The sequence below is a fragment of the Anser brachyrhynchus genome (assembly GCF_964034855.1).
Source record: "Anser brachyrhynchus genome assembly, chromosome: 5".
Classification (NCBI taxonomy): Eukaryota; Metazoa; Chordata; class Aves; order Anseriformes; family Anatidae; genus Anser; species Anser brachyrhynchus.
The window spans coordinates 66,079,041-66,220,989 of NC_137699.1; the positions used below are offsets into that span (position 1 = coordinate 66,079,041).

General features: G+C 51.8%; 2 protein-coding genes and 1 long non-coding RNA gene across 18 annotated transcripts; all 3 read right to left on the bottom strand.

Moving 5' to 3' along the window:
- Window positions 1-6,764: 6,764 nt before the first annotated feature.
- LOC308195715 (uncharacterized protein) lies at window positions 6,765-46,130 on the bottom strand. 11 transcript variants are annotated; one of them, XM_080593599.1, is made up of 7 exons: window positions 46,066-46,124; window positions 43,850-43,913; window positions 43,290-43,433; window positions 42,418-42,530; window positions 14,363-14,475; window positions 11,794-11,870; window positions 6,765-9,182 (listed from the first exon to the last, which is right to left on the bottom strand). In XM_080593599.1, exons 1-7 carry the CDS (start codon window positions 46,074-46,076, stop codon window positions 9,135-9,137), a joined length of 570 nt encoding a protein of 189 aa, XP_080449725.1. In that variant the 5' UTR covers window positions 46,077-46,124; the 3' UTR covers window positions 6,765-9,134. The 11 variants fall into 11 exon arrangements, 2 of the variants coding, with proteins under 2 accessions (XP_080449725.1, XP_080449724.1); XM_080593598.1 differs by lacking the exons at window positions 6,765-9,182; window positions 11,794-11,870 and adding an exon at window positions 12,329-14,258; XR_013951758.1 differs by lacking the exons at window positions 6,765-9,182; window positions 11,794-11,870; window positions 14,363-14,475 and adding an exon at window positions 18,598-20,382 and having other exon boundaries at window positions 46,066-46,130.
- An 8,784-nt stretch (window positions 46,131-54,914) lies between these two features.
- Window positions 54,915-112,816, bottom strand: LRFN5 (leucine rich repeat and fibronectin type III domain containing 5). 3 transcript variants are annotated; one of them, XM_080593602.1, is made up of 4 exons: window positions 112,186-112,466; window positions 63,687-65,094; window positions 62,306-63,018; window positions 54,915-55,308 (listed from the first exon to the last, which is right to left on the bottom strand). In XM_080593602.1, the coding sequence occupies exons 2-4, from the start codon at window positions 65,072-65,074 to the stop codon at window positions 55,205-55,207; spliced, it is 2,205 nt and encodes a 734-aa protein (XP_080449728.1). In that variant the 5' UTR covers window positions 65,075-65,094; window positions 112,186-112,466; the 3' UTR covers window positions 54,915-55,204. The 3 variants fall into 3 exon arrangements, with proteins under 3 accessions (XP_080449728.1, XP_080449727.1, XP_080449726.1); XM_080593601.1 differs by lacking the exons at window positions 54,915-55,308; window positions 112,186-112,466 and adding an exon at window positions 112,606-112,816 and having other exon boundaries at window positions 61,813-63,018; XM_080593600.1 differs by lacking the exon at window positions 54,915-55,308 and having other exon boundaries at window positions 61,813-63,018; window positions 112,186-112,468.
- Window positions 112,817-132,142: 19,326 nt separating this feature from the next.
- LOC308195287 lies at window positions 132,143-136,043 on the bottom strand. 4 transcript variants are annotated; one of them, XR_013951393.1, is made up of 5 exons: window positions 135,943-136,043; window positions 135,680-135,799; window positions 134,727-134,952; window positions 134,410-134,470; window positions 132,143-134,087 (listed from the first exon to the last, which is right to left on the bottom strand). It is a non-coding gene; the product is annotated as an uncharacterized lncRNA (long non-coding RNA). The 4 variants fall into 4 exon arrangements; XR_013951394.1 differs by having other exon boundaries at window positions 134,195-134,470; XR_013951395.1 differs by having other exon boundaries at window positions 132,143-134,470.
- Window positions 136,044-141,949: the final 5,906 nt, after the last annotated feature.

Below are 141,949 nucleotides of genomic sequence, written 5' to 3' on the forward strand. Positions count from 1 at the left end.
CCTCACACTGCAGCATGCATTTCCTCCAGATTCTTCCAAAGCAGGTAAGAGTTGTAAATGATGTTGACTTTTTTTTTTTTTCCATTGAAAGGGGCAACCGATGTATTTGTACTATTTTACCTTATGAATAGTTCAGCACAAAGGCTATTTACAGATGCTTTTTTGGTATTTAAATCTCCATCAAAAAGCATTTCTTTAAAACATGTTAGAGAACTTCATTTGGGTTCCACTTTTATCTTTTCTGTTCTCCACAGTTTTTTTTTAACTCCTCTGGGTTTCAATTAGCAGCCATGGGAAACTCTGTGAGTCTCCTGCCTCCCTGTGTTGCATTAAAAAGTGACACAATGTTGTGCAACCTTCAGTCTCCCTCTTGAATAATTCATACAGCTCTGTAGGGTAGGCCAAGACTTCAAACGAATATTATGGCCTGGTTTTCCTTAACCTAATGCTTCAGGTGGAAATTGGGAACCGGCATCTACATGTATTTAGTCAGAAAGGCCTATAGGGACATGTCTGGAAGCAATATTTACCTGCAGATACGTACAGACACTGAAATAAATACCTATTTTTATCTTTATTTGGGTAAGAGTGCACAGAGACATTCTCGTTGAAACATTTCAGTTCTTAAGGATATTTTCTGCTAAATCGTAGTGAGATTTATATGAAGAGAATGAACGTACCCGAAGGGTTTCTGCTGTTTGATACGTGTGTAGCTAAAGCCAGAGACTCCCCTCTTCAGTCACTGGGCTCGCTAAGAGCACAACTTCTAAGCATGAACATGACTCTGAGCATGAAATCATCTTCAGTGCATTTCCAGAAGCAGAGTTGGATGCATATGTGCAGCTGGATTGCTAAACTTCACATCATCAGACATTAAAGGTCACTTATAAATCTATATTTTTTGTTTGGCAATCAGCAATGTTTGTTGCACTGCTAATATACAACAGCTGTGTAAAGCTGCGGATGCTGCTCTAAGGAAACACGGGCACCAGTCTGGTTTTCTGTTTGGTGAATACGTCCAAAAAGATAATCACATGCACACTTCATTAAATCATAGATCCTATAGGTGGAAAAGACCTTTTTAATCTCCCTGGAACAAGCCTAATTAAGTTCAGTTTTCTATTAGATCAAGGAGATAGCTACAAGCAAAAGTGTGAAAAACAATTAACTCCTTAAAAGTTCAAATACATTCGATCGACAAAGGTAATGTTAAACAAATGTTAAGGATGCACGGCTAGGAGCTCTGAAGTCAAAACCATCAAATATTCAGGCAGCACAAACAACCTTGTGCCTGCTCCCTGTGAATTCCCGTATAGATTTTAAATGTTCCATAGCCTCTCAATTAATGCTATAGATCGGGGGTGAGATGGCGCGAAGCACCTGCAGGCTCTCAGACTGCCTCGCGCCCCCGCACACGGCAGGAGGGCTCTGCCCGCGCCCTGTCCCGGAGGCCCCGCCGGGACCAGAGGTGTCTGGGGGCCTGGGGGCCTCAGTGGCACCGCTCCCCCGGGGCCGCCGCGGGGGCAGTGGGCGCAGGGGGGGCCCCGTGCACCAGTGCTGGACTCGCAGGCACTCCCAGGTGGCAGAGGTGCTGAGTCGGCCACAGGTGGAAACCAGCTTCAGAGAAACCAGAGGTCTCCTGGAGGAGGTGGTCCCCGTGGTCTTTTCCAGGGCGTCCCACCGGGGGGATCCAGCAGTGACATCGGAGGCGCCAGCAGTGTCAGGAGCGGACGGCAGTGTCCTGGGGCACGCTGCTGGTGCCGAGGCCACCCAGACACCCCTGCCACCTCCCAGGCTCAACGGCCTGGGGCAGGCAGGGGCAATGGGTTTAAAAATGAGACCTTCAAACAGGATGCAGCTAGCACAGTTTCACGAGTGTGAAACAACTTCAGTGAAAAACATCGAACGCTGCACAGAACATGCGTGGGTAATTGCTCGCGCATCAGTGCTGCGAGCTTGGGTAATGTGCAATGGAAGTCAGCCTGCAAACTTCTGAGCAGAAATCCTGCTTTCGGTGGCACTGGTCTGTGGCATATGCTCCCCAAAACTTGGAGGTTACGAATGCACTGGATGCAGTAAACACAGACCTGCTGAGCAAGGCAATAGGAGTCTGTGAGAAGTACCTGGAGACATGCCGTAACGAATGATCACAGGCAGAATGGTGGAAGGTGTGTGAACTGATTTCTGGTGCAGACCACCAAAGCATCCTTCTGTGTTAGGAGTTATAACAGGACAGAAGACATATTGTGAAGAGGAGTCCTGGTAAGAATGGTATATGCTGGAAGGGTTATTCTGCCACTATTGAATTATCATCAGGCTTTGTGATCACCATATATGAAAAATTTCAAAAATCAAGATATACCGCACCCAACATGGAAAAAGTTATGTATAATGTAACATTTAGAGTTTTTCTTAGAGCTGGCTCAGAATCTCTCTACAAATATTTGGCACAAAGTGAGAAGAAAGGAAGTATACCAGTATTATAAAACAGAATAAGCAAGATGGCCTAGATAATTATAGACATGTCAGCCCAACATCAATGCTGGAAAAAATAACAGAACAGCTGTTATGGAAGTTAATCAAGAGAGAGCTAAAAGAATAAAATATAGTCAGTGATGGTTTGCAAAACTAATTATCCTCCTTTTGGACAAGATTCCTGTTTTGAAGTCTCACAGGGTGCTCCAGGAAACGTCATCGGCATCTCTCAGGGCCAGCGTCCCCATGCCCCACGGCCATCCCTGCAGACAGCCGAGTGACCAGGGCACCCTCACCGCTTATCACGACATTTTGAAACCTTTTAACCAGCTGCTTTTTAACCCACTGGGTATGTGATGTGTTGACTTTTTTTTAATCAAAAATACTGCGTGTGATGGTGCTGCCTGTCCTGCAGCACGGGGACACAGTGCCCATTTGTTGCCAGCAAGTGAATTGGGGTCGGTGCTTGTGGACCACTGGGCAGAGGCTGTGGGTGCTGCCTGGCCGTGAGCACGCTCCCTGCCCGGCGATTTGGGGCTGATACCACGATGACTGGGGAAGAAGTGTGTTACAGACAGGCTGAGCGGTGCAGGGAAATCAGGGTGCCTTGTTCAAATAATCACTCCAACGTGCCCACGTGCAGCATCGTGTCTGAGGAGAAGAAACCTGTCTGCAGGACTGGGGGACCTGTGTTTGCAATTGGCAGGGTCAAAGGGGGTTGTGGAGCCTTGCAGGTAGCTGGTGGGATGGAGCTGTCAGGGCAGCCCTGGATGAAAGGCTCCCTGCCCCGAGCAGGGTCCCTGGCCCTGAGCAGGGAGCTTGCCCTGCCGGTGGGCTCAGCGGCAGGCGGGTTCTCTGCCGGCCGCTGCCAGTGCAGAGCCACCATCACCTGGCCCAGGTGGGGTGCGAGAAACTGGGGGGCCAGGGAAACCGGGATGCTGAAAGTGCTAAAGAACAGCATCCGAGGCAGCAGGCCTGATGGAGCTGCTGGCGGCAGAGGGGAGGGGAGATGTGCTGCTCTGGGCACGCCTGCTGCTGGGCACAAACCTGGCGAAGGGGATTTTCTGCTTAGCAGGGGTTCAGGGAGGTCAGAGAGGCCACAGCTTGGTGCTGATGCAAGAATTGGACAAATTTACCATGGATATGGGCATTTTTTAATTTTTAGTTTTATTTATTTATTTTTTTTCCTCAGTACTCTAAATCAAGCAGGAGTTAACCAAAGGAAGTCTTGAGGCCTCTGTAAGGCAGAAAGTAACACTGGTTGGTCCCTTCTGGCTTTATAATCTGCAAATCCACTAATCTGTGGATAAAGCTCAGGCAATGAATCTGAACAGTTAACAGGTTAATTAGAGACCGGATTATTGTGCTTTAATTGAGAAAGAGGAAAAGGACAGTTATTAAGAGAATTAGACTTGACTTTGCGAGAAGCAGTGGAGATTTTCAAGACGAGACAACTGCTCTTCCCCGAAGGGACTGTCGGGAGGCAGCTATGTGCAGGTGAGTGGGAGCGGGCACACAAAGAAATCCACTGGCACTTTTCCACGTGAAATCCAGCTCCTGTTCATGGGAAATGAGTTAGAGAGAATGTGTGGATTAATGAGAACAGTCTCTAATGAACTGAGGTAGACTACACAAGGCAGCCTTTACAAGACAGAAAGAAGCAGAGGAAAAAATACGGGTTAAACTGCCACTCTCTTAGGCTCAGCTGACTCTCAGCCTTCCCCCCAGAGCTGCTGGGAACACCAGTCACCGAGAAGAGCACAAAGTCCTGCGGCTGGTGAGCCCCGAGCGGCGTGCGAGGCCAGAGGGGCGGCTGGCAGGGCTGGCGCTGCCAACAGGCACCCCCTGGGGTCCAAGGGACAAAATGAAGCTTTTAAAGGCGAGGAGGGACCACTTGTTTTTGTTTTTTTGTTTTTTTTTTTTTCCTTTGGAATAAAACTGCAAGGTCTGCAGTTTGACCTACAAGAGGGGAAAGCAAACCTCTTCTATCCCCCCACCCCCACAAAGTAAAATGAGCCCACTGCTGGAGTTTTCTTCCCAGCTGTGCCAAGCAGAAATGCACTCTAAGTTAGGAGGAATGCCAGTGCAGCATAGTAAGCTTCTAGAGCATAAAATCTCCTTTTCCTGGTCTCCCACCATCTCCACAGCAGAAAATATTTTCCTAAACCTTGCAGAGCGAAGTTATACCCTTCATCCTGACCATGGTCCCTCATGCGTGCACAGGATGGCATGGTCTTTAATTGCACTGCATTGTGTTTTTCTGTAGGACGCTGTTCTTCTTCCAGCTCCCTCCAGCACAGCAATCCTCTGGAATTACATTGCAAGATCAGAGGTTTTCTGCTTGGATCTCTTTACTTAACAAAAAACCACCTTCTTCCACTGAATGACCTTACAGCCTCACATCCCAGAGTGGAGAAGGACAAGCACTGTTCTGCTGTAATCTCATTACCAGCAATTCTCCCGGTGACTTTCCTGGAAGAGTTTTATGCCACCATTAAACACCCAGCCCTCTGGGCAAGGAACTCTTCAGGAAAATCAGGGTCACAGGCAAAACTGGGGGCACAGAGGCGCTGCTGTGTGTCTGCGCTGCCCATGTCCGTCCCTGTGGGCAGCAGCATCCCAGGGTGGCTGCACAGCCCTGAATCCTCAATGCTCTGCCTGTCTCCGCTCTCCGGGAGACAAAAGCTTCTTTGCCAAGCAGGATTTATTTCTGGCAGGGTAATCAAAACACCTGTTAATCATGTCTAAGTACCACAGTTAAGAGCTGGCCTGAGAAATAAAAGGTATGCCTGATTTTGGGGGCTTGATTTTGGGTTGCCTGATTTTCAAATGTGTTTGCTTTGCTTTTGGTGTTGATAACTGTTTTGCTTTTTTGTTTATCTTAATCTATCGTGATAAAGTATATGCACCAATTCATGTTTGCGATACAAAGACGGAATAAAAAGAAAAGGTGGGAGGCCTGCCAGTGCTCCTCACAAACCCGAGATCTCTGACATGAGAACCATCATGCACATTCACCGGGCTGAAAGCTGGGTCAGCTGAACAAAACGGGGTGGGTGCCTGGCAGAGGGCAGGTGAGAAGCCCCTCTGGAGCGGGGCTGTCGGCAGCCTGCAGCAGGCGCCGCTCCATCACCAGCCCACCTTGGCCTCAGCCTGACTCTGGCACCACGGTTAGCGGCAACGGCAGGTGTCTGACACTGCCGTAGCGAGGATCCCAGACTTTTATGTATTTTGCACGTTCTCAAATATATTTAAAACCTAGCTTTCATGTGTAGACTGCAGGTAGTACATTCTGCCAGACAGATTTTCATTGCTCTCACAATAGCCATGTACTCAATCAAACATGCTTGTAAGTAGTATTTTACCGTCGCCCCTCTGCAGCTACATCATCTGGGAGGAAGTACAGCATCACTTAGAAGATGGACAGGACAGCTCGCTACAGCATGCTTCTGGCAGGAAGTTAATTAATCCTGTTTTACACAGCTGTGCCAGCCGAATCCTCAGTACAATAGTTGCAGCATTGTCATCGCCAGTTTCCTTTTATTATAGCCCCAGAGTAATGAAAACATAATTACTCCATGGGCAGCAAATGTGGATCCCCTCGTAGCCTACCTGAAATGCCTTTCGTTTCCAGCTGTTCTCCTCAGGCTGTGCGAGCAGCTCATCAGACAGGCTTTTCTACAATATTGTAGGATATTATGGACAGGCTGAGGGTCGGTCAGGCTGGCTGTCTTTGCCTTGGCTCAGTTATTATCACTTTCTAAATTTCAAACTATCTTTCCTTTGCACTTGTGCTTCAGTAAGACTTTTGAACCTGCAGTGAGGCTTCAAATCAACATTAGAGAGAGCAGGTAGGATTACCGCCTGTCTTCTCACCCTTGCTGTTACAGAAGGTGTACCTTGCACCTTTGTCCTCTCCCTAGAAGTCACAGGACGGATCCATCTGTGCCTTCCATGAAAGACAAATGACATCAACAACAGCAGCACAACTGCTTCTGGCTCAGTGGCACACGTTTATGCATCAGTGGAGGAAATCACGTGGCTAATGCAGTCGGTGCAGGCAGCACATGTGCTTAAGTGAGCATTGACCAGGAACACACCATACACCACGCTATTCAGAGCTGATACGTTTTGAAACTAAGCACCATGCTTTTATATTCATTTTCTTGTAAACAACATATTAGGATATTTATAGGGTAAGGAAGGGAAAAAAGCCCTTGCATCCAGTATTTATTTTCAAGTATCAAACCAGACAGAGTTTCGGTTGCAGCGCAGCAGCTCCTTTTAACACACTTCTGCCTAACACACGCTCACCTTGGCACCGTACCTTTGGGGACTTCAAAGCTACTTTCTATCTAGCTCTGCCAATCTCTGTGCTGTGTGTCGTGGTATTACATTGTCTTACCTCTTGTGTTGGTGAGTTATCTTAATCACAGAATCACGGAATGTCCCGAGTTGGAAGGGGCCGATAAGGATCATCGAGTCCACCTCCCGGCACCACACAGGTCCACCCCAAAATTCAGACCGTATGACGGCTCTTTAACACAAGAGATGAGCGCTGCCCGTCTCCAGGTGGATAACTGAAGGCCTCGGTAGCGCTATCGGCGGGTCGGTGCCTGTGGCGCACGCAGCCCCCAGGCAGAGAGCAGCCGGGCTGTGCCAGGCGAGCAGGCGGCGCGCTGCCACGGGCTGTGCCTGACCCGCTGCGCTGCCACCGCCTGCCGATGCACGTACCCTGAGACGTGTTTGCGCAGCCGGGCTTCGGGCAGGTACCGGTGATGCCCCTGACGTGCCCCTTAAAGGTCTGTGAGTCAGAAAAGACGGAGCACGTTAAAGGGCACAGACAAATCATTTATTGCCATTTTCAGATAGAGCTGAACCTTGCAAAGAAATCCAGATGACATACACTATAATCCAAGTGATATATGTGATTTAAAGTGTTGAAGAGCCTCGGGGAAAAAGGAAAGAAAAATCAGAGTGAGCAAAAAAAACAAACAGGAAAAGCTAAAGTAAACAAAGAGAAAAGAAACATTACATTTTCAATCTTGTAAAGCTCAAAATATTAGTAAATAGTTACTTAAGGCTATAAAGCAATAAAGATACACAAAAGGCACAGAAACATTCTTTATTTTATAACAAAATAATTAATATTATTATTCTGCCAGCCTCAGCTGAACTTTCAGAGATTCGGGCATCTGAACTCCTCAAGCTACAACACTGTTATAGAACAAACAGTGCTGCATCATTTGATAATGTTGTCGCTTCCTTTGTAAGCAATACATCAGCTTTCTTGAATTTTCTCCCCATGTAATGAGACAAACTGTTATGACAGTGAGACATATGTGTCTTGCGTGGAAAAACTTTGAAAACCACCTGTTTTGGTTCCTTCACCATTAAATGGATTACGAAAGAATATGTAATGCTTTCTCAAGACAAAATATCTCAGAAGGTGTCAGCAGTTTGGAAAGTTTAAATAAGCAAGATGTTATAATTTCAGTTCTACACAAGATAAAATGAACGACTCCAGTTACAACAGTGATGAACAGAGAGCTGTCGGTTTGGGGAAAGGTCGAGCGCTGCTGAAAGGGACCAATTAGTTAATGACTGCAAGACAGAGCCCGGGCTGTGCCTGCGGAGGGGCAGTGAGGAAGGACCTGGCTCCGTGCTCCTGCCCTGGCTGGAGGTCGGCCCCACAGGCAGCGAGGAGGCTGCAGGCTGTTCCCTCCTGCCCCTCCTCAGACGTGCCTACGTGCTGCCTTGCTCACACCAGCATGGTTTCGGTGAATTCTGTTCTTCTTGCACTTCATTCAAACTCCCAGATCCTTTTCTGAAGAACTGCTGCCAAGCCAGGCATTGGCCAACCTTACTTTTCAGATTATTATTTCCACCAAAATCAGGAACTTTCCACATGTCCCCACTGAGCTGGACACTGGCTTTTCACAGAATTTTTCTAACTCATCTGGTATAGGTCGGGTCAGAAAATATTCTCCAGAGCCTCGGGCACCAAATCCAGAGCACTTGGCTGAGACAGGACGCAGCGTTTCTCCAAATGGCACGCAGCCGTATGTTATAAAAAACAAGTGTTAAGAATTCATATGTATCTCTGGGTAAAGAGCAGGCTAAAGGTGTCTGTAGTTTTTCCAGCTCCCTCCCAACCCTGTACTTCTCGTGTGCCGCAGAGCGCTCTGCACGCCCCGCGGGGCTGCCCGTGCCGGCGGTCGCTCTCGGGTGGCTGCAGAGCTCTCGCTGCAGCAGGCAGGGAGCAAGCCTCTGCTCAGTGCGCGTTCCCACACCTCCCTTCGTTCTGCAGCTCCTCCCGTACCCTGTGTTCTTAATTCTTAATTCGTCACGCGAGACACGAGTAGTTACTTCTTCTTAATAAGAAATCACCTCTTTGCAGTTTCCTCAATAATTCAGTAGAGTGAATTAAGGGCAGATCTGCTGTCCTCAGCCCGCAGACAAACATCCTGTCATTTACGTCAAGTCAGCATCATTGAATAAGGTGCGTGTTGAATATCCACTGCCTGAAAAGACTTTCTCAAGTCCTTCTGGCCTGCAAAGGTATGGTAATCCTTGAAAAGTTATAGGAAGTTCTCTAAAACATGAGTTTTCTTCAATGGTCCTGAGCCAACTTGTACCTACTCTATTTCTCCAAGAGCCTAAGGCTCAGCAGGCAGAACACAGGACAATGCCACAGTTATGTTTTTCTAGAAAAAGAGAAGAAAAGATGAGTGAGGACTGCACTTAATCTCCCAGGATTCAGGCTTTCTGATTGTCAAAACAAAGATGGGGTAAAAAAGGAAACCGTTTAAGGGCAAATGCCAAGTGAGTTACAAATCCACCACAGAGAGGACCTTCAAAAGCAACGCTACTATATATCTGGCATTTCACATCAAGAAATCTAGGTCATTTTTCGTCAGCTAAGGGTGTAGCCATTCAAAGAACAACCTTTTCTTCTTCTAAGTGTTGCACAGTAATAGTTTTCTTTCAATTCAGTGCACGAAGATTAAGATTTTAGCTGGGAGAAAGTGAGAAATTAGTCCAATTTGCTCAGTGATTAGTAGTTACAGGTGCCACAGGTGTTGCTTCCTGTATTCACTATGCCCCATTACCTCTGAGCATTTTCTTCCGTGCAGCATTAATCTAACCTTGTTCATAATCTTGGGCAGTTTCAATATATCCCTGCTAGAGCTCACTCCCTTTAGTTTCCTGAATTCTACCAGCATCAGAGGCGCTCACACTGGTTGTGCATGGTGTATCGTGTCACTGATTAGCTTCTAACCCACTAAGCTTATTTCTGTTGTCCTTAAAAGTCACTTCAGTAATTCCACATTTGACAGAAGACATCCCTGATATTTGATCGGACCACTTAAGTGAGCCAATAGTAGAATTATTTTGGTGCTGAGTATTTGATACAGCTCCAAGACCCTGATGTCTGGACTCCTGCCCTTGCTGATTTACCCCACGAGAATATGAAGATAGCATGAGGGTAGCTGATGGAGACACTGGATTGCAACATGCCCTAAGCTTCACCGCTAAGAGACAAGCAGAGCTGGCAGCCCATGCAGTGCACATGAACTCCCTCTGAAGCCAAGGACCCCAGAGCATCTTTCCATAAATCCTGCTGAAACCTCCACATAAAGGAGGCCTTGCTTTATGGTCTCTCGCTGCGCTTCCTTAGTAGTCCTGCTGGTATCAGGTGCCCTGCTGCCCATGGCAGTGCAATTCTCTCATAGATTTTTAGTGCTCTATTTTCAAAGCACGGTTCTGGTTGACATGATTTCTGCCACAGCTAGGTTGGTGCGGTACCAATGGTCTCTTTGTGCTGATATTTGAGGCAAAGTTCTTTTCAGAATAATCAAAGCTATTAATAGTGGTCTGTAACACTCTAATTTGTGCACAAGCAAAGAACAGTCCTTGCCAAACACCCCGTTGTGTAACAGCAACCTTTTAAGCTTTGGTTTAGCTGTGAATAGGAAGGCTGCAAAATCCACCCTTGATAGGGCAAGAAAACATAGTATCTTTAATTAGTCTCTAAGTTCATCGCCAGTTGCTGAATGGAAGATGATAAATGAAGAATATTGCAAGGAAAAGCCTGTCTCCATGATATTTTTAATTATGAAGCATTTCTGGTGTTACCAGGCTATTGTAAGAAGATGCATTTTCACAAATATATCTGGGTAGTCAAATCTGTGATGAGAAGTCTGAAGACTTGCTCAGCTGATGGTTCTGAAGTGTGTTGGGTTGCTTAGATTTTACTCTCATCGTGTCCCTTCAGCCTGGCCATAAAAATCAAAGTCACAGTAAGACTCTTCCAGAAGCTGAAGGAGGTAACAGCCTACAGAAACTGCATTGCCATATCTGGTTTTAAAGCAGGACAATGGCTACAGTATTAAGTTTCTAAGAAACCATCTCCTCACACCAACCATGATAAACAATTCTCTGCTTTGGTCACAAAGCGGGAAAATATGATGAAAAAAAATAATACTGTTGTCTGTCATCTTATCCTGTGAATCTTGTTCGACAATCCACTCCAAAATGTTCTTGTCATCTTCCAATTTTGTCTGTACAATAGGCTATACGCCCAACCCCCAAACCCTATGGAAACCAATTTTGCCAGCTGACAAGTTTCTGCAAGATGTGCCGGAGTGACATCCAGTGGGATCACAGGACAGAAGAGCCGTACAGCTTTCTGATCCAGAGCTGGGGCCAGGAAGAATTTGGATATTACATGAGGCAAAGTTCAAACTGTTCTTCCCCTTAGTATTCTTCCAGGTATTCAGGACTGTCTGGACCTGAGCAAAGGGAACTACTTAAAAATATTTTAAAGTTACTCCAGGGGCTTTCCTTGGGCCTGCAGTGGAGTGTCCAAACTCAGTTGCCTCCCCAGACCAGAGGCTTACAGGGATCACTCCTGCATCACTCATCTGTGCGTGGGAACCTCAGCAGCAAGGTCTGCCCCTTTGCCAGAGCTTTTTCACTGCTGGAGCACTTGAGTTGTCAAAAGAGGACGTAGGGCACACAGGACCTCTGAAAAGCAGCGCATTAGCTGACAACATCAAGATACGGCTACATGATGCTGGATCTATTCTCCTGCCCGTGGCTGTCAATAATTGCTGGTACAATTGATTCCATCAGGGCGCTCATGACAGATATAGATTGTTCTGCAGCTGCAGCAGATGCATGTGATCTAGCAGTTTTGATACCAGACTGCCTTTCCCGAATCTGAACATAGATTGTTTTTAAAAAGAGCAATGCAGTTAAGAGCTGAACAACCAGCTACAAGAGTAATCTGTGTGCTCTACTATTAGTGCTTACCCTTGAGAGCTGCAAGCAAACTCCAGGCAGGTAGCAAGATGTCCACATCAGGCTTAAAGGTAGGTTATTTCTTCTCTCTTTATTAAAGACAGACATTATAAGTATTTACATATTCAGAGGGACATTGTCCTAGTCTGGTTTTCTGGGTTTCATGTAACAGAAATTCTGTACAAAGACATCTCCAGTTAAAGATGGGACCCAGAATCCAGGTCCCACCTTCCTCTTTCAGACAAAGTGCATACAGGTCCCCAGCTCGCTGCAGGGGAAGCAGTGGTGGAACCCATCTGTGCACACAAAAGGATTTTCAGGAAAATGTCATCCCCTTCTTTTGCCAGATCTGTGATGCCCACGGCTCTACAACTTCTCCCCCCGTCCTGCCACGTTCCCACACGGGCACTGGTGACTGCATGCATCCGCAGACCTTGGTGCTCCTCCAGCCGGCCGTGTCTCAGGCTGCAGACGGGTTCTGCCCATGCTTTGCCATGTTCTCTCCCTAGGCAACCCTCTGCAGAGAGCAATGACAGACAGGGTGGGAGTGACCCTGTTTCCTGCTCTGTCAGCAGTCAGAGCAATAGATGCCCCACAGCCCCACGATTCACAGGCATGAAGCACTTTGGGGTAGAGTTGACATTTGGGTTGTCTTCAAATTCTACAGATGGGAGCCAAGAGAAATGTCTGATCTGCATTCTTGTGCAGCACTGGTGCGCGACGCCAGGTTACCAAGGAATGCCATATGATTTATTTGATCTGCTTTGGCTTTCAGATCTTCCAGCTTTGTTTTGCATTTGTTTGTTTTCTTTCTTTTTTTTTTTTTTTTTTTTTTAAACATTAAAGGGATCACCTGAAGACTGAAAGGAAATCTGAAACTCCATTTAAATGACCTTCAAGGAAATGTGATCTGCTACATCACATCTACCTCAGGTTTTTACCATAAGCTTGTGAACGGGCAGATGAAGCATAGAATTGTCATGCACTGATATCTGCATGTTAAATTATTCATCCTAATTGGTATCTAAAGATTTGCAATATTTGTGAATTTTATAAGAATATATTCTTTTTATTTTTTGTTTTGTTTCATGGAAGCAAACAGCATTGAAGTATTAGAAAAGGAAATAAGAAAAGGGATACGTTTTGCTTCTTGTTGTAAGGATATTCACTGGAGACACACAAAGTTTTAATGTTAATGTCTGTGCATCACTTCTCCCTGCATGCTAAAATAGGTTTGGAAATGCTTGAAAGGTTAAAGCTTTTGCAAATTATGAAACCAAACCATTTTGGAGCTATAAATCCTGCTCATCTGGGATAGTTGTTCTTGTGTAAAACCTCATGTTTTCTTGAGAGACTGAGCTGAATATTTATACTTGGCACATCAAACACAAGGAAGGCACAGAGGTTCGCTTGTCTGCAGTGGATATTTAAGAGTATACTGTTGATAATTAAATGTAGGAATTATAATTATAATTATAATCCAAACTGGAGGATGCCGTCTTTTACGTCCCAGCAGGGGACTGGCCTAAGTCCCCTGGTTGCCCTGCAGCAGCGTCTCCCCGTGCCGCGGCGGCGCTGCCCTCCCCGCGTGGCTGCCGAGGCAGAGCTGGCTGCGGTCAGCCAGCAGGGACGGGTTTGCCAGGAGGGTGTCGGACGAGGCGGCCTTTCCCGTGTTCAGGCGCGCAGCAGCAGAAGCACTGGCGCTACCGGAGGGCTGGTGCATGGTGGCTGGCCCCCCTCTTGCTGTGCTCCAGCTTCAGCCCCCGCCCGTCCGCCTCACGATGCCTCAGCCCCTCAGCTGCCCCCAGCAGCCCCCCGGGAGGTGGCTGTGCTCGCACAGCCCCGTGGGGCAGCACCCGCGGGCTGGCGGCCTACAGCCCCACGCCTGCAGCCGTGGCACGTCGCGAACAGGCCTCGAACTCTGCCGCTGCGACACGCAGCCCCGCCTGCCACCTGCCGCTCCTCTCCCGCTTTCCTTTCCCAGGTTGTGCCAACACCTTAATTCTCACAGAAGTAATTCTGTAGAAACCATCTGCTTTCTCCACATACAGTTTTGTGTGGTTTTCATTTCTTCTTAAATAAACATATTCCCCACACAGTGAAATCAAATCCAGAGAGGAAAAAAAAAAAAAAAGTAAACAGCCTCTCCACAAACACCTTGAAGAACCCACAACTATTTGTGGTTTCTGTGATTCTGGAAAGTCACTGGGAGATGTACAGATGTATCGATTTGGTTGCTGCAGGATGATTTGTAAACGTGTTCCTGGCTCAGGGCAGGCTTTCCATGGCTCTCTTGGTCTTACTTTTGCTTTCCAAAACAGAAACAAAATAATTCCAGCCTTTGTTTGGGAAGTTTAACCTCTCATGTTCCATTCCAGCCCTTCTGCCATTCCTGGACTTTCTGGCCCGCAGTTTTAATGACACAACAGCCCATTTCTCCCTGCTTTGTCTTTCATGTCCTGCCTCATTCACCTTAACTGAACATAAACAGAAGGCAGACATGTAAAAGCAGATGAACAGTGAAAAAGTCACACCTACAACTCACCTAAAATCTCCTCCTTTCAAAATTACATTCACCCACCTGCAGAATAAATTCTTCTATTGTCTTCTGGAAGCCCACGTTTCTCTTTCAACCACGAAGCACAATTCAGCAGCTGTTGGCAGCACATCTTCCTGGCATCCTGGTAGGCGACACTGAACAGCAAGGGGGATTCAGGAGACTGACACCACCAAACACAAAAGAACATTTAATTCACAAAGGAATATGTAATACCACCACTGGTGATCAGTTGATGTTGTACCACACAGCACCAGAAATGAGCACGTTTGTTGTTACTGCTGGGGATGGGAACTGTCTGTGGCATCTTGCAGGGACACTCCTTCATAGCACACAGGGACATACTGGTTCTCCTAAATGTACTATGGCACGGAGTCACTGCACAAATTTCAAAAATTCAGATGCAAAATTCTTGCATTGAGGTTGTCTTCCTATTTTTGAGCTAGGACACCAGGGATGGGGATGCAGAGCCACGAACCTAGGAACCTGTTTACAAGAGAAGCTCTCCAGCACTTCACCCCAGACAAAACTGGTAGAAAGTCATGCTGCCAAGAATAAAGAAATGAAGAAAAGGTAGCTTCTTTTTCATTTGTAGCAAAAATGTGTAATGGTCTTGAAACATTCTTTGTTCCTGCTCTGTAAACCTGGGCTGACTACTTTCAAGTCATGGAATTCCAGTCTTGCTAAACCAAGATGGAAAATGAAGTCTCACCCAAGTCTGAATAAGTTAAATTCCTCCTTCCCATATAAGATGAGCAGAGAAAAATTTCATCCAGAGAGGTTCGGCTGTGTGGGAAACCCAAGCACCTGAGCTGCCAGGGGACCCTGCTCGGCAGGCACTGCCAGGCTGCCTCCACTGCCCCGCTCGGGTGAGCATCCCCGCGTCACTACAATACCTCTAGAAACCTGTGGTCAGGTTTTATACAAGTAACAGCTGGAATGAGACATGTGCTAAATACAGAATTTTAGATTTCTGAGAAGAGAAAATGGATTGAAAGGAATGGGTTTCCCCACAGCTTGGGTACCCTTGCAAAGCCCATCTTCTTCCCATCTTATTTCATTTCATACTGTTTATAGCAGGTGCCTTCTGCTACCACCTTGTCAAAGCATCGTTTCTGTTTACGTCTCATTGACACACAATAAACATGAAGGGTTGCAATTTTTAGCTTTTATGTGCATTTATATGAGCATGTGATTCACTGTTCACTTATGAAAATTTTAGACCAAACTCCTCTGAATGAAGATGCTGCTTTATGTAAATGATTTGTGCATTACAAAATGGGAGAAGCAGTCTCAAGCCATTCACAAATGGTATCTGCAAATCTGGGTCCCAAAGAAGCCAATTCTGCCATCACACACAGTTTTCACCGAGCAAATCACCCTGGCTCCGGTAGTGTTACTTACAGGTAGTGCATTGCAAGACAGTGGGGACATTGCATCCTTGTTCTCCAAGTGCAGTGTCCGAGAGCTTCACAGCCAGCCCATCCTGCACTTTTCTGCTTATCTTACGCGGTTTAGGAAGTCAGAGGTCTGTCACAGGGGACGTCAGGCAGGTTGGTATAATCACAGACCTGACACGACCGGAAATGGCAGGCACGTGGACATGAAACCATAAAGCAAACATTTACATCAGGCGAGGGCCAGACCAGGCCTAAGAGAGCACGGCATCGTATCCCACTGCCGCCACACGTGCAGCACACAAGCGAGAGCACCGACGCGCTGCTGGGGGTGGAGTACTGCGGCTGCAGGGGAGGCAGCCGCAGCAGGAGCAGGGATGAATCACTGCCAGCCACCAGGATATCTAAAATGACATTAAACATCTACACGCTGTCTGAAGAATTACAAGCTGAGTACCAGGCAGCTTCCTAACTGATGCTAGCAAGCTATAGGTATGAGCTGATTCGGTTTTATCTGTTCCAAGCTAAAAAAAATGCGCTGATTGCTCTGCCTGGAGATGTCAGCACAAATGTCTCACCAGGCAGAGGTAAGGGCAGGACAAGGCAGGGCAGCCCCAGCCCCAGCCCCAGCCCCAGCCCCCCGCGCAGCCTGGCACAAGCAAGGAGGCGCAGGCAGCAAGCCTGGAGGAGCACTCCGGGTGACGGGACACACCTGTGTGCTGTTGGGGAGTTTGGTTTCAAAGCTTTGATGTTTCAGGAGAGGACTTTGTGAAGCCTTCTAGTGAGAAGCATCCTATGCCATCAAAAGCAATGCTGGCTGCTGTCCTGTCCAGCCTCAGCCCTTCCACACCGCACCCTAACGCGGCCAGGGCCAGGGCGGACAAACGGAGGCAGTCGGGAGCTCTCCTCACCCTGCTGAAACACAAATGTGCTGCTTACATTCGGTAGCCAGGGTTGGCTTGTCCGTGTCACCCAGACCGCTTGGCTGCATACGCCCCAGCCCAGGATAACCCCCATGAGCTTGGACAAGGAACAGTGAATGGAGCACAGAGGGGTGTGCAACAGACGGCGTGGTTCGGACCTGCTGTAGGAAAGATGCTTTGTATCTGTTCTCCATGATGCTTTTAAATGACATCCACAGTACTAGTTTCTAGTTGGATAAACACTGACAGAAAAGCTCTGAAATTTATCAAAAAAGAAGACTATATAATTTGGAATAGGTAAATTAGTAGAAAAATGTAAACTATGTCTCTCACTGCTTTATAATTAAACATATGTATTCGTGTCAGAGCCATCTTGGTTTCACCACTACATCTGCACAGGGATAGTTATAAGGCAAACTTAAGAAATCAGTACCTTTGGTGGAGGAAATGAGGAGTATTCATGTATTTAAAAAAAAAAAAAGATTAGATTAGATTTTCCTGGCATCCATAAATGTTTCCACCCCTTTACTGGGAACATTTGAGGAATGAATTTACAAAAAACTATTTGTAGAAACCACACAGAAGTATGCAAAACAGCAAATGGAGCTTGAATATTCTTGAGGTTGAAGGCATCCTCAGGGCATCCCTGCCAGCATCCTCAGGGCATTCCAGTGGAAAAAGATCTATTCTAGTCCTTGCACTATAGATTAAAAATGGTAAAAGTCACTGAAAAGAGTATCTGAGGAAAAAAAAATAAAAATAAAGAGCCTGCTTAATAAAATTGCACCTCTCTGCCAAGGAATAGAAACACAATAATTTAACTTATAAAATCAATTATACCATGGAAATAGCAAAGCTCATGAACACAAACTTGTCAAAAAAAAAAAGTGTTTTCACATACCATGTGAAGTAGCTGTAAAAGCAGATTGTGAGTTTTTAGAAACAAGTGGTTAGCATATGAAATCTCAGCCAGTAGTAAGCAACAGCCAAGAAGCAGTAGCATCATCACTATCATTCCTAATTTAGGAAAACATTCTTGAAGAAATTGCTTCAGCCAAATGTGTGTAACATTTGTCTCCAATTTAAATCTCACCTAAGCCAATATGTTACAGGCACACTGGGATGGAATTTGAGATCTTTGCTCTTACAACTACTGAGTTATCTTTGTCTAATCTCAGGGACCACAGTTTACAGCTATTTAATAGGATGGTGAGAAGCAGAGGATTCCTGTACCTTTGGGGACTCAGGTTGCTTTCCAGACCTTCCAGGGGCAGGGTGAAGGCTTCTGCCCCTAGAGCATCCTGCCAGCCCAGCAGAGTGTTTCTCTCTCAAAAGCTTCTGTGCCATTTGTGTCCACAAGTCTAATTCTACACACGTTGCGCTGTAGGAAATGGCTGCCTTAGCTCAGGATCTCAGACTGCTCAGTCTGGCTTTCAACTCCAGCTCTGGTTTTAAGAACATTCAGCAGCTTTCATATCTTCAGGACAAATTTAGATTTTTCATGCTTTATTATGGAGATTATCACATTGCGGAGCAATTAAAAATTAAACATCAGCAACATGGCAAATATGAAAATTCACTTTCTGTCCTGGGGACAGACAGCATTTTTCCACCAGTCCAAAAGGTTTTGGCAACATCTGGCTCCCTCTCGGAAACACAGGCCTGTGCCTCAGTGTCTCAGACAGCAGGTCTGTGGACTCCTTTCTGTTTGGATAATCCCACCTGCACATGCAGGCTCATCTCACTGACAAGAATCACAAGTCGGAAGCAACAGGAGCCTGCTGAAAGATGCGTGGTTCTTCCCTCTGACTGTGCTGGCCGTGATGCAAGCTTTGCCCCGGGCCAGCCTGCTTGTCAGCAGCTCTGTTATTGCCCTGGCTCCGCTCCAGCCTTGCCCAGCAGAAGGGAAGCGCAGCGCGACGCTCCTTGGGCTGGCACGCAGCAGTGGGCAAGGAATGGGTGTCAAGCACCCACATGCTGGAGTTTCTGGAGAGAACCCTTGGCTTTTGGGATTGCTAGTGCTTCCCCTGTGCAATGTGCCCACAGCCCTGTGCAGAGGAGCAGGGGACAAGCAGGAGCTAGAGCGCAGAGCCAAGGCACCGCTTCCCCAGGCAGCTCCGTGCTGCTGGGGACGCTGACGGCAGGCAGCCCAGCCCTGCCCCACTGTGCTGCTGGCGCACGGGTGCTGGAAGCACCTGGGCCTTTGCTCCGAGTGGCCCGGTGCAGAGGTGGTGAGCTGGTAACCCCTAAACGCCACGTCAGAGCTGAAGGCACGGCCTGCGCCTTCCCACACAGACGTCTCAGGTGTGACTGCCCGCACCCCACCTCTCCTCACCTCCCACCACCACTGGAGTTCCTTTGGTCTACCTTCAGATAGCGGCATTTCAGCGAGGATCGAGAGACAAGCATTAATGTGCTCATGTAGTTAAGGCAAACATTGTAAATGGCAGTAAAATCTTTATTTGGCACAAAACTATTAGTGACAATTCACGTAATCAGACAACTGTGCATGAGAATCATGCACACATATGGAGACCAGGGAACTTAAAACCAGGAGATGCTTCACCTCCAAGGAAAACATGGTTTCGTTATGTCAGTCTTTCATGTTTAGTTTTGCCTACCACTTTCGAGAAAAGTTTATTTAAAAATACAGTGTATCCACATACCCCAAAAGAACTTAAGAATCAGGGCAGGAAACAGGTTCTCAAGTGTTAATACATATGAAGCTCTGTGCGACATAAAGTTATTAATTTGTGCAATGACTGCATAATTAATGTTCGGTCTCATCTCACTCTCTTTTAAATGTATTCCCACATTGCATAGAAGTTGTTGGCTAATGAATTAAACAGTTTGATGTTGATGAATCACAATTTTGCCTATCAATATTAAAATATTGCCAGAGGTATGCTTTTCAGTTTGGGTCATGAAAGTTTAAATTGTAATACTATCAAAAATGCAGACATTGTGTTTTGCCAAGCTTCAGTTCAAAAGCAGATGAGTCCAAGTTTTGTTTTCAGATCTGGGATTTGGGATTTATTTTTGTTTTCTTTCTTCCATTGAAGCAATGACATGAACACAAGGTATCACGCAAAACTTTAGATTTATCTATAATAGCATCTGAAACGGAGAAATCCAGTTACGTCGGAAATCTCAAGTCAAAACTAGTCTGTTCTGGTCCTTGGACTATGATTAATGTGGTAAGTGGTACCAGATGGTAAATGCTTTGAGAAGCCTCTGCACTCCAAAGAAGTGCTAATTACTTTCAAGGCTGCAGCAAGAGGATAAGAGAGGAAGAGCCGGCACCAGCCCAGCACTCACCCTGCTCAGGGCAGCAGCGGGGCTCCACTGCCCGGACCTGCGGCGGCTCCCGGCCATCCTCACCGGCCGTCCCCATGCTCCTGCTGCAGCTCACACACCTCGGGAGCCAGCTCCTGCCTCCTGAGGAGGTAACTGCTGGTCTAGAAGAGTCAATAAACTCTCACTGCTCTTCTGCATGAAAGACAGAAAATGCTGACTGGTGTGGGGATAGCCACGTGTTAGTCCACATTTTGGCATCACGATGCCACCCTGGTAACGGGCCATCCTGCCATGCCTGTAGCTGGGTTCAGTGGCAGACAGCTCGTCTCTCCACTAGATCCATGGTTAATTCCTGGGCCAGGCGGGTGCTGTGATATTCTCCATGCGGAGTCATAGGCTTTGTGCACATCAGTTTTCATCAAAGGGGCTGTAAGAGGTGAAAACTATGGCTGCATAAAATGATTTAATAAGCAAAATATCTTGTCAGGAGCCAAACGCTTCAGCAGGAGAGAGTAGAAGACGTTATATCCCTTTCCATAATTTGGGAGACCATTAGGTCATTTTCTGTGGCAGAAGCCACCTGAACCCCACCAGGGCAGCCACCTGCATGTGTAGTCACATTTTTTAAGCTTTGGAAGACCTAAACCAGGGACCAGAAATAAAGCAGATCCAACAGTGCAAGTGCATTTTCCTGCACTCTGCGAGTTTGGGAAGACCACAGCTTGCAGCTCCTTGTTTGAGCTACAGCTGCATCCCCTTGGCTGACTTTGCTGCAAAAGCCATTGTGGAGCTCTCGATGAAAGTGTGTGAGCTTGTGCCATGAGGAGGAAAATATAAGCAAGGACAGAAGTCAAGTCCCTCAGTCGTGACCTGCTCGAATGAGGAGCAGCAGCAGAAGAGGCACGCAGCTCCGGTGTGGGGGCCGGAGCCCGAACTCGTCTGTGCAGCAGGGTGAGACCAGCTCCACACATCACCGCCCTCCTCCCTGTTAATGCTGACAGCCCAGCCACCTCAGCACCAGCTGTTTCTGTTCTTTATTAGCCAATAAATATAATCGATGCATACCTGCAAATTACACGTAAGCCTGCTTCCAAGTCTGAGCAGTAAAAGTGCCCAGATAAAAGCCGTGTGAGGAGCAGGACTGTGGGAGGGAGCCTTCAGGGGGAGAGCAGCTGGGGGGCTAAGGCTGCAGGACCCAGACCAGAGCAGGTCTGAGCTGCAGCGCTCAGGGCTATGGAGCGGGCTGCAGGCTGCTGGGCTGCGGCACAGAGCCATGCCCGGGGACGGGGAAATGGCTGGAAGCCACTGGCTGCTGGGGGACAGGCGGCTGCTCGGGGAGCTCAGCCGGCTGCTGGCTGCCAGCAGGCCGAGGTGTGCAGTTAGCTGATGGCAGCGCTGCTAGGAGAGGTGTTGGCTTTGCTTCGATTCACTGCTGCTTCAGCAGCCGCTGATGGCACAGACCCTGCTGAGGTGGTCAAAATGCTGCAAGATCAGCTGTCCTAATGCCAGACACAGCCTCGTGTGGACTGATGCCTGCTTTCAAGGATTAAAGGTGGAAAATAAATTAATAAATAAATAATAAAAAAGCCAAGATTATGGACACTAAGAAGGTATCATCATTGCCTTTCTGAAGCAAGCTTAGTATGTTGGAAGTAGACAACAACAAGGTAAAGAGCAGATCTGTCTCCCAAAGCAATAAGGGACTGCTATTTCATTATGAATTTCCTCCAGGGGTGGAAAATTGTAACTGCATCATGTATCACAAATAAACCACCAGCAATAAACAGAAACTCTCTTTAAGGCTCAGCAGCCGTCAATGTCCATGATCTTTGGCTGTTAATATTGTCATGACACAGAGCAGCAATGGCTGCTTTGTGACGGGCAAGCCAAGGAGAACTTCACGTCAGGAACATGACAGGGTCTGAGACTGAAGAGAAATTCAGATCTATCAGGCTGACAGCATGCAGTTCACAGAGAACGTGGAGGGCTCCTTGCAACTATTTAATTTAATAGGCAATAAGCAGAGGCTTATTTGGATTACTTTACAAGTAGAAAGAATAAGTTTTAAAAGTCAGTCTTATGAAAGGTCTGCTGCTTCTGTAATTTCAGTACTCAGAAGGTCACATTACAGGAAAGTCAGTGTTTCTACAGACACCGACAGAGGTGAGTGTGAAAGTGAAGTAGTTGTTAATGTACACCTAGTCTCTGTGCTACGGAGAGCAATGCACCAGCAGCACCCTTGAAAAATGTGAATCCCCCTCCATCAAACGTCAGATAAAATTCAGGCAGTCCCCATCGATACCTTGGGGATTGCAGGACCAGCCCCAAATCTCTAACAGCAAAAGCCACATATGACAAAAAGAGTAAGCCCTTAAATTTCAAAGACGTTTTTATCTCTTTCTGCAATGTATTGAAATACATTTTCTGTCTTGCTTGCACAGCACAGACAATGTCCAGCAGACGTGAAGCCTTCCAGCACTGGCAGGGATGGGGGTATCTGACTTGCTTTGATTCCCAGCCACCAACCCAGTCTTGCCTGAAACCCAGCCATTTTTTTCAAACTTCTACCGAGAAAAGAGAAAGCAGTTACCTCTTCAGAGTGCAACAACAGCTTCTGCGTACTGATTCATACAATGAAATGCTGAAAATCCTAAGAATCAAAGCCTGAAGGACACTTCAATACTGGGTGCTTGCATTTGCTTTACAGCCAGCTCCCACTGCTTGGTGAGATATTTTGCAGTAGGCACTACAGCAGTCCCGAGCACTACAGGAGAGAACAGCCTGGTGAGCTTCCCTAAGGGACTGTCAGACTGAAAAATGATGACAAAACATAGAGTAGTGTCACAACCAGTGACGGTTTGCCCAAACCTCCAGCAAGGCTTCTGCTCTGTGCTGCTATCAGCCAGAGACACACTCTGGCTTCTTCCAAGGGAAGGCCCATTTTGGAAAGTTACATCTCCTGGACAAGGTGCTGCACAGTAGGCAGAAACCATGGTGGCCTAATTATCGTAGAGATGGCTGGTGGTAGAGTACCTTTTCCAAAAAAGTCAGCATATGCTGTTTCCTCTAACAGGGCAGGAGCTTTACTGAACCTCCTGGTTTTGAGATTTCTGGCCTCAGCAGAGCAAAGACACTAGACAGTGGGAGAGGCAATGTGAGGAACGGACTCTCAGCAGCATCTCTCTGATAAATCTGATTTCTTTCACTCCAGTGTTGCCAGCCATACAGTTCACGGCTGTGGTGCAGGACCACAGCATGAGAGCTGGTTCCCCCGGTGCCACCTGCATCACGCTCCTGACACCACCTTCCTGATGGCCGTTGGAAATGGGCCGAGTCCTTCCCAAAGCGTGCCTGTGGTACCCCTGCCACCCCACAACCCCCACACCACCGCCAGCAGTGGGGAGCACAGGCCTGGCCGGTGCAGCACCGGGGCACGGGAGGCAGCGAACCGCCCCGGCTCTGCTCTGCACCCTGGAGCCGGCAGCGCTGCGCCTGCGGAGCAGCCGGGGGGCGAGTCCTGCCCTCCCAGCTCCTCCGGCAGGTTTCCTTTGCTTACCACTGGTGATCTTGCAATTTGGTATCAACAACCTGCTGCTTCACCAACATCACGGGGGGCTGTGCTGGCAGGGTGCTATTAGGAATACTGAGTACCTCATTCCCTCTGCAAATCCAGCTCTGCAGCAGAGACTTCTCAGCAATAGGAGTTAGTACATCTCCAAGTGTTTAACCAGGCTAACATCAGCAAACAGCTTTTAGGAGGATTAAGGATCTTTGAACTTACTCTATGGAGAATTTCAAGCCTCGAAATTCTACCCCTAAGATTGTGCTAATTCATACAAAACTTCATATAAATCTCACAGATAGATTTAGGAGTGACAATTCAATTTTTAGTTATTTCAGGGATTACCTTTTATAGAAAGCGATAAAAACATACATGGAGGTTGCTAGATTCTTCAGCTACATTAAGGAAACAGTTGTACTGAATACTGACTGTGCTTAGGAAAAGACCATTTCTGCTCCAAACTACTCACCGTCTAAGAACATCAGATAGAAAACAATATATCAAACCAGCTTATATTTAGCATATTGACTCAAAAGTGTGTGTATTAACTAATCCTTTAAAATATCTGACCTTGTTCAACAGCACTGTATGAAATAATTTTAATAAATGAAAAGTTAATGCAAACTGTGGCCATGCATAACCATAAATAGCAGCAGTTTTATAATGTGCTGTTACCAGTCATCTCAGTAGGCAGCCATGAAGACAGGGGAACAACTACATTGAGCTCAGATATTAAAGACAAGGCCAAAGAAGTGTGCAAAGAGGAAAACAGGATCTTCATTAGGGCAAGAGTTTTGAAATTACTGGTGTGTGAGACCTCCCAGGGAAGAAGGTTTAACTGCCGAGTACCCCCACTCACCAGCCAAGATGCCCATTCTCCAAATACTGGGGATTCAGCTCTGCAGTCTCTCACTTGCTATTAGATATATTGAAGCTACAATTAATCCACTAGCCTAATTTATCATACGATAAAGTCTGCCAGTCGTGAATGAGTAATGAATGAACAGATTGCCCTATTGTACATTTCAGCTATCTTTTAGAGATTATCAATAATAATGTTATTGATCGCTAAATCCAAGGACACAAAGAAAGAATAAAAAGTCAAGATACAGACTCCTCTACTGGCTTTTGTTTAGCTACATCTCTAGACCACACTAGAATAAAGCCATCTCCAGTCTATACACAGAGTGGTGCCAGCTCACCAGGATCTAGGGAAAATAATCCCTGCTGGGGGAATGGAGCCAAGTCCCCCTAGCCCCAGAGCTGCCTCCTCCATGGACCAACTCACCAGCTCTCAGATGACTAGAGACACCCAGTTTTGGTGTAAAGACCGCAAGTGATAGAGAGCCTGCTATGCGCCAGTGTGAACTGCAGTCCTGGTTAATCACAGTCAGTCATGCAGACCTGTGTCTTATTTCTAGTCTGAGTTTGTCAGGTTTTAGCTTTCACTGATTGGCTTTTGCTAGACTTTATTTCTGCTAGATTAAAAGAGCTGTTAAAAGATGTTTTTATTTCTAGCTGCCAGCTCTGCAAACCTCTCCAAGGCTCTGACAGTTGAGCCAAGTTTCTCCTGGGGGTGGAGGGAAGCATGAGCTCCAAATAATAGACTTCATATGTTAAAGTTAATCTTCAGTGACACCTGTGCAAGCAAAATGCCTTCAAAGGAATTGCTAAAATATAATTGACTGGCCGAGCAATTGGAAACAACTGCACTGAAGATGCAGGCAGAGATGACTCCAGCTCACTATTCCCACTGCACCGCGTCTGCAGCAGCAGCGGAATCAAAACATTACAGACTGGTTTTATATCACTCGGACATCAGGAAACGGCCTCCTTGAAAAGAACAAATCTTGTGAAAAGCGTTCCTCTAACATGCTCATGTATCCAGCCCCCAGCGGAGAGATGATCCACAGCCACTGAGGACGTGGCTGAGCCCTGCTCAGTTGCACCCCGCCGGTCCCCAGGGCGGTGGCGCGGCAGCACTCGCTGCTGCAGCCGGGGGTCGGCACAGGGCAGGCCCCAGAGCCCCCACAACCGGCTTGGCCCTTTGCTGCCAGAAGATGAACCACGCTGATCACAGAATCATTTAGGTTGGAAAAGACCCATCAGATCATCACGCCTGGCCATTACTAACACCACCGTTAAGCCCTGTCCCCAGCCCTTCCTGGCGTGCCCATCTCGGGGAAGCGGGCAGGCCCTGCGCCCGCTGCTCACCGTGCTCCCACCCCACCTGCAGCCACGCAAGCACCAAACAGAGCAAACCTCTTCCCTCTGACGCTGTGAATTCCAGGTACTCATGCAGAAAAGTGCAGTGTAGCCAATTATTTTCTGCTTGTGCCACTGTGAAATGCTCTGTTCAATTGACAATTTGACCAGAAAAAACAAGCAAGGCGCGTCTTGCCCTCCCTGTGCCTTTGAGAGCAAGCTCACGCTATGCACAGAGCTCTCCCGCAGCAGGGAGAAGAGAGCCTTTGAACAGAGCAAAGTGCTACCCACACCTAGAAGAAATCTTAATTGGATATAAGAAAAGATTTTGTGTATTCCGTGTAGAGGAGACTAAGCCACTTAGAAAAGGATCAAACAAATCCTCTGAAGTGGGCCAGTATCATTTGATCAGCACTTGGTGTCTTCAGATCGAGAAGAGATTTTCTTTTTTTTTTTTTTTTTTCAGTTTGAGGAGATGCTCTACTCAAACCACAGACGGTTGGAGCCTGTTGTGTCTGCCCACACAAGAGGAGCGTGTTACCCGCTCTGCAGCAGTCACCTGCCTGCTCCCCAGCCCGGGATGAGGGGTGCAGCCCTGGGCTTCAGCAGGAGAAGCACTGTGTGTCTGGCCAGGCCAAGTTTATCGGCAGCCCTCACCGCCAGGCGATGTGCTGTGCAGGAGCCGTCCCTCACCACCCGTCTGCCAGCACTCGGCGCCCAGCCTTGCAGCAGCAGCACGAAGGCCCTGGGGCGCGCGGCGCAGCCTCCCCAGCACGCCTCCCTCCGAGGGCCCTGCTCTCCGAACGCAAGGCACGGGGGGAGCTCCTGCAGAAATGGCCACGCTTCACGGCAAAGCCTCATCATTTCTGAGGGAGCTGGAGCTGTGTGTGAGCCCTCTTCTTCCCAGCTCAGCAGCTCAGTTTTGCTTCACAGGAAGCTTCCTGTGAGAAGCCCTCAGCTCCAATCACCATTGGTAGTTCCTGTCTCAAAAAGCCCGATGGAGATTGAAATCACCCACAGAGAGCAGGAAATCCCCATGCAAGTTTCATGGCCGCGAAGGTCGCTGCCCCCCTCACCCTTGCCAAGGGCTGGGCCCGACCAGCAGCCGCGGGGCCTTGGGGCGCTGCCACCAGCAGCACCAGCACGGGAGCAGTGCAGAGCCAGAGCAACCAGCCCAGGAGAACCAGAGCTGCACCTCATGGGGCAAGGGCAGCCGAGGGGTTGCCAAGGCGAGAATCGAGCCAACGAGCTGTAGTAATAGTGACACACCAGAGCAGGGGACGTGCAGGCTGGAACTCGGCACTGGCAGGGAAGAACAAAGCAGGGTGAGCCCCTGACGATTACCCTTCTTACGTCAATGAGAGCAAACGGACTGCACTGAGAGAATTACAAAAATTCTTCTCTGCGTATGTAAAAGTAAACGCATTGACTGATGGAGAGGCAGTTTTCAGTAGCTGCTCTCCCTTCTGGACACTGACAGCACACACCACCTTCCGCCCCCAGCCCCTACTGTCACCTGCACACACACAGCTCTCAGTTGCAGAGCTCATGTTATTTATGTATTTATTTCATATGTGCTGAGCTTGCAGCCTGGCAATCCACCCACGTATTTGTTTCACAAATGTCCTGATCCCTCCCAGGAGCTCCAATATCCTCCTGCTCTGTTCCGGCTGGGTGCTAGCAACACCACGCGTCTTCCATCAGACAATGGACTTTCTGGTGCATCTAATGCTTCTGGCTGAGAAGTGCATATTTATTTTCTAGGTGTTAGGCCCAATGGTATGTATGACTTTCTTTGGATTTAATAATGGCTAAAGCTAGATTTACATCAATCTCAAATTTGTTTTATAATTTAAGTCATGTTATTAAAACACTGTACAAAAATACATCTAAGAGACATCAACAGCCAGAATTCTGTAACAGAAGTTGAGCAGGTAAAGAGAAAGTTAGCAATGGAAACCTTGTCCAAGCTTTAGAGCAAAACACAGGAAGTGTTTGGACTGGGATTAAGGACTTTGTATTCCAGTGCTATTTGCCAAGACTTCTGGTATGAGATGGGCTCCCTTGTGCTGAATGCAGCAGGCATATGAATACCTGTGTAAAGCATGGTCTGCCTGCAAAGCATCTTCATTAAAAATTTAAAAAAGAATAAAATTAAAAAGTGAAAGTGGAGGTCCTTTACTGTTTCTGCTCATAAGTGCGAATAGGAAAGCCAAGGAGTTGAGTTTGTCCAATGAGTCAGGTGCTCTTCCTCTGCCTCAGATCACAACACTGATTTCCCCTGCATCCTGTGCTGCAGTCCCACAATCTCACAGCACCTGTGGCAGTGCAGGGAGGCCAGGGGCTCTGAGAAGGCTGTAGGCAGCACACATCCCTGCAGAGAGAGGGTGAACACCAAAATACAGACATAGAGCTCTGGGCAGTGCTCAGGAAGATCCTAAAGTTTTCCTGTGAGTTATCTGCACCAGTACTTCACCAAAAATGTACTTATTTTCTTGTTAAGAAGACTGATGAGAATAAAACAATAAAGCAATTGGAGAAAAATATTTCTCCTTTTCTCTCTCCCAGCTGCACTTCTGTATCCGTGCTTTTGGAACACTGATCTTGTCTTCCACTCACCAGTACAGAAATGGTTTGAGACAAAACACATCTGCGCAGCCCTGCGGTCGGCTCCACAGCACGTGCAGTGCTCTGTGGGAGAGTGGCTCTTAGTGAGTGATGGAGTGCGGTGCTGCTGGGAGCAAGGTGCCGGGTTTTCTGAGCGAGCATCCCTGTAGAAGCGACCTGCCGCAGTCATTTCCTGTCAGCAGTACTTTCTCAGTCTTTGATGCTTTTATGGATTTGCAGTCCCTTTGGCTCTGCTCTATTTCATCTGGCAGAGATCGTCCCCGGGCCAAGCAGCACGGGACATTTTCCCCGTGCAGAGCAAAGGAGAGAGCTTGGCTCTGCTCCACAGACAGGGGTGAGCTCGGGCATCAGCAGGTGCTGTGGAGCTTGGGGATGGAGAGCTGCTGATGAGGGCGTGGGGAGGTGGTCTCTGAGGACACCGGGTGTCACCGCCGCTGCCTGCAAGGAAGAGGGGTGTCCTGTTAAGCCTCCTGTGGTGGGGACATTGCTGATAGCTGCGAGGGGCTCAACATCCCCAGGACAAGCCTGCAGCCTGAAGAATGACTCTGAAAGGTTTGGGCCCCTCTTTGATAGGGTGAGCAGCCAGGTGGGTGCAGAGATGCCCTGCGGTGGGGTGAGGCGCGTGGGCGCGTTGCTGCAGCACGTCTCATTCCTGGAGCGTGAGAAGAGGTGCAATGCTCTGAAAAGAGATGCTTGTGCGGCCAGTGCAGTGAGACCAGTCCTGAGGCAAAGACAAAGTCAGGGGGAAGAGAGTTGGTGATATCACTGCGAGTGTTTCATGGAGGGGATGGAGGGGATGCAGCCAATCTCCCCAGTACCTTTAGGGTAACAAGGACGAGCCCAGAGCTGGGATAAATGTATTTTTTCAATGGAAAAGGGAAGCCCAATCCATGTTAGCAAGGGTTAACAAGGGCCTCCAGAACAGAAGGGACAAGGCCAGGCAGAGGTTTCATTCCCTGCCTGTGCAATGTGCCATGCCAAGGCCCCAGTAAATCAGCTATTTGTAAGAAACGCTCCGGTACGGGTGTCTGTGCAGCACAGCTGTTGCGCTGTATCATTATGTTAATAGTTGCGTCTGGATGCTTTTCCAAGAAAGAAAGGAAGACACGTTTCTGTATATACACTTGAAATGCAAGCCACAGCTTCAGAGCAGCACTCTGGGGTCTCCTCTTCTGAAACGTTTAGACGAAAAGCAATCCAACACTGGGCTTTCTCTGAAAGTGCATTCACTGAGGAGAGTGCCTCATTTGCCAGTCAGCTGGAGACCAAACTCCTGTATACAGATACACTGAGCTTGGAGGATGCTTCTTAACAATGGCACTGTACTAGGCACAGGTGATTTTCTTTTCTTTCCTTCTTTTTGTACCGGGCAACCTGTCTCTTCTTACTAATCTTAAAAACACAGAAATTGATCCTTCCCTTCACTCACAGGATTATTAAAGTCACGCTTTTCCAAACATTATTCTGGTATGAACCTGCCAAATGGCCTTAACAGCACTGAATCATAGTGCCAGTCTTGCCAAAAGTGGGCAGAAATCTTTTAAATTGCTGATTTATTATTGTTTCACCTGTGATTTAGCTAATACACATCTGAAAATTAAGAAAGTTTCTTTTACATTATATCTGAAAATAAATCATTTTTGCTAGCTCTATTCTCCATATGCCCGAAGACGCCTGCAGGGCAATGTCTGTTTCATGTATTTTAATTTTACTGTGAATGTTATAAATATTAAAAACTCCCCTTTAAAGAAATAAAATACTTCAGCACTGAATTTTCTTTCACCAGAAAGGTCACACAGCCCAGCACAGCCAGGGAATTGGCAGAAGGGTGCTCAGAGCTGCTGCGTGCCAGCAGCACCCCCCAGACACTGCTTCCCCCGTGCCTCAGTCATTTCTCTGCCTCAGCCTCCCTCAGTTTTGGCCAAGCTATGCTCAGAGGTACAAAGCCAAAGAAGCAGTGTCAATTCGCACCAGAGATATATGCAGAATGCAATCTCAGCACTTTCCCTTTAGAGGAACACTCAGCTTTTGCCCCCGGGCATTAGAAGATTCACAGCAATATCAAGCAACGAGCTGCCGCTGGATCCCCCAGCCAGACCATGGATCGAGCTGAGCAGGGGCTGACACGTGTATAAGGGACAACTGCCAGGATCTTTTTTTTTTTTTTAATCGTGTCAGCTTGTACAGCATCATTTCCAGATAATCATAACAAGTCCCAGCCATTGCCTATCAGTTCTCAATGCAATTAATGAGTCTCTCCTGTGGCATTAGCAAATTAAAAAGAATACATCAGCTGTCAGCTGAGCTACAGTCCCTGGCAGGACGCATGCTCGGGTACCTGCAGCTCACACTGCACAGCCCGCTCCTGGCCTGGCCCCGCCGCAGGTCTGCTCCTTCCAGCTGCCCAGCACAGGGACACCTCAAACAGCTTGCACCAAACACCCTCCTGAGCTGGGAAAAGACTCGTTTCTTCAATGAAGAAGATAAATAAAAATAAAACTAGTAAGGCTATAAAGTAACAGAAGTATATGGAGGTGCAACATTTCTCTCAAGGAATTAAGTAAATGTAAAATCCCTGTGAGATTTCCCATGATGAGCTAACTAAACTCGCTGAAGTATTTCTGGTCCTGACACCATCATACGGCTCGTGGAGCCTCTCAGTCAGCAAGGAGCAAACCTCGGAGCCTCTGCTGTCAGCTGCTGCCCACCACGTCAGCAGCGTTAGCAGCACTAGGGTCACCCTGGACACTTGAGCTCTCCGAAGCCTTCTCCTGCCCTCCCCCCTGGGCCCCCACCACACGGCCCAGGCTTGGCAGCCCCGTGCCCTGCCACTCTCCGGCCCTGCAGGGCCCTTGCTCTCCTCCCCAGCTTGTCCCCCCCCCGGGGGCTCTGCGTTTGCCCCCCCCCAGTCACAACACACCGCCTCCAGCGAGGAGCCCAGCAGCCGCACAGTGACAGCCCTGCCAACACGCCGCTGCAGCTCCCGCCAGCTTCCCTGTGCTAACAGCAACGAGACACAGGCACAAAATGTACAGAAGCAACGTCAGGCATCTGAATGGAAAGTGGTTACGTTCTTTTTCAGTCTTTAAACCACACAGAAAGATTTTGAATAAAATTATACAAATGCAACTTCAGGTTCAATTTCTGCAAAGCAGGTGTCCCGCTGTATGTCTGCGTAGCAACATCTGAAGATGAACAAGGGTTTTCCATGGGCACAGAGGCCAGGGAGTCCCTCTACAGCTAAGTGCAGTTCTAGCAGCAGAGGATAAACCTGGTGCGGCACGTAAGATTTGGGATCTACCATCTGAGAGCAGCTATTTGTGAGAAATCAGTGCTTTGCCCGAGCTGGGATGCAGATTTGCCCTGGTGAGCGCACGTCTCCAGGAGCCGCAGCCGGAGCATGAGGGCACCGTGGGGTGCTGGGGGCCGGGTGCTGGCAAGCCGAGCAGGGTGCAATGGGGAGCCACCTCCTGGCACACCGCAGTGCCTGAGCAGCGGAGACAGGGGAGCGAGGGGACTCGCCCCGTGCAGGCTGGCATCTTGCCACTCATCTGCCCGCTCCCCTCGCTCGTGCTGGAGGCAGCACCAGCCTCCGGGTGCACAGCAGCGGACTGCGAGCAGGTGCGTGAGGAGAGCAGCGCGTTGCGCAGCAAGCCCATGGGCTGAGCCTTTGCGTGTGTGGGGCAGGAAGGAGCCAGGACAGACACAGGAGCTCTCATCACCTCTCCTGGCAGCCAGGAAACCCCCGCAGCCTGGCCCTGCGCTTGTTCGGCAGGGGAGTCAGTAAGTGAAGCGCTGGGTCAGAAGCAACTACTCCCAGACTGATCCCATCCCATCTTCTTTGAGGCTTTATGCCCACTGCTATGACTGCTGGGAAGCGTAATGTGGACATGAGTTTTGTCCCCATTTAAATGTATTAGCTCTCATTCTTCTTGGAACCAAAACTCTGTTGTTTCTCAGATCCCACCGTGTTTGACTCACCGTGCTGTCTCTTCTGCTCCTGACAGATACAAACTGCACAGATCCATATGTCAAGCAGTTTGACGCAGTCTGATCACAGGTTTTACATCAATATGAGTGGAAAGTTGTAAAGGATTTGCAAAACATCAGTTCTGTGACTGCGTCTGTTCCTTGTATGTACTTTACTTTGCATCTGTTTTACTATCAAAAAGTCTTCAAAAAAGAAAAAAACAGAACAAAAGAAATCCTCCAATGACAATTTTCCTAAACTCGTAGTTTTTACAGAAGTTAACATAAATCAGATTGTGAGAATGATTCTTCATATCCTTAACGTTTTCTGTATTTTAAATCCTTTCTTCACTGAAATGCCAACAAGGGGGTGGGGGGATAGTGAGGGAGGGAAAGAAATTTGGTGAACAAGTGTGCCCCCAGTAGAAAGTACAGCTGTCACACTGAACTCTATAAATCTCCTTTTCTATGTTTAGGTATTCCATGTGTGTATAATCATGTAAACATGATTGTTTTCATATGATTGCAAAATAACCCTGGTGAATGGATTGCAAATATGAAGCAAAGCTACTATGGATTCAACATAATTGCCAATGGAAATGATACGTTCTTCTCCCTTATCAGAGTACTGTGGCAGCACGGCTCTGCAGCTGTCTCATTGTGCCTTGTCCCTGTGTGACTGTCTCATCCTGCCACTGTTTAACTTCCTGAGCTCAAAACATTAATCCAGCAATTAGGAAATAAGGAGTTACTTTTCTACCAAGAGAAGTGATGAAGACAAGCCCCACTCCAGGCAGATGACATAGTAATGATAACTATTGCCTTACATTAGAAGAAACAAAGGAGGAATGCCAAGATATTAAACACAGGACTTTGCAATAAGAAATTCTGGCAGATTATCTCCATTGAACAGTCATTTTCCATGTCTAAAAATCTCAGTCATTTCAAATGACAGCTGAGAGTTTTCTCTATAATGAATTCAAGGAAAATTAGTTGGAATCATCCAATGAAACCTAAGATACCTCAGAGGAAGTGTTATGGCTTGCCATAAAAATATATACACTTCATTTATTATACTCAAAATCTTGTTACAGGCAAACAGGAGCGCACATCCAAGGTGCCAAGAATTTATTGCTAGTCTAATTAATGTTTTACCAGCCTAATCGAAATATGAGAACCAGTTATTATTAGTCCAGTTACAACAGCACTAACACCTACATTCCAAATTATCTAATTATTATTTTTTAAAATCATTAAAAATACAGCTAAATTCTTGCTCGGTGAGCTCCCCGGTGCTCGTGCAGCAGGGAGCTCCCCGGTGCCTGGCTGTGCCCCTGCCCTGGCCCACGGGACGCAGGGCCGCTGGCACCCCTGGGCAGCCGCTTCCCTCTGCCACTCATTGCAGGGTCACAGATGCTGACCCTGCCTGGCAGAGCTCCTTGATAGCGCTGGCAAGTAATTAACAAAAAGCAAGTTAAGCTAAAGCCAAAGCAAATTCAGGCAGCGGCCACCTAACCATCAGACAGTCACCGTCCCACCGAAAACAAGCTCGTCATCTTGCACCATGGAAAGCCCATGCAAGGCTGGAGACTGCACCGACTTGTCAGTACAGAGCCCACAGCTCTACTCTAGCAATAGCAAATCTAAAATTAATGAGACTGGTTAGTTATTTTTATGAAGAAAACTGTCAGAAAAAGCCATTAAAAAATACTGAGGAAATATATTCGCAGAAGAAAGAGGCGACCAGAGAGGCAGGAGGGTACCCAGGACCCAGAGCATGCACCTCCTCTCCAACACGGTTTTGCTGGAGCCAGACCCATGACCCACGCAGCACCAGCTGTGTGCAGCCAGTGGTGGAGGACAGATGCTTTTCATCCCTCCAGTCAGTCTGTACCTTAGGAATAACCATGCCAGATACAATTGCCCCTGCAGCTCCAGACATGGGCCCTGGTCCCAGGAGGGTGCACGCAGGAGCTGCCAGGCTGCTGCTCTCCCCAGCCACGGCGCAGCACTGAGCACTTCTCCCTTGTCCTCCATCACCGCCCAGAAAGGAGCAAACACCCAGTGCAAACAGGCACAGGGCTTGGGAAAGGCCGGGTAAAGACTGGCATGGTAGCTTGTGGGCATTAGCCAGCACACTGCCTGCTGGGATTTATTCACCATTAATGACATGCGGTGTTTAAAATAACCAGCCAGGTTATTTTAAGGCTCTCACATTGCCACTTCAGACTGCAATATTTTATCTTATGCATACAGCTAATTGTTGGACCAGTTAAGAATTTTCTTTGATTTAATAATCTTCTAATCACAATATACTCAGAATCTTGGCCCAACTGTTTTGGCAGCAGCATTTCAAAGAACACGCCCTGTGCACACTGGCTTGTTATGCCCAAAGCAAAGCCTTGGAGCAGAGGCTCAGAGGAGCCCCTTCAAGCCTCTCTGCCAACTACAAGCCCAGCTGGGAGCTGCCCACAAGCTCAGACTGAGCCTATAAATGTAAACTTTTGTCCTTTAAGAAATTTGTGTGGTAGAGTAGTGTTGGTAGCAAACCAACCGGATGTAAATTTTGTATTCAGTGTTTTTTCTTCTCCAAAATTACTCCAAAGGGATAACTAAGTTACTTCCCATTCCAGCTTGGATTTGTACCTTTCTCAGATGTCACACAGATACATTTGCCTGCCTCTGTTTTTTTCACCCCTCCAAAGGTCATGAAACATTTTTATTCAAAGGTTACTCACGGGCAGTTCAGGGACACAGCATCCTTGGCTTCTACAGCAAAGTGTCTGCTCACTTGGCTGTAAGCAGGCTTAACCCTGCCGCAGACGGGGCTGGACGGGGGACGTGGCGGTGCCTGCAGCAGGTCGGGGACGCGGTGGTCGCGGCGTGAGCCCTGGCCGAGCATGGTGCAGGCCAGGCGTCTCACACGAGCCGGCAGGCACGGCTGCCTCTCTTCCAGCCCCTGTTGTTCAGACCGGACAACCTGAGACCCCGCTGCCTCTTCCTGGCCCCTGCCCACCGTGGGTCCCTGCTCTCCTTGTCAGGCACTGCAAACGTCCATCGCGTGTTCGCCAGCACCACCGGCTCCCAGCCAGAGGCCTGCAGGGGCTGCACGGGGTGCTAGGAGTACAGAGGACAAATTCAACACCCACATTTTTTTGTCTCTCCCATCCATCACCATTTTTGCCAAGCTCAAGTCTCCTATCAGAGGCTGTGCTGGGGGAAATCTCGCTTTAGCTTAGTCAAGACACTGAAGTCAGAAGCCTGCACATGAAAAAGCACTGCAGTGGTGATTTATTTGCTTAACACATATTGATGGGAAACGTGTATTTGTAATGACTTTGGTATCAGCGAGAGCAACAGTGTGAAACCTCAGAGAACTGAACTCAAGGCTCCAGCCAACAAAGGCAGTGAAAAGAAGCAGATTCTTTTAAAACAAAATACAAGTGAGCTAGTTATGCTGCTTTTGAAATAACTTGTATCATTGTCAAGGGAAGGCTCCAAGGACCCTTGCTAAAATACACAAACTGCTTCTCATGTAAATCTCCATTTTTTCACTGCCTCATTAATTCTGAATAGGGTTCAAAGATGAATAATGCTAAGACCCATTTAAAGCAGAGGAAAATATACCAAATAAGAAAAACTAAATGATCTGGGGGGTAGGGAGGAGACGGGGAGGGGGATTGAAAGAGAGCGCTGCTAGAGATGACAATTTCTTTTTTTTCCACATCAAATAGTTATATTCACCATACAGATAATCTGGAAGAGCAGAAACACCAGTTCCTCCCGCTTACTCTATTATTTCTTAAATACAGTTATTGCTTCAAACAGGTTCACAGCTGGGGGGAAGGGAGAAAGGCTTGATATGAATAGCAGCAGGATGAGCAGTAGCCTATTTAATGGCAATTATCAGTAAAAAAGGACCAAGCGAGAAACCCTGGCTCAGCCTGCAGGTTGTCTCCAAAGGCTCCCTCTGAAGCCCGTAGGCAGCGGGCAGCGGGTTAGCCAGCGGGGTGGATAGCAGGGGCTCCTGCTGTGGTGGTGATCCTGCACATTAACCCTTCTCCATCTGGTGCGTGGGAGCACCGCATGTCTCAGCACCACCTTGCTGGGGCCAGGCTCAGCACGTGCTGCAAGGCAGTCACCTGGCACGGCCGGCCCTCACCACCACCCATTAGGCCAGGCGATTCCGGTAGGACTTCAGCAGGATGACAGGAGCAGCGCTGAGGTTGCCCTCACACCACATCAGGTGGCTCGCTTGTCTTAACCAAAACGTCGAGCTACTCAGCAGTATGCAAAGTGATGTTCCCCAGCCGTCAGGGGAGGACAGAACCACACATTTCATGTAAAAGCTCTACTACCAGAGTGCTGCTGTTTCTCCACCACCACCACCTCCGGCCCCCCTGAAGCATCAGGCCATGTTTGAGAACTGACATGCATTTGCCTGGACCGAGGATGGAATGGACTTGGCTATTCTACCACGCAGTGATGGAAGCTACCAGAAAAACAGAAAACCTTGTTCCAGCCCTAGCTCCACATTAAAAATCCCAACATACAATCTGCTCCACATCTCCCACCAGCTCTGCTCAGTTCTCCCAGTGACATTGCTTTTACTTCTCCGAAGGCACCGCAGAGTGCCGTGCCCTGCTCTGCCCCAGGTGGGGGCTTTCACAACGCCCCCAGCCCGGGCAGCCCGGCTCCTGCTGGGAGAGCGGCGCGGGCACAGCCCCACTGCCAGGTCCCCAGGCAGACGGACGGCGCTGAGCCCGGGCGCTGCCGGAGCTGGAGGGTGCTTCCCACGGGCCGCAGAGACAGGGAGCCCCCGGGGATCGCTCCTCGCCAGCAGGCGAGGGCTCGTTAAAACAGACGTCCCGGTACCGCCGTGGTGAGGCGTGCAGAAGGAAACCACCCCGACGGAGCTCCCGCCCGGCGCCCAGCGCTGCCTGCATGCACTGCGCAGCGGTCAGCGTCGCTGTGAACAGCAACAAGCACTTACTGTGACAGCCGCTGGCATTGTTTCAAGCTACAAATACACTTTATCTAAAGCAGAAGGAAAGTGAAGAATTGTAAATGGCTTTTGATAAGATCCCCACAAGAGCCTATTAAGGATGCTTAATTTTGCTCCTCAGTCGTTATTGACATAAGAGCCAAATAGAAAGAATGATTAAGATGACAGCAAATATTTCCCAAGTGGAACAGACATCCTGAACAGCAGCTGAGGAACAGACAAAGCACAGTGAATGAACGCTGGTTCATAGGCTCCTGCACAAATGGGCAAGTGAGACACGAAGCTGCTGCGTGTGCACGGCTTGGTGCCACTCTGCCACACCAAAAACCAACTCCTCAGTGTGACTGAATGACCCCATAGACCCAACAACCTTTAAACTGGACAAGTCACACAGGTCAGAACCAGCCAAGGGGTTATGATTTCTCTGCCAGAAAATGTACCAATTTACCATCATCAGCACTCATATTATCATCAGCAATGGTTCAATTATGTTTAAAAAGGTGGCCCCAGATCTCACACCCTGTTTTTGTAAAACTGTTTCCTTATGTCACTGTCAGCATCTTCTAAACAATCCCCAAGTGACATACTGTGGTTGGAACTCTGAAACATAACGGAAGGAAAGCCTTTCACCAAGTGTAATGCATGCTCTGTACACGTTCAGTAATGGGATTATTTGGCAGTGGGGTTTCTTGTTTTACCAGTCTGTAAGTGCCTACTTGTGTAAATTTACCTTCTAAAGAAAACCACCAATTGTCTCAGTGGCTGAACTCCTCTTTTCCATACTTACTTCAGAAGGGATTGCTAGTGTGACTCAAGACACCTCTAGGGAACTTTGTAGGTGGCACAGCGGGATGAGAGACTTCATCCACTGACTCACTTCTCGCTCTGCATGCCGTGCAGAAAAGCTGCTTAATAGCAACAAAGACAAGAGCAACAGGTTCATGAAGAGAGAGCAGGAGAGTCCCTTGGTTCGTTCTGTTTCCTTCCAGAATTAGATTTCTGTTTAGAAGTACTTTTTTACCATGGAAGGACAGACTAGCAGGAGATGGTCCCAGAGGCAGCTGTTGAATCCCCAGTCCAGCTGGACCTGCAGCCCTCCAGATAAGCTGCCCATGCCCTACCACCCGAGGCAGTTCCCAGTTCTGCTCCAGACACTGGCTCTGCACACCCACCGTTTGTTTCCCTATCCATCATAGACACAAGGCAGACATTTCCTTTCCTTTCTGATTCTCAGTGGTTTTTTAATTTTGTTTTTAAGGACATTACCATATTTCAAAGCCCTGTGTCCCAAGATGTCATTTCTGGGTGGTATGTAACCCGAGCAGGGTTACTCTCTTTCCTGAGACACCCCACCCTCCGCAGCCTGCTAAGCGCCCCACGCCTCTCCCGGGGGAGGCACAGCAGCCAGAGCAGCAGCCCTGCAGGAGGGGAAGAAATCTGTGCATACGCTGTGAGCCTGAAGGGCCGGTGGGCCGTACCCTCACCCTGCTGCATGTAGGGACCCAGCAATAGACCTGCACCTCCTCATCATCCCCAGCAGCACGCAAACCCCACTCTGCTCAGGTGTCTTTAGCTCTGCAGCCTTGTTTGTCTGGATCAGAGACACTCCATCTAGGAATCAGGCAAAGCTTTCACAAACAACTCCTAGAAATCCATCATCCCTTCTTTTCCCTATCATAACCCTGGCACACACTTCTGGGCTTTTTGTAGTTTTGCTGATGCCAGTTTTCTGTCGGGGGGGGTGGGGGGGTCACTCTCGTTAGGATGGGACGCAGAACTGTCTGATTCCTGCCAGCCCCGTCCACGACCGCTCACCCCACCACAGGGCATGAGACCTGGGTATTGACCTCTATGCAACACAAGGGCAGCAGCTGAGCATCCAGCAAGCAGCCGGGTCCTGCCAGACAAGGGCAGGGCTTCCCTCCACAGAGCCTAGCCCTGGAGGCGAAGGGCTGTGTTGTGCCAGCCGCTGTCGGTACTCCAGGAAAGCAGCAGCAAAGCCCCCACGTTCCTCCAGCACAAAAATACCTCCGCGTGGGCTGAGCCGTGTGAACGTTCCCATCCTAACCAGCATCTGCGCCGTCACGAAAGGCAAATGAGACATAAAAATAACGCTCCGCTCTCGCTGCTGCTCCATGGCCGAGCGCCGGCCAGGCAGGAGGGCTGCGTGCGGGCGTCCGGCTGGCTCGGCACGGCCGGGGGAAGGCAGCCCTGCACCCAGCCCCATCCCGCTGCCGTGCCTGAGCTGCACCAGGCATTGGTGTTCTCAGACAGGACTGTACAGACAGAATACTGGGGGGGGACACGACACACTGTGTTCCAAAAAGCTTCAGATCTGGCATTTAATTTCTGCTCATAGGCTGAGTGCTAAGCCTGCACAGAACACCTTTGTGTTAGAGCAGCAAGACCTATGGTCAGAAAGAGCAAGGAAAAGATAAAGGCAAACCCTTTACCTAAGCACGCATGCAACCCCCTCTTCTGCAAGTCTGCCTCCTGTGCTACCCGATTCCATTTTGACCTGCCCGACACAAGGACATTGCCCAAATAACATTGAGAGCCATTCCTTTCGCCAGGCCACTACTGGCACGGCCCAGGCCCCACAGGACAGTACCAATGCTGGATGCGGCCCCGAGGGCCTCCTGCAGCTCCCAGCCCTGAAGCTGGGGCTGCTTCTCCCCGGGAGGTCAGGAGCCGGGTGGGCAGCCAGAGGCCTTCCTGCGCCTCCCAGGGTCTGCACCTCCGGGCTCCCCCACTCCTCACACAGCACTTGCTGTAGCACAGAGCGCGGTACTGGTAACACTGAACAGGCGAGGGCCCCCGTAAAGCCCTTCATGGCGCTTGTAGGTGAGGTGCTGCATGAGCCCCCCCCGGGGGAGGCACAGGAGCAAGTGTCTGCCCCAGCGCTGAGCTCACACTTCCACCCCCAAGCACCAAGAACTGCTGGCAATATTTGCCCTGCACCATGCAAACATTAAACAGAGAGAGCATTCATAAACTCCATCTGCCACCACGCAACATCAGCTTCTGCTGCTGTTTACTTAGAGAGGTGAAGGTAGAACATTTAGCAGCTGGATGGGTTTTCATGACACAAAAACGCAGAAAGAGCAAAGCAGAACGAGGCGTGTGACTCACCCAACACAAGTGAACAAGATGTGCTGGCTGTGCCAGGACCAGCAGCAGTCAGAGGGGACAGTCCTGCCTGAGCCCTCCCCCACACTCAGAAGGTCAAGATTTTGCTGCTGTGTGGGCAGAAGAAAGGAAATCTGAGTCAGTATGTCTGCATAGAGCCCAGTCAGCTGCTGCATCTCTGGAGAGGAGGTGTCCGTGTGTGTGCTCGCTCTTGCCATTTCTTTCAGCTTGATGCCTGGACCAAGGCATTCCGGCCAGGCAGTGGGGCTTGCTGTTTCCAGAGCACACAGCGCAGAGGCACATCCACCATCGCATTTCCCAGACCTCAGAGAACTAGACTCAGTATAGCCCAGGTTGGAAGAGACCCCCAAGGACCACGGAGTCCAGCTCCGGGCTCCACACGGGACCACCCAGGAATCAAACAGAGCATTCATTGTCCAGGCTCTTCCCGAACTGCACCCACCAGGCTTGGTGCCACGACCCACTCCGACCTGAAGAAGCCCAGCAGCTCTCAGACTCCCCCCAGCCCAGCTCCTGCGCCCCCCGCACCCAGGCGGGATGCAGAACCCAGCGGCCCACGGGATGCACCCAGTCACGTTCGGCCGCTGGAGGAGAAATACCCAGCTTGACAGAGCACCCACCTGTGAGAGAGGGCCAAAGGCTAAGGGAGGAAAACTGACAAAAGAGTGGTTTTTGATCCTACCTGCCTCCCCCAGCTGCCAGCAGCCCAGGGGCTTGCCGCAGTGAGGAGCATGCCAGCAGCTGCCTTAAGTGGCCGTGCTCTGGCTGAGGGAGCCACCAGCCCTCATTGAGGGTCTAACACCATAGCTTGTACCAATGCTTTTTCCAGTAATTAGTTCATAAGCTGAAAAAGACGTGCTCGTCTGGGAGGCCAAGCTAAAGACCGTTAGTTTTTTTGTAATATACTTATTTGTATTCTAGACCCTAGCAAGATATAAACACATTTATTTTGATTTTAAAAGGTTTATGATTGATAGTCTAGATTAACCCGTATTTGCATTTCTGGTAATTTTAAATTGTAATGCCAGGCACCAGAGCCGTGACTTGTCTAGGGTGATTTGTATTGAACCTTCACAGTACCAAAAAAGCAATAGGGAAACTATTCTCCTCTATGTGATTATTTCTGAATGTTTCCATTTACCAAGTTCTCCCTTCAGTATCAAAAATACAGATAACTTGTGTTCTAATGCATTTGGGGATGAAGTTTGCAAGGTGCAACTATGGAGCCAAACCGCACCAAAAAACAATAACCCATTACTGCAAAAGAAGACCTTCAGCTCCTCACCTGCACCACATTTTAGAAGATCTTACTTTAAGATCTACATTTCAAATCCTTGGCTGGTAAGCACTAGAACGGGACTGATGACCTGCCGTTACCTACGGCAGCAGGAGCACAGCCTCTGCCACCAGCAGCAAGCAGCAGAGAACCAGGAGCTCTCTTCAGAGACACTGCCTGCCCCACTGCACGCCTCCCCCCGCCCCCCCCCCCGGCATGTTTCCAGCCAGCCTTTGCCACAGAGACAGCATTTGTGTTGCGCTCCGGTCACAGGCACATCCCTGGCCACATCCCCACACAGCACCGTGCTGATGCTGCATGTGCCCAGCAGATCCAGGCACTTTGTGCAGCACTAATGAACAGTGACAGCTTTCTCCTTGGAGCCTCCCCAGCACCCTATCACATAATCAATTCTTGGCACCACAAACAAAAGTCACAGCCTTTGTAGCAGGCAGCATTAGCCGAGAGGGGCCAGTGCTGTACCTGCGCGCTTTGTTGGTGCAGCACTGTCCGCACCTCCTCTAACTGCTGCACTGAGCCTGTTGTTGATTTGATGAATTCCTCTTTCTTACATCTAAAGCAGTCAGTGTGTTGTTCTTCCAGTGCCACCCAACAATGTTTGTTCCTAACTGCTGACACACTGCGGGAGGGGACCAGGAGAACTCACCCAATGCCACAGGCAACTAGGACAGCCAGGCGCGCATCCACTCTCCTCTGCAGAGCCAGAGCATCACAGGCCCTTGTCCCTTGGGTGAAGCTCTGCACACTTAATAATGCTGCCTATATCTCCAACAAAGAAACAAGATCAGTTTTAGCTCTTCTATATTGCAGGGATTTTTTTAGGTTCAGTTTATTGCAGTGTGTCAGAAGTGTTGGGTGCAATTTGTACCCTGCTGTATCACTTTGAAGTATAACCTGCATCTTCACATACGAACTAGACTAGTTATTTGTTCATTTAATGTTATGGAGTAATAGGGAAAGAAAGGATACATGTGTGTTTCATCTTTCTATTGCATCAGCAAAATATACAAATATATTTCAACCCCATTTAAAATGCATCAAAATTCAACATAGTTACACACCATATTATCCAGCACAAATAACAGGAACTACAACACTGCGTGTTCTAAAATAGCAGTCCTCGCAGTTGTGCTTTATAGCACAGTTATTCACCAGAGGACTCTGTAATTGTGGTATGTCAAATATATTCACTATTTAATGACTGCAAAAGTTTCACAGCATGCAGCTGGCAAGATACTGTGGAGCATACTGTATTGAACTGCTGTGAGAGGGCTCTGTCAGGTCACTCTGAACCCCAGATTAGATCTTATAAAGTAAGAATCTTTCTGAGAAAGCTACCACTTTTTTTTTTCCTTTAAGAATGTTTCTTTTTTTTTTTTACAGTAATTACAAAATCAACATTCTTCTGAGTGCTTGCATTCCACTAATACAGTTGGCTTCAACCTGGATAATGCTAGATGCTCACATTCGATTACAAAGTTTGTCTGGTTTCAGTGAGCGGCACAACAAATACTATACCTGCAGGAAAAGAAGCCTTCCTTTCCCCCTGACTGGGCTGCGAGTGGCGCGGGTCTCAGCAGGAAGCACATCGGCTGCGCGTGCAGAGCGCTGCACACCTGGGCACACCGCGTGGGCACCCCACCCCGGAGAGCAGCACTCTTCCTGGAAGGAACCGACAAGTGTGTGATTGCACTTCTGATTAGATGCAGCCAATATTCAGGCGACGTGAGTGGAATTGTGTCCCCCCCAGACTAGAGCTAAGAAATAAATCTGCCAGCCTGGAACCCTTTTCCCTGCTGCACCATCCCAGCAAGCCCAAGCCCTAGCACTGCCATCCCCCACCCACACAGAGGTGGAAAAGCAGTATGAGATCAGAGGGTAAAAACCAACAAGGACACAGGAGAAAAATCCCTCACTCCCCCTCTGTTAGAGGCAAGAACACTGCAAACAGAGTTTGGCTGGCCAGGGAATGCAGAAGGCTACGGGAGTCCTTTGCTTCTAGGACTGAATGCTAACTGGAAGCAAAACTGAGCAGCCTTAGACCGACCCATCAAGCAGGGAAACTGAGCCCAACTAACCTGAGGACAGAATCCTGGAAGGCTGCGCTGCTCTTGTACAGCAGCTTTCAGTTCTGTGAAACATCTGAAACAGCCAAATATGTGCACTAAGAAGCCTTGACGCCAGCACACAAAGCCACATTGCAATGGATCTTTGGCTTCCCACAATCCATTAACCCCCCAAAAACCCAGCAGTGCTGCACAACCGGGATTCGAGGGAGCCCTACCACCAACAGCCATACTTACAGGGAGCACAGAAGAGCTGAAAAGAAGCTGCTGAGGGAACCGCCCAGAGCACTGACCTGTGCTTGCAGCGCAGCACCGGTGAGAGCCCCTGTCAGGCTTTGAGGCTTCTTCCCTGCCGCCAGTACCCTGCCTCCCCTCCCTCCTCCCCTGCTTCCCACATCTCTCCGAACCTCCGGGCAGGAGCAGGGGGAGCCAAGTCCCTCCCACGGTAAGTGAAGAGCAGGTTCGGGACCTCCTGATGCAGCTGAGCAGGTACAAGTCTGTGTGGCCCGATGCCGTGCATCCCAGGGCCCTGAGGGAGGTGGCTGATGGAGTTGCCATGCCTCTCTCCATCCTATTTGAAAAGTCCTGGCAGTCAGGTGAAGTCCCCGGTGAATGAAAAAAAGAGAAACATCACTCCCATCTTTAAAAGAGGTGGAAAGGAGGACCCAGGAGCTACAGACCAGTGAGCCTCACCTCTGTGCCTGGGAGGATCATGGAACAGATCCTCCTGGAAGCAATGTCAAGGCACGTGCAAGACAAAGAGGTGATCCGAGACAGCCAGCATGGCTTCACCAAGGGCAAATTGTGCCTGACCAACCTGGTGGCCTTCTGTGACTGCATCAGTTGATGAGGGAAGACCAGCAAACATCATCTACCTGGATTTCTGTAAGGCCTTTGCCACAGTCCCACATGACATCCTAATCTCCAAATTGGAGAGAGATGGATCTGAAGGGTGGACCATTCGGTGGATAAGGAATTGGCTTGAAGTTTGTACCCAGAATGTGGTGGTCAATGGCTCCGTGTCCAGGTGGAGGCCGGTGACAAGTGGTGTCCCTCAGGGGTCTGTCCTGGGACCAGTGCTTTTCAATATCTTCATCAATGATATAGATGATGGGATTGAGTGCACCCTCAGCAAATTGGCAGATGACACCAAGCTGAGTGGTGCAGTTGATCCACCAGAAGGAAGGGATGCATCCAAAGGGACCTGGACGAGCTTGAGAAGTGGGCCCACACGAACCCAATGAGGTTCAACAAGTCCAAGTGCAGGGTGCTGCACCTGGGACAGGGTGGACATGAGCACAGACTGGGGGAAGAACCTACAGAGAGCAGCCCTACAGAGAGGGATCGCAGGGTTCTGGTGGACTAAAAGTTCGACATGAGCCAGCAGTGCGTGGCTGCAGCCCAGAGACCAACTGCGTCCTGAGCTGCACCAACAGAGGGGTGGGCAGCAGGGGAGGGAGGGCACTGTGCCCCTCTGCTCTGCCCTCCTGAGGCCCCACCTGGAGCCCTGCGTCCAGGTCTGGGGCCCCCAGCACAAGGAGGATGTGGGGCTGTTAGAGTGGGTGCAGAGGAGGGCCACTAAGATGATCAAGGGGCTGGAGCACCTCCCATGTGAAGACAGGCTGAGAGAGCTGGGGGTGTTGAGCCTGGAGAAGAGAAGGTTCTGGGGAGACCTCATTGCAGCCTTTCAATACTTATAGGGTTCATATAAAAAGGATAGAGCGGAACTCTACTCGTGTAAAAAATGATAGGACAAGGGGGAATGGTTTTAAACTGAAAGAGGGGAAATTTAGATTAGATTTTAGGAAGAAGTTCTTTACTCAGAGGGCAATGAAGCACTGGCACAAGTTGCCCAGAGAAGCTGTGGATGTTCCATCCCTGGAGGTGCTCAAGGCCAGGCTAGATTGCCCTGGGCAACCTGATCTAGTGGGTGGCATCCCTGCCTGTGGCAGGGGGTTGGAACTAGATGATCCTTAAGGTTCCTTCCAACCCAAGCCATTCATGATTCAATGAATACATGTGCAATACCTTGACTATCTGCCCCAAGAGAGAAGCAGACAAGGACATGTTTTGGGGCCTCTCTAGAGCTTGCACTTTCCTCCCAGCAAAGGGGAGCAACCTCTCTCGGACAAGTCTGGTACCAGGGAGCCCCAACAGTCCCAGCTTCAAAAGCATACTCCAGCACAGCACCCTCACCCACCTTAGCACCCATGCATGCATGCACCTACCTTTCCCACATCCCTGCCCAGCCCCAGCAGGGCTGGCTTTCTACCAGATGATGGGCTGGTCTGCAGGCTAGGAGATTAGACAGCTGGTTCCTTTTATCCTTATTCTTCCAGCTGCAATAGGCACCACTCATTGGCTGGTGCTGGGCTTCATCCCCCTAAGCACGTCACACCTGAGCCTACAGTGAAAGTGTGTCTGTAATGCCTGCTCACTGGGGCTGTAGGCCTGTTCCCTCTGTGGTGACAGGGCAGGGTGTGCTGCATGCACTGCATGCACTCTGTGCGCTGCGTGTGCTGTGTGCTGTGCTGCCATGCCAGGGCTCGGCTTCACCCGCTCGTGGTGCCCTTGCACCCACTGACCGAGGAACACGGGGGTTTGGCCATAGCCTGACTCCCTTGACCAGCGACCTCCAGACAGCTTGCAGAGATTTTTGTCTCACACCATTTGCTTGTTTTCTGTATCACAGAACGTGAAACCCTAGGGTAAGAGGCAGCAACGCCACCAGCACAGCACAGCCCCCCTGCCGAGGGGTGGCCTGGCCCTTTGCTCTGTGGGCACGGGGCTCCCCGGCTGCTTGCGTCCTGCGGCAGGGCCGGGCCTGGGGCAGGTGTGCTTGGGAGGCTGGCAGCGAAGCTGGATGCAGTGCACCCACCCGCCCGCATCTCATACAGGGACAGCCGCAGGCAGCGCAGACAGCACTGGGAGGGACAGAGCCCCCTGCTGCAGGCATGGCCGGGGGGCTTCCTTTTGTTGACGGCTTGGACCCAAAGCACCTGGGCAGGACCTTAGAAGAGGGCTTCCAAGGGACTCGTGCAGGTTGTGCCAGCCTGCCCACTGTGCCCTGCGGCCTGGGGACGGCTCCTGGCCTCGCATCGCCCCAGCCACCCGTGTCCACACGGCACCCGTGCTGCTGACAGTGACTTCTGTCCTTTGTCTTAAAAAGACGGAGACCTTCGCCACAGACCCTGCAAAAAAGGCCCGAGGTGCCTCAGTGCTGGTTTATGGCACAGAGAGATGCACTGGTGTTACCTGGCAGTCGCAGTCACCTTGAGTCACCCCCTCTCCCAGTGAGCTGTGGGCGCAGGCTGCAGAACGGTCACCACAGAAGCTGCAGAGCGGTGTCACGGCCAAGCACAATGACAAGCTAATGTGAGAAAACTCTTAGTGGTATGCTTGCCCGCTCAAGAAAACTACAAAACTGCCAGCTGAAAATTTGAAATACATTGTGCGGATAGAGGTGATTGAAACGAGACCAGGGATAAGAATGGGCTGATACGCTAACAAATACAACATTTTCCACGGGATAAAAGAGGTCACATTTTGAAAATGCTTTTTCCTCTGAAGAACATGATTCCCAGTGTTCATTCAGACACGAGGCAGTGCAGCAGACTGACACAACAGCACTGCATACCTCTACCTAGTGCCTCTACAAGCTCCCTGCTTTGTCCGTGTCCTCCCGGGGTTGCCCTCACATTGCACCTGCTGTGTCCCGACGCGCGTTTGGAAAAAACAGAAGGGGAACCTTTGCTGCTTCCCCTGAGGTGCAGGAACCGCTGTTCCCCACGGGCAGTTCAGTCCCTTTGTTTGCAGGTATTTGTGTAACTTCACATCCTGGGAAGTAAACACTGAAGTGAACAGAGAACAAAAGGAACAGCAGAACTGCTGCTTTTAGTCCAGGCCACCCCCGTGGCCCTGCGCTGACTCCCAGACACAGTCCCCAGGTGGGACAGGACCAGGGCCTCGGGGTCCTGCCCCAGCCCCTGCTCTGCATGAGGCCGGCTGTGGGCTCAGGCCAGGCTGCTCAGGGCGTTACTCCATCAGCTCCCCAAAACCTGCAGGATGGAGATCCCCCAGCCCCTCTGGGCCCCACACCACTGCCTGGGACAGAGGGGAAGGTTTCTCCCCATGTCCAGCCCCCCACACTCCAGCTTCGTTGTGCCCCACCCCGTAAGCATCTGCCCAGACAGCGCGGGACCACGGAGGCCTGCCTCTCCCACAGCTTTCCCCCAGAGGCCAGGGAGAAAGGGCTAAAAGACAAGAAGCTGTTTATCTCACACACATTCAGGAAAGATGCGGTGCCAGCAGTGAATTACCCACTGCGATCACATTTGTCCTCTGAGACGGTGACAGGAGGAGATCAGTCCGGGCACGGATTAGATTCGATGTATTTTAAAATTCAGTTGGATTTTAGGACTTTAAAGGTCAGACTATTTTTTAGGGATGAATACTCCTAAATAATGAAGATGAATATTAGACTACTTAGAAAAGAATGGCTGTTTAAGAGCTGTATAATTACTGTCATTTAGAAGCATGAGCATAGATACAGTAATGGATATTATAATGTGAAATAATTCCAACGGACTACGTTATTTCTGATATAACTGGAAAAAGGGGTTGCGAGGTCATTAGTCTACAGTGAAATGTCTGCATCAAGGCGGGTGACAGCAGTGTGTTGACTTCCTCCTTATCTCACACATTCTTGACTGTCTTACAGCCTCTTTTGGGAGCCTATTTGACATTCATCATCCATTGGCTTGTGTTAAAGCCGAACCAGTCCACCTCAAACACCGTGTGTATCAGACGGTTTATAGAAGAAAATTGCCAGAAAGCATGTGGTAACTTAAAAGGTGGCCCATGGTTCAAGCATTAAGGGTTTCTCTGCTGGCCTCAGAACTGCTGGGGCGGGAGCTGGAGGGCACCACACCTCCTTCCTGCGCCTGCAGCCCCCCGGCACACAGGCAGCCGAGAGCCTGCACCCTGCGCCCCGTAACGTATGCGCAGCTGCGTCCCTGGGGGCTCCTCCAAGGAACCACCTCCTGAGGTGCTTGCAGCTTCCTTGCGCTGGTGGAGGGCTTGGTGCCACCTCCCTCAAAGTGTGCTGTCACAGGCTGAGGTATGAGTCCTGGCTGGGAAGCTTTTTGATCCCAAGTCCTCACCTCGCTGCCTGTGCTGGAGGCAGTTCTCCCCAGACAGCATGCGCCCATCCAAAGTAAGGAGGCAGAGGGACAGGGCGAAGGGGAGGGAAAGCCTCCGGCATGCTCTCCAAGGCTTGGCCTGGGCAGGGGCAGGCAGCGGGGCAGCCAGACTGACCTCGTACTGCCACCCAAACCCCTTGCTGGGCAGGGTTTTCTGGCATGCTGGCATGGTTGTGATTGGTATTTGTGTTGCCCTGAGGCAGCCTAAAGCCCTTGTTTTCCGTACATAACTGAGCTTGCTATCCTAGGGCATAGGCCTAAAGATTTTCTGGGACATAAATACATCTTGTAATAGATGTCATAGAAAAAAATGCCTGAAATGAGAGTGAGTCTGTGCAAAGTCAACCAGAAGCCACGCTAGGGTGTCGTGGCCAGCCTGGGGCCCAGCAGCAGCCACTTCCCTGGGGATGGTCATCTGCCAGCACCCAGGAGGCTGCGAGTGTTAAGGCAGATCTGGGCAGCCTGGGGTGCTGCAGCAGCAGACGCAGTGACAGTCACAGCCCTCGCAAACGCTCCCTCTTAGAGGTGGCAGTGGTGGTGGCAGCGTGACTATACACATTTTTGGCCAGTGTGCAAAATCACTACTCTCATTGTGAAGAAACAAGAGTTCAGAGAAGAATAGGAAATAGAACAGGAATAATTTCAAGGGTGATCAAAGGAGTAATGGGGAACAGCCAAACGAACACAGGTATGACTCCTGATACAGATATGCTGGTAGGAAAATACCTAGGCTAGAAAAAAGTTATCTGTGTTATGAGGCAATATTAGCAAAAAAGAACTGGTGCAAGTTGTAAGCAAATAAAAATGTCTGGTAAATGTCTTGGAAAGATCCCTCAGGAGGATTTGCAGAGAGGAGAGCTCCAACTAGGCTTTGGGCAGGGCCTGATTCATTGGTTGGCAAGGTTATGTGAGGCTGTTCTCTGCAATTGGAAAGGACTGGACTGCACGTGTGCAGACAGCATTCCCAGTCCTCCTGATCCCAACAGTTGAACCATTTCTATGTTTACTTTCTACTGCTTTAATTTCCACTAGGCTCTTTTTTTCATGAAGATAAATTTCTGATCTGCCCCTGTGTCCATCTTGTGGAGCTGGAAATGGCGTCCCCCCACAGGAAGATGGCGTGTCCTGCACAGGACCGCCTGCAGCAGTCTGGCACACGTAGACCCCATCCAGCGAGGTGGGAGTGGGCCGGGGGCTGGCAGCAGCTGCCTGGTGTCTGTCTGCGGCCCATGGACAGCGTCTTCTCCTGGGGCCTTACGGTGAGACCCCGGGGTAAGGAGTGCCAGGAGCTCTGGCAACAGCAGCTGTCCTGGGGCCCTCCTGGAGCACATCACCACCACGTCTTCTCTCCTGTTGGCTTTTGTTCGTGGGTTTTCTGTACCACCACTGGAGAGCAGCCCTGGAGTGGCAGTAGTCAGCAGTGCATGGCAGGGTCAGGAACTCGGCCCAGGGCCCCTGGCAGGGGGCTGCGGGGCTGGGGGCAGCACGGGAAGGCAGCGGAGGAACGGAGCCAGGGCAGCCTGCTTGTCCTCACGCACCGTGAGGGACTGATGCCGCAGACAGCCTGTGAAGGTGCTTAAGGAGCAAACTGCAGAGCTCACAAAACAAACTCTCCAAATTGGTGAGGGAGGAAAATATTTACTAGCATCAAAGTAACTAGTACTTAGCTGGTTCTTTGGCTATCTGTTTTCCACACACAAGGCAAAAGGCATACATCCACCATCCACCGGCACTGGACGTGTGAACAAACTGGGCAGTATTTCAGATTTCCGTGTAAGCGACCCTGGAAATCCCAGAGCTGGAGTAGCAATCAGAAGGCTGGCTTGCAGCACACGTGTCCTGCATGGTGCATGTCCACCTGCCCGGATGGAAACATCCCAGAGGAGCGGAGTCCTTGCTGAGCTGGGGCCAGGCCATCCTGTGCTGGATGGACAACCTGGAAGAGCTGCCTGAGGTGCCTCCATGGCCTAGTGAAGATTTCAGGAGACTTAAAAACAAACAAACAAACAAACAAACAAACAAACAAAGACTAAGCATGTTGTTTGAAGTGTCTGTTGAACTCAGTCTTGTTTGATACTAAGAATGCATCCTCGACACCCACGGCTAGTGTCAGGGTGCATGCCTCCTCAGACCTGTATGCCTGGTACGGATTTGTGAAGATGACACTCTCATTAAGCAAAAGGACAAACAGAGGCTTATAGAGAATGGGCTTTTAGTGGTGGGGTCACCGCTCTGCTGGGATAGCCTGGGACCTTGCTTACTAATGGCTGAAAGACGCTACAGGGACAGGTCTCCTTGCGGTCCTCCTCGCACAGTGAGGTCAGGGCGATGCTCGAAGAATACTTTGCAGCCAGGATACAGCCTCCCTCCTTCTCTAACGCATGGGGAAAGGGCACTTCAGCAATTCCCGCTCCTGGAACAGCAAGAGAAGGCATTCCCAGGTACAATGGCCACAGGTCCGGCTTCCCTGCTGGGCAGCAGTGCATTCATCAGTAACTAGTTAATGCTTCATCACAGCTGAGCAGGACAAGAGCCATTCTGGTGTCCCTTGGTTGCAGTAAGCACATGACAAGGCAATTCTCTCCTGCCAGCAGCAGAGAGGAGGAGGAGAAAGGCCTGTGCTAATTTGGGATTACAGCCTGGGGCATTAGTGAATGATGTTTGCATCAGATATGGAAAATGGAAATGTAAATCCCCACTGCAGATCTAGCCAAACCTGGGCTTCCTGCTTCCCAGGAACCAATCCTCTGTGGGCTGCTCGAGGGTTTCATTTTTCTCTGAAAACAAGTTTTTTCTTCATTTATTTTTCTCCCACTGGAAAAACAAAACAAAACAAAACAAAACAGACACAACCAAAACAGAACAAGATCATGGTAAGTCTGCATACTTCTGTGAAAATAAAGTTTAATCAGAAATTTCCCAAGTAGCTGCCCTTGGTGCAGCACAGGACCGCAAGAGCAACAGCAGCCGGCAGGCTGCACGGTCCGGCTGCCTCTTGCTGGGACGCCCGGAGCACAGGGTGTGCACGGAGCTGCCACTGGTCATGGTGTGCACGGAGGTGCCGCTGGTCACGGTGTGCACGGAGCTGCCGCTGGGCAGGGTGTGCACGGAGGTGCCGCTGGTCACGGTGTGCACGGAGCTGCCGCTGGTCAGGGTGTGCACGGAGGTGCCGCTGGTCACAGTGTGCACGGAGCTGCCGCTGGTCAGGGTGTGCACAGAGGTGCCGCTGGTCACGGTGTGCACGGAGCTGCCGCTGGTCACAGTGTGCACGGAGCTGCCGCTGGTCAGGGTGTGCACGGAGGTGCCGCTGGTCACGGTGTGCACGGAGCTGCCGCTGGTCAGGGTGTGCACGGAGGTGCCGCTGGTCACGGTGTGCACGGAGCTGCTGCTGGTCACGGTGTGCACGGAGCTGCCGCTGGTCACGCTGCCAGCACCTGGGCTGCCCGAGCCTCCGCCACCGGTGCGCCCTGGGGGGCTGGCAGCTGCATCCTTGTCTGTCTTTCTCTCCACCGGTTCCCACTGCCTCCTTGTCACCTACAGAAGTGTTGTCCTGAGCTTTCTCAACCTGTTAAGAAAAGCACTTCACCTGCTTTGGGGAGCAGCAGTGGCAGCCGCGAGCTGCTGCCCACCGGGTGCTGTTTGGCCCTGAGGTGGTGGATGGCTGAGGGCTGCTGCCCGCCGAGGCGGCGATGCTGGCACACGCATTGTCAGCTGGTGCAGCACCCGCCGGGGGCTAAGAAAATGCTGCTAGTGGGCCAGAATTATCTCTAGATTCATAAAAAGAGAAGATTGGCATGATTCTCCAGTAAGTATCCACATTCTGTTTTTCTTTAACAAGTCATTTTTGCTTGTTGATATCCTCTAATCTCTTAATGTATGGATGAAATGCTATTAAACTACCCAAGCTAAAGCAGTCCCCCATTGCTAGCCCACCAACAGGACTATTAATGACAGCGTGCAGGTGGCAAGCTCTACTCTTCAGATATTGCAGGTTTTTTTTGCAAAATCTGATTCACAACTTCAGCAAATCTGACCACAGTGAAATCTGGATTTCTAACTAACATTGAGCTGACAGGTGGAACTTACCTTGACGATTAATTAAAAGGACATAAAAAGTAATCAGCAAGGGAAAAACAGCTCTGCTATGTGCGTGAAAGCTTGAAATTGGAGCCATTGACTGAGGGTAGTAATAACATGGTATTAATGCGAAATGAACTCCTGAGAGCTGATACGGTCTTTGCAGGAAGAATTTGAAGCTTGTTGGTTTAATAAGGTTTCAGCAGCTGCACAGCCTAATGCAGAATGTCAAAGGAAGAAACAACCTCTCATTTCTTCTTATAACCCCATCTCTGAATCATGGTTTCACGCTGCTTGGCTGTTTCACAGACCTGGATGTCATCTGCTTCCTCCAAGAAAGGCCAGTCGTCCTCTATCTTCACCAGGGAAGTCAGCGGGGTCTGCAGTCAGAGCCATGGTGATTTCATGGACTCAGATTCCACCAAACGTTTTTTTGAAAGGTAGTTTATTTTGGACTCATCCTTTTCCAGAATTCAAACCCCAATTACACTATGCAGTAAGGAAAGGGAAGAGCAATATGTGCTGTTATTATAATCCAGGTAAAATCCAGTCTATGTGCAGTGCCAGAAAGATCCCAGGTCATGCTTAATGAAAATAAGAGCAACGAGTCCAATTCCTGAGCAGAATTGATGGGTTTTCCTCTTTAAATGTCCATCTGGCATTCTAGTGCACTGGACAAATCCCTGACCATTCATCCCCAGGGTCTGCGGGGCCGGACCAGCCCCATGCCTCCTGCACACACTCAGCCTGGAGTGCCGGGCCCCCGCCAGCCCGGGTGAGCCCGTGCCCCCGCCGCTCGCCCCGTGCAGCTCCGCGGCCCGGCTGTGTGCTTTCTGTGCTTTGGCCACCTCCGGGCAGCCTCAGCGGGTGCCCGGTGGCTGCTGATGCTCCCGGCTCAGCTCACACTTGAGCCAGGGAGATGTGGTTGTCCCTGCGGGTGCCGCAGACCCCAGGTGAGCCCCTCGGATGGGCATCTGGGCTGGTGTCCACAGCTGCACAGGGCATCAGCAGCTGCCACTGGCGGCGGTCCCTGCCACAGAGCCCTGGGAGCTGCGGGGATGGGGCAGGGCCGCGGTGCTTGGGCAGCACCAGCACCTGCCCTCCACACAGCCCACCCCACCGGCAATACTTACACTGGCTGTTCTTTAAAAGGTGTGGTTGATTCACTGCGTTTTTTGCTAAAGATACAATTATATCTGGAAGCCATATGGAATTCTTGATGAGAAAGAAGAAAAATAAAACCCTTCATCTTGTTTGAAAAGCAAGCCATGACGGAAAGTCTCGGTGTCATGCTGGACCAGAGCGTGCCGAAGGCGCTGGTGCAGCCACAGGCAGCCGCAGCCCCCGCAGTCCCCAGCTGCAGCCCCCGCAGTCCCCAGTCCCCCCAGTCCCCAGCCCCCCCGGGGGCTGCCCTGACACAGGACTGGCAGCCCAGGGCTGGTGCTGCAGGAGCACAGGGCACCCAAACACGGCCGCACACCCGGGGCCCCGTCCGGAGGAGAGAGACGCGGGTGCAAAAGCGGGGTTTCGGTGGTGCCCAGGGGCAGGAGGGGCTCCCCTCCCCGCTCCCAGCCCTGGGGTGGGCGAGACCCAGGCGGCTCTTCCCGAGGGGACCAGGGGCAGAGGCGCGGGCAGTGTCCCGCCCACGCCGTGGGCACCGGCAGCACCGCGGCACCAGCCCCACACCGCGCTCGGGGCCGCGGGCACGGGGCAGCAGCACCCGCACACAGGAGGTGTCACGGCCCCGGGCGCTGCCCTCCGAATCAACCCACATGCCAGCTCCGTCGTAGTAAAACATTTATTCATTAAGGTGATATAAGCTACCATGTTTACAGTTTGTGAACTCACCACTGGCAACGTTTAACATGACCGGTACTGCAGCTGTTGCCACCAAATTTTTCATCATTAGTTTTATAAAAACCTCAGACACCAGAAAAAAATGTATTTAGACTTAATGTGGCAGATGGGAGATGGGGAATCTGTGAACTGGGGAAGAAAGTTTATCCGACACAGCCAACCTCCACGGCCTCTTGGCTTCAGCCACGGCTTCAAGTAAGAGTTTTGATGGGAGTGAGCACGGTTCGACACATCAATCTTCACTGCGATGGAATCGTATTGTTTTCTGCCGAGTAAAAACGTCGGTGGCAACGTTTTCAGGGAGCGGAGGAGGGCAGGCATCCTTCGGGTCAGCTTCTGTGCAAAGAGACAGAACAGAGACAGTGAGGGGACGAAGCGCAGCATCGGGCCTTTCGCCTGGCCTCGGCTGCAGCAGGAGTGCTGGCTGGCCCCTTGCTGCAAAAGGGAAATGAACAAACAAAAAACGCCCACACAAAGCAAAGACCAGGTAAAGATCATTGTTCCAGAATCAGAGGGTTTTCCGTTTTCTAGATTGGCTTTTGCCTTCTCTGAGGTGAAGCCCTTTTCTACGATAGGGATTTCAACTCTTGGTATAGTTTCAGAAGTTTGCACAGAAGTGAAAACACCAAAAGAAAGCAGTGGATGGGCACGTGTCCAGCACTGGCCCTTGCAAGGTTTACATGCAAGTGAAAAAGTCGCTATGTGGAAAACGTGCAGGTTTGTAAGTGCCCGTCAGTGAGCAACCGCACCGTGTGCGCCGGGGGGAGCAGGGAGAGCAGGCGGCACAGGGGGCCCCTGCTCCTCGGGGAGGCCACTGCCACGCGTGGCAGGGCTCCGGCCTCGCTGCCTGCCAGCCCCATAGCCTCACTTACCTTCGGGAACGCCAGCACCCACCTACCAGCCAGGCGCCCTGCTTTCAGTTCGCCCTTGCAGTCACAGCTCTCCCAGCTGCGTGAAGCCAAGCACCGGGGCTTGGGGGGCTCCCTGCCCACCGACCCCGCAGGAAGGTTGTGCTGCCCACCACCACCCCACCCAAGGGAGCACGGGGGTGGAGAGGGCAGGTGCCAGAACCCTTAATCTTCCTTCTCATTGTCCTCTGCAAACAAAATTTCCTGTGCAGAAGAGACGGCGTGGCTTGCACACAAAATTCCCGGTGATGCTGGGAGACCAAAGCTGCTCCGAGGTGGCCCTGTGGCTCCTCCCGGCCGCAGCAATGCTGCGCCTTGCGGGCTCACCCAGTGTCTCACAGGGCTCCAGCACCAGCAGAAGTCACCCTTAAAGGGCAGCTTCAACGTGACAGAGGAAATGGGCCCCATGGTGCAGCCCCAGACAGCTAGGCAGCTGTGCTGAGCCAGCCCAGAAAGCGCCTTCAGGGCAAAGCCAGGAGTTTAATGAACGAGTGCCCGTGAGGCTCCGCGTCAGGCCAGGACATGCCGTGACTATTCCCACACTAAAAGCTGCCCCCGGTAGCTCCCACGGGCTCGGGCAGCCCCACCGGCACGCGTGCGCTGCACGCGCAGGAGGGCAGCAGCTCCCAGTGCACTTGCGGTGCTGGGGACACGCTCCTGACCTGCGCTGCTCTAGCTACAGACTCGGGGAAAAAAGCAGGGAAATGCATCCCCTCCTCTGCTCTCCTGTCTCCAGCATGTGGCCACCCTCCTGCAGGGCTCTGTGAGCTGGGGCGAGGGGTAGCCCCTCCTGAGGTGCCCCCCAGTACCGACCAGGCTTCCCCTGGGGGACGCACATTGTGGCATCAAGGCAGGCACATGGACTTCCAATTTCCCAATTGATAACAATTGTTATCAGTTATTACTAATTTCTATCAATTGGGAAGTTGATATCAATTGAATAACAACTTCAAATGGCCTGAGGGGGACACGGCTTGTTCCAGCACAACAAAAGCAGCAGAGCTCATTCTGCTTACTTCCACAGAGACAAAGTTTCAAACTCATGGTCTCACTGCAGCCAGCAATTTGCCATGTTTGCTTTTTTCTTTTTTAGTTTCTTTCCTTGCAAGCTAAGCTTCCTTCTTGCTAAAGCAGCAGCCTTCACGCCTGGCTCTTGTGAATAAATCAATTGTATTAAAAGCTTACTATCAGCAAGATCAGTAGGATTTGCCTTCTCTTGGTCTTGTATTACTGATGCCAGGTTGTACATGCTTTAACCCATTCAATTTCGGCCCCACTAACCTGCACACTTTTGCTTCACGGACACCTGCGCTGCTGTGAAAGCAAGGCCCCAGCCACACTCAAAGAGCGACTCAGAATATGGCACATTTGTTCTTCACACTTCACAGCGTTGACTTCATCCGACATCAGAGCACACGTGCCTAACGCAGCCACCTCCCCGCAGCCCCGGTGGGACAGTCAGTGCTGCTGCCCCTCTCCGCCCCGCTGCCCCGAGGGACACGCCAGCCCTGGGGCGGGCGCAGCGGTGAGCACCGCCGACTTGCAGGGGGCGCGGGCTCAGAGGGGTGCTGCAGCAAGGCTACTTACTGGGGGCACCGGGAGCACCGGCCCAACAGGGGGCCTGGGCACCCCACAGTGGGAGAGGTAACACAGCCACTGCCATGGGGACGGTGCTTTCCTTGCAGAACACTGTTAGGCTCTAGCTGTTAACATTAGCTGTATACAGGGAAAGTTTTTTGTTGTTTTTGTGTGTTTTTTTTTTTAAATAAAACATTAGCTGTATACAGGAAAAGCTGTTTTTTTTTTTTAAATGATGGTACGCACCCAATGCACCACACCTGTGACAAAGGCGCACACTTGCACATCTGCACAGAGGAGAGGAGATGCTGCCACAGCCCACAGCTGCAGAGGCAATCCGCGTTTTGGTGTCACAGTCAGTGCTGAACTAGAAGGCGTGCAGAAAGACATTTGCAAAAGCAAAGTACTGGAGATGTTTTCAGTAAGCAGGACCCTATTGATTTTGCTGTGTTGTGTTTTGTTTTGTTTTGTTTTGTTTTTTTTAAACCAGAACTTTGACCTACCTTAAAATTACTTACTAAGTTACCATGGGAAAGGCATTGTGTTGTTCTGTTACTGTTGTTATTGCTGCTTTAAGAGAGCAAGAGAACATCACTTGTTACAAGGAGCACCTTAAAAGAACAGGACAATAAATTGCCTGGAGATATTGCGAGGTTGACAAATGTTGCCACTCTGCAAGCAGGACCTCTGAGATTCCAGTTTCTCCCAATTAAAAAGAAGAGAAGCAATAGTAAGCGATAACAACCGTGACCATTACTTTTGCTTGTTGGATCAATCACCGGGGACTAAAACCCACTGCCTCTCCCTGCACAGTGCCTGCTGTGGCTCTGGGTGCTGGTTTTACAGGCGACGCAGGAAGAGCTACGCTGTGCTTTTTGAAGGACACGTGAGCAGTGGGCACAGGGACAGCAGGCTGCCGCGGGACCCAGGGACAGCCGGCCCTGCAGGACTGCCACCCACCAGAGCTCGGCATCGATCGGCTGGCTCCTGCTGCTTCGCGGGCGCGCAGCTGGCTCGCGTTACTCAGCACCGCAACGTGCGAGCACGCGGCAGCGACCAGCAGACCTCTGGGAAAATGCGACCAGCTCTGCTCGGCAGCGAGCACAGCGCCAGCCTCCAGCAGCTCTGCTGGGCGCAGCACCAGCCGCGAGAGACCCGCCGGGACAGGCGCTGGCGCCGCGCCACACGCCAGGCACGGCCACGGGGACGCTGGCAGAGCGGGAGCGTGCGGGAACGGGCCCTGCCACCACCTCCCGCCGCCCCGCCAGGATCTGCCCAGCCACCACGGGACCTGTCCCTGCAGCCACGTGGCGGCCGCCAGCGCCAGCACCACAGGGCAGAGCCCGCGGTGGGGACGGCACCACCCCGCAGCCCTCCGCGGGCATCGCCCGCCGGGCCACACGCGCCTCCGCACCCCCGGCCGCCTGCCGGACCTCGGCCAGGCACCCAGCAGGCGGCCGCATCCCCCCCATTCACCTCGTTATCTATCGCGGGGCTGCACGGGTGCCTGGTGGGGGGCTTCAAGCAAACCGGGACACGTTGCCAGAAATAAAGCCACATTTGCACCCAGAGCTGAGCAGTACCATATATTCACTGTCAAGAACATGTCCAAAACATAAGCAGAAAGCGGCACAGAAAGAAAAGCTAACACAACAAACTTCTTACCCAACAAAACCCTGCTTCTCCATCCAAACATTATTGGTACCAGACCTCCTTAACAGCACAACCATGCTCTGGAAAAGGGATTACGAGTGTATTTAGAAAGACGTAAGAGGAAGCATGTGCCAGAAATTTTAGTAGGAGTAAAACCTATTTTCAAGAAGCATCATTAAAAGGCAGCAGACCTGCAGGCCAGGTGATACCCGGGGCAGCACGGTCCCGCCTGCTGGTTTCGGTGCCGCACACCCCTTGCACAGCCCCGGGCCGGCGGAGCTCAGCCGGGAGCAGGGCCCAGCACACCAGGCCCGTGTGAGCCTCAGCACGCCACCAGCGCCCCGAGCTCCCAGGGCCTGCCAGCGTGCTGGCACCAAGCACCCGCGGCGGGGTACTCCTGGCTTGGATTCATTAAATGCACACTTTTGTTTCCGAAGAACTAGAAAATTTTCCAGAACGTCACTGAACAAACATACATAAATGTTATTCTTCTGATCAAGCAGTATCTCAGCACTTTTTCTGCCTCTAACTGTTGGCAGCCTCTGGTTGTGCAGAACAGAAAGGACAGAATTTCCTCCTTCGCATGGCTTTTGGTGGAATCAAGCCCAAATAAAATGAAATGTCCTGCTGTACATTTACTACAGTGGCAGTGGCACAGTGCATACCCAATGGATACTCATCTCTGACGAAGAGAGAAAGCTGCATGAGAAGAAACCTCAGCTTTCCAGGTCTAACTGTTCCTGCAATATTAGCACAGAATTAAATCAAACACGGTGACATATGGTCCTTCTAAGCTGCTTATACAAATGCATTGTGGACGGAATACTCAGCTTCAGTGTTTAGAAAATCGATTCCTTAGAGTAAAAAATTAAAAATATGAAAATAAAACCCCCTAAGCCCCCAGAAGCTATTAATGTTTTAGCACCTTCACAAAACATTAGACACACGTCCAATTTTAGACAACATATAAAGCATTTTCATTTGATGTTTTTAAAACGCACAATTAAAACAAGTACCTCAGCAGAAAACCTTTAGAGCTGTCTCCTTACCCAAGCATAAAGTGAAGGTACTACCTGCAGAGATCCAGCTCCTCAATGGAGCACTTAAGTACTCATTTTTCCCATACTTGACAATGCCTTCATTTTCAAACTACCATCACTTTGACAAATATATCACTGTCTCTGGTGGTGCGCTATTTTACTGGCTAATTTATGTGCATACATCCCCTCTAGAAGAACGTGATCTTCCAGAGAAATTTGGAGGGATGTTTTTAGCTTTTCCAGCAGGAAACGGGTATTCTAATTTTGAGGCTTCGTTTCCTTTCTGGTCTCCGCACTTCCAAAGAAGAGAAAGGGCTTTCTAAAAAAGAAACAGCCTCTTCTTTTCGTGTGCTTTACACCACCCCCACCCAGGATCCACGCCTCCCGGACAGACAGCCCAAGCAGGGAGCGGCACACCGCAGCCAAGACCCACAGAAGGTTTTGCACGCCCCAGGGCAGAGCCGTAGCACCTCGGCAGCAGAATCCCAGAGGACTGTGAGGAGGAGCCCCCTTCCACGACAGCCCTGGGGCTGACCCGCTGCACGGATGCGCTGGCTTAGAGCCAGGACATCTTCAAGCATCTGCTTGGGTTGTATTTCCTTCGAGCACAAGCACAGGGGGTATAAAATTTAACTATTGTATCGCTTTAATGGTCACAAAGCCTATATTAAAACCAGTATTTAGCATCTGAGAATGCACTGAAATTGCTCAGTTCAACTGTCTTTGATTTAAACACAATGACCTTACAAGTTTAATTAATAGTAATTGTTAAATTTTCTTTAGAATGAGCAGAGCAGCAGCAGCACATTTGTCATCCTCACAACGTGGGTGTTTCAACTGTTACCACTTACTGCCATATGCTTGTCTTTGCATGGTGGCCTGATGCAAACTGTAGCGCTTAGAGGAAACGGGCCCCCAAAGGCCCAGACCAGACCGGGTCGCCACCACCACCCCTGCCCTCGGCGCTCGCCGAGCGGCTCCAGAGCCCGCTGCTGCCCTCCCGCAGCGGCACGCGGCCCCGGCACCCACACCTGCTGCTCCGCTCGGGCTCGCTGCCCGCCATCCCGAGCTGCCTGCGCCCTCCTTGGAGCTCGACAAAGTCAATTCCCATGCAGCAAACCAAGCTTCGCACGAGCTGGGAGCAACTGGTCAGGTATTGGCCCTGGGTGCTGCTGCTGAAAGGCGGCAGTTTTCCCAGCTTTGGCACTGACACCCCGGCTCTGGACAGAGGGGGACCCTTGCCCCAGTGCTCCCCTGTCCCAGTCCTCCTCCTCCTCCTCCTCCTCCTCCTCCTCCTTGTCCGCGCCCCGGGCAGGGCTGCGGGCGGGCAGATACCGTGAGGCCGGCTGGGTGTACCGAGTGAGTATTTTATTTTACACAAGATAACAACACAATGTTGTTGTTTCTGTACAGCATCTGCCTAAAAACAAAGGCAACACCATTGTCACGGAAAAGAAATATACAGTCTGACCATTTTAAAAAATATTTTACTGATTGATCCAGAAGTGGTTATTTGTTAGCTTGGAGGAAATTTCATTTCCTTTATAAAAGGCTTTTTCTGTGAAAACTCTCTCTTGTGTTTTCTGCTACTGCAGAACCAGGAAGCCAGTCCTAGAGTAGGGAAGGCACTGGTGCTGTATCATGCTTTTTTCACCCCTTAATTTTTTTCTTTTTTTTTTTTTTAATCTCTCAATGTTGCCTTCAGTTTTGATAATAAATAAAACAAAATGGAAACTAAATAAAACCCTGTGTGCACTGGGTGGCTTATAGAGAACCCCGCGTGAACAAGCCATTAATCAGCGAGACAACAGTGGACTTCCAAATCCCATTCCCTAGGAGATGGAGTTTCACACGACATTTGGTGTTTTGTTTTTCACCGAAATAAAAAATTTAACTTAAAAAAAAAAATAAAACAAAAGGCAGGTCACACAGTGCTTTCCAATATCCACTCAGAACTCGAGAAAGTTGCTTTTCCACTCTCCCCGTCAGAGCGGTCTGCCTGGGTCAGCATCCCGTTCATAGAGAGGCTGCGCCTGGAGCACAGTCCGCCCGCGCCCGGGGCGTCCAGGTGGCAGCGGCACTGCAGCAGCTCCCCGCCCAGCGACAGCCTGCGCTTGGCTCTGGACGTGGCGGCCGGCAAAGTGAGAAACTTACTTGGCTTTGATTGTGCTCTTTTGTACGTGGGGGCCCCTTTGTCAGAGTCGGGGGGACGGCTAGCTAGCTGCAGAGCAGTGGAGTTATTTCTGTTAGTGTTTTGGGACTCGATATTCGTGACAGCTTCACTCTGCGGCTCGCTGCCTGGCTTTGGCCCCGGCTTCCGCTTCTGCTTCTGGGGCGCAGAAGCGCTGGAAGTCCACGCGTGAGGCAAAGCGGAGGTAGTGGTGGCGGCGTCCTGGCCGGAGCCGGTCTCCGGCGAGGGGGCGGCGCCGTCGCTGGCAGCCTTGCAGCACTGGACGCCCTCCTCGTGCCCGACAGCCTGCTTGGACACGGACTGGGACAGCACCCCGCCGCAGCCCTGCATCTGAGCCCCGTTCGTCTGCGAGTACACGTTGCTGACCTTGGTGGCCTTCTGCTGCCCGTTGTTGTTGCACACCTTGTAGCGGATCATGAGGATGATGATGAACACGAGCACCGAGGCCACGATGATCCCACCAATGATGATAATCATGGTCCCACCCAGGAACTGGGACTGCATGAAATGGCAGCGCACGTAATCCTGCTCGGTGGTGAACTGCGTGCACCCCACGACGCGGGTGGCAGTCAGCGAGGTGATCCCGTCATCGTAGATGGCCAAGACGCACAGGTCGTACACAGTCCCAGCAGCCAGGTTGTTGACCAGGAAGGTTTTGCTCGTGGGAGGTATCATTCTGGGGAATGAGGAGATTGGCGTCAACAGACATGGAAGACCCAGAGCCACCTCCCAGCCCACCTGCCGGAGCCCCCAGCCATGCTGACCCCACCGGGGCCTCGGTCCTCCCATCCTGCCCTTCCAGTCGTCCCCACGCTGCCTTGGCTCTGGTGCGGCAGCAGGCAGCACCACGCTCCCCCTGCACGGCTTCTGCTCAGCAGAGCCCCTCTTGAGAAAGACCATTGCGAAAACATAGATGAAATTAAGAAAAACACAGTTTTGAAAGGTATAACTGTTACAGCTGAGACTCAGAACAAATCCACCCAGGGTGCACAGCACATCCCCGCACTGCTCCTGCACGGGCACTGCCACAGCAGCCAGGGCGCGCTCACAGGAACGCATTTACGGGCAGTGTTTTCCCTGTGTTTTCATAAAATTGAGAGTGTTAACATCCACTTAGCTCATCTAACTTTACAATCCTTTTGCTAATCAGATTACTTTAGAGGATTAGAGTCCATTTGGATTACCAAAAATAACAGCACTCAGAGCAATTGCCCTGTCTGCGAGCTGAACACCACATTACTCCTGCAGCAGGCTCGCGCCGCCAGCCGCTGGAGGAGCGGAGAGCACCCAGCTCGGAGGGGCCCTGGGCACGGGCTGGGCCGGGCCGGGCTGGCTCTGCCTTACCTGTAAACAAGGGAGTCATCGTAAGTACCGTTGTACTGGATCTGGAACATGCGTATTCCAGGTATGTTTCTTTGAAAATTGAATTTCAGCAAAGCAGTAGACGATGTTGCTTCAGCGACGACCACCTTCTTGTCTTGACTGACTTTAGTATCCCCATTGCTGCTGCTCGCATTAGAGCCTGACTTGGTGGACGTAGAGATATCCGAGGAGCCAGGGTCAGGCTCGTGGATGTGGTTAGTACTGTTCAGCAAGTGAGGGAGTTTAATTATGTGCAGGTCCACCGTCTGTGTGGCTTCCCCAGCTGGGTTGGAAGCAATGCAGGTGAAAGAGCCCGTGTCCTTCACCGTCGTTATGAGGATGTCGAGCGTCCCGTTGTCGTACACCACAGACCTCGTTGCATTAGAAATAAGTTTGCCCTCGGGTGAAATCCAATGAATTGCTGGTTCTGGATCCCCCCGGGCCTTGCACCTCAGTGCTGCCCTTTGGCCCTCCAGCACCCTCAGCTCGTGGGTGTGCCTGGTAATGAGGGGAGGCTCGCACAGGAACTCCTCCTCAGGGATTGACCAGAAGTACCGGCCAGACAAGAGCTGGGGAGAAGCACATGTCTCCAGGTCGTCTTCCCTGGAAAGACGCCTCAGCCACAAAAGCTCACAGTTGCAATGCAAAGGGTTTCCACCAAAGCTTAACGCAAAAGTAGAGGGGCTGATAATTCCTGAGGTTGCCAGTACCTGAGCTCGCTGGAAGAGAGGATCAGGCGGTAGCTTCTGCAGTTTGTTAGACGTGACATCTAACCTGGTCATCTTGTGGAGGTGGGAGAAGGTCCCTTTAGGAATATGATCAATCATATTGTGGTCTAGACTGAGAGTGTGCAAACTAACCATCTTCTCCACGGCATCCCAGGGGATGGTTTCCAGATTGTTGTAAGACAAATCCAATTCCTCAAGAGCTAAAACATCATCAAAAGCTGTGGAAGAAATCAGTGTCAGCTGGTTGTTGTTAAGTATCAAGTGATGAAGATTGGAGAGTCCACTGAACATGTCATTGGTGATCTTAGTCAATCGGTTGCTGTTCAAATGCAAAGCCCGCAAATTGCGCAAGTCAGCAAACGCGTGAGGTGTGATAAAACTTATTGTATTCCTGGACAGCGTCAGGTCCACAAGGCTGGTCATATTGGCAAAGTCTTTCCTTTTAATGTTTGTAACAAAGTTGTCTGCCAGCCTTAATTCCACGGTCCTCCTGTCAATGTTTGGTGGAACAAATAAGAGCCCTTTCTTGGCACAAAGGGTCGCAAGGTTCGGAGACAAAATCTGACAGACACAGCGCTTTGGGCAGATCTGAGCTCTCACTGCTACGCCAATGAACAGCAGAAACAAAAGCAGTTTTTCCATTGTAGATTAGGTTCACGAGCCTGTAAGGAAGAAAAAATGGTTGTTAATGCCCGCAAGATTAGCAAGTAAGATCATAAAAAAAAGAAAGACAAGCCATCTATGGTTAAATCATGAAACTGAGGTTCATATAACAGTCTTTCTTTCCCATCTTACTACCAGATGTCTTTATAATTGTCCATATCCTGACATAAGAGCTTCTACAGTACCTTCCAGAAGAACAACTGAGATTTTTATACATATGGATACAGACATATACATACAGACATGTACACATTTATATGCAAATGACAAAGCGGTTTGGAAGCAGTTGGTGGCACCACACGTTGCAGCAGTGGTGCCTTTTGAGCCCCTCCTGCTAGAGCTCATCCGCAGACTTGCGAAGCAGACACTGAACTTCCAAAGATGCTCTTGACCTCATGATCTAGAGCCACTTTGTGATAATGCCATTTGCATATTGGAAAGAAGGGATGTTTCATGTGTGCTTTACATGCTAACCTAAAATTCTCAGTGGCCTCTAAATCATTCAATAGGTTTATAACAATTTCTACTGAACATTTAAACTCTTAATGCTATTTTCAGAATAAACCCAGAAGGAAATAACTTTATGTCATTCAAAAAAATAAACAAACAAAAATGTGAATAAAGCAAGCAAACAAACAAAAAAAAAAAAGGAAGAGAAAAAAAAGGAAAAAAACCAACAGCGATCTTACTAAAAGTGGAACATGGGCTAATTTTAGAGTATCGCTGTTTTCCCTGATGCTACAGCAGTGCCGCACTCTTATCCCAGAAACCCTGACAGTTCAATTAGCCTTATCTTTTACATTGGTAGATCCAGGATCCTCACAGAGTATGAAAACAAGGAAGATAACAACCATGCCCACACCAATTAAATGAAATCGTCTATCAGTCACTCTGCTAAAAACTCCACAAGTGCAATGCTACCAGTTTCTGAACGCCCCTTTGTCACAGCACATTCACCGCAGTACCCATTGGTGGATGAAGACGGTGGTATATTCCCAGGTATGCCTCCATGCCGAAAGTGAGAAGCATGGGCAGAAACACAGTCCTGCTGAGCAATACATATGAGTTTCAGGAGAAAAACGGCTCAGTTTTAAGCAACTGTCTTCAGCAGGACTCCACAATGGAAATGAAGCAGTCAGCTTCCTTTGGGATTGCTAAAACAATTCATACACCGATCAGATTATTCAGACACATCATCATCCTAGAAGTGTACTAACAAAAATAATGTAAAAAAAGTTTCACAGCTAACCATATGCAGGGGTCTTGAATTTTCACAGATATTTAAAGGTATTTAATATTACAACAATAATTACATCTCCTGTTGTCTAGTCTATCTATAATCAATCCACGCTGCCATGCAAACCTAAGGCACAGGAAGGGTAAGTGAAAATACCAGTCCCTAAAACCTGCCTTTCAGCACTATTTTTTTTCCCTTTTGCTAATATTTCTCATGACTACTGACTATAACCAGTAAGCCCTCATTAAGGAAAATAACATAAAATTAAAAAAGAAGTCTTTAACTGTCAGATTTAAGTTCAAAAATGAATATGCCACTGAAGGTAGAGCCTATTGTTATTGCAGTGTTGGGAACCATCCCAAACCCCCCGGTGAAATCTCCAAACATATGGCCTCCTGATGAGTGAAGCTATTCGTGCTCAGCGTGCTGCCGGCTTCAGGCAGACGGTGCTCGCTCCCAGCGCTCCCCGCCGCCCTGCCGGCACCCTGGGCTTCCCTCCCGTGGGACCCGGCGGAGGGTGCCTCCGAGCAGGGGAGCCCAGCTCCTGGCACCTGCCAGCACGTCCGCTGTGCTGCCACGCACCAGCAACGTTTGCTGAAGAGAACTGCTATTTATCTGACAACTGGAAAAGGATATAAAAACAAATTTACTTTTTACAGCCAGCTGAGAGTGCAATTTGCTCGCTATACAATCCAACGTGGCACCAATTTATACGGGACTCCTCCAGCGGAAACTGGCCATTCTTGGGCTATAAATGCACCTATTAAATTTGTTTCCCCTTTCCGTTAACCTCACGGGAGGCAGCCTGCTCTTGTCAGAAACTGTAAAACTTTAGAACGAAACCTTTTGCACTCTGTTGGGGATAATTTTTTGCATTAATTGTAGCAGAAAGCAAACCTCCCGGGCAGCGTTTAAATATATTTTGTGGGTTAAATTTTGTACCTCTTGTGTCAGCATTGTACATCGGGGTTGTTCTGCAGGTGCAAACAGAACTAAAGGACAGTTCTGACAATGACCATGGGCTAAGGAAGCTCTGCAGAAATAACCCACCTTGTGCAACACCCCGAGCCCACTGGGGACCACCCCCCGGAGCCACCTCCCTGAGCAACCGCTGCAGTCGCCCACCCGTTCCAGGCAGGATTTTCTCTTTTAGCCTGGATCTGGCGCACACAGATTCAAAATAAACTTTGCAGCTTAGCAGCATCCATGGCCTGACTGCTGAGGTCCCCAAACAATCCTGGCTTGGGAACACCGTACTCATTTAGATTTGCTAATACAATACAGCTCATTTAGATTTGTAGCTGTGATTAAAGTAATGCGCTCAGCATTTCTCAGATTCAGCCAAGTTCATTTTCAGAGCTACGCAGGATTAAAACAAAGTCAGCAAGGTGCATTTAAGTAAAGCAGAGGGTAAAGCTTCAGATGACAAGTTTGGAAAGACTGTTACAAACAAAACGGCGACATAAACAAACGCAAACTTAAAGCCTACCCGCAGTGACCCTCTTCCCTATGCTGCGCAGCCCCTCGCAGAGCTGCTGCCGCTGGCCAGCCCCGCAGGTACCCTCTTTGCCCTCCATAACTCCTGGGTCACTCGCCTCCTGTGCCAGACAGGACCTAACCCTTCTCCGCCATCCTGCAACTGCTTTCACGGACAACTTATCTGAGAGCAAGCGCAGCTTCAAGCAGCCTCCCAGTTCCCAGCCTTCTTCTGACTAACTGAGCCAGTGAAACACACTGTGCCAGCAGCCCTCCATCACTCTGGGTGCACGTGGCAATGTAAATGAAGTGCTGCCTCAGTTTGACTGGGGTGGAAGCAAGCACAGATCCCTCCTACAGCTGGCTTCTCACCTGAGACCCGCACTGTGTCCAGGAGGCACCACCACACCAGCGCTGCCCACGGCCAGGCCCCGGGGCTGCCGCTGCTGCCCCCACTGCTGATGGAGCCATGAGGCCGGCGCTCTCCTGCCCCTTCAGGGGGGTTATTGCCAAACACACCAACACCAACCACGTCTTCACCAGGTGCCCTATGCCGTCCCGTCCTGCCAGGGCACTGACACACAGCCTGTCCCTGGGCTGGACCTCAGCTAAGCCTCACAAACTCTGCGCACTGCTCAGCTTCTGGCAATCTGTGATGAGGGTCTGTGCCGAGTGCTGAGTGCAGGACAGACGCAAAGGGAGAACGTGGAGCCGGCGCCCCACGGACGGGCAGTGGGTGATTTCGCTGCTGGAGAAAGGATGACAAGGAAGTGTCAGGAGTCGAGCAAGCTTCAAGAGCTTGAAGACTCCCCCTTCAGAGCCCACTGCCAGGGCTGCCTGCCCTCTCCAGCACCCTCAGCCACCTCCGGGTGCCCGGACCTGCACAGCCAGCACGGCGACACAGCCATGGCCGACCCCAGGAGAGGCAGCTCCTGGGGAGCAATGCCTCGGGGAGCAGAAGCTGGGCACGTGCTCGCAAGTGTCCCACCACACTGGGCTGGGTGAGGAAGCCCTTTCTGCAGGCCCTCTGGACACCCCCTGGCCAAGGGCAGGTCAGTGGCATACGGATCTCAGCTCCTTTGGTCTAAACAACACTTTTGCTTTGAGTCTGCAGCTGCTTCCCTAAACAGCAATGGGGTGGGAGTGGGGCACATGGCAGCCCCAGCCTGTGGGACGTACACGGGGGAAGGGAGCCCCAGCCCATGGCAGGGCACCCCCGGGCCTGCCGCCCCTGCGCTGTGCCCAAAGACCCCCCGACCACAGGAAGCTCCGCGTGGGCACAGTCGTGCTGTGAGGGCGACGCGTGGCACTGCCAGCCAAACGCTGCTCCCCTCACGTGGAGCACTTGTCTGGGCACAGGTGCTGTGTGCGCCATGATCTGTCCCTCCTCTCCCAGCACACGGAGCCTAGAGCCTTCCTCAGCAGCATCCTCCACAGCAGCCCCCTTGGGGAGCTCCTCACCTCGAAGCTGCAGCTGAGACCAGTTTCCTAGCAGTTGAAGCTCAAGGGATGAGAGCACAATGTCCTCAAACAAGGCAGAAAAGTGCAACTGATCTGTGACAAACTTCTCTTTGCAGGGCCGCCCGGTCAGACGCGTGCCGCTGCCGCCGCGGAGCGAGGCATCCCCCTGTGGAAAGGGCTCCTCACCCTGAGGGCGGCTGCGTCTGGCAGCAGAACTGGCAGAGAGCAGGCCGCGATCGGGAATCCCACTCATCCCCATCCACCAGCACAGGCGCAGCATGCTGAACAACCTGCAGCAGGGCAAAGCAGGCGTCAGCAGCTCCCATGTGCGAAACCTCCCTGTGGAGCGGGACACGGGGCGGCACAGGCTGCAGGCAGCCCAGTGCTGCCCACGGCTGCCACTCGGGGAGGGGGAAACCTGACCACAGAAAAGCACTTGTGATTGCTTCTTCCTTCATGTGCCCCCAGGCAGGGGCATGGGGTGGGGGCAAGTCCAGAGCCCCCAGGTAGCACCTGTCCCATCTCACCCCATCCTGTCCCATCCCGTCCCATCCCATCCCATCCCATCCCATCCCATCCCATCCCGTCCCGTCCCGTCCCATCCCATCCCATCCCATCCCATCCCATCCCATCCCATCCCATCCCATCCCATCCCATCCCGTCCCGTCCCGTCCCGTCCCATCCCATCCCGTCCCGTCCCGTCCCATCCCATCCCATCCCATCCCATCCCGTCCCGTGCTGCAGGCAGCTCAGCAGAGCACAGCAGCAGAGCAGCCCCCAGGCCCCAGCCCCAGCCGGGGCAGCCAGGCCTGGAGGGGAGCTCTCCATGCCCCACACTGCCCTCAAAGCTCAGGTCTGCTTTCCTCCCATGGTCCTGGTAGAAAAGCTCATGCCCCAGAAATGGGGCCAAGCCAGCACCAGCATGGTGGTTCTAAAATCCTATCGAGTCTATTGGATCTCTTGTGCTGCAGTGCGAGAAACTCCTGTCGGCAAGCGCTGGGGGAGAAAGGAGGAGAGCAGAGAAAAGTGGGTGTATGGCTCCCTCTGATCATGGCCAAGCCCCACGAGGGTGTCTCTCTCCACTCTGAGATGTCCTAACGAAAACCATATGTGCTGTGGGGTCCCTGCTGCTGCCCAGTGCCCAACTAGTCTTGTCAAATTGTTCCTTATCATTCGCAAGGGTTTTTTTTAGAAGTGTCATGTAAGTTGTAATATAAATGCAAGCAAAGCTTAAAATAAAGCTATGTGTCTGTACAAGTGCTCACAAGTGCTCTAAAATCTGTGTGACACACAAAGATGTACTGACATTTGCAGCTGAAGAACAGCACAGGATATTACAATTAACAGAAACTGCACTTGGCTTTGAATTGCCGGGCCCGTGCTGCAGCCTGCCCAGCTCCTCAGCGCAGGGAGGGCACCCGGCCCCGCTCAGGATGGACGTCAGTCCAGGCGTGTTTCACCACCTTGCTGAAAGCCAGCGGAGTGCTTCCTCATGAAGATGCTCTGCATCGCACGCTGTGTCGTGCCAGTGACCAAGGACGAGATATTTGGGGAGATGGCTGAATCCACAGGATGCGGTGGCTTAGAAGAGAGCCACCAGCAGAAGACACGTCTCTCCAGCAGGCCCAGCACGGCTCCCAGCCGGTCAGCTCCCCGCCTGGCCCAGCTGGGTGGCTGCCCGTGCCCCCTGCCTCCCCAGCACGCCTCGCCCCTCGCGCCCAGCAGCACGGCACAGCTCGTGGCTCCTCATCAGCTCCGCAAAGCATTGCCTGATTCTCATGCCTTGCTTAAAAACATAAAAAAGAAAAAGAAAACAAATGGACAAATGCTAGTTTCCTTTGAAAGTATGCACTGCTTTAACTTACTGAAAAAAGATAGGGACACCCCAGCTCCTCATGGGATGCTTGCGGTTCAAGTAAAAAAGGCTCTCAAGGTTTAGATTAGTTTCATTTAGTAGATTCTTCAATTTGAGTTATTCAACATCTACAACATGTAACCATGAATTACAGTGGGCTCCATGGCTCACTGCCATGCAGGCGCTAGAAATGTGTCTCCCCAGAGCAACAACATCGGCCCCCTCCCGGTGCGCACCTCCTCTCAGGACTCGCCCCAGCTCGGGCAGGTGCAGGCTGACACCACCAGCCCCCCGGCTCCCAGCGAGCCCAGCTCCGAAGCCAGGCCTTTAAAAGCAGCCCCCAGGGGTGAGCTGTGTGACAGACACCAGTTGTCCTTGTCACCTCCTGCAGACCTCTGCCCTGGCAAGCTCATCGGAGAAGCACTGATGTGATGGGCAACAACGCAGCCTTTCTCCCCGTGCCAGGTCTATCCCACAGGGCTTCTGGCCTCTGCACCGGGCTCCGCCGAAGCCATGCTCTGAGCACAGACTTCAGCCCTGGGCGCTGCGTAACAGCACGGATGTGCCCTCACGCCACGCTCAGCTGGGCAAGGGAACACGGGCAGACCCCAGCACCACACCTGGGTACCAGGACGCGGCCCCGGGGGATGCTGTCACTGCGGTGTGCCCAGGGCACCCCAGCACCCGTGGGGTGGCAGGGCTGGAGCCGCCCGCACCCAGGGACTGTCACACCTGCCCTGCCCCGCACGGCCAGGGCTCAGGCGCCTGCGGGGTTCAGCAGCAGCAGCTCCGATGCCTGCGTCAAAGGCCCCGAGGTGCACGTGCTACGAATGTAAACGACCGCCCATTGCTTCTAGTAACCAATCGAGGTCACATAAACAGCTAATGAATTTGAAATTTCTGCCTGGAGTTGATCCAGGGGACACAGGAAGGAAATGGCAGGCACATCAGATTGAAATCGCTTCCTGTTCCCGATGTATGGCTTGCTGACTTTTTTCCCCGGTCTTCACTGGGAGCAATACACTTTAGCAGATTTAGTGTAGCATCTGCTGATGTGTCCAGTGCTACAAGTTTCATTTTCATATTGTGAACTAAGTAACAAAGGGAAGCAGCAGGATGCCGTAATTAATTAGCAAATGATTTCCACTGAATCTGAGTCTGTTGGATTGTAGGTGCCGCACACAGTGAGCACATGGGAAAACTGAACACGGCACACCGCCGGCTAGTCTGAGCCAGCTGCTAACACGGTGCCTGACTCAGCCATAATCTGTCATCACTCAGGTCATGACAGAAGCTATTGACTGCACATCCTATCCCTCCAGGCCTCAGGAGAAGATTTTCAAGGTCTTTGCAAATGCAATTTTGTGGTGGGGAAAAAAAGTCCAGAAGCTGGTCATATTCACCTGCTCGAGATGAAGGATGAGGAAATAGCTGGCACAGGTCTTGAAAGGCATCTGGAAGCCATGCTAAAACGGGCGCATATAAATAGAGATGCTGTGAGAAGTGGCTTATGATCTGCTAAAACTACTTAAGTGGAGAAAGCGGAGCTTCAATTTCACAAAGGTCAATGGTTTGTAAACATGCCTGAGTGTCTTCCTGAATCAGAAACAAAGCGCACCTAAGAAAACAGAAGCACTCGGATCAAAACGCAATTCCCGGGGGCCCCACGGCCGCACAGCGCAGACAGGACCCGTGCGCCCCCGCAGTGCCCAGCGCTCGCAGCCCCACGGCCCTGGTGCGGCAACGGGCACCGGGGGAGCAGCGGCCGGGCGTCCCCCGGCCCTCCTGACTGCTCCTGGGTCTTGCAAGGAGGAAGGAGGGGCTGCTTTGGGGTTTGGACACTTGCAGTACTTGCTGGAGGATTTAACAGGTTAATCACCACGGGGAGGCACATTGCCAGTGCTGTGTTAAATGGCTTCCAACACTGCAACAAACGCAGCTGCACCCCCCAACTTCCAGAACATTAAATTCTGCCAGCTCCACGGCCTCCCTTTTGTGTGCCTGACGCTACTGCATAGGTGGTCAGGGGCACCCCGGCGGACGGTCTCCCTGTAAATGATGCAGTATAGCCCATCGCTGGAGGCAGACTGACTAATGAGCTGCTTCGTAGCTATTCTCGTTTTCCTCCAGCCTTACGCCGCAAGCAATACACACTTGAAGTAATGCATTCTGGGAGGCAATTTTTCTCCCCGTAATGAGGTCTAAACCAGCAAGATTAAAGTGAAAAATAACATTTATTTTAATTAAAATGATTTCTAAAGAAAGCAGAACCAGTACTAGTAAGACCTAGACTGCACTGCTCGCCAGGCTGACATCTGCAAGCAAAGCTGTCGCTGCTTCCATCACCAGTGCACCAGGCACTGTGCCGAGCATGAAAGGAGAGCCTGTCCCTGTGCTGAGCTGGCCGGGACCTGAGCGCGTCGCCAGCAGCCCCGAGCACAGCAAACCCCCCAAGCACAGCGAACCCCCGAGCACAGCAAACCCCTGAGCACAGCAAACCCCCAAGCACAGCAAATTCCCAGGCCGCAGGGCTGGGAGCACGGCAGAGCCAGGCTCTGCGCCCGTCTGGTCCCTCGATCTCCAGAAGGCAAAAAGTGACGTAGGAAAGGTTCAGAGAAAGGCTCATGTCTGGCATGAACGATCTCCGTGCGAGAAAAGTTCATAGACATGGGAAGGTTTTGTGAAGAGGTGGCTGAAGAGGCAGCAGCACTGGAGAATAAATGCTGCTTGCTCCGCAGGACCGGGTGGCACTGGTGCACAGAGCAGCACCGCTGGAAGTCCTTCCTCTGCTGCTGCTGTGCCTGAGAGAGGATCCCAACCTGCACCCACTCACCTGGGCTTTCTGTGAGCATCTGCCCACAGCCCGTGGCAGAGCTGGGAATACGGGACAGATCTTTGAGCTGAGCCACAAAGCCCCTCTCCAGTTCTGTCTGAGGCAGAAAATCACCCGTTTTTCACCGGAAAGTATAAGACCACCACACTGCAGTGTGGGCAGAAGAACTGCATCCTAGAGCCTCCAGGAGTCAGAGGCCATTTCAGCCAGCCAGCAGTAACAGCAACGAGGGGAGGGCAGAAGAGGAAGCAGGGGCGAGGGGCAGCGCAGGGCAGGCAGGCTCAGGGCCCGGCGATGCTGCCAGGCTGGGGGCCTCGCACAGACGCTGCGGCAGCTCCAGGCACTCGGCCTGGCTCCCCACCGCCCAGGGCAGCGCACGCACACTTCAGGAGGGGCATTTCAATTCCTCTGGCCCATTTTCACATGGTCAGCAAGGCAGGAAGGAGAGGAGCACACATCCCCTGGGAGCTGGTACCACGCACCAGTAGCACAGGGCACTGATGACACGGAGCAGCGTGATACCACTACATGCAGCATAGCCAAAAACAAAACCGTGAAACACCAACCACTACCAAGCAGGTAAAGCTTTGATTCACAAATACAGCACTTTTTATCCTCAGTGCACAGCAAGCCTTTCCCCAGAACAAGTGACTACACAGACTATCACTGGGTCCTTTACTGAAGCGCTTACCAGTCTCCTAGATGCTTTGTTACTAAAACCCGGATCTTAAGAATATTTGCTCATGTATGATGGAAGACAGGTAGACCCAGCTCTACCAGCCAGCTGTGGTGGGATACAGCTGGTGACACAGCATTGCAATGCCGAGGTGATTTGTCTGACCCAGGGAAAACCACCGCCAGACCCGAGCTGCAACCCAGAGGCGTAGTGTTCACAGGGCGAAGGCCGGGGCCGAAATGGAAGTGCAGTGTAGCAAATGGAAGCAAGCTAGGAGGAGGACCTCTGGAAGGGGTGCCAGCTCTTCAGGCAGGAGCCAGCTGCTGGTTACTGGGCACCACAGAAGCGTCCCCTAAGGCCGGTGGTGCCACCCACGACAGGAGAGCGGCCCCAGAGGACGCAGAGCCCCCGGCTCCTGTCAGAGCAGCAGGGGCAGCCGGCACGGAGCCGCTGTCACAGCACTGCCGGTGGGGCTGGCGGACACCAGCCCTGCACAGCGCAGCCAGGCAGCCACCGTGCGGCTTCCCTTCGACTTGCCCCGACTTTGTGACGCACCCGGATCTCCCCTGCGGTGCTGCGACAGGCAGTGGCGCGGAGGGGTGCGAACCACTCTCGCTGCACTGCTTTAGGCACTTGGTCAGTGTTGATGTCTGCAGGTAAAGGGGACATCCTGCCGCGTCCTAACTCCTAGTGCCTGAATCTGGCGTATGGGCCAACACATTGTACTACGTTTTTTTTTTTTTTTTAAGTTTCCAATTAAATGTGGTTCAGGAAGTTCAGCACATTTCAAGCCACATGTGCAACATACATTTTCACAGAGCTGGTCAAGTGTTTTCATTTATAAATGTACAGACACAACTCCTGTCACTTACCGGTTCTCGCAAACTAAGTCCTACAGCTTATTTGCCTGTGACTGTTAATGGACACCAATGTTTGTTCACCTAGCAGTTCACTCAGACTCGCGCAGCCTACCTGGTGTAGGCATTTCACAGAAAGGCCTGACTCCTCTGCTTTGGGACGAGCAGGAAGAAGTGCCCTGTGACCCGCAGGGTGACGAGCAGGACGGGGGGGCAGGAGCGGCGGCGCTGGGCACGGCAGGCACTGCTCTCCCTGGCCCCAGCACCCCAGGGTCACGGCACGGTGCGGGGGGCACGTGTCCTGCTGCCACTGCCGTCCCCACAGCAGGGGAGCGCCAGACGTGCCCAGTGCCTGCCCGTTCCCTCCCAGAACACCGTCCCCAGTTGCTGCAGTCGAAGAGGGGCTGTCACCTGGACAGTACTACAAGGTTGCTAAATCCATTATTAATGTTAATTCTACACATTTCTCAGTTGTCACTCGGCTATGGAGACAGCCAAGCAGTAAGAAACAGTTACGTGCCAGCAGAGAACTGAGGTGTTGCAGCAGTTTGGCTTTTTATTCCCCACAGTTCATCTGTTTCATGAGCAACTCTATTTCCTTAAATTGTTTGCAATCTTCAAGACAATTTGCAAGTTGTTACTTGCACTTATTTTGTCTGTTTATTTTATTATAACCCGTAAGATTAGAGTGCTTTGATATAATACTTTGTTTCAAGATCTCATCAGTGTAAAATTGGCAGAGGATGCATCAAGGGCGCGAATGTAACTGCATATTCTCGCCGCCTTGGCGTAGGTGCCCGGGGCCGTGGCTCCCTGTGCTTGCAGCTCCCCAGGGGCACCTCCTGCTCCGGGCCTCTCTGCAGCCCGCCCGAGGCATGGCAGCCCCTTTCAGCAGAGCAGGGTAAGCTGGTTCTGTGTCGCCTTTTCTCCAGGACACAAGCTCCTGATGCCCTCTGCCCAGGCTGGAGCGAGGGCACGGACACACATCCCCGGCACAGCTCCCGCAGAGCGCAGCCCCCGAGCGCTCCCCGGCCCGCAGCCCCCCCCAGCAGCACTGGGCGCCGTGCACAGCTGGAAACCTGTCCAGGGGGCGACCACCACTGGATGAGGCCAGGCTGCTCCTCTCCTGACCAGCCCGGGGAGGCTCGGCCGGCCGTGGCAGCCGTGCTGCTCTCGAGCCTCCCCACAGCATTTCCAGAGATGCCGCTCACAGCACGTGCCACGCAGGCAGGCAGGGAGGAGACAGCAGCTGAAATACTACTGCTGCAACGAGGCGTCCTTCGTGCCGACGCATCGGCAGATTGCTTTGGCTCCTCCAGCTGCCTCAGCTGAAAAGCAGACCCGGCCTTGGAGCAGCAAAAGGGCTGGGCTGGGGGAGGGTGAGGGGCTCCCGGCCTTGGTCCGCACTGCCAGAGCTCAGCTGCTGCAGAGCCACCCGGACTGCTAGCAGGGGAGCGGGGTTTGCTGCTCCGAGTGAGATCAGCAGGACATCACATCTTGCACATCACTGCTGGACGGGGCTGACGCTCACTCACTTCCAGGAAGGCAGCCCCAAACAAATACTAGGATCGCGTACACACCCACCCCTCACCGGGACGGAACCACGCTTTCTGCATGCTCTTAAATTAGCCCTGCATCCCCTGCTGCGTGGGACGTGATTACCTCAGCCTGCAGTTCCACTAATCATTTTGAAATTACTCATCCCGCCTTAATTCCCAGCCTCTCGTTGGTCGCTGACCTCAAAGGATCTTTGTGTACATTGTATCACAGTTCTGGGCAAAAAATACCTCCCCTGCGTCATCACAGTTGCTCAAGCTTATCCAGGAAATAACGGGAAATGATGCAAAGGGAAATTGGTCATTTGACAGCAGACCCCTACAGAGAGTCAGAGAAGTGCCGGACTGGGCCGGCACCCCCGGGGAGCACCTCGTTCAGCCCCCAGCAGGGTCCAGCAGGGCCACCTGCAGCACGCTGCCGGGAGCCTGTCCTGCAGACCGCACGTCCCCCCCGTGTCGCACGCGCAGCCAGAGCTGAGGAATGCAACGCCGCTGCCTCCCCCCAGCCACCAAGCTCCAGCAGCTGCCCCCCGTTCACATCCCCAAGCAATGTGCAGCTACGTGATCCGTAGCGTGACTGTCCCGTATTTACTATTACAGCACCTTGTTTTAGGATTATTTCAAAGTGGAGCAGACAACACTCAAAAATGCCAAGCCCTCAAAAGGTAAAAATAATATTCCCTGTACCGAAGTAAACAAAGCGTGATTCTCTGCTTATGGATAAAGGATTTACAGCAGTAACCTAGGATAATGGACACTTCAGGCAGTCTCCTCACTTCTGCTGACACAGTTCCTTCCCGAAGAGCTTATGGGAGCTCTGCATTTCTACACAGACGCGCCAGCACCTGTGCCAGCGGATGGGTTGTGGTGGCGAGGTGGAGCCCCAGCTCTGCGGCGCTGCGGGACCGGCCCCAGCACGGCACAGCTGCGGTCACAGCGGCACCGGCACAGACCCCGTGCCATGCAGGTGAGGACAGGAGGAGCACAGCCGAAGCAAGTCGCAGAGACTTCCAGGAATCTGGCCTGTTTTCCCTTTCTGTTCTGCTCTCCACTACTTGGTCTCTCTCTCACGCACGTTTCCCAGCAAACCGATCTGAAAACGTCTAAGCACAGTGCTGTTGCCACCAGCTGCTGCCAAGCGCACTGATGGCAGCGTGTGACCGGCACTGTCGTGGCGGTTCCTCTGCACCAGGAGGCCACCTGAGACGGCACGCGCACCGCACGGCTGCTCAGCTGCTGCACCACTGCTGCCGGCGTGTCCCTGAGAGCACCGCCAAGCACACAGCTCTGCTCCGCCACCGCGATTATGGGCTAAAATTAATGCATCTGAAATTCAATAAATTAAATGCTGAGCAACTCATACAGGAAAGAAAACTCAGGCACGCAAAGCTGAAGCGAAGGCAGCTCATCAGGCATTTGTAGCACAGAGAAGGAGCAGAGAGTGATACACGGCGTGACTCAACACGGCGGTGTAGGAACAAGGCTGCAGCTATGTCACTTATTAATAGCTCTGCCGTAAGAAAACCCAGCGAGGCGACCGCCCTCAGCCTCCTGACCACGCGGGGCTCTGGGAGGCACTTCTCACGGGCTCTGGGACCAGCCTGAGGAGACGGGTATTTAAACCGGTACGGACAAATGAGGGCTGCTTCTGAAAGAGACGCTGGTGAACATCTCCGGGATGGCTGCGGGAGGAGCAGGCACCGGGCTGCTGGACGTGGCGGTGCCCCGCAGAGCCCACCAGCCCAGCTGGGCACACGGAGGCACGGGCAGCAGCTGCCTGCCCAGGGCAGCGCCCAGCCCCGCTCGCCCGTGCCCCCCAGCACCCCCAGCCCTGCTCTCCGGGTGCCCGCCGGAGGGGCAGCGCCTGGGGGCACGGCAGCCCAGCCAGCGTGCCCCTCTGCGGGCTCCCCGAGGACGCGGCAGCACCCGGGTCCTGCCTGCAGCCTGCGGGTGATGTTCACCACCCTCAGCAAAGCCTCGGCAGGGCCTTCACACTGCAGCTCTTCAGGGCAGTGCAGGGCTGCCTGGGCGCGTGCTGTGCCAAGCCACTGCTGCTGGGTTCGAATACTTGCTTTGCATCTCAGCACTTTACTGCAAGACGCCATGGCCACCAACATCTGCATCCCCTGATGTTCCGTCACAACACAAAATCTCCTGTTCGGCCCCAGTTTTGTACAGGTTAGTAAACACCACGATATTCTGCTGTACTGAAACACAGCCAGCTGTGAAAACATCCAGCCAAGCGTGCCTGTGCCCTTCCTATGCCTGCATCCCTCTGAACACTCAGCTTCTGGTTTTAGGTACTCAGCCTGCAGAGGAAATGGCCTCTTGCTTTCACTTTTACTGATAAAAAGTAAAGGGCGTATTCGCACTCCCATCTTGTCCATTGTACAAGCCAACGAGCTGTCTGTGGCAGTGTTATTACCTTGACTTCAAGGCACAGCTGAGAGCCTGCTTTGGCTTTTTTCTTTGTATATCCTCCTTGTCCTTGAAATATAAAGGCTCCGTAATACATTCTGGTCCAGCAGCAGTTTCCAGTGAAGCACTGACTTTCTGAGGCAAATTAAACAAGTGTACATTAATAGTTATCTGTAGACAACAGACTTATTTTTTTTTTACCACCTGAATTGTCCATCACTACTGCACTAGTTTTTCTTTTTGCACGTGTTGAAAGAAGTGCACAATGACAGAAAGCAAGCAGCCAGAGCATCCTGCTCGGTGCTCTAAGTGGTACAGGTCTGCAAACACAGCGGGCACAGACTGCTCATCTTCTCCACATCTATAAACTATCTATTATAAATTCTTTTCTTTTCCCTTCCTCAGCCAGCAATAAGCATTCATGCAGCCATACACAATGAAGGAAGCAGAGCGCAATTTCCTTTATGACTGGTGTATTAATACGCCGTGCTCAGAGGGAGTTCCCATCCTTCCAGTGGAGAAGTGCAAGGATGTATTTTGCTCTTGATCAGCCCTCGTTTGTATGAAAATTCCCTGGGCACCCAGATGAGACTGTAACCCCACTTCTCCCCCGCTACTTCTGCCTTTGCAAAGCCGATGGTTTCGGGCAAGCGAGACCGCAGCAGAGCCAGAGGGTCGGGCTGGTGGGGGGCAGCTGTCCTGGCTGAGCAAGGGGCAGGGCCCGGCCCCGGGGAAACCAGGGAGCAAGTGCTTTGAGAACGTTGGTTTTTGAAGTCAGAAACACCAAGCTATTACATTTTTCAACTGCTGGGCTATTGCCATACTAAATACTACAAAAATATGCTAAATGCTGACTGTAATATCAGCATTAATTGTGCAGCTTAAAAATGTGAGCAAGCCTAAGTGAATAAAGTGAATAATTGTTTAAACAAAACAGCTTTTATCTTATCAAAACATTGTTATTGAATTGGAGTATCGCGGCATTTTCAAAACTAAGTGTTTTTGCAACATCAAAACACAACAGAAACGTGAAGGGATTTGCTTTGACACTTCTCTGTCACAAAGTTTGCCAAAATCGGTGCTTTCCCACACAGCGTTTCAAAAGCAATGCTGCCGCTCTCTCCCAGGGAAAACCCTTCCACGTATTTCGTTCAGCCAGCGCCGCCTGCTACCTGCGCGAACGCCCTGCCGCAGGCCCCGCCGGCACAGCCAGGGCTCTCGCCCCAGTGCACAGGGACAGAGCCAGGACCCCCCGCCCGGCATCCCCTGAGGCCACACCAGGAGCGGCTGTGCCGTGCTGTGCTGTGCTGTGCCATGCCATGCCAGGCCATGCTGTGCTGTGCCGTGCTGTGCTGTGCCGTGCCATACCATGCCATGCCAGGCCATGCTGTGCTGTGCCGTGCTGTGCTGTGCCGTGCCATACCATGCCATGCCAGGCCATGCTGTGCTGTGCCGTGCTGTGCTGTGCCGTGCCATACCATGCCATGCCAGGCCATGCTGTGCCGTGCTGTGCTGTGCCATGCTGTGCCGTGCTGTGCCGTGCCGTGCCGTGCCATGCCATGCCATGCCGTGCTGTGCTGTGCCGTGCCATACCATGCCATGCCAGGCCATGCTGTGCTGTGCTGTGCTGTGCCATGCTGTGCCGTGCTGTGCCGTGCTGTGCCGTGCCGTGCCGTGCCATGCCATGCCATGCCGTGCTGTGCTGTGCCGTGCCAGGGCGATGTGGGGCCAGGCAGCGCCCAGCGCCCACCACCCAGCGCCCGGCCTGCCTGCCCCCAGGACCCACCCCGGCCCCAGGCAGCAGCTGCCGGCGGGGTGTGGGAGGGAGCAGGGAGGGAGCAGGGAGGGAGCAGGGAGGGAGCAGGGCATCGCTCAAGTTGCTGCAAAAGGACGCAGGGAGCCAAGAAACCCATCCCAACACAGAGCGTTTCTGAATGGCAGGAGGCCAAGGAGAAGGAAAGCTGTCACAGCCTGGGGGTTTTGGCCGAGCGGCCGCCACTTCCCCAGTACAGCGTGCATCTTGCAGGGACACGGCTCCTCCGCAGGCTGCCTTGGCACTGTGAGCGGCTCGAGGTCGGCATTGCCACGGCTTGGCAGGGCACAGACTCTCCTGGTGCCAGCAAGCAGCAGAAATCCTGGGACTATCCCAGAACACGCACTTCAGCCTCCCTTTTTTTTTCATACTTCTACTTTAAAGGAGTTCCTAGTCTTGGAAAATGCAGGTTTGAAAACTCAGCACGAAGTGGCCATTTGGACATCGGAAATGTCCACCCAAATGCCGAAGCCTTGGCTCCGAGGCGAGGGTTAGGGACCGGAGGCACTGATGCCAGGACTTGCCATGGCCGGGTACGCAGGACAAGTGCCAGCGCTGCACACCAAGCTCCTCCGGCACCCTGCCCCTCTCTGGAGCCCGCCAACCCCGCCAGGCGTGGAACAGCAGCCACCGCCCGCTGGGCCGTCCCCAGCGCCCCAGGTGCCGGGACGCAGCCTCACCTCTCGCAAGCAGCTGCCTCCACTCGTGGGCTGCTCCTGGGCCCACCTGCCCCTGCCCTGCCACCCCTGGGCCCCGCTGGCTGCCCCCAGACCCCAGCCCGGCCCGTGGGGACCCGGCCCCTGCCCAGCCCGAGCCGCTCGGCTGCCGGCTGCCGCCGAAGGAGCCCGTTCTGCTGAGGGACCAGGATGGATGGCGCTCACCAGTAATCAGCCATTAAATATTTTGCTTTATCTAGATAGTGTACTTGTGGCCTCAGGATTTATTCACTGCTCACTGTTCAAACCTTGCTCTGGAGAGAGTTATTATCTCCTGCATTGGCTCTCCTGTTGTTGATTTCCAACAATACCGCCCGTCTTCTCAGCTCCCCCGAGGGAAGCCAACGCCGTCCCTGTTTCACATGCAGAGCCCTGACTGCCCAGACGCGGTCCTGAACCCCAGGGAAGATCCCCGCAGACGCTCGCTGCCCTCCCTGGCCCCGCTGCCCCGAGGGGCCGCGCACGCCGAGGTGGGGCAGGGCCCTCGCAGCACCCAGCACCCCCGGCACCGCGCTGGCGGTGCTCCTCCGGGGGTACGGCGCAAGCTCTTCTCCTGGCAAAGTCCCACCGGGAATTTTTAATTTGTGTCAAGCAAGGAAAATGGCAAAGCTCTCACCCAAATAAGTCATCAGTTTGTTTCCTAGTTAAAAATAAATTAAAGTCATCTCAGAAACTGCTGAAATACCTTGTATCAAATAAAAAAGACATTAGCTGTAGGTAGGCAATCGATAGCAATTGCTTCAGCCCAAACACAGCCCAAACACCAAAGGTGTAACATTATTATAAACTAATGAAAATCAGCGTAAGATTTGGAAATGTCTGACAACCCTACTAATAAGCAGTCATGAGGCTTTTCTGTAACACAGGGCATGCCTGAAACGAAAATGTTAGAACTGTTCTTGAGAGAGCAAAGTCATTTGTCAACACTGCAGATTTGTTTTGCTGGAATTTTAATTTCAGATTCCAAATTCCAAAGAAAATTTAACTGAAAAACCCTCAAAATAAATGATGTTGATTTTTTTTATTTTTTTTTAAAGAAGCCTTTTGTCAAGTCCCCAGGTCAGCCCTGGGGTGAGCCCAGCGCGTGTCCCCGGGCATTTCAGGGCTGACGGCGCAGGCGGCTCCAGAGCCGCTCACCCACAGGCGCTCCCCAGGCCCCAGCGCGCCGACCCCAGCCCAAACCAGAGCCCAGCTACTGCCCCGCAGCCCCGCGGTGAGCGTGGCTTCTTCCCCGTCGTCGCAGCTGGACAGGCGTTTTCTACCTCAGTGGCTTTGACAGCAAACATCTATCCCCAAATCCAATTTTCCCATGAGGAAAATCTCATTATTTCTATCAAAAAAAACGATTTGCCATTCAGGAAAACAAAATGAGACATTTTGTTTCAGCTTGTTCTAACACCAATCAGAGTGTTTCATGGTGCTGAACTCCCCCAGCGTGTGTTGCCTGACTGCAGCCCAGGCGCTGCTGCTGCAGCCCCGCAGCCCCTCACCGGGGCGGGCAGCGTCTGGGGCGCAACGCCAGAGCCGCGCTCCTGTCCCGGGGTCCTGTGACTCCTGTCACTTCTGCTCCTGCGAGCACCTCGGCGCTGTCCTGCAGGTGCCCCGCGCAGGCGCACGTGGAGAGAAGCCTGCTCTGCTCCACCAACGTCCCCTTGTGACGCCGGAGCGGGAACGACCGCAGAAACACAGACCTGTGCGTGGGACGGAGGCTCACAGACAGAAAGCCACATCCCTGCGCACTTGTGGAGCGCTCTGTGCCACGGCACGCGGTCGGACGGTGCCTCAGTCACAGACTTCACCTTCCTCCCCCACCTGCATCCTGCCTTTTTGGAGGCCGAAGTCCTGATTCTCCTGATCCAGAAGCCCACGTTTCTGCCATCTCTGTGTCACAGCCAGCAAACGTGCTGGGGAAACTCCTGACAGCGCACGAACACACACACACACACAGATCTGATCAGTCCTCTTCCAAACAGCTCGAAAAGCAAATTCTATTCAGGTACCTGCAGTTAGCTGGGGTAGCAGAAGGGAGCATGCAACTGCATATCCCATAAAGGAGGACGCCGGAATGTCCTTGCTTCCCTCCGCACAGAGCCGAACCAGAGGCTCGGCAGGAAAATCATCCAGAAGAATCGTTCTGTCCGTGGCCTGCCACAAGGCTGGCACCACCACAGAGCGACCTGAAATACACCACGCCAAATCCTGGCACTTGTCGCTGCCAGCAGATGCGTGAACAGGACAGCGGACGCACCAAAGCCGGACTGATGCCTGCAGAGGCTCCGAGCAGTACGGCGACACAGGCAGCCGGGCACCACGCAGCACCACACGTACACCTGTGGTGCACGCACCCTGCGACTGCGCTGCAAGCCACAACAACCGGTGTTCAAAACAAAACTGAAGCAGGAAAAAGAGGACTGCACACCAAAATGCTGCATCAGACCTTGCTTGGCTGGCTGAGCACTCCAGCTATAGGGCCACTGGCCATCCAGTGGGGATCATCTCCTGGAAAAAGCACTAAAACCATCTCCGCCAAGTTCTGGATTCACCTTGGAGTCACTAGTTCACTCCTGGAAACTGCAAAAAGCATATGGGAAGCATTTCCTGCCTGACTCTTATACAGGGTTGTGCCTCATGAGGGCTTTTGGAGGACAGAAAGCTCAGATGTGTCAGTAGCCAAAGGTACCCCCGTGCCAAGGAACCACTCGGGGACCCCTGTGTTTGAAATGGGGCATCGGCATGAACTTCTCTGCCTGCCCCTGCACACAGGTGAACACGACACCAGCAAAACCCCTGCTCCACTTTCACAGCGCAGCTCCACGTAGACACAGTGCCCTTCCCTTAAATTCAGGGGGTTCATCTTTAACAACAAGGCTTCATTTTCAAAAAGTTCTGCACGTTCTCAAATTTAAATGCAGCATTTCGTGTACAACAAGTATGAGCCTCATCTTTGCCTCGGGATCTAGCCCTTTATCCTCCCTCTGAGGACTACTCCAGAGCTCGCACTCAGTTCCTAACCCACTTCTGGCACCCGCCGTGACAGCTCAGCCCCGTCACCGCAGCTCTCCCCAGGGACGTGGCCACCTGGGGCACCGCAGACCTGTGAGCAGAGGCTTTGAGAGAGAGCTGTGCCCACTGAACCGAAACCTGAATCAAACCCCAGATTTCTGTCCGATCTGGTGTGCAGCTTCACATCCAGGGTAAACGCGCTCTACAGGACGATAGACAATCCACTGCCCAGCTGGGCGTGCTCCTCCACAGCCGCCTGCCTTCAGCGCCCAACAGCCTGCTCTCTTCGCGAGGCGCCTGGGGAGGGGTACGCTGAGCGGTGAGGGTGAGCGCGCCCCGCTGCAGCCACACAGGGAGGGTGGCAGGGGGGCGCCAGGGAGCCCCGTCACGGTGCTATCCAAACACTGTCTCTGCAACCACGGGAAATGGACACATGGAAACAGAGACTCTCCTGCCATTCCCATGAGGAGGCAGGGAAATGATCTCTCCACTGTCCCAGGCTTCAAACACCCAAGCTCCACCACAAACCCAACCTCCACTGCACCCCCAACCAAGCTCCACCATGCACCTGAGCTCCACCCAAACTTCATCATGTTCATGAGCTCCACCGTGCATGTGAGCCCAACTGCGCAGCCAAGCTCCATCACACACCCAAGCTCCATCACACACCCAAGCTCCATCGCCCACCCATAGCCCCGGTGGCCCTTACAGGGGAGCGTGGCACCATGACCACAGCTGAGCTGGAGGCAGAGGCAGAGGCGCCCGGGACTGTGCGGGTGAGATGTGCACTGCAGCAGCAAGGATCCAGCCCCTGCCCTGGCCCCACCGGCTGAGCTGGGGGCAAGCTCCGCAGCACACCGCTCCCTGGCTCGGGGTGCCCGCGGTCACACCCAGTGCTAGGGTGTTGTCCAAGTTGGGTGGGACAGAGCAGGAGAAGAGAGAACCAGGACCTGGAGCACATCCTGCCGGGGCTGGCCAGGAGCTCATGTCCCTGTGCACTGCCGCTGTCACACCCGCGGGGCCTGCTCCACCATCCCATTGCCCCACCAGCACCAGCTGGGCCAGCACCAGCTGGGCGAGGAAGCCCAGGACACACGGGAGCAGAGCCGCAGGTGGCACAGGCTGGTGATGAGGCCAAGGCATCCCTGCTGCCCAGGACCAGCGCAGGGGAACGGCATGGCCCACGCACCCCGTCCATCAGCACCGTCACCCGCTGCGCGAGCACCGTGCCCGAGCGCCTCACCTGCCACCAGACCTGCCTGCAGCTCGGGCAGGGTGCGTGGACAGCAGGAGAAACTGCGCCACCAAGGAGGGGGGTCATTAGCTCGGCATATCAAAGTTAAATGGGGGGGGGGGGTAATCATAATTCGTTTTCCAAGCCTAAGCAGTCCATAGGTTTTATTAAGTGCTGTAAAAATAACTCAGTTCTTTCACTGCCTCACTTACACATAATCTACAAAATTAAATGAAAAATAAACTAACAATGATTTAGTCCAGATGGACATTTATTATCTTAGTATTAATATTTCGCAATCATCGCAGGACTAACTGAGGCCAATTCTTTTCTTAGTCACTGTACTTTTACATAAACATAGAGTAAACTAAATGAGCCAAAAACAGATGAGCATTTATTAGGCTTTCCTCTACACTTGTCTCTACATTACTTAGGGATGTGAGCCATAAAGCATAGGCTGGATTTTAAGTTCTAAAGTTTAATTTAACATCAGCTAATACGAGTTGCAAACTGTAGATCTCTCTCCTGAAATAATACCTATTTAGTATCTAGGTCTAGCCTGTTAACTGGTAAATCAAAATGGATATAGTCAAATTAGCTCCTGAAATGATATAAGATGTGTTGCGTCTACAGCAGTCTCAAAACTTCAAAGACAAAACCAAGGAATCTCAAGGAGATAAAACATTTTTATCACAATAAAGAATGATGTGCTTAGGCAGAATACATGTAATAAAAGGACAACAAGAGCTGAAATGGAAATTTGTTTTGCAGAAGCCAAGAATAGTAAATGATTTATATGCACTTATTTTAATTTATTTTCAGGCTGAGCACAATTTATCTAAAGTCATCAAAAATTAATAGGCCGTACAGAAAGGAGTTGTAATAAATTCAAACTTAGGGGCATACAGCAAGCGTATCTCTTCTCAATTGCTATTAGCACTTAACTATCTAATTAATCCACCACGTTATCTTGCCTGGAAGTCCAAGCAGTCCCCCTTCCCAGGAACCACGAACTCACAGCAGCCGCGGCTGCGGCTCCCCGGCAGAGCCCTGGTGCGGAGGAGCTGCGGGGCAGCGGGGTGCTCGGGGCACCCGCCCGGGCCTGACGCCGAGACGGGGCGCGGGGCGCGCCCGGCAGAGCCCTCGCACTGCTCCCACCTCCATCCCTCTCTGGCTCCGAAATAACTCCACGTCTCACCGTCCGGGAGGTAAAATCAATTCAAATGTAGTTCAAAGCTGAGACTGCCTTAGGGCTTAGATCAATTCAAAGGGAATGTTTCAGAGCACTAACGATGTGACCCGCTCTGGCTGCTGGGATCCATCTGCAGCCTAACAGCAAGTGCCAAACCCCCATCTGAAACACCCCACGTTAAACGCCCAGAGCTTTAAGGTGACAAAACCAATTTTCCCCAACTTGTTTTAAACCACGGTTCAGGAAGAGAATTACAAACCAGGCAAAAACCAGTCACAGTGCTCCTGAGCATCCCCTGCACGGCACCTCCACCACAGCAGCACGGGGTGCCCGGGGGGCACGGCTCCCGGCCCCAAGCCACGGCCTCGGGTACAGCTGGGAGCCACTGCCCGACCCACCCAGCGCGTCCTCGGGCACCGAGCGTTTGAGCGCCCTTCCACCCCCGGTCCCTCTCTGCTGGACGGGACGTGCCGCGTGGTGCCAAGGGTCAGACCTGGAGGGGATGAAGCCCAGGAAGCCCAAGAGATGAAGCTCTGGCCACAGACGGCCGGAGCCCGGATCTCCCCACCAGGCTGCACGGAGCTGCAGGGGAGGCCGCGCTCGCAGAAGCCCAGCGCGGGGCTGGACCCGGGAGCACGCCCGGCTGCGGCGCTGCTGGCGAGAGGAGCACGAGCACTGCCCGGCCGCAGGAGCTCAGCCGCAGCACGAAGTGGATTTAGATCCAAAAGAAATCAACGGGCATACTAAAAGGCGAATTTTCCTTTGCCTACCAAGGATGACAGTTTCAGTGAAATACTGGGACCTGTATTTTTAAAAACTTGATACATCTGTCAGGTTTGGGCAATTTTGCCTAAAAGACAAACTTTCAGTGCGCCATAAGGGAGAAACTATTTTTTGCAGTCTTCCCTTTGGCTCAAAATCTGCTGCTGGGACTTTTTTCAGGAGGCAGTACTCTGCACGCTTGACAAACCTGACGGCACTAAAATACATATTTATCGTTTCCTGATATAGGGAAAAACAACAGAAGAAAGTAATGATGAGCTGCATGAGATATTAGCAGAGCTCTAGCAGCAGGGCAGATAAGCAAATGTAGGACCGGTGACAGCTTCAGGGGAAAGGCAGGAGCAGAGGGCTGGCCCAGGTAGGGCCCGCTGGGGGCGCCCCCCCCGGTGCTGTCTGCCAAGGGCAGGCGAGGGGCAGCCAGCGCAGGGGCACGCAGCTGGGTGCTGCCGGCAGCAGCCCCGTCCTGGGGCACCGGCAGAAACGCTCCTTAGGTGATACGGCAAATAACTCAGCCCACTGGAGTCACAAATAAAGGATCCCTCCCTCTCTGGGAGAGTGAATTTGCAGAGGACGCAGCAGAAGATAACGCCCTGCAGAAAGTCATTAAGCCTATCTGTGTAGTGTAATCAGGAAACTATAGACCGAGCCCGTCCTATCAGTTCATATCAGTTCTTTCCATAATTGATGGCATACTATTTAGAGGCAACAGAATAATGATGCCAAAGGGCTTAAAAACCTGGCGTGCCTCAGAGAATACATGAGGTCACTGGGTGTAGGAGAATTTATACGGAAAGCTGTGTGAGAGGGGATGCAGATAGAAAAACCTGTAGAAGCCTGTGAAACTTAAAAATTTCCTCTCAAACAAACAAAGCCCGTGAGCAGAGCTCAGGACAGGTGAGAAGAGGTTCCTGCATGTACTTAGGGACACGGCGGAGTTGTTATGTTGGTCGGTGCCCTGTGCCGGCAGTACCACGCGAGCCCACCCCGACGCGCACCCAGCCCGCAGCAGGTCCCCCTTCACCGCGGGTGGGGCGCTGTGGGAGCCATCTGCGGCTCCGAGGGACTGCAACGGGACCAACGCTCAGTGATCACGGACTGCAGCATCTATCTTGCAGGCTCAGATATCCTGGGTTAAGCACCTGTCAGTCAGCTAAACGGGAAACTGTTTAAAACAGAGCTATGGCAGCTAAGAACTTGCAGTAAAACATTGGGAGGTTTGGAGTCGCCGACCCAGAGCCTAGGCTGGGTCCCGTTCCACCCAGCGGGATTTTCTGTAACTGACAGGTGAAAATGTCCTTCCCACATTTGTATTTAAAAAAAATAATCCAGTACTATCTAACTGTATTTTCATAAAGAAGAAACAGGCCAGATAAAGCTCTGCAGGGCCAGGCCAGGCAGCAGGAGCAAGGGAAGCTGCCTGCGCAGAGAGGAAACATCTCGGATAGCTCCACAGACGGGCTGCAGGGACGGGGAGGTCTCGGGAAAGGGAGCAAGAGGGCACAGGAGTCCCACGGCCACCCCCAGACCAGCAGGCGTGGGCAGGGCGATGCTGGAGAAGGCAGAGGTGCCCAGCGCAGGGCCGGCACCTGCCCGAGGACAGCCCCGGTCTGGGCTCTCCAGGAAAAGGGAGGACGGGAGATCAGAGCTGCTGGGCACCGTGTGGTGCAGGGCGCTGGACAAACTGGTACGAGTACGGGCACTGGAACAGGAGGGGAGCAAGGGAGGGATCAGGCCAGCGGGAGCCGACAGCACAGCTCCCCCTGGAGCCAATCATATTTGGTTTTTCTATCAGTTTTCATTAGCCCCTTCCCATTCCTCGGGATTGTCCATGGTGTTCCAGGAGGTGATAAAAATAAACCTTTGCTGTCTCAGGGAGCTCCTCAGCCAATTATTTTAATACTCTTGGGTACCCGTTATCCAGCTCTGCCACTTTTAAAATGCCTTACTTAAACTGTCACTTTTTAAGCTTTTTCTTAGTTCCTGCAGAGGTAAAAAAAAATCTCATTGTCACTGTGAGTTTGCATTTTTTTGCTTCTTTGGAAATGGCAAACAGAAATAATTACTGAAAAGTCCTTTCTTTTCTGCACAGCCATTGACAATATTTCTGTCTCTGCCTAGAGTTAGGTCCATTCCTATGACAGGTCCGTTCCTATGACAGGCTTTTACTGGTTTCTACGTGCAATTCTCCTTCTGCACCTGGTACCTGACCCAGGGATATTTAACATTTTAGTTAAAGAACTTCGACTGACCTCCGAAGGCACATCGATATTCAGGCACAAAAAAGAGCCTCAGCACACAGAAATTTTTCTGGGGAGTAGGACCAGGAAGCAAAGACGTGGTCTCACAAAAATGTAGCTCAGAAAATGGCAGCAAGGAAGGCGGTTCCAGGAGCAGCCGTACGGATTCGCCCCGAAGGACGCCCATGCACCCAGGGCAGGAGGAAGCCCGGCTGCTCCAGACGCAGCTCTGCATTAAGTAGGTGACAAAGTAAGCGCATCATTATTTCATGTGTTAATTGGTATTTCTCCATACCACACTGCTTCGCATTATAAACACCGTCGTTGAGGCTAGTCAGGATAGTGTGTACACAAGTGTTTACTGGTTATTAAGCACCGAACTTTGGCTAATAAATAAATCCTACTACTTAAATCCAGGCTACTTCTTTTAATAACCCCCAACTCCAAACTTAAAAGAAACTGGATTATGGATTAATAACATCACAGAAACATAGAAAAGCTGTACAGTGATTATTTTTATGACCTTACCTCATCTCTGAGTTACAGTTTTGAACAGTTTCTGAATCAATCTAATTATCATGGATCATTTTAATTAATCTGGGGAACGGCTTACAGAACAGTGTTATATCTTTTTGTCTTTTTCCAAAAGAGAGATAAAACTTCTTATAGGATGATTTAAAAAAAAAAAAAAAAAAGAGGCAAACAAAGAAGATTTCCTTTCAGCTGGACAAGATCAAAAATACTTTACAGATTTCTGGAAAAACAAAAAGAAATCCTTAGCATGCTTTCAAAGTTTCTGTCCCAGAGGAATTGTTCTAAAAAGTCTTCTCCCTCCTCCCTCTTCTGCATCTTAGTGTATAAGGAAGATACCATCAAATCTGCAGCATGAGATCAAGTAAGTTTGCAGGTTTTATAGCTATCTCTTCTGTGCCAGATAATTTAATGGGTCTCTTGGTCCTAATGTTCTTAACTCAGCAATGTGTCTGAGCATTTTAGATAAGAGACACACTTAAGGCTTTGGCAAAGAAGTTTAGATTTTAATTGCTGCTTCAAAAATTGATCAACTGTGCTTCTGTTGCAAGATTTCTGTTGGCCTCATGAAATGAACACTTGATAGACGGACACCTACAACCCCACCAAAATCAAATCCATCAGTACACCAAGTTGAGGCTAATCCTGGCTAGAGTCATCAGAAATACCTACCGTTGTAGGCAGCTGTAAGCATTATATTTGCGCCACATTTCTGTTGCACTCAACTGTAGATTGGCCATCCTAGAGCCTGCAAGGCTTCAGCGGAGCAGCCCCAGCTTTGACCACTGAGCCACACGTCCTGCTAAGTTTTGCCGTGCCACTGCCACTTTTGATCTTTGCTCAGAGGAGACAGATTTCAGGAGATCTAGAAGCCCTTTCCCCACATCTTCCAGCCTGCCCCTGCGGCTCCCAAACTGTATCTTCGTGGCTTGCAGGAGCAGCACAACAGGCTCCAGACTGAAGGTAAAGGACAAACCCCCTTGCTGCATCAGGTGTAAGCAAAATTATCCAGAACTGCACCGCAACCTGCCATTTGCCAGCTCAGAAGGGCAAAATCTTTCCTTGACTTGCAAGAGGGAATTCAACGCCTGCCGCATGCCCATGCCCACTGCCCGCTCTTCCAGCAACCCTCCCAGCCGCCGCTGGCCCAGCAGCACGCCCGGGCCTGGCCAGCAGCACGCTGTGCTGGCACTGGGGACGGCAGCTCGGGGCCAGCCCCGCGCCAACACCACCCTGGGCCCCCTGCGCTCAGCCCCGTAGGCTCGCCGTGCGGCACGGTGCGCGGGGCCAGGACCTGCGGCCCTCGCGCCTTGGCAGAGTGCGGCCCCGCAGCGAGGAGGCTCCGTCGGAGCTCCACACGCAGCCCTTCTGCAGCCCTGCAGCGGCGGGGGGGCAGGGGGACGGGAAGCCTTAACTTCAGTGCCCGCATCGCTCAACTGCTGGTGGCCATAGCACGATGGCTGTCTGTAGCACCTCCTGCCTATGTAAGCCTTCCCAACTCTCCGATATTTTCAAAGTAAAAATGAAAATCAGGTCCATACAGCTCTCACGCACCTCTGCCACGCATGTTCCTTGCGATGCTGTCATATCAGCTAACCACAGAAGCCCCAGCTGTTTAGGATGCCTGTGCCTTCCAATGACCAGGCCAGTGATTTTAACCTGGAGCTCGGGCTATATATTAAATGTAATAATTTTCCATTGAATACATTTAGGTATAATTCTCTCCTATCTTAATTTGCATCAGGGAAACTACATGGTTTCCTTTTCACCAAAGGAGAAAGAACAGCATTATGCAGGAAAATGCTCGTAGAAACAGGAAACCTCAAACTTTTACCGAAGGTAAATTAGCATGACTTTACTGAAGATAATTGAGTTATTCCTAAATTATGCACTGAAATCAAACGAGGTACTTTGTTCTCCCTAGAATGTTCTCTTTAGAAACGCACTGCATTTTCTCATTTTTAGGCTTCCAGGCATAGGAATGCATTTTCCTGTGACGTGGTGCGTGTCAGATCCTACTCATCAATCCAAGCAAGCTTGACAGAAAGAAGCTGAATGAGAAGAAGGAAAGGGGAGGACGCACAGGAGAGGCCATCACCTCCCGAGCAGGTGGGGAGCAGCCCTGGGCATGTCACTGGCACATCCCCGGCATCTCCCTGGCGCAGGGAGCAGCACACGGCCATGACTCGCCCTTACTGGAGATCTCCTGCACCCAAGTCCTGCTGCTTAGGTGCCACTTGGATCTACACGAGAAAGTGAGAGATGAGGAGTGAAATCCAAGCCGGGCTGCTCCCCACGCAGTGCCCACAGCACCCTCTCCAGAAGCTCAGCAGAAGCTGCTCGCGGGAGCGCAGGGGCTGGGGAAGAGCTGCCCCTGCTGCACCGGGCACCGCGGGTCTGGGGTGGGGGTGAGCACAGCGCACACCCGTACGAGCCTTTTTGAGCCTTGGCACCTGCAGGGCATCAAGAGGGGTGAGGAGACGGTTGGTGCCTGGAGACTAGGCAGATTTTTCATCTGTGTTTGCTATAGCAAAAAAAAGATAACAGTGTGCCCCCATCTGCACAGGCTACACAGAGATGACCAAGACAGCTGTTGAACAAGAAGGGATTTTGGTAGGGATTTTTAAACTTTTGTTTCACTCTGAACAAGAATACATCTTTTTTCTTCAAAATTACTATTGGAGAACCGGAATGCCTCTAACTGCCTGGAGGCCAACAGCACCGGCAGCTTCCTCGGCACCAAAGGCAGCACCGACAGCGACGCAGCGGCTGGGCCTCGGCAGCCGTGGGGTGCCAGGCCCCGAGGCTTTGCGTGGCAGCTGGGGGCGCCTGACACAGCACCGCACACCTGCAGCTTCCAGGCACTCCAGGTCCAACTGAAACCAATAACCCCAGGGCAGGTTATTCAGAAATCTGTCCTAAACATACAGAAAGGACATCAAACTTGAAACAGTCTGAGCACGGCATTTTGCAGAAAATGTCCGAGGCATTTCCCGACGCACAGACCGCAGAGCACCCTGACAGCAGAGCTCACCCAGTTAAACCTTAGCTCTCCCAGCCCCGAAAGGCAACCTCACGCCGCCCCTTCCCCACGGCAGTGGAAGCTGCCGGCCCAGGGCCCCCAGGCAGCGCAGCGCCGTGCCGGGGCAGGCGGGGGCACAGCTCGCGCCCACGCCCACCCAAGTCGGACACCCCAAGGGCTGCTCCGCCTGTGGCAGCGCGAGGGGCCCAGCTGCACCCCACAACTGCCACACACAAGTCCCTGAGCCGCAGGGTGCTGCTCGCCCCGCAGCCTCGCCTGGCCCAGGTCTGTAACGCACTCACAGTTGGAAAGTGTGAGTTACAATGGAGAGACCAGGGGGCAGCCCACGGGCAGGCACCGTGCCATCCCCGGGGACAGGCAGCCGCTGCTCGGCTTCCTCAGGAAAGCCTGGAGCTGGCTCCCATGCGGCCGCGAGCAAGGCTGAGCAGCTGCCACGGGCAGGGAGCCACCGAGGGCCAGGAGAGCGTCAGTCACAGCGGAGACCTTGGAGAACCCAAAGACACCAAACTACCTGAAATAAACCACCCGGGAGAGGTGAGGTCTCGCATCCTCTGTAACATGGGTGACAGTGACTGTCTGCCACGGGAAGCGCAGTGGCACAGCCACAGAACTGCACATTTTGGAACAGTGTGAACGCATCACTTGCCATGGCTGCTGTGAACATACTGCAATCTTTTGCCAATATTACAACTGCTATTGCTGATTGCTGTTTTGTTCTTTAAGTTTTACTGTACTAAAGAAAGCAACAGAAAAGCAAAAGCATTATCGTTGGTCCATCCTTATCACTCCCACTGCACTGAAGCCTCTGAGATATGCAAATAATTTCTCATACGCTGAATTTTATGCTGCAAAGAACTGAAGCTAATTGTCTTTCTTGCAATAAAAGAGCCTTTTCCTGAAAATAAAATTTTATTTTAAAGAATCCAAAACTTTTTTTCCAGCTTTGCTATCAAAGTTCTTCCGTTCCAATCTGTTTTTTTTTTTTTCCCGGATCCTTTTGTTTAATTCTACAATTAAAAACAAGAGAGGGGAAAGACAGAGAAAAACAAAATATTTCAGTTTTACAGTATTGAGTATTGAGACAGATTGGCACAGCAACACTGTGGGTTACACTTTTAATGCTCACAGGGTTGAACATTGTTTTCAAGTTAGTTTGCCACTCAGAAGTTCAAGTACCACTAATTTTGTGAGCACATTGATGCTTCATCTCTCTCAGAAACAGGACTCTTAAGTCTTTCAAGAGATACATGCCTTCTAAAAATTACAGTTATGCTTTCTAGTCAAGGTTGCACATTTTGCTCATCAAAGAGAAGTTTTTGTAGTAATCAATGCAGCAACATTTGTTCCACATTTATTCGTCGGGTGTTGCAACAAGGGAGGAAAGCTAGCTCCGTCACCGGCTGGGACCAGCCCTTCAGTCTGTGCCTCGACCCTGGCTGCCACAGACCTTGAAACACTGCAAGTCACTGAGCTGCTTCAGAGTTCAGTTCCTAATTAAAAATCACTCTTCTGCCAATTTTATTTATCTGGCTGTAAGCTCTGCAGAGCAGCACTTCTGTGAGCAGCACGTGCCATGGTGAGACTCCAGTGTGAGTGAGTGCTGTTCTGTTTGTGTATCTCAACACAGATATGGTAAACAAAGTCCCAAAATCACTGATACAGCCCAACTGAAGTTCAAGGTCACAATCCTCCTGGAGAGGTCCGTCTTCCGAGAGCATCTGTCCCCAGGCTGCTGCTCCCCTCCGTGCCTCCCTCTTCGCTGCACTAACTGTGGGAGATGGAGTCTCCAAGCACAGAAACCACCGAGCTTTTCTTCTTTTCATATGATAAAACTCCAAGCACCCCAGGCTGGCCGGCAAACAGAGGGAACCCTCCATGCCCCTGCCCCTGGCACAGGCAGCATCCCCCGGCACGGTGCTTGGAGCTGGGACACCTCGGCCCAGGATGGGGGCGTCCCCTCGGCACAGGAGTGGGGCCACGGGGCTGGGAAGAAGATTCCTGGTGGGAGCAGGGCTGGCGAGGCAGCAGGACACAGGACAGTCTGCAGGGGCTTGGAAGCAGCAGCCTCAAACAGGGCACGCCCGTGTGGAAGCAGCGGTGGCGGAGCAGGGTGCTGCGGCAGCTCTGCGCACACCAGCCCAGGACCTGTCCCCTCAGCACAGCGCACGGTCCCCAGGCCGCACACCACCAGCGCCACGGGGCTGCACGGCCTGCGCTCCCCGCGGCCCCGCGGCCCGGCCCTTCTCCCCCGGGGCCCCAGCCCCGTCCGTCCCCGCAGCCCCGCGCCCCACAGCCCCGGTGGAAACCCGGCAGCTCCCCACCACCTCTGGCAGCCCCCGCTGCTTGCAGCCTTCCAGCAGTGACCTTGCAGGGTTGCTGTGCTGCTCCCCCGGCAGAGAGGACTCCTCAGCCAGGGATGCCTGTCTGGACAGCAGGTGACTCTCGGGTTGGTTTTTTTTAGTCACTGAAAAACCTTCTGGGGACACGTAAATGCCCGGCAGCAGACTAGCCTCTCGCGAGCCACTGAGAGCAACCGCACTGCTCCCAGGACCAGTCGGAGGCCACAGCGAGAGCCCGGCTGGCTCCCAGGGTGACACCCAGACGCCCCGGAGGCAGGTGTGCTGTGTCCCCACTGTCACCAGGACCTGCTCGGCTTTCACAGTGAAGGGCAAGGGGCGACAGTGGGCAGCGGCAGCCCAGCATCACCCTGCCGCTCTCCCAACAGCCACGACCAGAGGAAGCACCTGGAGACATCCGCGACAGCTCTGGCACTGCCCAAACCACACCGGCACTGCTCGGAGAACAGCAGCCACAAACAGGCTGTTTGAGAAACAGCAGAGAGGGCAGCTGCCAGGAGCACTGCCCAGGAAAAAACAAAACCTTTTGTTCTCAGGAGTGATGCCCTTAATGCAAGAAATTACTCTCTTTCAACCTGAAGCAGAGCTAGGAAGCAAATCCCTGAGATCCTGTGCTCCAGACATCTGCCTCTGTGCCCTGGCCACTGCCTACAGAGGCTGCCAGGCTCCAGCAGAGGCTCTCTGAACCAGACTTCAGTTGGGTGTCCATAGCAGACCTCGTCAGCATGCCATGACTTGCTGCATCCTAACCATGGCAGAGCAGTGGCTAGGGAAACATGGAAATATGCTGCAGAAAATGTGAATTAGTACACCCGGCACAAGCACAGCCTTTTCTGACACACACTGACGTCTAAAGATGACATATGGGAAATGAGTTTCTAATAAAGCAGTGCAGCAGAGCCACGACACAAGACAGCTCACACCACTAGAAAGGAATAAGGCAATGCTTCACTTTGTTCCAACCATTTAAATTAGAGGAATGTGCTACTTTGCTATTTGCAATCAGTTAAACTCTCATTTACATACGCATAGAGCAAAACAAACAAACAAGTCCCAAAAGCACTGAGCAATATCTCCTAGTGATAACACGTCAGCCTTTTACACAACCTCTGAATGAGATCTGACTGGCCTTACTGTGTCTTTTTGGTGTAAAGAGCTGTCTTTATGTGCAATTTCCTTTCAACATATTGACACTCTCAGCACTTGCACCCACCATGGCACAGCTGGAAACATATTGGAAAAGACCTTTTGCAAAGCAAAGCGATTACATTTTGAAGCTGCTGTCCCTCAGTAGCTGAATCTAATGAAATAACAGAGAGGCCCATGCTCACAGCAAAAGGATCCTGCCATCAGCTCTGTCCTCGGTGATAACAGGCAGAACACGTTGATATAATGTGAAAAATCGACACTGCATGGGACGTAAGCATCATCACTTCAGCAAAACCACTGAGAAGTCACGGCCTGACAAATCGGGCACATCCTGGGAGAAGGATGCCCGCCGCTGCCCGCCACATGGCCCGGGTGAGGACGCAGGAGCACATCTCCCGGCCGGCGGCACCGTGGGGCACCCTCGACCTGAGCTCAGCCTCAGCTTCCACCTCCCCACAATTTCCGCCTAGCGAATTTCAGAAGGAGACCTGGCAGCGCTGCATGCACAGAGGGCTGCACAAGGGCCCCTCCTGCCCTCTGATCCCCACAAGAACCCACAAGATGTCCAGGCTGCCCTTGGAAAATGCTGCTCAGCCCTGCCCTGACACAGGCTGGGAGCACGGGTATTTTACTCTTTCCTACTCCTAGTCTGGGAGACGAGCCTAGCCCATCAGGCTCACAGATCGCTGTCAAACAGCTGTTATCACTTGATGGGATGCGCTGGCAAGGCACACACAGACAGTCTCAGCCCACCTCCCCACTGCTGCTGCACAGCAGACAGACCCCGCCACCCAGCTGGGCTCCTGCTCGCCCGCTCCTCGCCCAAAGCCCAGCCAGGTCAGCCCCTCGGAGAGGGGAGCACCACGTGCTGCAGCCAAGCCCCAAGGGCTGGGCAGCGCCGTCCTGCGGGGGCAGTCACGGGGCCGCCACCCGGGCGTCCTGCGCGGCTGATGGGCCTGCCCTGCCCTGGGGAGCGGGCCAGCCCGGGGGTCCCCGGGGGCAGCGGGCGCAGCGCAGGGGTGCGCAGCTCTCGCCCTGGGCGAGCAGCCCCAGGCGCAGGAGCTCGCTGGTGGCAGGGGGAGCCGGAGCTGGGGGCAGCTCAGTCACACGCGGCCAACCCAAAATGTGGCCATACAGAAGACCTCCGCCCCAAGGGCAAGGCTCAGGGCAGGGATGCAGGGGCAGGGACAGAACACCCAGATGGCCGCACACGGAGCTCCACAGTCCGGAGCGGCTGGAGCTGCTGCTCTGACACCACAGAGATGAAGCCATCGTTGCAAGGATGATAAAGTCAACTTTAAATCAAGTCAGTTATGTAGGCAGGTTGCTGGTTCCATTCCTGTCCTCATTTGCCGAGGAACTGACTTTCCTTCCATTGTTTTCTTCCCCTTCATTAATTTGTAAAAGGTATCCTCCTTCCCTTCAGCCCCTCCAACTACCATTAACTCATTCATATGCCATTATCTTTTCTGTGCAAGTGCTGGCTGGTAATTGGGAGCACTGCAGAGACTATTGTTCCAGGATGCCCAGAGGTGTTGTATTTGCAATTAATTTCCTGATGAAACAGCATCCATGCATCAACACGGACTGACATTTAGAAGCATTTAGATACCATCTTACTGCAACATGATTGTACCATATTAGTGTACAAAGCACTTTATGGGAATGAATGTCATGTCAAAGTTACAGCCTTAACTAACTGCATGTTTTAAAGAGAAGCAGCAGGGCACAGGTAAATAGAAAATAAGACATTGCATCACACAGCGATGGGAAAAGGAATAATGTCAGGACAGCTTGGCATCACCAGCATGTGAAAACTCACCCTAAACATCAAGGAACTGCTGCTAAGCTGTGATTGACCACGGAGATCCCACGCTTCCGCTTCTGCCCTCCAAGCAAATGGGCTCAAATCTTACAGTTTTGGGAAGGATTTGAAGAAGCTGCTTGAGCTTCTGGGAGAGAAGCAGCACACAGAGAGGTTTACATTTCAAGTTCTGTAGCCGAAGGCGTAAGCCGCAGGGAAATGAGGCGTGCAGGGTGCTGCACGGCTGCGTGCTCCGGATGTGCACCAGCAGCCGGGGGTGCCCGCGGCCGGGGGGCTCAGCCGGGGCAGCTCCCAGAGGGGACGGAGCCAGGCTCCCCCCACACGGCTCCTGTCACCTCTTGCGGTGGACGACGGCATTGGAAGGACGCTGCCTGTGCCGATGGAGAAGTTGGGAAACCTGTACCTTAACCCCTTGTCTTTGAAGCCCGGTTGCTACGGTTACCACATAAGGGCCTCGCAGCAGCTGGAAAATCAGCATTCATCTCCCCCTTCACCCAAAAAAGTACACGCTTTCTTCCTGTGGCGGGTTTTTCTGTAAGGAGAGGCAAGATTTTGCGACGCAATATAGCACAAACTGGACAGAAACCCGCACTGCCCCCAGCCCAGCCAGGCAGCGATCACTGCGCGGGGTCGAGGCCGCCCCGTCCCCAGCAGCGATGGCGGGCGGGCGCCTCCGGCTTTTCTCACCTTGGCGGGGGAACAGCTTACTGCCCAGGCCTCATTTATTTTACCATATGTGCCTAGTTTGCTGCAAGACAGCTGCCCAGACTACTAGCAGTTTGGGGCTTTCCTCCTGGCAAACAGTAACTGGCAGCCAAGCAAACTCCCTGCAAAGTGCAACCGAGAAAGTAAGTGCTGCAAAATATGGGCATGGCTTACAAGCCGTTCCTTGGTCCTCAGAGATTATCCTCTTGTGCTGTCGGGTGCTTATATTGTGCCAGCACTGCCAGGCTACATGAGCTGATTTTATGTCTATATTTGCATACACGTATAGATAATATAGGTATTTTCTCACTGTATTTGCATTCAACATATAACGAGGTAGGCATTACTTCATCTTTGCTGCAAATTCCTCATAATCTTGTCATAGGATTGCACGGAAAACCAGAGCGTGATTTTGACCAGCATCATTGTTTTGGATAGTGAAATCTACTGGTTGTTCTGGAAATCTCTGGCAGCCCAGAAACACCTTTTGCACCCACCTGGTCCCAGCTGCACGCTCGAGTTGGGCTGGCCATGTTGCATGGTACGCGTCTCCCTGGGAGCAAATTGCCTTTCACAGTTTGGTCAAACTGTGCTTTCTGAGCCATGCTGAACATTAAATACCCAGCCAAGCTTGAAAACATTTCATAAACGAACACTAGTAAAAATCTTAACAAATTCTGCTGTTTTAATGACCGCTCAGGAGTAACGCACACCAGCTAGTCAGTCATGCAGGTACAAAGGCTGAGTGCCTGCGTGCTGGAAGCCGGGGCGAGTCAGGTCCTGCTGCCTCCCGCAGCCCTGGAGGGACACGTCTCTTGTTCCTCGGCCGGCAAAGGCGCGAGGGCAGATGCAGCTGTGCAAGACCTGGCTTTCCCTCCCAGCAGGCGGCACCAGAACAGGCAGCACGGCTCATGTGGGGGGACAGCCGTGGCCACGGTAGGTATCAGTGCTGCCCCCACACCTTACCCAAGACGGCGCCAAGTGAGCATGGCGCAAGGGATGAGGAAATGGCTACACAGGGTCCGACTGAAGCTTTGCCTGTGCTCACCTCCTGCTACGAGCAGGAGTGGCCGGAGGCAGCTCTTAGGGAGACCGGGCACCCTGCAGAGTGACTCTCCCCTGGCTTTCCACCACCAGCTCTCTGCAAGGCAGGAGGAGCAACCAGAGGCGCAGCTATCTCAGCTTTTTAGCTCACAGCTATTCTCTCCAGCTTTCGGCACTTTGGTTCAGAGGCCAGAAGCGAGCTTGCTGCTGAGCTGCAAAGCAGAGCTCAAGACTCTGACCTGGCTGGCATCCACATCTTGACATCAGCAGGTCAGCCTGTCACTAATTGAATTATACCTGCATTACTTAATAAACAAAGAATACTCTCCACATTATTACAATGTAATCCTTTAATTGGTTTATGAGCACAAAGTCCCACAGGGAGTGTCACAAATCCATCAGGATGCCCTGAGCACTGCATTTCTGAGCTGGCGAGATAAGAAGTGTCGCACACCGCCGTTCAGCCCTGGGCTGAGCCTGCACGGAGCCGAGCCAGCGCCCCGCGCCGCAGCCACGTGCTGCAGAGCTGCGCTGCCGGCAGCAGCGAGCCAGGCCCCATGCCAGCCCCCTCCCAGGGGACGCCCCACGCTGGGGAGCCCCGCTCGGGGCTGCTCCCAGGGAAGCACAGCGGGACAGGACAGCATGCTCTGCCCCGAACTCCGTGTGCTCCTGCCTCTGACCCCCGTCCGGTCCATGATGTCTTACCAAAGCCAGATCTGTGCAACATCCCAGACGCACACGGTGTGGATATCAGCTCCTTACCACCCATCAGGTCACCCTGGAAATGCTCTCCTGCTACCCCACACCACTTGCTAAAATAGACACAAACCAAGGCTATGTCAGTAAACTTAGCATGCTTAGACAAGGCACACGGAGGCTACCCTAAAAGCAACAGGATATCCTGCTTCATGGTGCCCTGCGCACACAAACCTAAGTTAAGAAACCAGCCTACAGCGTAAAATATCTACTTTTGCATCTTAATGCTCAGTATTATTTGCAATCTCTGCACTGCTGGTCAGAACGTAAGTTGAAGATGGACACGGCACATGGCAGCGGGACAATGAGCAAGCCGCTGTCCCTGCCACACTGCATGGACGCAGTCAGCACACCACCAGATGAACGGGTGCTCTGCAGAGATGTTCTGGTTTAGATTTTCTGTGTCCAGCAGTAAAGGAGAAACACATTGCACCCTCGGAGTATGATTCTTCTGATTTATGTGGTAATTGTAATGCTTGTGCTCTTCACTCTCCTCTTTTATCCTTCACCTCTCTTCACATTCCAAATATAAATCACAGAAGCATTACTGACCATCAGGGAACCACTTGGGTATCTGGTTTCATGTATGGCCTGAATTTCAGATGGCAACTCTGCATTCTGAGAGCCTCTCATTCTGCCAGCCAGAATTTTGCTCCTAATTATTGTTATTTATTTATTATTATTTTAGCTTTCCAGATGCAATTCAAATACAGTCACACAGTCTGTACACAGGCCTCTCTAATGCTTCTTAGTAGAAATTAAGCTTATTCAGTTGAGCTGTTTGCATCCTCCAGTGGAAGTGTGGAAGACAATAACACAACGTCTGTGAACAGCGAGGGGCTGCGATACTCAAACAGAGCTAACGCTGATCGTGTGGATCGCCAACGTAAGCCATGAAAGGGCATTTACCTAAGCAGTTTATCTTTTACTCGTTTTTACGTATTCCACAACGCTACACTAGGAACATTCATTTATAAACTATATTCCTAATTTGTTCCCTTAGAAATCTATACAGTTGTCACATGTAACTAGCAGTCAGCTGTAACTATCCTTCTTTACCTACTACATCTTTTTCCATGGTATTTATCATATTTTCCTTCTATGAGAAGGGAAGGACATGGGGATTGCTTCAATACACAGAAGGTGTTTGTTTGCAGACTGCCTCTTAAATAAAACAAGTTGGAAACAGAGCGTCTGACCCAGGGCAGTAATGGGCAATAATGAACACAACAGAAATGTGAGCCCTGAGGGAAGTAACCTCCCATTTCAACAACTGCATCGAAATGTCTATAGGTCAGGCTGTTTGAACACAAAAAGCAAACTGAGGTGTGCTCCGCTTGTTTACTTACAGCGGAGCAAACAAAGCCCCTGCCCTGGACCACGGTGAGGGACGAACGTCCTGCGATTCAACTCGCCCAGCTGCCCACGAGCCCACACGCCACGCGGGGCGACGGGGCTGGTGCCCAGGGCGGTGCCGTGACCCAGGGGATGCGCTGAGACCCTGCATCCTCGCCGGGGCCAGGGCCAGGTCCTGGAGGCGACCCCACTCTCCGGCATCTGACATCCACAGGAGAGGGGCCAGTGCCCCAGAAGAGGCCAGGCCAGCAGCCAGCTCTGCCGCCTTCTTCTCTTGCGCCCACGGCACTGGGAGCAGAGCGAGCACAGCCCCAGCGCAGGGCAGAGCCGGGCCGGTGCCCCCGGCCCCCAGCCGCACCAGCCCCGCCATCACGCCCAGCACACCGCCCTCGCTCTTATTCCCCATCACGCCGGGGAGTAAGTCATCACTCAACACTAATGACCAATGCTCATTTAATAAGACCACCATATGTCATGTGAAGAAATGAAAACCTCCTCCTAAGGTGGCAGCCTCTGCAGAGATGTATTTTACTGTAAATCTGCCACCCCACACAGAGAACTGCACGGCACTGCGATTTATGACTTTCTACTAAATTTTTAAAAGCCAACGTTTCACAACATGCACAACTCTTGTAGTGTTTCTAGCAGATTCTCCAAGCAGAGCAAGTTCAGGAACCCCCTCTTCATGTCTCTGCTGCTGCCCTGGGCAGGTGTCAGCTCTGCGCCGCACCCAGCGGAGGAGCAGGTCCCAACAGCACGCTCCTGTGCATGTGGCACGGCATGTCCGGTGAAGTCAGGCATGACCTTACATTGCTGAAGTAACAAGGCTAATAACAGCCAGCAGGGCCCCGAGCCAGGCAAGCCCTCAGGCATGCACTTCCTCTAGTGCTGTGCACAGTCCTACGGACTCTAAAAGGATTACTGCAACTAAACCTAGGTAAGTACGTTATGTGCTAGGCTGGATGAAGGACTACACTGCCAGCGTGCCAGGCCTCTGTGAAGGATGCAATGAGACTGGAAACCACGCTCAGCTCTTACACCAGCCAAACTCCAATTTGGTTCCAGTGGAAGTATTCCATTTTTATGGAGCTGCAATATGAGAAGTGACTGGAGTGCTAAAGTTTTCTGATATAATGTAAAAAAATAAAATAATAAAAAATAAAATAAAATAAAACAAAACAAAAACTGCCTTATGCCACTAGAACAACACAAAAGCATTGCTCTGAATCTCTTAATTGCAAAAACAGTTGTGGGGGCTGGGCTGAAGAGCCATTTAAGATGAGCCATTTATGGCTATTCAATGCAGGAAGGGGCACGGCATCTACCTGCCACCACACACATATGCTGTTAGGTGTATACCTGTTTTTAACAAACCATGAGCTGAAATATCTTAGTTCTACCTGGAACATGAACAAACCTCCTTTTCTTGGACAACTGAAGACACGCAGTACAGGACTAACCATATCGCCATGAGTTTTCCACTAGCCCACAACGGGAGGGCTTCTCGCTGCTTGCAGACACGGGGATACAGAGATGGGGAGGCGTATGTAAGGCGACTGTTGTGATCATCTGGAGTGAGAACGGGGGCTCCGTGCAAGGGAACAAGGAGCAACTAGAAAGAAAACTGCACCCCCAGAACTGGTCACCAAGTGCATCCCTTGCCACAGGCTGGGTGACAGGGACCAAACATGGTTTGGAGTGTCCCAGTCCATCACTGCTACAGCCAGGGCACCAAACGCTGAGCAGCCCAAAGAGGGGCATCCATGTGCGTGCTCTGCTCGCAGAGGCTGGGCCGAGCCTTTACAGTGAAACGTCACCTGGCACACTGGTCCTCCCCACATGCACTCCACAATCCTTGTCTCCAGCACAGCACAGCTCTTTCCAGCCTGTGCGTCTGCTGCCTTTCCAAAATTTCTCCCAGCAGAGTCATAGAATGGTTTGGGTTGGAAGGGACGTTAAAGATCATCCACCCCCCTGCCATGGACAGGGACACCTTCCACTAGACCAGGCTGCTCAAAGCCCCATCACACCTGGCCTTAAACACTGCTAGAGATGGGGCATCCACAGCATCTCTGGGCAGCCCATTCCAGTGCCTCCAGACCCTCACAAAAATAAAGTTCTTCCTAATATCTAATCTAAATCTACCCTTTTAAAGTTTAAAGCCATTACTATCAGCCTTGTTCTATCACTACACCCCCTGACAAAGAGTCCCTCCCCAGCTTTCCTGTAGCCCCCTTTAGGAACTGGAAGGCTGCTATAAGGCCTTCCCAGGGCCTTCTCTTCTCCAGGCTCAACACCCCACCTCTCTCAGCCTCTCTTCATAGCAGGAGAGCTCCAGCCCTCTGATCATCCTTGTGGCCTCCTCTGGATCCACTCTAACAGGGTATGCACAGAGCTGATACACAAAGAGAAGCCATGGAGTCGCATCGTGGCACTGGGTTGTGCAACAAAACCTCTTTAGGAACCAAAGCCATAACTTACGGGGCTCAAATGCTGCAGAGTCGCAAGCTGCACTGTGAGGAAAGGTCCTCATATGGATCAACCCACACCACCTCCCCAGCCCCGCCACAGACTATCCAAGAAGATTCCTGAACAGAGCCTGCCGGGACACCCTGCAGTTGCATATGGGCAAACACCACCACAGCCTGAACTGAGGCTTGTACTGCTCTCATCTGGTTTCCTTACACCCTGGCGGAGGCAGGCGCACAGCCCTGTGTCAGTGTGGAAGGGTCCTCTCGTGGCACTCTAGACCAACGCAAGTGGCAGCGCCTGCTCAGTGGCGCCAGCGTGCAGCGGAGCCGCGAGGAGCCCTGGCATGGCCGGGCTCAAAGGCAGCTCGGTGCAGAGCAGCTGAGTCGTGACCCGAGCAGGGGCTCTCCTGTGAAATGCCACGTCCTCAGCACAGCCACTGAGTCACAGCTGGCAAGGCGATACGTCCTGCTCGCCTTACTCAGATGCGCTCCCACGGAGCCTGGAAGGGGGCTTTACATCAAGTATTTTAAGAGTGTGTTGGTGAAAACAAAAACAATGCAGCTTTCCAGAGCACAGGCAATGCTGCCAACTGTATGTGTTTTCCTTTGCTGGGACAGACTGCATGAAATGGGTAAATCCTTAACTCTGGCTAAAACCTAGAAGAAATTCAACCCACGTCTCATCCACACGTAGCAGAAAGTCTCTGAATTACTGTTCAGTGTTGTTAGAGAAACCCCATGCCCAAATCCTAGGACCAGGAACATTGCCACCAGTGTGCTGAAAACACATTTGGGGGTTTCCTGTCTGTCAGACTTTTTCTACTACGCTGCTTCTTCCTTGTACGCCTTTTCCTTACTGCTGTATTACAGCTGGTGGTCAGTCTTCATGCTATGGTAGGTAAAGCGCTGCCACACCTCCCTGCTACAGGCTCCTGTGCCAAGCTCCAGCCTCTGGTCTCTGTCCCCCTTGGCCAGGCACAGAGACTACGCAAAACAAAGAATTACAATGACTTACCAAGGGAATATCAGATATGTGGCAACATAACAATGTTGAGGCAATGAAAACAGCCTTACGCCTCTAATCCAAAAAGCAATCCAACATGATCTTGACAGAGAAGCCTGAACAAAATCTTCAAAGGACAAAAAAGGCATTCAACTTTAAAGCAAAGTTACCTAATCACGTGTTTTCATGGAAATGTTTTGCTAAGAGTTCCTGGTGAGAAACTTCATCTGGAAGAGCAACCTCAAAAGCAAGGCATTAGGGAAAGGTTTCACAGCATCGGGAACCAGCTTCAAGCACTCAGAGTCACTCTGGCCACATGCTACGCAGTTAAGGAGGCCTTCACTGAGGGTTCCCATTAGCCATTTGACAAATCACCCTTTGCATTATTCAGCCAGCTCGGGACAAATATTATCTGCAGAGTGATTTAATCCCCAGGAAGGTGGAAGCTGCCACACTAGCTAGGCCAGCAGCCCCAAGGCCAGGGCCAGCAGGCAGCCAGCACCCAGGGCCTGTGTGGACGCAGCCCCCAGGGCCAGCGCTGCCATCGCCCTCTGGACCGGGCACCACCTGGACATGCTCTTGGCCAGGGACCTTCCCCCAGGTCCTCCTCCCTTCAGACACCACAGACGCCACTACACACCTTTCTAAATTACAAGGTGATTTGTCAGCTAACACAGCTGCCATTGATTCCATGTCCCCCGGTCCTTGGCCGGGCAGTGGCCTCCAGGGCCAGGCTCCTGGCACCACGACCTTTCACCACATCACAGACCTCTGGCTGACAGAGCCTGGACCTAGGATTCACCACCTCCGAGGGTGGTAAGGCACTGCAACGAGCCGCCCGGAGAAGCTGTGGATGCCCCATCCATAGGGCGTTCAAGGCCAGGCTGGGACTTGGGCAACCTTATCTACTGGAAACTGTCCCTGCCCATGGCAGGGGGTGGGGGTAGAACTACATGCTCTTTCAGGTCCCTTCCAACCCAAACCATTCTATGATTCTGTGATTCAAGGGGCTCGGGAGGGCACAGTGCCTGTCCTTGGACATCAGGGCGTCAAACACCAGGCTCAAGACTTCTGAGAACACTGCTTTTACACTCCCTGTGCCCCATCTCCACGCCCTATGAATACCAGTTCCTCTCACTTCCTCTACGGGCTGTCTTAGTTCTCCAAGAACCATCAGCAAGAGCTGCCACAGAAAAAAAGATTACTGTTATTACTGTTTCATGATGGGCTGCAGGCCAGACAGACAGCCACATAATCACCACAACCCAATGAGGGATCCTGTTTGTTATCTGGGAACACATCAAAGGTCTCCATCCCTCTTCAGGAGCCCCACAAAACCCTCCCTACTGCAGGAGAAATGCACTCATAGATATGGACTCATCATTGCAATCGCTTTTGCAGCAGGCTTATGTCGGAATATTTATGATAGCCTGGAATTAGGGCACCATCTTCTACCCCTGGGTCTGTAACACCATTTCCAATACACGACCTGGACAGCAACTATGATTACTCTCCACCTCAGTACTCGGTGAGACAGCTTCCCAGACCAGCTCCTCCACCAGCAATTGCTCCCTGGTGCGCAGCACGGCTGGGCTGGAGGGCTGGCCACAGGCTCCCCGCTCACCGTCCTCCGTCGGGAGCTGCTCGGTCAGTCAACCTGGGGAGGAGAGTCCTGCTCCCATCGCTGTGAACCCTCCTGCTGCCAGGGGCAGGCGGGTGCTCCCCTGGGTGCTGCTCTGGAGGAGGGGAGGCCCCAGCACCAAAGCACCAGCACCAAAGCACCGGCTGGCTCCCTGGGCCCGCTACACACTCGCAGCAAATGAGAAGGTGCTTCTTCAATATTTTGTTTCCAGAACGACGTCTCAAACTTCGGCATACCAGAAGATATACCTGACTAACTGGAAGCAAATATTTCCTTTTCATTGCAAAGTACACATATATGTTTATATATATGTGATATATATATATATTTGATATATATTTATAGAAGAAGTGGTTCACTTTTAAGCAACAAAACCCTGTACTGGTTTGGATTTGGCCTTAGAGGCTTGAGCATGTCTCCAGTAGTGCTTCTGTTCAACTACATTGCTTTCTGCTATCCATCTGCACTGACAACATGCTTTTACTTCCAAAGCATTTTAGGTAACTACTTCAAGAATAATTTTTATTTAAAACACATGCAGAGACATATCTCTTAGCACGAAACTCATCAAATAGTGTCAGCAAGCACATTTTAATAGCATAATATTGAAAAGTAATTTTACTACTAGCAAGAAAAGTCTGAAGACTGCAGAGGATATATTTAGATGTGTATAAATAGACAACACTCAGCAATGTCTGGTCAAAGGAGTACAAATCTTCCCTAATGCATGGAATATGCCTGGCCCAAAACGCTTCAATAGCACTTAGACAAGCCTTTTCTGTTTGGCTCAAATTCTGCCAGGCCTGTTAATAGCAGAGCTATTAGCATGATTTTCTGGACTGGTTGCTTGCTCAGAGAACATTCAAAGATTGTTCTATAAAACTGAACCTGTTACCACATCTGAAAGCATAGGAAATATTGATCAGCAATGGAAAGCCATTAGCTCTCCAGCATCTGACATATCGCCCTACACCCCAGCAGGCGAACAAGCTCTCCAGGCACCTTTGGGTGCTTTATCTTCCCACTGTGCTTCCAGCTTGCAGGCACCCTTGCTTGCCAAGACTGCACCTACGGGCACACCGGCCTCTCCATGAATTCTGTGGGAAACAATGCACACTAAGCCACCTGCAGTGGCAGCAGCTCACAGGAGATCTGACCGGGGAAGATCTGTTTCCTTCTTGCCACACTGTTCTGCTACATTTCTCCTTGGGTTCCAAACCGTTTTGCACCACACACTGAGGCAGTCCCGTTGTTGGGCTGGGGAGACAATCCCTGACCCTTCTTCCCCTGCCTTATGACCAAAGTCTACCTCCGTTCACCTCTGTGTGGCCAAATGGAAGCCTCTCTAGATGACAAGAGTTATATGAAAAATTCAAGAAGCCCCCCTACGAAACCATCCTGAATAACACTGCACCACAGAGTCCAGCCTTCTTCTTGATCATAAAGGGAAGATAAGATCACCCAGCCCTCCAGCACTCACTGAAACAGCACAGCTGGGAGTCCATTCCTGTACCTGTATGCGTTTTAGTAAACCACCAAACTGGTAAACTACCTCAAACTCGTGCTAGATGCCTGAAATAGCCAGGATATATTTCCACTGACTGCATTGCCATGATAAAACTAGTAACCGCTCTTTCAGAAATAAGCTATTATGTCAAGGGAAGCTTCTTAGTAAGGTTTGTGACTTGAGGCCTAGCTGGCAAGCTTGGGTATGCATTTTGATAGTCTTATGCATTTAAATGCATTTACTATGCATTTAAACAAATGCACGATCCCCTGAATACAGTATATATTTAGAAATTTACTTCAGAAAGGTGTTTGGGCACTGACAGCACTCTGTTGTATGGTTCTTCTTACAAAATTGAACCTGACACCCAGATCAGCAGAGTCCTTGTTTTGGAGCACACCAGCTCCAGTCCCCCAGGACAGACCTCCAGCAGCACTGCGAAGTCCATGGGCTGGCACGAAGGTGAAGCCCATACACGGCTCACAGCTTTGGGGGAATGTCTCTAAGCTAACGGGGGTCCCAGCCAGTGGCCATGAGGCACCGTAAGGCATGCGCAGCCCTGAAAGTCCAGGTGGGCACCATGCTCCTGGAAACATCTGCAGACAGGATTTGTGCTGTCAGAACCAGCTGAGACCCTTCCGCAGAGCAGCAGCAGGCCCTCAGACACACAGCTATAACCAAAAAGGCCCAATTGACCCAGGGTGGATCCATCTCATCTCACAGGTTTGTTGTCTGGCCACGTTAGCTTGAACACATCTGGACATGCCACACTCAGCCAAGGACAATCAGAAGGAATGCACTGACACGATATCACTCTGGGGACATGTGAAATGTAAGCATGGATGGGAAAGATGTCCGAACAGCAAGATGACCAAGGCACAGGTATCCTGGCTCCAGGACGGTCAGCTGGAGGCTGCAAGGGGCTGGACGTAGCTAGAGACACCCAACTTTCCCACACTCAGTTTGGGGGACTGGTCAGGTTATGTTCATACCTGCAACTGAGACCAGCAAGTCCTGCTCCAGACACTCCATGCAATGACAAGCAGTGCCTGTCCCAGAGACATGACAGACCAAGCTAGACAAGGAGACAAAGGTTCAGGAGAGGAAACATTGCTGTCTTGCACCACAGAAGGCAATGAGAGAGGGCAGTGCTCACGTTAACTCTCATGGCAGACCTCGGTGGGTGCAGATCCTGCGCCTCCAAGCCAGCGCTGGCAAGCACCAAAGGAAGGGGCTTTCAAAAGCGCTTCCAGCCCAGCCACGCCAGTGCCCCCCTGGGTGCGGCAGCCCCCGAGCCAGCCTGCCCCTCGCACGGGCCCCTCCTCGGCTGCGGCTGCTCCCTGGAACCAGGTTTGTTTGCTCCTGACATCAACATGGCTGCAAGGTTTCCGCTGGCTCCTCTACAACTGTTGTGCCGTCTCCCCGAGCGGGAACCTTCCAGCAGCAAAAAACGTTTCTCTTGTCCTACATTTGCTCTCCTGCAGACTAGAAGCGCACGCTACAGACGGGCAGAGGGGAGGGGAAGGGACGGCAGCACACGCATATCCCGGGATGCCGGGGACAAGCGACAGCCTTCCAGGACTGCGGAGCGAGGAGCCAGGCGTGCGCCCGGGCGAGGGCAGCGGGACGGGGCGGCTCCCGGAGCCTCCCGCCGCGGGGGCGGGCGAGAAGGGGACGCCGGAGAGCCGGGGGCCTCCCCGTCCGGCCGCCTTCCCTCCGGAGCAGCTCCACACCCCGCGGCCGCAGGAGCCGACGGGGCGGCGGCACAGCCCTCGCGGGAGCGCCCGGGGGCCGGGGGGGCTCCGAACGCGGCCGCGACCCCGCGGCGCCTCCGCCGGGCACGGGCAGCCCCGCGGGGGCGGACCCGGCGCGGCAGCGCAGAGCTCGGCCCGGCCCGGCCCGGCCCGGCGGTGCCGGCGCTCCCCAGGCGGCGGCAGCACCGCGCCGAGGCGCGGAGGGGGCGGCGGCCGCCGCGGCATCCGCGGCCCTGCAGCACCCCCAGCCGCGGGCGGCCGCCGGCGCCGTCCCGCGGGCAGCGGCGGGAGCGCGGCCCGGCCCGGCCCGGCTCGGCTCGGCCCGGCTCGGTTCGGCCCGGCCCGGCCCCGCCCGGCCCGTCCGCGGGGCGCCCGCCCCGCCCGCCCCGCGCAGCCCCGCGGCCGCCGCCCTCCCGGGAGGGGCGTCCCGGGCGCCGCCGCCAGCCCCGTCCCGGCGCCGCCCGCCGCGCTGCGGGGCCAGCCCTGCCCGGCCGGCCCGGGACCCGCCGCGGCCGCCCTCCCGCGCCCCTTCCCCCGCGGAGCGGTACCGGCGGCTGCAATGCAGATGGGGCCGGGCTCGGCCGCCCGCCCCGCGATTACCTGGTGCCTCCCGGGGAAAGACGGCGTCCGGAGCGCTCCCCCTGCAGCTGCGGCCGCGGCCAGGCTCCGGCGGGGCGTCAGGGTCTCGCGGCAGGCAGGCCGGCCGCCTCTCTGCCCTGTGCCGGCGCTCAGCAGCCGCATCCTAGAGCGGCTCGGCGGCGGCGGCTGCCGGCGGCCGGGGCGGGCAGGGCAGCCCGCGCGGACGGCCCCATGGAGCGCGGCGGCTCAGCGCGGCGCGGCCGGCGGCAGCGCACATGCACACGCGCGCAGCCCGCGCCGGGCGGGCGGGAGGCGGGGGGACGGCGCGGGGCACGCGGCGGCGCAGCCCGCCGAGCCCGCTCGCATCGCCCCGCCGCGGGCAGCCCGCTCGGCTCCGCGCCGCTCCGCGCCCGCCGGCCGGCCGGTGACCTTGCCGTGTACCTGCGCCAGGTTAATCCTCGCCGAGCGCTCTCGCTCCGCGCCCCGCTGCGTAATCCTGCGCGCCGGGGCGCCGCCGCTGGACGCACGGACGGGCGGGCGGACGGGAGGGGGGTGCGGGCGCGGGGCGCGGCGGCGGCGGCGGCGGCCCCGGCGCCTCCCGGGGGCAGCTACGGCGCAGCGGGCGCGCAGCGCGCAGGGGCGGCCGGCGGCAGGGCCATGCGGCTCCGCGCCGCTCCGCGCCGGGCGCGCTCAGGCGGAGCAGCCGCGGCGCCGGGCGTTGCGGCGGGGCAGGGCGGGGAGCTCGGCGCCCGCGGCTCGCCCCTCCGCCGCGGCCGCTGCGCCCATCCTCCGCGCCGCCGGCGGCCGCCCGGCCCCGGCCCCGGCCCCGGCCCCGGCCCCGGGCAGCCGCGCCGCTCGCTGCAGCATGGAGGCAGCCGCCGCCTCCCCCGCGCCGCGCCGCCGCGCCGGGGCGGGCTGGAGGAGCCGGGCGCCTCCCCGCCCCGCCGCACGCACGGCTGAGCCGCAGCCGCCGGCCGCCGCGCAGACGTGCCGCCGGGCGGGGGAGCGCGGGGCGCCGGCACGGGACCCGGCACCGGCACGGGACCCGGCACCGGCGCGGGACCCGGCACGCTTCCGCCTGCCCGCGGCCCCGCGGCGCCGAGCGCGGCCGTGCCCACGGGCGCTGCCGCCCCCAGCCCCGGCGCGGCGGAGGGCGCGGGCTGCGGAGCGGGCGGCGGCGGCGGGGGCCGTGCGGTGCCGGGCGGCGGGGGCCGCCGCAGGGCGCGCGGGGAGCGAGGAGCGGACAGAGAGGAGCGGAGCGGGGAGGAGAGGAGAGGAGAGGGCGGCTGCGACCCGTCGTGAGTGCGCGGGGGTTTCGACCTGGCCGTGCGGCCGGCAAAAGCAAGCCGCAGGATCCGCCCGCGGCGCCGGCAGCAGCAAGGCGCGGCTGCGAGGCGGCGGCGGAGGCTGAGCGCTGACCTGCATGGCGAGCGGGCCCGCACCTCGGAGGCGGCCCCGCAGCCGCGCCCGCGGAGCCATCCTGCGAGCGCCTGGTCCGAGGGCACGGGCCCTGACACCTGACGTGGAGGAGGGGATGATCCTGGCGGGAGAAGGAGAGGCTGGGTTATCTCTGGGGTCAATAAATTCGGGAGCTTTTAGGGACTCAGAGCTTGTCGTCTGGCTCCAGAGATCCCTAACAGAGAGAAGAGTGCATCTCGTGCTATGAAACGCTGGTACCTTTGCTCGCTTCTCTTTTGCGAGAAAATTTCAGTGGTGTTACAGGACTGTCAGCGGAACGGCGTGACAAGTACCGCCTGGAAAGCCTTGAAGAGAAGCTACCGAACCTCGTCAGCCTGCCAGTGACTCTGCGTTTGGAGGAAGGTGCACGCCCTGCGCCCCCTGCAATGGGCCGTCTCCTCGGTTGCCCTCCGTCGGGATAGCCCACATCCGCCCGCTCTTCTGAGGTGCCCAGGCCTGCTCGGCTTCCCTGGCTGACGCGCTCAGGATGCTGCTGCCTGCAGCTGGACCAGCACACGGGGCGGCTGCTGCTGCAGGGTGCCGGGGAGGACTCAACAACTGCTCCGTGCGCTCAGAGGCAGCGGACCTGGTGCTGTCGGGATACCTTGGCATTTTGCTGCAGGTGCACGTGGGGGGAGCTCCACCCCAGAAAAGGAGAGATGCGGTGCCAGTTTTCACACCTCTCTGCTGACACTGTTCGTGCACCTGGATCTGATGTGTGGTGTCAGTGCGGGTGAGAAAAGGGAATGCAGCAGTGCTCCTAGGCTCGGGTGTGTCCGTGCAACCTGAGAAAACTGCTCTCCTTGCAACCTCTGAGGTGGAAAAGGAGTTTGTTTTTGTGGTCTTCACAGCAGCTTGTGACCGCGGTCCAGAGAGGAGTGCCCCTCGCAGAGCAGCAGCCGTCCTCTGCTCTTCCAGCAGCCTGTGAAGCTGCCCAGGGCCTGGCAGCCAGGCTAGGTACTCGTGGCAGCTCTCATAAGTCAGTGTTTATCTCCAAGTCCCAGCTGCTGTTTCATGGATGTGGTTCAAGTTGTTACAGGGGCAGAGAGGCTAAAATGCTGGAGGGAGGGAATGACTAACTCTTCTTCTCCCCTAAGGGAAAGGTCATGGCAGAAAGCTGATTTTGCTGAGGTTGGCTCATGCAGTTACTCTCCCTAACATCCACTTCTATCGCTGTTGGCCTTTGGAGCTGGAGACAGGGTGTTCAGCTTTCCTCAGTCTTGTGTCCAGCCCTGCTCAGCTTTAACAGTGTGCTCTCCTCTGGAGAGAGCAGAGACAAGAAGATGCTCTGTGGTATAACGTTTGCAGTCTTGGCTGAGTTCTACCACATTAGACAGTCTTCTCGGGCTTCCTGTTCACAGCATTTGCTGCTCTGGCAACTCCTCTGCTGCCCCAGGAATAGGACAGCTGGCACGGTGGTGATGCCAGCTGTGCGGCTGGCATTGACGAAGGAAGCAAGTGTTTGGATATGGCTTCCCTGGCAACAGGGAAATGAAAAAGCCCTGCTAGCGGAAGCTTGCTCTCAGAGTCAGGCTCGTACTGGAGGCTCCATTGGTTTGCTACCATCCAACACAAACACACCAGGAGAACTGGTCCAGAACCGCTCTCTGAACTGGGATTGTGACAGCACAGCCCAGAAACTGCCTTCTTGCAGGCAGCTACAATAACGCCCCACGCCCTCTGGCCTCAGGGGGCTGTGCAAGGGCTGCTGCAGCTTCTCTGCCAGCCTGAGGTCTGTGGCGGACATGGGATTGAAGTGGCACCACTGCCTTGTTAACGTACCTGGTGGAAAACGCTCCTCCGTGGAGTGTCTGGGGGTGTGGAGAGCTAGGGGTGTGCTGGGGGGGGCTCACCCCCTGCTGGATGAGAGGAACAGACAGTTCGTCTGGTCGCTGTACATGCCGACAGTGGTGCTCCAAGAGACGCAGCATGTCTCTTTCAGTCACTTTCCACGGCCCTCGGCCTCGGCCTCGGTCTCCAGGTTGCCTTGCGGGTGCTCTCCCCTGGTAGCAGCTCCTGGGGTCTTGGTTTGAAAGCAGGGCAGCCCCTAAGGCACCGGGATGCTCCTGGCTGTGATCTGCTCGCAGAAGGAAAGGCACTCCAGCTGCAGGAGATCAGGAGTGTCCCTTCCTGGGAGCACCGTGTTGGTGACAAGCGCGGACTCGGGTCTGGAGGACCGGTGGCTGTACGGTGACTGGCCTCTGGCTGCGCTGCCCAGCGGGTGGTGGTGCTCAGCGAGCGGTCAGGCTCTGCCTGGCTGCCCCTGTCCTGGAGGCGCACGCCCACCGCCAAGTGTGGCTCCATGGCCTGTGAGAGCAAAACCTCAGCTGCCTTCAGGCAGGAGCAGTCACCAGCGCATTCTGTTCCACATCAGAGCGAGGCAAAGCGAACCCTGGGGCCGGTGTTGCTGTCTGCTTCCTGCTGGTGCAGCCCCCCCCCGGGGAGTCCCCTCCCTCTGGTCCCCCCTGCACTGGGGTCCCTCGCTGGGGTGCTCCTGGCTGCCCGGGGTCGGGCAGGGGGGGCTGTGCCTGCACACTCCCTGCAGCGCTCAGGGCGGGCTGCGTGGGCAGAGACCTCGGTGGCCCAGGAAGGGGCCAGTCCGTGCCCGGGGGAGGCCCCGCGCGCCTGGCAGCGTGCCCCCGAGGTGGCCTGGGCACGTGTCGCCCACAGGGCTGGGGGCACACGGGGCTGCTCACCTGAGCTGCAGTGTAGCTCTGGACCCCCGGCCTCGGGGAGCCCTCACTGCACCAGAGCTCAGCCACCGTGTGCCTTGCCCATTCCTCTTCCCCGTAAGCCTTCGGGGTGAGCTTTGTCTTACTCCAGCCTCCAAGAATAGTATTAATGCCTTTTTTTCTGAAAGAGCCAATAACTCCTTAACCTCTTTCCTCCCCATGGTTTTTTTTGTATTTCATCACCTTGGTCTTTTGGGGCTGAAACAAAGAGATCTTTTTCAGGAAAGTGGTTTATACCAAATAATACATAGAGCTGCTCTGATGAGCTTTCTAACCCTAAACCATCTCACAGAGCAGGGACGTACGGACTGGGCACAGTGCCACCAGCGTGCAGCTGGCTGGTTGGGGTACTGTGCCCACCTCACTGCCAAGCTGGCTCCCACGCCTCCCAGACCCAGCTGTCTGCCCTCCACGGCGGCGGATCGCAGCAGGAGCCTGTCCCTCATCAGTTCAGACCTCCTCCCTGGCTCCGTGCCATAACCCCACATGCTCCTTAAAGATGCAACTGAAGCAGGTACCATCCACATGAATTGCTGCCAAACAGCTGGGCAAGCAAAACTGCACACTATTCTTGGGGTAAAAAAGGAGAAATACTTCTTTTCTAAGGTGGTGGTGGTTGTGTGCGAGTCTGGAGGAGTGACAAATTAGGCATACATCATTCTGCATTGATCAAAATGCTTTATGTTGGGGAAAAAAAAGAAAAAAAAACCTTTTTCATTAGGCACCTCTGATTGTTCATATAGTGTGCTGTGTATACACCCTAAAGGAGATCAGCAGCAGTGCAGTGTAGCAGTAACAGCAGCAGATGGGTGGCTGCAAGTTTTAGCATCCCTGCTTAAAACTTTAAGGCAAGAGGGAGTAAATGTTATTTTTTATGATAGGCTGTTGTGCCTCATCAAAAAGTATGTGGAAATTGCAGTGTTTACTCATCTTTACAAGAAGAAAATTCACTGCTTTAATCACTGAAATGTCAAGTGCAGCATTGCGTGGAGTGGATTTTCCCCTCCTCCAGAGCACTTGGGAAATGGGAAATGCTGCTGGCACAGGGCTTAGCATGAGCTTCTCCCTCCAGAAGAAGCAGTGAAGTTTGTTGCGTTGCCCAGCTATTCGTTTCACAGGATTTTTTTTTTCCTTTTCAAGTTCTTTAGTCTGTAAGATGGGGGAGCTGTTGCATTGTACAAAAGAATTGCACAGACAGTTCCTCCTAGTTACGGGGTGTTGTGTCATCTCTTAAGCAGCCTGCAGCAGGAGTTCAGCAGAAGCCTGGACAGCTGTGCAAGCCTGCAGCAGGCACAGAGGCTTGCTGGAGCGAGGCTTATCCGATTATTGCATTCATCAGCCAGTGAGGCACTGAGAGCTGTGCATAAACCTGACCCAGGCAAACAGTTGTTGGATGAGCCTCTTCCTTAAAATTAGTTCTAAGTTTACTTAAGGTAGACTGGCTTTGTGTTTATGCCCAGCGTACTTTTGTTAGTGGTAAAGCATCAGCACAGATGATGCTTTACCACCAAAAGATTGATTTATTGCTCTTTGGTGTGCTTCTCTATCTGATGACAACTGGCACAGACGGTGAATCCGTCCCTGCGCCTGACAGCACCATGGAGAGGAGGGAGATCGCGGGTCTGGGTTGGTCCTCAGGCAGACTTGGTTCACCAGTTGAAACTAAATCGAGTAAAGGAGATGCTTAATAACTGAAACCTACTTTTGTCAGGTTTTTTATCTTTTGAAAATCTTTTTGACTTAGATTTATATTCATGATTACAGTAATTGCACTGTTTGTTTGATCTTCTAACAGATTTTCTTTCTGAGAAAGAAGTAAAATAAAGCACTGATGTAGTTTGGATTGTTCTTTAAATCTCATACAAGATTGTATGAAGATTTCTACCAATTAGTACCTGTCTGTCAAAAAAGCGTTTAATATCTTTCAGTATTTTTAAATTTGTACATATAAACTGGAGTACTAACACATTAATACTGGACATCCAGTAGTGACCTAGCACAGAAAGTAATTTTGTTTTATTATGTATGAATAATAATCCGTTATGAATCCATTTTGTAACTCCGTTTTGTAAGGGATGCTGGTCCTGTGTAACATGAGCACCTCTCCCTGTCCTGCAGTCCCTCAAGGTGGGACTGGCGTTAACTTGGGACAGGCACCGTGGCGGTGGCTGTCCCTCACAGCACAGAGGGACAAATGCCCCGTCCTGCCCGAGCCACCAGCCCAAGTTGGAGTGCTGGGCAGGAAGGCACCAAGCGCAACAGGGAGCTGCCGCTGCGGCGGGAGGGCGGCACTGATGTGTCGGGGCTGGGGCAGAGGTGAATGTAAAACAAGGGGGCTGCTGACAACCCCGGCAATCCTGTTTTTCCAGCTGTAAAAGGACATACAGGTGTTACTGAGGCAGACACTGCCTTCAGTCTGTGAAGCCTGGTTCTTGATGCAGGAGTGGTTTTTACTGTCGCGTTTCAGCTAACAGCGGGAGGTGGGAGCCAAAATATACCAATGGTCCCCGGGGAAGGGACTCAGTGCTGCAGTGCAATGCTGCTGTGTGATGAGCTGGTATTGAGCAAAAAACAACCCTAGACTCCTTTCTCTGAGGGATTTTAACCTGCTGGATCCAAGGGCAGAGATGCACAAGGCTCCCTGCTGGCACACTGCACAGCACCCACACCCCCCTCAGCGCCAGACCTCATGTCGCTGCCATAGCCTGGCCCAGACCTCACCTGCCACAAGGGACCCTGCCATTTCTCTCAGCCAAGACAGGCCCACAGGGACAGGGATGATGATGGAGAAATGCAGAACACCACTCGAGGTGCCTTCATCAGAGCTGGCAGTCTTTCGACCCTGTACATCATCAGGTGAGTGTGCTTCTGCTGCATTTAGGCAGGCAGAAGCGTTGGGTGATGTGTGCATGGGACGGGCTGCACCTGGCCATAGTGCAGGTGCCTTTGTCCTGCATCAGCAGGGCTCAACACCCATCTCTTTGCTTATTTAACAAAGCAGAGTGGCTGAGTTAAGGATGCACTCCATTGCCTGTCACCTTCTCCCTTCTTCTGGTAGTATTTAGGTGTGCCCTTGACATTTTAATAACGTCATCCCTTAATACTTGCATTCTTTTTGGTTTGTTGTTTGCTCAGTTGCTTTTTGTTTGTTTGTTTGTTTTTACTTCTTTCCTGTTCACGTTCTTTCTTATGTGATTTATATTTTCCTTGTTGAGGTGACATCTCAGCCGAAAATAGCAAAATCAGTATCACCAGCCTTCTCAAAGTCCCTTAGCATGCTTGCTGCTTCTGAAACAGCCATGTGGAGAGCTTGTTTCCATAATGAACTGAAAAATTGTTTGCTCTTCTCCCAGTTGCTGATTTAAGTGTTTTCCTTAAGCCAAGTCTTGCATGGAAAAGGGTATCCAATAATTCAAGCTGTTTGCACTGTCTTCCTTCCACATGTCCCATCTCTTCTCTTGCATCCAAGCAACAAGCTGAGGGCACGTGTTCAGATGACTGTGATGGGAGAATGAAGAATACTAGAAATCTCATTTATGCACACAAACTTAATAAATAAATAAATACATTATAGTATACGATCTTTAATTTACAGTCTTTACAGTCACAGTTTAAAGCCTACAGAAGGTCACTACTGGCGTAACCACATTTAAATGAAAAAGCTAGACGAAATTTGAGTCAGTTGTCACTCTAAAATTTTCCTCTTGAATGCAGGCAAGGTTCAGATTTGTCTGATGATTTGCTCACCAAAGAAAGAATGCAATATTCCACTGGACCAGGAAAAGAAAGCAGGCTGAATGATTGTTAGGAGTAAACATCCTAAACAAGCAGAACTGAAAAAATAATAAGGTAACTAATATTTTGGGGAAGTTGCTAATTGGAAAAAAAATACAGACACACATGCAAAAGAAGTCTAGTAATAACTGTTCAAAAGAGAGTGAGCTGGAATCTGGCATGGATCCCCACAGCTTCTGAGCTTGTTCAATTAAAATCAACACTGAATGGTTTTTCTTTCACTTCCATTACTCAAGCTTCATTCTTCAAAGGGATAGCAAATGAGTGATATGCATATGAAAGAACCATGGAGTATGAAATTACAAAATGATACAGGGTTTGGATACTTGCACTTTGAGATATTAAATCTTCTGAAGGAAAATATTTGAGCAAATTCTGAATAAAGAACCCTACAGAGGAGGAAGGAAGAACTGTGAGATAAATCTAATAAGGAAGAGACTATGCAACTGCCGAGCACTATTGAATTACTTAGTTTAGCCATGACACAGTATTTCCAGTGGAGAATTTACTCCCGTCTAGTCAGGCAGCAAGCACATTTTAAAGGCCATTTGGGCCTATTTTCTATTCATGTCTGCAGTGGGGCAATCTGTGGGGTGCACTCATGTCCTTCTCATGCAATTTCTCCTGCCACCACAGTGCCACCAAGGCATGGTTTGGGGACCACAGTGTCTGTGTCTGGTCGTGCTGGGGCTGCACTGCATGTTCAGGATCATTCCCCCCTCCCTACACCTCTCTTCCCCACCACCCCCTCTGCTGCCTGCTCTCCTTGGGCTGCCAGCGTGCAGCACACCAGACACAATGCAGGCCTGTTGGTCCCATCCTCGCACAATCCGCCCATGTGCAAAACAGAAGGGTGGGGGGGTGGAGGGCTAGTGCTACGTGCTGCGAAGATGTGCCTGCGTTGGTCCCAGTCTGTGTGGTGGTTTCATGCTGATGGGCACCTCAGCTCCACCATGCCACTCTGTCACTCCCTCTCCTCAAAAGAACAGGGGGAGAAAATACGATGAAAAAGGGTTGAGATAAGGACAGGGAGATCACTCACCAACTACTATCATGGGCAAAAGGGAGATAAATGTAATTTATTGCCTATTACTAACAGACTAGAGCAGTGAGAACTAAAAGCAAACTAAAAACCTCTCCACCCTCCATCCACATACTTTCACCTCCTCCCCCCAAGTGGCACAGGGGAACGGGGAACGGGGGCTGCAGTCACTCCCTAATGCTTCATCTCCGCCACTCCTTCACAGTCCCTCTCTGCCCCTGCTCCCCGTGGGGTCCCTCCCACGGGATGCCGTCCTTCCCAAACTGATCCTGCGGGGGCTGCCCACAGGCTGCAGCTCCTCAAGAACTGCTCCCACACGGCTCCGTACCACGGGGTCCGTCCCCCAGGAGCAAACTGCTCCAGCACGGGTCCCCCACGGGCGGCAGCTCCCCCCAGACCCCCTGCTCCTGCGTGGGCTCCTCTCCACGGGCTGCAGCTCTGGCCTGGGGCCTGCTCCTGTGGGGGCTCCTCCACGGGCTGCAGCGTGGAGATCTGCTCCGTGTGGGACCCGTGGGCTGCAGGGGGACAGCCTGCTCCACCAGGGGCCCCTCCACAGGCCGCAGGGGAACTGCTGCTGTGAGCCTGGAGCACCTCCTGCCTCCTGCTGCACTCACCTTGGGGTCTGTGGGATTGTTTTTCTGAATTTTCTCACTCCTTTCTCACAGCTGTTGTTGTGCAGCAGTTCTGTTATGTTGGTGTTTCTTTTTCCCTTTCTTAACCACCTCACAGAGGCACAACCAGCGGTGCCCATGGCTCAGCTCTGGCCAGCAGTAGGCTCTTTTTGGAGGTGGCTGGAGCGGGCTCATCTCTAGTATGGGCAGCTTCTGGGCTCTGCTCACAGAGACCCTCCCTGTAGCCCTGTGCTACCAAAACCTTGCCATGTAAACCTAATGCAGTCTGCCAGCCTACTTTATTTTGAATACTATGTACAGATCAGAAGGCATTAAAAGTCATCTGATTGGCACAGAATCGTCCTGTGCTTTCAAGAATACGCAAAATTTTGCTGCATGCAAAGCACTTGGAAAGTTGCTTTAGAAAAATCCTAGCCCTGACAGTCTCTCTAATCACATAAGACTTCCATGCTGTGGTTAAAAATCTCAGAATGTCATGAATTGATGGTAATTAGTGATAATTGTTTCACACGCAGGCACTATATCTGACTAATAACTCCCTTTACAAGAGTCAGGGAGATTGGGGACGCCCGGGTCAGAAGCCGTCACTGCTAATTACCGGCTCGCTCCTCCTGTTGCCAGCACAGGCTTCTCTGCGGAGTCTGCTGCTGGTGACTGTGCAGGAGAGGGGCGCAGCCCTGCAAGAGGCTGAGCTGCCCTGGCACCACGCTGGGGCACGCAGCAGCCGGGTCAGGACGGCAAGCACTGCACCCCAGGTCCCTTTCAGAGGCTGCAAACAGATTTTAGTTTCTTAAAAAAAAAAAAAAGAGGCAGGCATGTAATCCCCATCTGAACTGCTACAGGGCACAGGCCAAGAGCCAAGAGTCTTTGTGCTGCTGATTGAAGTTCTCCTAGAGACGAATCCAGTCTGGGATGAAAAAAGCTTTGCGAGGCAAAACCCAAACAGCCCCTTGGGTAAGTTGCTCCAACGACTTATTATCCTTATTGTTAAAAATGTGCATCTTAAATTTACTTTTAAATTTTCCACTGTAGTTTCCAAATGTGGCAGTATATATGTGTGTGTGTATATAGAATTTATTTATTCTGTATATTTATTTATAATTATATATATATATATATTTATTTATTTATTCTATTTATTTATTTATTTATTTATTATTTTGAGGCCTAGTCCCTAAAAATAAAGGTTTCTCAGCACTGGGTAATATATGGTGGTATGGTATGAAAGACCATGGGAAATATCCTAATAAGGAAGGGGTCAGGAGATATTCAGAATTATATTGCCATCTCCAGAGGAGAGAGGAAAGAAACAAAACAAAACAAACAAACAAACAAAAAAAAAAAAAACCCACTCTCTTCCCACTTAGGAAGCACCCTTCCCTGCAAGGCCACACATCTGCAGGCTCTTGAAATTCACACCGGTGAAGTGAGAGCGTTACCGCTGATACTGCCACAGCAGCTTGAGAAAATATGACTGCAAGGAAGGGACTGCTAACCTGAAAGGGTCAAGAAACCCTGCTAAATCGGAGGAAGCTGTTTACCAGGCTGCCTTCCCCCTCCCCTGCTAGCCCAGCCCACCCTGCTGGAGTCGCACCTTGGCCATCCCTGGGTGCAGGGAAAGGGGTCTCCCTGCTGCCAGACCCCACTCTCAGGCGCCTCGTCCCCCTGAGGTGCACGGGGTCCCACTGCCCAGGGCCCACGTTGCTGTGTCCCCTGCCCAGAAGCGTGCTTGGGAAACGCTGCCCTAGCTCAGGGAGAAGTCGGAGTTTGCCTTACTGTGATGAAGGGACCTCATGGGGGACAGCAGTGATGGCGAGCACCCAGCCTCACAACAAACCCCCTGCCCTTACTGCCCAGCATGTGCCCCCGCCAGCTAGAAGCTGCTGGAGGAGATTGCTCCCCCGCCACAGCTCATAAACCACTGTCCTGCCAGCCCTGCAAAGCTGCCTGCCTCACACAGCGCTGCCCTTGAGGAGCAGGCATGAAACCACATTTCCCTGTGAATATCAAGCACTTAGATGCTCCTACTGGTATTAAAAAATGTATATGTTATATAGAATCAAAAGACAAGATTACAAAGATACAGTGCCCTTACGAAGTCAGTGAGCAATATGAATATGCAAGACAAATATGCATTCAGTATGTATAGGAACATGAAATTGTAGAGGAAGTGGGAACAGGATCTACAGAAAATGTCCTTTACACAGCAATGACCAAGCACTTCAGGTAGCTGTGTGAAATAGCAGTCATTCATACGCACTGAGTGAAAGGCAGTTCAGGAAACCTCCCCCTCTGTGCTGGAGATAATACCCTTCAGAAATGCCTTTCCCATTACGGAGACCACACTACCAAAGTCGCACCTGCACATCCCTGCCTCTCCACTCGCAGAGATCTGTGCGTGTAGCTACGGCGCAGCATGAATTCTACATTGCCAATGGCAGACATAGTAATGAAAAGCATCTTCCTTTCGCAGCAGCTTCAGCGCCCTCGCAGCAGCCTTCTCAATGAGCCCACGCAGGAGCCTTTGCTTGGCACTGACCTGAAAATCTACCTATCTGCCTCATGGTAGGAGGGAGCTCAGGGCTGCTGAAGGCTGAAATGTGTACACTCAGCATAAAAACCTCTGCTCACCTTAACCCCTTGCTACCCTTCCACAGCCCCGCGCTAGCCGCCGCGCTGAGAGCAGAGGGACCGTTTCCCCCAGCTTTCAGCCTGCTCGGGTGCCTGCCAGAGGGGCGCTCTGGTTTCTCCCCATGTCAGGGTGGCAGGTTTCTGTTCGTGCTGCAGGGTGCAGCAGTGCCAGGAGCCCACACATCAGGGAGGCAGGAGACACTGTGTGCAAATTCCTGTGCATCGGACAGGGCTGGCAGGGAGACGGAGAGTACAGATCGGGAGCTGCACTTGCACTAAGGCTCACGTATGCTTGTGCTGCTGTTCCTTAGCTGGAGAGGACACCGTTTTCCATGTTAGGGCCTCTCTTTCTGGTGACTATTGCCCACTGCCTGCTGTTCTCCCCAGATAGCTCAGCCCAGACTGAGTGTGGAGGTCCCCAGGTCCTTCCCCGAGGAGCTCCTCTGTCAGCCCTTCCCCAGCACAGCGCGCCTCGCCCGGCCGGGGGCAATCACATTTACCTCCTCCCAGCCAAATTTAAATATGTTTGTCCTCCTGAACTCCACGCAGATTGGGTCCGTACATTATTAGGTTCAGGATAATCCTGTCTAGGAAGTCAGTCATTAAGAAAATGTTGCTGGCTGGGTAATTCTGCTGCAATTGGCTTCCCTCAAACCCAGTCTTTGTTTGATAATAGATGCATCCACTTATCTTCAGCTGTTATTTCTTCTGAGTTTCTACTGCAGCTTTGCACACAACTAAGAACTAACTCAAAGATGCCTGTTTTGCTCTCTCACTTCAGCTCCCACTTTCTTAAAATATAGGCCCTAGTGCATTTTTTTGTCCATCTGATGATACTATCCGCAATCTGACTGTTCTTAAAACCTTGTTTCTGGTCTGTCACAACAGTACCATGGAGTGGAGAGCTGGCTTTTGTGGGTAAGAAGCTCAGTGGTCTCAGCAGCTCCTCATCCCCACCAGCCACCTCTATTCCATAAACTTGCTTCCGTTCACCAGCATCTTTCTGCGCCTCTGTTCACCATCACAGGCCTTACCAAAGACATAAGCATAAAGTGAACAAGTCTGTTCTTCTGCCTTGCCCAGCTTTATTTGAATCTCGGCCCCAGCCAAAATGCAGAGAAGCCATCTTTCTCTCATGTTGCTGAACACAATGGTTCAGCATGGTACTCTACATGCTGTGTCAAAACCTGTCCTTACTTTTCTTCTGGAAATTTTGCTTTCTCTAAGATTCTCACTGTCTCCAAGATGCACTTCCGTTTGCTGGATAATCTTTTTTTTTCCCCAGCTCTTTGCAAGTTCTCTCACTCCTTATGTTCTCTTTAAAATTGTTCATCCACTTGGGGCACCTTCACTCAAATTTTCCCTTTCATGAAGGAACATAAATAAAGCACTGCACAGCTACATTTCAGAAAGGCATTTTTTGATATCTGAGTGGGATTTTTTTTTAATACACAATAAAGAAATAGGTACTATTGTCTCCATTTGGGTTGTTCTCTCGTAACTCCTCTCTCAAACTACATAGCAAAAGGATGTGCTGCCAGAAAAGCTTTTTACCTTCTGGAAAAGTGCAGATACTCACGAATAAGATGTTCTCAATCAGTGCATCCAAAAATCTTCTCTCTGTATGACCACAGAAAAACCACCTTCCTTTTTGAAACTTTGATCTTATTGAACTACTTGCCTGGTCCGGGATGGGGTTGTATTGCTGGTCACACCTGGGAGAGCTGCATTTTATTTCAAGGAGAGCACTGACTCTGGAACACCAACAATGACAAAATTTACTTTCTCAAAAACAAACCAACAAGAGAGAGGGAGAGAGAGAGAGAGAAAGAAATCGTCTTTAATCTTGCTCATCTGACTGAAGAAACATTTCTAGAGATTTCCTTAACTCTACCTGATTTTAGATTAGTTTTTTAAAACAAATTTACCACTGCAATTCAGTAAGCGTATGTACATTTCCAGTAGAAAGGCAGAAGAGATTTTTGTCAATCCTAGTTTTATCTCCAAACATGAGGAAAACCAAAATGCGCAGGAGAGCTCACATGCAAAACAACGAGTCTCATTTCTGCTGTTTTTCCATATTTAACATAGGTTTAACGAGAAATCTGTAAAACTACCCTGCTGGCCAGATACGAATCTGCAGCGGCGGGCGCACACGAAGGCAGGCATCTCTGGAGCCCGTACGCTCGCGGGAGAGCAGCGCCAGCCACGTGCCAGGGGCTGCTGCCAGGGGCAGGCCCTCCCGTGTGATAAACAAAACCCATGAGCCACGCTTGCATTGGCTTTTAAGTTAAACTCCCACTGGGGCCAAAGAGTGGCAAAGAACGAGCACCTCCTTGTATCTCCTTCAGCCTGTTCTGCAGAAGAAATATGAACACAGCCAGAAGTGGAAGCAGGGTGAGGAAGAGGTGGGTGAGCAAGACTTCCTCTTTCAGTGGTGGATCTGCTTCGCTTGGCTTATAACCTCATCTGCAAATGCTCTGTCAGGATGCTGAGGCACTCATTTTATCAGCCCTGGACTTATTTCAAGCCTGCTTTCTGTCAAAAGCCAGTAACTAGATGTAATTCTTTAAATCATTAGAGTGTTTGCATAGTAAGCAATTGCCAAATTCTACATCACAATTCTACAATTAGCAATTCTACGTTGTTAATAATGAATTTAAGACTTGTGTAATAACTCTCAAGTGCTTTGATTCCTCCTGGAAAGACTATGCTTGCATTATGAACATGAGTCTGTACACTGGCCAGCCATCACTAACCTGGTCCAAGTCTGAGAAGTGTTGGCATTTCCATAGTAAAGCTCAAGAGCCAGTGTCTTTTTTTGGAATACGGAAGCAGCAAGTCAAACCTGTAGCTGTGAGGGCAAGGACTCACAGGGAAGGTGCCATGAGGCACTGGTCCTCAAGTACATCCAGCAAGACAGAAGTAGTCCTTCTGCCAGTGGAAGCGTTTGGAAAGATGGTTGAAAACAATCTCTGAGTTTTCTTCCCTTCCTCTCTTCCAGACAGCCCCAAGTGAAATTGAAATGGACGTGCCTCCTCCCACATCCCTCTAGCATCCCTTCCCAGACAGAGTCCGTGTTGCTCACAGAGCACAGCGCCCACTCTGGCACTGCATGTCCCAGGAGGGCTGTGTGTGACACAAAGATGCTGAGGACACCCAGAGTCATTCTCTGGCTTTGTTTTTCCAGACAAACTCTGAAAATTTTTCAAGGATGAAAAAATGCGTGGACAAATCCTGTGCAAACAAACAAGGCAGCATTCTTGAGATGAACGGGACTCAAAAGGCTATTACAACCTGCCCTTATATTTTTCTTAAACAACAGCTTGTAACAACTAGATTTCCTGTTAGCTCTGCGGAATAGACTTTGTGGGCATTTTGTGGTTTATTTAAATAACCCACTAGCATTGCTAGAGTTCTTTGATGTCGAGAAGGTTGACACTGAATAAAACTTACACTAAGTTTTTTCCCCCCTTTCACTCTCCAAAAAAAGCAACAACAGCAAATAAAAGGAATCCAGCCAACGAGTCCTGCTTCTCCTCTCTTCTCTTCTCTTTGCTTGCTCCTCATCATACCACACACAAAATGGCAATTTCTTCCCTAAAAAATGCTTTTTGCCACCGCTCTGTACTGTTTGGGAAGGCTGGGAGATCTCATTACCTTCATGAGGTTTTCCAGGTCAGCTACGTTCAGTATCCACTGAAATGAAGGTAGAAAAAGGATCTAACTCAAAAGCTGGATGAACCGTGAGATACAAAAGCACAGCAAGCAGTGTTTGTGGTTGGTTGGCTGCCGGTTCCAAACAGGCTGCCAGGAAAAGGAGACGATGGCTGCGGCTGCGAATACGCGTGCAGCCCTTGACAGGGCGCTGCCGCTCCCGCCGGGCCCCACCACGCCAGCGCTGCCTGCCCTGCCTGCCCTGCCTGCGCTGCTTGCCCTGCCTGCCCTGCCTGCCCTGCCTGCCCTGCCTGCCCTGCCTGCCCTGCCTGCGCTGCCTGCCCTGCCTGCCCTGCCTGCGCTGCCTGCGCTGCCTGCCCTGCCTGCCCTGCCTGCCCTGCCTGCGCTGCCTGCGCTGCCTGCCCTGCCTGCCCTGCCTGCCCTGCCTGCGCTGCCTGCCCTGCCTGCCCTGCCTGCCCTGCCTGCCCTGCCTGCCCTGCCTGCACTGCCTGCTCTGCCTGCCCTGCCTGCGCTGCCTGCCCTGCCTGCGCTGCCTGCGCTGCCTGCCCTGCCTGCCCTGCCTGCCCTGCCTGCGCTGCCTGCCCTGCCTGCCCTGCCTGCCCTGCCTGCGCTGCCTGCGCTGCCTGCCCTGCCTGCCCTGCCTGCGCTGCCTGCGCTGCCTGCCCTGCCTGCGCTGCCTGCCCTGCCTGCCCTGCCTGCCCTGCCTGCGCTGCCTGCCCTGCCTGCGCTGCCTGCCCTGCCTGCGCTGCTTGCCCTGCCTGCCCTGCCTGCCCTGCCTGCCCTGCCTGCGCTGCCTGCGCTGCCTGCCCTGCCTGCGCTGCCTGCCCTGCCTGCCCTGCCTGCGCTGCCTGCGCTGCCTGCCCTGCCTGCCCTGCCTGCGCTGCCTGCCCTGCCTGCGCTGCCTGCCCTGCCTGCGCTGCCTGCCCTGCCTGCGCTGCCTGCGCTGCCTGCACTGCCTGCTCTGCCTGCCCTGCCTGCCCTGCCTGCGCTGCCTGCCCTGCCTGCCCTGCCTGCCCTGCCTGCCCTGCCTGCGCTGCCTGCCCTGCCTGCGCTGCCTGCGCTGCCTGCGCTGCCTGCCCTGCCTGCCCTGCCTGCGCTGCCTGCCCTGCCTGCGCTGCCTGCCCTGCCTGCGCTGCCTGCGCTGCCTGCCCTGCCTGCCCTGCCTGCGCTGCCTGCCCTGCCTGCGCTGCCTGCGCTGCCTGCACTGCCTGCTCTGCCTGCCCTGCCTGCCCTGCCTGCCCTGCCTGCGCTGCCTGCCCTGCCTGCCCTGCCTGCCCTGCCTGCGCTGCCTGCGCTGCCTGCCCTGCCTGCCCTGCCTGCCCTGCCTGCGCTGCCTGCCCTGCCTGCGCTGCCTGCGCTGCCTGCACTGCCTGCTCTGCCTGCCCTGCCTGCCCTGCCTGCCCTGCCTGCGCTGCCTGCCCTGCCTGCCCTGCCTGCCCTGCCTGCCCTGCCTGCGCTGCCTGCGCTGCCTGCACTGCCTGCTCTGCCTGCCCTGCCTGCGCTGCCTGCCCTGCCTGCGCTGCCTGCCCTGCCTGCCCTGCCTGCCCTGCCTGCGCTGCCTGCGCTGCCTGCCCTGCCTGCCCTGCCTGCGCTGCCTGCGCTGCCTGCCCTGCCTGCCCTGCCTGCCCTGCCTGCACTGCCTGCCCTGCCTGCCCTGCCTGCGCTGCCTGCTCTGCCTGCCCTGCCTGCCCTGCCTGCCCTGCCTGCCCTGCCTGCCGCCGCCTCTGGCCTGGTGGAGCTGGGACAGCGATGTCTGCATCAACCGGGGGCCGCGTCTGCTCTGCTCTGCTTCTTCTTGTCCTTGCACGGGCAGCAGCCTCCAGGAGCCGCTCCAGGCTGGAGCAGTGTCGACCACCAACACGCAGACGTTGCGTGGGGAGACGGGGACTCGCACAGGAGCAGAGGCGGAGGCGTGGAGACATGGACGTGAGGCAGGGCAGCGCAGGTGCGGGGCGGCGAGCAATGGGCATGGGAGACCCATGGCTGTGCACAACTCACCACCGGCAGTTACAGAAATGCACAGCTGGTGCCTCACACAGCTGGCTTTGGGGGGGACGACAAGGAGTAGCACCTAGCACATGCAGAGGCACCACATGGCGTGTGTTCAGGCGTAACCTGGAGCTGCAGGGCAATGGGGAAAGGGAACGTGTCAAGGTATCGGCTATACCGACAATACCCCGATCTCCCACACCTGCCCACAGCAGTGTGAGGATGGCCAAGCGCTGGGGACACCGGCAGCCCCTCCTTTAGCCTTGCTGACAGCCTGAGAGGAGGGAGGGAACAGCCGAGCTGTGAGCCTGGCGGTGCTGGAAGGTTTGGGATGATACATCCTCCGGAAAGCGTGTCGTGTATCTTGTGTGAGCTCATGAACTAGGCATTGCTGTTGTGGATGCTACAGGTTCACGTGAACTGAGGAGTGATTGGGTACGTTTATAATGAAATGAAAAAAAAATCCTGTATTTTTAAATACAAAACTATTTGAGCCACAAATCCTGAGAAACTGGAAGAATGTTCTGGGGTTATACGCTTTAATCTCTTTTCCTGTTACTTGCTGTCAGCCAGTGTGCAAGTCTGTCGTCTTTGCTTTTAGGTCTTTCTCATTCCTACATTATCCAAATTTTCTATTAATTTTGGTGCATTTCATGTGTTTACTAACCAAACTGTCTTTATTTACAGGCTTCAGGATTTGATCTGCAAAGTTAGAATGTATTTTCCAGACCTATGTCCTGTTATTGCCAGCTTTAGGTTTTAGCTCCTTTCACAGTATTGCATAGTGATTTGCATAGATTTTTAGGATCTTGGGGTTTGGAGGTACATTGCTGTCTGATTCTGCTCATGCTGGATAAATAGGTACATGGACTTTGGGTTGGAAGTGGAGGTGGTTTGCATCTTCTGCTGTATCTCTCAAAGTGGAAAATGTGATTTTCTTTCCAATTTGCAGAAATAACATACTTACAGCTGATCTAAATACATAAGTAAGGTAAAGTCTATGTAGAGAGATTATATCTTTTAATAGAACCACTGATATGGTAGGCAAAGTTTCAGATCCAGAGATCTTTTGTTCCTGAAATATTGCCTGTTTTTCTCCAGCTACATCAGGTAGTAAAATAAAAGGTCCTGTCTGCTATAAATCTTCCTTGCTTATATCCTTAGAGCATCGAGGCAACAGCAGCTCTAGTGCTGTACTGTCAGACAAGCAATGTCATTTCTGTCCTCCGAGGAAAAACATGGCAGGTGTGGAATCCCAATCAATGGTTTTAAAAATAGTCTCGCAAAGCTACTTCTTATGCAAATGTTAGTTTGGTAAAAGATCCCCTATAAAACAGAAATGTTTGTATTCACTTGCTTTTGATTTACATAACAATGTGTTCAGGAAGAAGCCCCTTTTACATTCGGTACTGCACTGAGCTGTTGGTAATGCGTGTAAGCCTTAAACATATTAAGGATTACTCTGGCTGACTATGTGCTTCGAGCTCTTTTTAATTGCAAGCAAGTATAAAAAGTTAAAATGCCATAAATATAAAGTATTTCAGCAACTTTCTTAACAGTTACTCAAGCAAAGTTTCATTTTGCTCTAACACGGGATATGCCTAATACAAAACCAGCTTGCTGCAGTGCCCGCATAACCTTGCAGCAAGCCAGGGCGGTGCTGTGCCCCAGGCCACCTTGGTGCCCCTCAGCAGCCTCCTAGACCAGGTCTCGCCCCCCTGCACGAGTGCCAGGCGCTTCCAAGGGCCAAGGCCACAGGGGGCTGGGTCGAGCCGTGCCCGGACACCTGCAGGTGAACTTCTGCACCCAGAGTCAGCTTCACGGTGTTGAGCGGAACTGCACGGGAGCACTTGCTCAGCAAGGCATGGTCGGCGTGCAAGCAGCAGCTGGCAGAGGCTGAAGTGCAGGCGTGGGGACACGGGTGGGCAGGGAGGCCCGGGGGGATGTGGCAGGCCCGTGCCCGGCCAGCAGCACTGCAGGGAACGCACACGGGGAGCACGGAGCTGGAGCGGCTGCCGTGATCCCGGTGGTGCCGTCAGTGCTGCTGCCCTCGCCGCGAGGAACGGCCACAGCCCAGCACGAGCAGCAGTGAGCCATGTGCAGCCCTCAAGGGGAGCCTCACAACCCAGAAACCAACATTCATCATCACAGGGATGTTATTCCAAGCTTTCAATTGCTGATATAATTAATGTAATACAAAACACACTATATAATATATCAAACAAGATCTGATACATTACATACATCAGAGAAACTATTACTTATCAAAGACTTGTTCTCCATATTTTTCTAAGCTTCACAATCCAGTTTATGAGCCACAATGTTGTTTTGTCCGTTCAGGTGTCCCCTTCATGATTTATTCTTTTTTTTTTCCTGTTTTTTATGCATTTATTCAATCTATCCTGCATAGTAGTGATTATTTGTCTCTGGACCACATGACAGTGAACCCTGCTTGGCTGGCATTCAGCAGTCTGGAGGTGGTACCTCATTCATCTTTTGTTTGCCTTGAGCATAAGTCATAAGTCACCGTGGCCACTTGGAAATATATCCTATTTTTCTGCAAGCTAAATATATAATTCTGCAAAACAAATACACAGATAAAGCATAAATACATATACTGATATTTTTATGAAGTTTTGATTAAATAAAAATCAAGCAATTGAGAAGATATTTCTCTTTTTTGGAAACTGTTTTCATTTCCAATCCCTCTTCACCTGAAATTTCAGGTCTCCCTTCCCTGCTTTTCCCAGTTCATTTCCAAATTCCCTTACTAGAAAAGGGAAAAAAAGAATGGAGGGAGTAGAACATGAAATAAAAATACTGAAATTCTGAGCTTTGTGCTTTCTTTCAATAAAAGTGGAAAGTCATTGAGGAACATTTGTAGGACAGAATTTAGGGACTGACCAAAAGACAGGAGTGGCCTCTGTTCTACTGTAGAATTGCTTTGAATAAAACTGAAAAGAGATGTTTCCTTTCCTTATGCTGCAATGCAATATGCGCATGGCCCCAAACTGTCAGATGGGAATTAGCATCTGTTAGTTCTCATTTTAAGAGTACTTTCTTACAGCTATCATGAAGACAGGATAGGTAGGCAACTGATCAGCCTGAAATTATTGGTAACCTGTCCTCCATTAGTATTAGAAGAAGCATTATACTTCTGATAATGACAGGACAAGGGGGAATGGTTTTAAACTAAAAGAGGGGAGATTTGGATTAGAGGTTAGGAGGAAATTCTTCCCTCAGGGTGTTGAGGCACTGGCACAGGTTGCCCAGAGAGGCTGTGGATGCCCCATCCCTGGAGGTGTTCAAGACCAGGTTAGATGGGGCCTTGGCAACCTGATCTAGGGGGTGGCATCCCTGCCCATGGCAGGGGGTTGGAGTTAGGTGATCTTTAAGGTCCCTTCCCACCCAAGCCATTCTATGGTTCTATGATTTTTATCATGGGCACACCTTATGCAAAAGCAACGCCAAGACATTATTGTGAGCGTTGCTGAAATCTTGAGAGTCAAGTCACTACCAGTCCAGACCTAACAGCTAGAGCAAAAGCAGTTATAGTTGCTGTACACATGCTTGGTGTTGCAGCTCAGCCAAGGGAGCTGCAGGCGGATGACGCTGAGCTCAGGCAGTGCCGGCGTGACAAGCCCTGGTGCTGGGCCTGGAAAACTCAGTGCAGAGCACATGGGCTGTGACTGGCAATGACAACACCATTTCACAGGGTGACACAGCTGCCTTCCCCACCTTTTGATAGCCTGCAGATTGCAGCTGTCACTCAAAAGCACAGTGAGAACGTGTAAATCTCTTTCGACTCCAGACTCCCACCAGGGCCACACGAAGGAGCATCCTAGGGGCACTCGCCCCTCCCTGCTCTGTCTTGCTTCGTGACGCCCTGTGCAGCTCCGAGGGAACTCCGCAGCTCGCTATGGGACGGGTAGCCATTCCTGGTTTGTGAAGTGCCTCACATAATTCCTAACAGAAAACACAAATCTACTGTAATTTCTAAATTAGCTCTATAATGTGTAAAGACAAGTCCAGAAGTCTTGCAGCTGATAAAAGCGATCCACTAGGCCACTCACTTGTTCCATCCCCATGAGCCCAGTGTGCCTGCAGCCCCCCGGGTCGGGGGGCAGACCCCCACTGCTGGCAGCTCCCTGCTTGCAGAACAAGGGCCTGCAGAACAGTGTGAAGCAACAAGCTCGATGCCAGCTGTAGGTCCATATGTGAAAAACTTATTAAGAACCATAGGATTACGATATATAAATAAACTTAACACTTGCACAAGCTATGTTACCTCAACATTAATTGTTGCCATCATACGAATCACGCTTTGCTCCTCTGGAGATGGTATCCACCTGTGGAGTGTTCATGAAAGGTGATAATTAACCTCAGTCTTTATGTATTACATTTAATTAACTTTACACAGTCCTGATTTTTGTGATGCATTTCTTCACAGAGGTGTTATTCGTTCACCAGCGTGTCCCCCTTCCCCACACCCCACACCCGCCCTGCGCTGTTGCTGCCCCAGGGAGACCCTGGCTGCCCCCACTCTGTGCTCTCCTCTCCCGTCACCTGCTGACAGGGCCCTGACTGCGGGAATCAAGCCCTTACCTGCTCCGGGTCCGGGGGCAGCAGGGTGCCATTGCACCCCCACTGTCACAGGGTTGCCCCCTGCGCACCAGGGCTGCTCCCGCCCCCAGGTGCAGCGGGTGCTTGGCCGGGGGGTTGCTTCTGCTTCTGCTCTTAGCTCTTTGTTTCTCTGTGGTTCGGGTCTGATTTCTTCCCTCTAGTCCATTCATCATGAACTATGCTGCTTGTTCTTGTGGACATTTGAAGGCTTTGGGGAGAAAAAACATAGAGGTGGTGTTTTTCTTTAATTCCACACATTTGCACTCAGCTGCTGCGCGCCCTCTCAAGAGCCATGGGGGCTGCTCGGTGCTGCGCGCCCATGGCCCCTGCTCTGCTGCCCGTTAGGAAGGGTTGTCGTGTGTGCTCTGGGGTCAGTGGCAAGCTCTCTCGAAATCTTAGCGTGGTGTTTCCACATTAAGATTAAAACAAAGCTGAAGCTTTGTTTTTGTTTTCGTAGGGTGTTCCTATGTTTGTTTCTTTTCATCAGTTGGTTTTGTTTTTTGTTTTCTTTAGGAAGTGAGCCTGTGCTTCCATCTTTTTACAACATCAAAAACAAACAAACAAACAAACAACAACAACAAAACCTCTGTAAACAGAATGCAGGACAGAAGCAATGAGAGTTTTCCCAGAGGTCTTGCACAAGTTCTGCCACAGAGGCAGCTCTCTGCAGCTTCCATTCCCCCCGAACCGCTGGGCTCACCGCTCTGGGCCATTCCTGGCCCCCTCGGGCTGTGGATGTCTCTCCAAAGGTCCCTCAGTGGCTTGCTCCAGGAGAGGCAGGGGTGGAGGCTAGGGCCTGGAGTCCCCTTGTCCCCGTGTCCTCATGCCTGGCCAGGATACGGCTGCAGGAGGGGCTGTGTTCGTGTCCCCATCCCACCCCCCCGCTCCCAGACAGGGCTCCCGGGCCCCCAGTGCTTGGGCACCCTCATACTTACCCCTGAGGGGGGACACAAAGTCTGGAGATGATTCAGACCTATTCAGAACAGCTTCCCTTGCTACTGGGCTTCTCTTGGTCCTCAGTTTTGTGAGATGCTTCTTCATGTCTTTGTAGTCAGCTTTAAACAAACGGGATATAAATTAACTAAGTTCAATCAGTTGGAACAAAAGGCAGAGAGCTAAAAGCAACTGTTAACTGTGCAGAACTAGAAATCGTTTATTTTTTCTTATGAACAAAGGAAAATGTAGTCACTGGGAATACCTGACATAAGTTCAATTCTCGGAGACAGCGAAAGGTGTCTAAAAGGATGCTAAGAGTCTCCTTGAGATAGTGCTGTCTGGTCTGACTTCCTTCCTGCTCGCCGCTCTCTGTAGCCCCCGCTGGGCTTCCTGCAGTTGTGGTCCCGCCTCACAGAGGAGGATGCCTGGGGGCTGGAAAATACACGGAGGACAACAGTAGTGGCTTTCATATAAGAAGTAACCAAACATAATGAATCTCTTCAGCCCAAGGAAGATGTGTTTGCATGGCTGGTATAATACTCAATAAAGGGGGAAAGAAGATAAATGGAGAACTATTTTTCACTGTTTCTCACAGTACCTGAACAAAGCAGCACAGCAAAAATGATCACATAGTAAGTTTAAAGCATAGACACACACACCAAAAAAAAAAAAAAAGTGTTACTCCTTGAAGTGTCTCTGTTCCTTGTCCAGAAATGCATTGTTAGAGAAGCGTATGTATGCAGCAAATACAGATACATCCTCTATTTTTTTTCTTTTATGGAATAATATTGTATGGATTTGATTTTGACCACTTTTCTGTCTTGTCTCTGTCAAGTATGCCCTCTGCCAGGCTGACAGATAAATGGTTTACAGGACAATCGGGCGATTGCCGATACAGTTTCCAGCTTAGGTCACCTCAGTACACCCAATTATGTGCTCAGAATTGCCACAGCTATCCGACAGGTTAGAGCAAAGAGAAGTAGCGACTTGGGATAAACCTCGGGTCATTCGCTTTAGCTACACGGTTAATGGGAATGTGTGTTTCTGGAGGTACTTCGCTTTCACTCACTGCTGGATGCTAAAGGCAGCCGTGAGGTCAGATGTGCCGGCAGGGGAAGCGGTGCCGTGGTGCAGGAGGCAGGCCTGCGGCCGCTGTGCCAGCGGGAGCACAGCGCGGGGCCTCTGCCCAGGGCCCGGCCGGGCCCGAGCTGCTGCCCGCGGCACGAAGCCCTCCCGGGGACGGGGGCGCGAGGCCTGCGCGCCCCAAACACCTGGGTGCTGCGGGGAGGTGGCTTGGGCCTCTGCAGGAGCGTAGGGACGGTTGGCCGCTTTCTCAGGGCAGTAGAAGGCTGGGAAGTCCAGGAAAAAACTGCAAATGCATTCCTGAGACAAATTTTTATCAGTGCAGGATTGAGCCCACTGAGTGAGGACTATGCGCTCAGCTTTGGCAGAAAACAACGCTTCTGTGCACCCTCCCTGCAAGGTACCGGGTGTACAACTGTGTTGCTCTCTCAAAGTGGGTTTTTAGTACATGTTATCGTAGAGGGTCATTTTATTCCTGTGCAGACGTACCATTTTTCCACCATTTGCGTGCTCAGACAGTGTGTGCTGGATGCTGGCACACAGCCACGTTCAGAAGCTTCTGACAAATCTGTATTTGTACATATAAATCATATGGTTAGAGAGAGATAACTTTCTGAGTGAATTTCTTTGCATACAAGAGGAATCTATAGAATTATTTCAGCTGGAATTAATGGTTATCTCTTAAACATGCACATATATATCTAAGAGATAAATTTAATTTACCACAGCTTGCTGTCATCCGGGAACTCCGCACTCTCATGGGCAAATGGAAAATTGAGGAGGTAAAAATGAGTTTCAGGATCTGATGTTATAAAACTGAAAAGTTTATGGCGATTTTTAGAGAAGCCTGATATTTTGCAAAATAATTGACAGTCTCACTGGTGAACTGACTAAGCTGTTCCAGGTAACCTGTAAGGGCAAGGATGTAATTTATTACCAGCTATATATTTTCAGCAAAGAAAAACCTTGTATTTGCTGAGTAGCTAAAGTTTTCAGCCTGTGTTATGATCTCAGTAAAATGTCATAGATATTGGGAAGGACATTTTGTATGTGATGAGGTTTGGTGGTCTCCATATGAATGTTATAACATGGAATTGTTTTCAAAGAAGATGAAGAGAATGAGTGGCATTTTTTCATTTAATTCTTTGCCAGAATGAGTCACTAGTTCGATATCCTGAACTTTTCCTTCTAGATAATTTTCTTTTACCTTCCATCTAATTCATTCAAATTTTAACCTATTCTTTCCATAAAACTCTGAACATGTTGTGTCCTTCAGTTACCATGGAATTTGGGGAGTTTTCCTTGTGTGGAAACACAGTAAACTTTGAGCTGCATTTGGAGTGTGAGGGCCAGTGACCAGTACCTGTGACAGAGGCCATCCCCTGCCAGTGACAGGCTGCCCTGGGTGCAGGGACCCAGCACAGCTCATCCACAGCCTGGCCTCGATGCCTCCATCCTGCAAAAGGGCTCCTTTTAATTGCTGTGATGGATGTTTCAGTATATTTCCCATATACATTAATGGTTTGGGTTCCTTGGCAGATCTCTGCCTGAGGAGTGAATTTCAGTCTATTCCTAGATATTGCAAAATTGTAAAAATCCTGGGCTCTGTGTTTCCATTGGTGCCCAGAACAGATGCCTTGTTGCCCCCGGTCCCCATTTGCAGGCTGGTTCAGGACTGTGGCCATTTCGTGGAGACTGCTCCTGTGCACCCTGAAAATCACAGGACACAAGAAATCATCTCCCTCATCAGCGGTTCCCACGGGTGAGCAGGTGCTGCGGCAGGGGCAGGGCTGGCCGGCCGGGGGCTCCCCTTCGCAGGCTGGTGCCAGCAGTTCACAGCCCACAAGGTCTGGGTGCCAGGCACCCGTACGGGTGCGGGCAGTGTCCCTCCAGCCCGTGCAGGTGTGGGGCAGGGTGCCACGCTGGGGGCTAGCTGCACTGCACCACTGGGATGCCGGAGGAGGGCTCACAGAGGCTCCACATCCAAAATGCTCTTCTTTTTCCTGTTTTGGGCAGAGCTGATAAGCAAACCTGACGCAGATCCCTTTTCTTTAATCAGGCCTGTTTCTTCTGCTACATTATTTATGACATGTCAGAAAGAATAATAATTGCAGGATTGTTCAGTGAATTATGTGTCACGAGTAATGCACATTTACTGTTTCCTTAGTACTTCCATCTTGCTTCACTGGAAAGAACAATTTGTTGATTGCATTTAAAATAGAAAGTCTGTTAAGAATCAGCACATTTAAGTCTTTTTGCTCAACCACTTCCCATTGTTATTGTAAGATAGTAGCCCACCATCTCATGAAGACCATTTATGTGCTAGTAACTCTTGGTTGAGGATCCCCAAGGACCCTGAACTTCAGGAAGTTTTCCACAGAGATGGCAGATCCTCCAGAGAGAGAAAGGTGGAGTCCAGGGCCCGCATGGCACATGCGAGTTGTCTGGAGGGCTTGCCCTGTACATTTGATGCCAGTGCGTCTTTGACCCAGAGCTGCTGGTGCTCCCCTGAGCCAGCCCTGCACTGCACAAGCCCTGAGGGACCGGAGGTGCCAAGGGACAAGAGGCACATGGAGCACGTTTAGCCATGGAGCAGCTTGCCCACAGTGGTTTTGCCAACACTTCTGCCACCTCCTGTAAAACCTTTCTTAGAGAAATTTTATGATGCAAGCTCAGCATCAATTTCCTCCAGCCCACAGAGAAGCAACTAGTTTAATGAAGGTGATGCACATTTCTCCTGGCAGATTAACATTTAAGCAGTTCAGGGGAACAGACACCTGCCATTAGTACTTTTTTTTTTTTATGTCTTGCATCTTTCACATTGTGTCACTGTGCTGCTATAAACACTGAACCTTGGCTGGAAACATGGTGTTTTCCACTGTAATTAACCGCCTTCTGACAAGTGGGAATATACAGTCACAGACCCAGCTCTGTGGTCCCAGACTGTGTCTCTCACCAGGACCCAGAAGGGTGTTGCCACCCTTACGGACTGTGACTTGCAAATTTAAACCCTTACTCTTACAGGGAGTTTGGTGAATTTCTGTTTTCAGTGTTTGGGGCTTATGTATTCAGCTAGTAGATTAGGCAAGGTGAGCTTGCGCATGTAGCTCACATATCCAATTATCAGTTCTTTGACCCCGCCACAGCTGACAGTCTGCATACCTGTGTTGGCAGTGATAGCTCCCTCCTCTTCCAATGAAGCAGTGATGCATCGCTGTATTATCTTGTCTGTACTTCAGAGGTTATTAACTTATTTGAAGTCACAAGGTCACCTACACAGAGTGCAATTGGTTTTCATAAATACTTTTCATTATGCAAATTCATTATTTACAGATGCCATTAAGCTAAAGTGGATGTGAGGAACAGAGTAATAAGAACTGTGCTTTTGACACTAGGAAAAAATATTTGACAGAAATGAATTAGGGCTTGGCCAAATGAGTGAAAAGTAATTTGAAGAATGGCAATACAGGCAGTTTTTGGTTAAGAAGGGACAGAGCCCTCATCTAGAGCTGAAGCTGGCACACTGGTCGCTCGGGGAGATTTTCCTCCCACATCCCTGTCCCTCCTCCTGTCCCCCCAGCTGTCCCCAGTGCAGATGTGGCACCGGTACCTGCAGGCCTCTCCTCCCTACCCCTCTGCAGAGGGCTTCTTTCTGCGGGGAGGCAGAAGTACCTGCCAGATCTTCCTGCACTTGTCTGGAGATGCACTTTTCAGTACCCACATCTCTATGGAGCAAATGTATAAACCATTAAATTAATTTAATTTGAGGAAGCCTGTAGCTTCATGGTCTAGAAACTTAACCATGGTTCCCACTCCTTAAAGCAAATGTTTACTGTTCTGACTGTGCTTCTTATTTGTCTTTTGGCTTCTTATCTGCTCTTTGTGGGGGAACCAGAGTAAAACTTTTTAATTTACTCAGCACAAAAGTATCGGCTGGAGTCTTGCAAACAGGCTGTCAGACACTCAGACTGTTATTCCTTTGCCCAAGGTTGCCATTAGGTACGACTCTGGGTCTCAGGGCAGCCCCAGGGAAGACCTACGCTGACACACAATTCACGTTAAGGCAGGACACTCCATGGACATGGTCTGCAGTCCTTTACCAACAGCACTTAATGCAGGCTTGCACACTCTTTTAATACAGTGTACCGTTTCAATGGTTGTTTGTCCTATTAGCTCTTTGACGGGCCATAAGTAGGAATGAGTTTAGTAATTTCTTAGTCTGTCAGTGGTGTAAGAGCCAGCTCCTTAGCTGACCATGGACTGAATGAAGACAGCACCATTGCTGGACATGATGCTCTACTGTTCTGGTCCTGCTTGTCCCTGCCACCTTTCTTGAAATGGAGGCTGGGCCATTTAGTGCTTCTTTTTCCTTCTCCCTTCAGCTGTTTTTTGCCATACAAATATTTTCACAGCTGCTGGCAGTCATAGTTAGGTGGCACAGGCTATCTGTTTGCCTAATTCAGGGCCCAAGATGGGTATTTTGCTGCTGACCCTACAGAGCTTGGTGTCCATCGATCCATCCTCTGGGCAGCACACAAAGCCCGTACCAGCAGGGTGTGCTGGCTGCCAGTGCCACTCGGGGTGTGCCGCCGGCCAGTCAGCCTCCCTGCATCCGCACAATACTGTTCGTGAGCCTGAGTGAAGATGATGGAATTGTTGGTAATTCCTTGTTATTAAATCCATAATTAACTCCAGGATATTTTTGTCCTGCTGGGTGCTAGTGGATGTACTAGGAGCAATCCCTTTACCTGTTCTAGTAGAGCCCATGAGATAATTCACAACAGAAGACTGCAGGCTTGTAACCTCCAAAGGATTATAAAAAGCTCCTGTTTGGATCAATGTCACTGGTATTTCTAAAAACTTAGCAAGCAAAGAAAAAAAAACTCTTCCCCAGTAAATCCCATCACCCACCACGGAAACATTTCACGCTGTATCTCCTTCCACTCTTCCCATGTGCCTTGGAAGTGTTGCAGCCGACATGCATAACAACAGCCTATGCTCAAAATCCTATTCTAAACTCTTCTTCAGGATTCACTGGAGAAAACGTGCGTTCTGTGTGTGTGTGCAGATGTGCACAGGTGTATGCTCAGCTGAAGAGGTAGGCAACATCTCACTCGCTGACAGGTTTCCTCTCCATCCACAAAGCAGGACAGTGCTACTACAAGGGAGCGCCTAAGGCAGAGAGG

Excerpts from the sequence above, each read along its gene's own strand:
- LRFN5 (XM_080593601.1), bottom strand. The coding sequence starts at position 65,074 with ATGGAAAAACTGCTTTTGTTTCTGCTGTTCATTGGCGTAGCAGTGAGA. Across the intron at positions 63,019-63,686 it reads GATGACTCCCTTGTTTACAG|AATGATACCTCCCACGAGCA; the intron begins GTAAGGCAGAGC and ends CTCATTCCCCAG.
- LOC308195715 (XM_080593598.1), bottom strand. Across the intron at positions 43,434-43,849 it reads TTCCAGGATTCTGTCCTCAG|GAAGAGTGCTGCTCTCCGGG; the intron begins GTTAGTTGGGCT and ends GGTTCCTTCCAG. Across the intron at positions 42,531-43,289 it reads GAAGGCTTCTTTTCCTGCAG|GCAGCATTATTAAGTGTGCA; the intron begins GTATAGTATTTG and ends TTGGAGATATAG.